Source organism: Grampus griseus (assembly GCF_964374135.1).
Source record: "Grampus griseus genome assembly, chromosome: 16".
Taxonomy (NCBI): Eukaryota; Metazoa; Chordata; class Mammalia; order Artiodactyla; family Delphinidae; genus Grampus; species Grampus griseus.
The window spans coordinates 75,843,609-75,960,866 of record NC_139010.1 but is presented as its reverse complement, the minus strand read 5'-3'; the positions used below and the strand labels follow the sequence as shown (position 1 = coordinate 75,960,866).

The 117,258-nt window shown below is 43.0% G+C and overlaps 1 long non-coding RNA gene across 1 annotated transcript; it reads left to right on the top strand.

Annotated features, from left to right (window-relative positions):
- Nucleotides 1-63,023: 63,023 nt before the first annotated feature.
- LOC309834988 lies at nt 63,024-92,802 on the top strand. The gene is made up of 3 exons (XR_014297914.1): nt 63,024-63,284; nt 92,509-92,629; nt 92,712-92,802. It is a non-coding gene; the product is annotated as an uncharacterized lncRNA (long non-coding RNA).
- The last annotated feature ends 24,456 nt before the right edge of the window (nt 92,803-117,258 follow it).

Sequence of the window (117,258 nt, the reverse complement as noted above, 5' to 3'; positions counted from 1 at the left end):
TGGAGTTGATAGAATAAATGCATGTGTGAAGTTAATTGGATGAATGGAGAGAGTGAATGAGAAGAATGGCCGGAACAGAAGAAATTTGCAAATATGGAGAATACTCCATATCTGGCCTTGGAAATACTTAAAAAGCAACAACAAAATAGCGTTTCTCCTGAGGCCAATGCCCTTTGCCTGTGTCTGTTTGTTGGGGTAGCTTTTCGTTTGCCAGTTTCTCCTCTGCTGCTCTCCTTCAAGTCAGACGTAATGACTCCCTCCTCTGTACTCCACACTTTTTTAACACTCGACACAATGATTTCTTTATAATTTCTACAGCCTTCTGTCTCTCCCCAAATACATTGCTAGTTCCTTAATCAACAAAAGGAACAAAGATAAAGGTAATTTTGTCATCATGGGTCGTTGTGTCCACCCTATCACTCTTATAAAACAGATTTCTCAAAGATTACCGACAACGTCCTCGTAGTTGTTAAAGTTAATGAATACATTTTGGCTTTTAGTTATTCTCTGGCTGCTTCCCTTCCCTTGCTGTCCTGCCTTCCCTGCCCCACATCCTTCCCTACTGATGATACTTTGGGGCTAGCAGAGATACCCATAACCGCAGATCTAAATATACCACTGCCTTATTAAAAATCATTGGTGCCTCCTGTGACAGAGATTGCTAATTGTCTCCCAGAATTTATTCCCCTCTTCTTTCTTAGGAACGTAACCACAATTTGTTTCCAGGCACATTATCACTCCATTAAATTAATACATACCCCAGCTTCCCTTACAACTAGATCAAGTCATAAGGCTAAATTCTGGCCAATGAGATGTAAATGGGAATGTGTAGTGACCTCTGAGAAACCACTCTTCTGTGCTGTTCTGTGCTATTTCAATATTTATACCCTACCTGATTGTTATCTGTAGATATGTTTGTCTAGCAAGGGAGACTAACACATTTTTAGGCAACTGTGTTATAGCAGAATAAATAGACTCTAGTAGACTTAGAGCTCCTCTCAGAAAGGAGCCAAATCTCAATATTCCTTTCTCCCCAATGCCCAACACTCTTCCTGGTCCTCCATAAATGACTGATGGTGCAAGAGTTTTAAATGGCCTTAAGCATAAGGTCAACCAGGCATGAGGTGGCAGTAAGGAGTCGGTGCAGAAGCTCACAGATGGAGAAGGGGGCAGGGAACCCTCTTGTAGTAAGAGGAATTAATTAGTTTGAATCTGTAAGCTGCCTTGAGGACATGAATGTTGAATATTCAGGGCAAGGATGGATGAACAGCTGGGGTTGGAACAGTAATATGTCTCCCATGGTACAAGAGTGTGAATTAAGTATGTTTCCTGGGTTTTTATGGCTTTCTCTGAAGCGTCTGTCTTGGCCAGTGTGGAAGACAGAATAAACACATTGGACAATTGCTCTTTCCATGGGAAGGAACCTAAGCTCCTCTTCTATGCCTGAAAAACTACCATTTCACTCCACGTCCAATGACGTCAACTCCAAAGCCAGGTAAAGTGGGCTCAGAGCACCCTTCCACAGCTGTCTCATTTGCTTCCCTAAACTAGGACAACTATTTTTCCTCTTTTAAAGTTGGTGGAGATAAGAATATAATGGTGATATTTCCGATTACTACTCTGCTTGGGTGGGACAAAGCAGAGGAAAGGGATGAAGACAGAAATAATATACTACTGAATAAATCACTTACTTTGTAAGTGAAATTTCCAAGGTCACATCAGAGAGAGCGCTGGTCAATTGGTTTGACCGTGGATGGAGATGTTGAGGATGAAGGAGATGAAGTCAACTGCTTACTATGGAGCACTCATAAAATGCCAGGTACTATGCCAATCCCTTCACCCCATCTGCATCATCCCACGGGATCTACTCAGTCATAAGGCTGTATTATGACAAGTATCCTATGGATGACAAAATTAAGGCTCACAGAGTTGCCTGAAGTTATGCAGTCAATAAAAGGCAGAGCAGTGTTGGAACCCAGGTGAATCTGATTCCAAAACTGATACTTTTAACTACTGACAACACCACATTGCCCTCCACGGCACAATCCACACCACAGTCCAGTTGCAATGAATGCCAGCTGCCTGGGAAGCATAGGATTTTTTAAAAATCATACTTTTATTGAGATATAATTCACCAACTTAATCGCACAATTTGGTTGGTTTTAGTATATTCACAGAACTTTGCAACCATCACCACAATCAATTTTAGGCTATTACGTCACTTCGAAAAGAAATCCTATACCCGTTAACAGTCAGTCATCATTTCCCCCTGGCCTCATGACCCCGTCCTCATCCCTAGGCAGCCACCAAGCTACTACCTCCATAGATTTGCCTATTCTGGACATTTCATAGAAATGGAATCATACAACATTTGGTTCTTTGTACCTGTCTTCTTCCTTTAGTGTAATGTTTTCAAATTTTTCCATTTTGTAGTATATAGCGGTACTTTGTTATTTTTATTTCTGAATAATATTTCATTGTATGGATATAGCACCTTTTACTTATCCATTCATCTGTTAATGCACATTTGTGTTGTTTTTATCTTCCAGCTATCACAAATAATGCTACTATGAACATTCCTGTGCAGGTTTTTATGTGAACGTATGTTTTCATTTCTCTTGGGTATATACCTAGGACTGGAACTGCTGGCTCATACGGTAATTCTAATGTTTAACTTTTTAAGGAACTACAAGATTGTTTTCCAGAGAGGCTGCTGCACCGTTTTACTGTCCCATCAGCAGTGTATGAGGATGGCATTTCTCCACATTCTCCCCAACGCTTTGTATTCTCTGTCTTTTTGTAGCCATCCTAGTGAGTGTGAAGTGGTTCTCATTGTGGTTTTGGTTTGCATTTCCCTGATGGCTAATGATGTTGAGCATCTTTCCATGTGTTTATTGGCCATTTGTATATCTTCTTTGGATTAATGTTATTCCGATTTTTGGCTCATTTTTCAGTTGGGTTATTTGTCTCTTCACTATTGAGTTATAGAATTTCCTTACCTACTTTAGACACAAATCCCTTATCAGATTTACCTAAAAATTCTCCCGTTCTATAGGCAGCAACATGAATGTTGAGCCGCTTGGCTGGGCACATATACCCAATAAGGTCAAGGACGGAAGTCATGGTCTTATTTCCAAAACTAAGAAGGATAGTGCTGGCCTGGTTGTGGCCTGATTGTGGAAAGGGACAGGAACATAATTCTGATGCTGAAACATGGTGTATAAGGACAGGGTACACACCTAGGAATAATGAAGTTAGTCAAAGAGAAAATTTAGGAATTAAAACATTTTCTGTTTTATTTGCATATTTTACTATTTACGTAGCTTTTAATTGTGTTTTTGTCTTATCTCACTTAAGATGGCGCATAATGAACAACTTCAGTCACACTGTTGGTAGTCCTGCACAGTTCCTGACCTTCACGCTTGTCCAAATGTCTTCTAACACCACGTGCTTCTATGTGCACAAGTCCATGGTATCCACATACTGTATGTGATCCTTTAAAGGTTCTTTTAATTCAGTTCTATTACTAATACCAGGTATCATTTGCTGGGAATTGACCATGTGTCAGGCAGTGAGCTAAGGACTTTCCATGTGAGCTAAGCCTTTTCTTTGCTCCTCATACTGGAATTCCTTCTTCTGGTCCTAGGGAGTCAAGGATGGTTAGCACCAGTAATAGGAGGGCATTTATTGTTACTTTGGGCAAATTACTTGAGTTGATTTAGCCTCCTTTTCTTCTATTTTTTAGAGGGGGTTGGTAATTATCCTTGGATGATTAAAAGCATTACATTAGATAATACATTAAAAGAGCCTAACACAGCACTTGGGTTCCTAAGTACCTTATAATTTACTGACAGAGCTGCGATATAAATCTAGGCCTTTTTTTTTTTTTTTTTTGATAGCACTGGCCCCTCTAAGCTTTATCACCTTGAATTTGAAGAAAGATCTTCCCTCCCTAAGGTTCATCCTGCAAAGAGAAGTAATGAGGATTTGGGTAAAAGTGGAGTTGAATTTGCTGTGTTAGTCACCAGGATACCAAAACCACAGTGACCAGCTTTAAGACCAGGGTTTTAAGGGAACACATCAGACAGGGTTTGGGGAATCAAAGTTCTGAATGGACCACGATGACGTTGGCCTGAATGGGCTAACTCAGCTCTTTCTGAAAGACCAGGCTGTCCTCGCACATAGCCAGAGACACAGGCTGTTCGAGCTGCCAGGCCAGCCCCAACCAGTGCTCTGCGGACCGCCCTGCAATCACAGCGTGCTTACAATGCTGTCTGAAGCTCAGGGCTGGTGGCCTCAGGGGTGAGCTTTTAAAGGAGAGGGGCTGCAGCTTGTGTATCTTTCAGGATGACAATGCCTCATTCTCTTCCAGGCTTGGGTCCCCTGAGCCTCCCTTCTCAGGCTGTGTCTTTACTGAGACCCTTCTCTTGACCCTTGGTCACTCAGCCTCCCGCTAACTCTAGCGTCACTTTGTGCCAAGACATTTACTGCATCTGTTAGAGTATTTTCCTTATAACATTGTTAGAGTATTTTCCTTATAATATTGGTATTTTAAATTGGTCAATCCTGTCTTATTTAAACGAAAGCATTTGAATTCCAAACCAACCTTGTTTCGTCAGTGGTAGCTATTGCCAACCCCATGTTCTAGATAAAGAAACTCAACATCAGAAAGGGGAAGGGACTTACCCAAGATCATATTTCTGGCCAGTGACAGAGGCGAACCTCTACCTGGTTAGGACTCAGTCCAGGATACAGAGCTGCTATCATGTGAGGTTTAGGAGTGGTTGTGACATTGTCAAAGGGGATGAAAGGGGACCGGGAGTGCATGCGCAGTCAGTACATTTTAAAGGAAAGGCACCCAGTAACGTGGGAGGCACAGTCGGCAGCTGAGCGGGGGATTGGCTGAAGGGGAGGGGTACTTGACTGACAGCCTAGACTTGGCATCTGCCTATCTTTCCTTGAGTTTTTCCTTAAACACCTTCCGCCCACTCCTTACTTCCTCACGGATAATCATCAGTCTGATTTATTACCTGGTTACTCTCGTTATTAATCTCTTTTTATGTCCCTACATATTATGGATAATTATTACAGTATAATGGATCAGTCACTGCACCTTATGACATGGTAATTGAGGTTTATTAGACTAAAGGATGTTTCTGAGAAAAGCAGTCATGATGAAATGGATTTCTCCCGAGGAGCTGTGTGAGGGATGTGTTTCTCTTTCATCCTGCACACAAGGAGAAGCAGTTAGGAGTTGCTGGAGACAGCGAGGGCTTTGCGGTTAGACAGACAGCCAGACACACAGACAGGAGTCCTGCTCTGGTCCCGCCGCCTCCTAGCTCTGTGACTTTGGACACATTTAGAGGTTAAAAATATTGCGTGTAAGATTCTCCAGTGTGATAGTTGTCCTGAGTATTAAGGACGAGAAGCCAGGTCAGCACCCGTTCTCACCCTTTCCCTCCTTCCAGGGAGGGTCCACGTAATGGACCTGCCAGCAAATCTCATTCCTGAGGCCACTTAAGTTCTGTCAGTGTGTGTTTATCCAGTTATTGGCTGTTTTTAAGGGAAGAATAAACTAGAGGACTTCCTTATTTGGTTTATTCAACAGAATTTTACTAGTCCAAATAAACAATGTCTTAATATTGTGCTCGTGGAATAGCATTTCATAAATTAGATTAAGCCCACGAGGTTGTATGTGGTGGGCAACCATGATTTCTTGGGAAGAAATGATTCTATGGATTTTCACATTCTTAACAAGCTTGGACCTTGGTGGAAATAGATTGTGAGACACTCTAACAGGCTTTCACATTGTCTGGTCTTTCATAGAATCCTCCTATTGTTGCAATTAAAAACAAATGCCAACTTGCCACTGATACGTCTAATCTCTAAGTGTCATACTTGTATTTCTACTCAGGGTAGAAGACTGACTTGTAATTCAGTCTTCCCTGTAATAAGCCTTGAGTGTGGACAGACTAAATCAAGAGGCCTAGAAGCCGTAAGACAAAGCAGGGCACTTGTAGCCCTCTGACATATACTGAAAGTGTTTATCTAAGAGCATCTAGTTTTACTCCTTTGAAATATAAAGAACAATATTACAATTTTTTAAAAGAGAAAAATGTATCCACAATCTTTATCCACAATCACTTGCTAATGTAATTTTTTATATTCAGATATTTTTCTCCCAATCCTGTCCAAATGAAGACATATTTTACACAATTTCATGATACACACACATTTTATTAATCTTTTTCTTTTCTTTTTTTAAAAATTTATTTATTTATTTATTTATTTTTGGCTGCGTTGGGTCCTCGTTGCTGCTCGCGGGCTTTCTGTAGTTGCGGCGAGTAGGGGCTACTCTTTATTGTGGTGCGCGGCTTCTCATTGTGGTGGCTTCTCTTTGTTGCGGAGCACACGCTCTAGATGCGTGGGCTTCAGTAGTTGTGGCACGTGGGCTCTAGAGCACAGGCTCAGTAGTTGTGGCACACGGGCTTAGTTGCTCTGCAGCATGTGGGATCTTCCTGGACCAGGGCTCAAACCTGTGCCCCCTGCATTGGTAGGCAGACTCCTAACCACTGCGCCACAAAGGAAGCCCTTAATCTTTTTCTTTGAAACTTCTATCATAATTGTAATACTTATATAGTCATCATAATTATCATTTGAATGATTTCACAATATTTCACAGAATATATATACAATAACTTATTTAGCTGTTCCACTAGTGCCTGATATTTAAGTTATTTCCATTTTTAATAACAAAGCTATAGTAAATATCTTCATGCTTATAGTTGGTTTTAATTTTATGTTATTTCCCTAAAATAATTCACAGGAGTGAGTTTAACTGTCTCTTTTTTATTATTACATTTTTTCTAAATTACAAAATAAATAAGTACTTATTGTAGAAAATATGGAAGCTTCAGAAGAGCATAAATACAAAAAAATATATGATCCCTGGTAATATTGGCTTCTTTTAAGTGACTAAATATTTCTTCCTTTAAAAAATGCATACGTTTTATTTTTTATAAAATTGAGGTCATACTATAAGAACTATTTTTACTCTCCTCTTTTCCACTCAATAATCAGATGTAATCATTTGCAAATATTTCCCTAATGTAATCTGCCCTTTACTTTGTGAATTTTTTGGAAATACAGAAATTTAACATTTTCTAATGGAATAAAATGCACTGCCCATCGTATGCCGTTTTCATACAATGAAAGCATGTCTTTCATTGCTTGACCGACAGATTACCATTTGACAACACAATGTTCTGTATTTGTCATAACACACCTGACTCTAGGCGTGATGTCAGAAGCCAAAGAAAAGGAACCCTGTCTGAAGTCCCCAGGTGATTCCAAATCTGGAGCTGAGCCAGGTGCCAGGACTGGGAGGTGTCATCCCTCCTTCCTGCTTATCCTGCTCCTCTCACTGGCCTGACGTTGTTTCCAAGGGGACATTGGGTACAGCAGGAGCTGTCTCCCAGAATCTGTACTCACTGTCTACATGGCCTCTGTGGGGAGCCTGGGATTCCCAGTCTCACCTTGCCTTTCCTGGTCCTTTGTGTGTCATTGAGCTCAACACCTGGGAGGCTGGTCCAGACCCACTCATCTGCCTCAAGACAGACCTAGTAGGTGGTCGCCAAACAAGTCGATTACTGAGAATTCAGCTCCTACCTCTGAAGGATGCTGTTTTGAGGGTGAAGTTAATGCCTAGGGGTTTCCAGCCAAATTCATTAGGAAAGTCATATCTGACTTTGCTATGTGCCAAGTCTCTCATATCTGTCTCATTGGCATGAAGGGTTTCAATAGAAAGTAGACAAGGAAAAGTCATTAATCTTCCTTGTGGCAGAATGTAGCGGTTGTAAAAGTTAATTCCCTGTAGGATACAGGATTAAATTTCACTTAATATATTTTAAAGGGAAAACCACAGGATTCCTGCATAATTGTATAAAGGGGCATTTTATAAATCCTGATGAACTGAATAACAGTGTTACTTATTGAGGAGCAGTGCACTAAAAGAAAATTTGTATTTCTGATTATGTATATGTGCATAATTACAAATACAAATACTATATATATATATAGACACACACACACACACACACACACACACACACACACACACATGAGAAATGTTTTCTTTCCTACTGTAACTTGCCATCTGGTAAAGCGGCAGTGATATTAAAATGCTGTCCTTCTGAGTCTTGCCTTTCCTAGCTGAGTGCTCTCTGGGGGCTCAGGAGGTAGAGGACGTGAGTTACTGCTGAGGCCGGAACAGAAAGGGCCAATAGAGCAGCCATTATCGAAGACATTTATGGTGTCTATGATTGAGGAATCCATTGGCTGTCGGCTTTATTCAGCCCATAAGAACAGTCTTTACATGGTAATATATTCATGTCAGGGCTACATTGGTATTGCAGGCTTTGCATTAGGGCTAATTAATCTACAGCAGGAGGTAGGAGGTTCCTTAATATGAACTTTAGTGATTCAAGAAAGTGATAATAACACATCAATTTTTAAATTGTGGAGAAATTGTCCATCCCTGAACAGCAGCTATTCCTAAAATGGAGTGTGCCAAGTGCAGTAAAAATTTCCTTTCTGCTCTAAAAACTGCACAGGGTTCTCAATAGCCCCCGGGATCAAATCTATCCTCCTGGGAAACCATGTTCTCCCCTGACCGCTGCCCTACCCCTCCTGCTGCTACAAACCCACCCTCATTCCACGTCACACATATTCACGGAGCGCCTGTTAGAGCTAGTGCTGCAGACCCAGCTGGAGTCTATCTGTCCATCCTCGATCACTGGGGACACAGCAGTGAAACAGGCAGACCCCAAGGCAGGCTTTGGGGACCTCACCATCACCTGGGGTAACGCCTCTTTTCTCCTGCCTCTGGGCCTTTGTTTATGCCGATTCCTCTTCATGAAATAAACCTTTGTCTTTTTGATTGTTTCTTCCTCCTCTTTTAAAACTCAGCTCAGGTGTCCTGTTCTCTGCCAGGTCTTTCTAGAGTCTCCAGATTCAAGGCTAAATATCATTGCTTTTATGCCAAAATAGCTCTTCTTTAAAAAAAATATATTTCCTGTATTCTTGTGATTATATAAGTAGCATATGTTCATGAATGAAATATTGCTAAAGTAAAGAAATGATCACTGAAATATTGGTAAATACAAAAATGTACAAAAGAGGGGACTTCCCTGGCAGTCCAGTGGTTAAGACTCCACTCTTCCAATGCAGGGGCGCACATTTGCTCCCTGGTCAGGGAACTAAGATCCCACAAGCCATGCAGTGTGGCCAAAAATAAATACATAAATAAAATAAGGCAAAATAAAAGAAATTACAAGAAATGAGATTTTTAAAAAATGTACAAAAAAGTCAGTATTAATCCCATCTGAAGATAACCGTGACATTTATATATTTTAAAAGGTATCTTTTAATATGCTTGTTCCCTTCTCCAGGCCTCTTGGGGACATATGTTCATGTCTCAGTCATCCCGTGCCTTCCTCTACCTAGTTCTATGCCTGTCACAGAGTAGACCTTCAATACATATTTGTTGAACTCAACCAGATTAATTCACTTAAATGCTTTTATTGATACCAAAAAAAATGACCAAATTAAGCATTTTATTTAGGGTGTTAGAAAAGAGACCTAAGTTCCTCCTTTCAAATAGAGGTATAGAATGAAGGCAAAAGAGAAATAGAGTAGGAAAAGAGAGCGGGATTAATAAATCAAAGTAGTCTTCATTTGAAAACAAGAACAATAAATGGATAACCCTCTTTCACTCCTTAAAAAAAAAAAAAAGCAAGAAAAAAACCCAGAAATAATATTAGAACCATGAAGGAGTTATAGGAATGGAAACATTAAAAATTTTTTATAGTATCGTACTTGATTTTTCTGAAAAATAGAAATTGATACCACAATCTGCTCTACACTTTGCTATAAGCAGGATTAAGGTGGAGTGATTGAGAATGTGGGTTTTGGAGCCAAGTAGACCTATGTTTGATGTTCTGCTCGACCACTAATTATGTGGCCTTGAGGAAATCACATCATCTTTTCGAACCTGAATTTGTTAATCTGTTATGGTGAGAAAAATACCTACTAACGGTGTTGTCGTAGGGATTGGATGTTTTTCTGACAGTGTTGGGCACATAATGACCCTTGAGAAAGTGAAAATAGCCCTTCTGGTCATCAGATAGTCATGTTTCTAACAGAACATAAACACTGTTTCCAACGGAACAGGGACAAGGCCACGCAAACAATGCTTCTATATGAGGCTGAACCTGGGCAGCCGAAATGACTAAGGATCCCTTCCAGGGGATGGCTGCTTTCTCATCAGTGCTGTCCCCGCTACCTTCATTCCTCCTGCCTCCAGAACAAAGCTTGCTGACATACTGGATGGGTGAACTGACCCGGCTTCTTGGCAACATCCAATCCAGAACTAGCCTCTGCTTCCTTGCGCTCTCTTCAGAACCATCCAGCACAAACCCCAATCCTATAAGAAGCCCCCTTGTAACTCTCTCCTATTGCAATGCCCCATGGTTCAAGGCTCAGAGATCTGCATTTTGAAGCAGGTCATTCCCCCACCTCGATTCTTTTGCACACTGCAGTGTTAGCAGCATTGCTCTGGTCAGTATATTGTGCTGGGATGTTGCCAATGCCTTTGTCCAGTTGGGACTTTGCCGTCCCACACCAGGGGTCCACAAGGCAAACCCAGCAAGAGCTCTCAGGACACTATGAGCAATTTGCCCATCCTGCCTCTCCTGATGAGAGTTCCTACTGCTTATTGTGGAGTGAAGGATGTTATCTTAGTCAGTGTGCATTGCTATGCCAAAAATATCATAAATCGGGTGGCTTAAACAGCAAACATTTTTTTCTCACTGTTCTGAGGCTGGGAAGTACAAGATCAAGGTACTGATAGATCCAGTGTTTGGTGACGTCTGCTTTCTGGCTTGTAGAACAGCCACCTTCTCACCATATGCTCACAAAGATGAGAGCAAAGGGAGAGACTGCAAACTCTCCTGTGTCTCTTCTTTTAAGGACACTAATCCCATTCATGAGGGCGCCACCCTTATGACCTAATTACCTCCCAAAGGCCCCATCACATTGGGAATTAGGATTCCCACATATGAATTTTGAGTGGACACAAACATTCCATCCATAACAAATATAGAGGTAGGAGTTTAAGAATTAAACTAAAAAGAGTATTTGTGTTGACAGTGCAATCTGAAAGGAAAGTGAGCTGTACAAACTTTTAGCTAGTTAACATTGGCTAAATATCATGTATTTCCCTTGTGTCTTATCTAATAGAACTCAGACTTGATTCAGCTATGTACCCCTTACCAAATAATCCATAAACCTCAGGAGAAGCTGACTTCACTACCCTTGGCTCTAGGCTTGGGCCTGATTGGTTCAGGTGAGTTCCCATCCTCTTTATCCGGGGTTCGTTCAGGAATTGGCATGAAATATTCTGGCTAATGCAATATGAGAAGTGTTTTGTTGCAAATTTCTGTGAACCTTCTTCCTTGCTCCTCTGAAAGGCTTTCAGAAACGATTCTCCTTTTCTCCTGTTGGGTATGAACAAGGGAGAATGTAGTCCTGGTTGCTGCTAAAGCCACCCTATGACCAGGAGGAAAACAAGATTTAGGATGCCGTTGACTCTGGACATCAGAGCAGAGTCATGGAAAGAGCCTGGGTCTCAATTATATCATGAGCCTGATATCAGCTTCCCCAAAGCCCACCCTATCTTTGGACTTCCTCTTATGTAAGTGGATTTTCAGTTTAATCCAGTTTGAGTTGGTTTTCTGTTACTGCAGCCTAAGGTACCTAGATTGACATCTTTTGACACAGGAAATAATACACACTCCAAAAGTTAAATCATGGCATGAAATATTGGTGCAAGCAGTGTCTGAAGACATTCTTTGATAAGAACCAATGAGCAGTCCACACTTCCCATCAAGGATGTCATTAAATGCAGAAGGTACATACTGCCTCCTATCAGGAAGCATCAGGCTCCTATGAAGGCAATTCCTGCTCCTGTAGCATTTGACTTTGGCAGACCCTGTTCTGACCAGCATTTCAGCCACTCACCTATAGTCTGGACACTTAGCCTTGACTTGTGCCATTGATTTTCTTAAGACCTTTTTCAACTCTTGATTTCTCCGCTGCTATCCTAACTGGCCAAGGAGGGCGGCTGTCACTTACCTGGAGAAGCACTTTCATTTATATTCATGATTAATTTGTGGGGAGTCAGCTGAGAGGCAGCAATAGAAAAGCTGTTGCCTGGGAAACAAGATTCTTCCTGGAACTTTTTGAGAAACGTTGGGTCTTTGATGCTTCACAAAACACTCCATCTAAGAACTGAACCACCAAGGTAACCCTGCCCAGCTGTTCTAGAATGCAGAACTCCAGAGTCTGAAGTCATGGTTGACTTTTTTACTCTGCCTGAGTGTGTCCAAACTGCTAGAGGAACACTTTGTATTTCTTACTCAGAATGATAAATCTACTCTGTAATCAACTCCACACTTATAGGCATAACTGAAGATAACAAATTCTGAGGGGCTCCAGACTGTTCTGTCTTCTACCTGCTGGGCTGGTGGTAGCATGTTCTTCTTTATCAGACCCTCATGGAAAAGATATCTTTTGGGCCTGGAGATGGAGGATTGTACACCACTGAGGAACTCCCAGTTTTCCCTTGAAGTAATAGCATGTTGCAACAGAAGCTGAATTTCAAGGGTAGCATGCTAGCAGGTTTAATAAAATATTAAAAACCATGCCATCCCACCAAGGTGTACAAGTGCTCCACTTTCTCCACACCCTTGCCAACATTTACTGTCTTTTTTTTTTTAACAATAGCCATCCTAATAGGTGTGAGATGATATCTCATTGTGGTTTCGATTTGCACTTCCCTGATGATGACTATAGTGATCTTGAGCATCTTTTCATATACTTGCCCATTGGTATGTCTTCTTTGGAGAAATATCTATTCAAGTCTTTTGTCCATTTTAAAAAAGAGTTGTTAGGGCTTTTTTTTTCTTGAGTTATAGGAGTTCCTTATATATTTTAGAAATTAAGCCCTTATTTGGTTTGCAACTATTTTATCCCATTCCATAGGTGGCCTTTTCCACTCTACTGATTGTTTCCTTTGCTGTGTAGAATCTTTTTAGTTTGATGTAGTCCCACTTTATTTTCGCTTTTTTTAAAATCTGTGTTTTTGGTGTTATATCCAAGAAATCATTGTCCAGATCAATTTCAAGGAGTTTTCCCCTATGTTTTCTTCTAGGAGTTTTACAATTTGGGGTCTTATGTTTAACTCTTTAATTCATTTTGAATTCCATTTTATGTATGGTGTAAGATAAGGGCCCAATTTCATTCTTTTGCAAAGAGATATCCAGTTTTCCCAATATCATTTATTGAAGAGACTATCCTTTCTCCCTTGTGTATTCTTGGCACCCCTGTCAAATATCAGTTGACCATAAATTTTTGCACTTATTTCTGGCCTGTCTATTCTGTTCCCCTGGTATATATGTCTGTCTTTATGTCAGTACTATATTGTTTTGATTACTAGCTTTGTAATATATTTTGAAATAAGGAAGTGTGATGCCTCCAGCTTTGTTTTTCTTTTTCCAGATTGATTGGACTATTCAGGGTCCTTTGTGATTCCATATGAATTTTAGAAATTTTTTTTGTTTCTGTAAAAAACACCGTTGGGATTTTGATAGGAATTGCATTGTATCTGTAGATCACTTTGGCTAGTATGGACATTCAAACAATGAGTTCTTCCAATCCATGAATACAGATGTCTTTCCATTTGTTTGTGTCTTCTTTAATTTCTTTCAGCAATGTTTTGTCATTGGTGGTGTACATGTCTTTCACTTCCTTAGTTAAATTTATTCCTGAATATTTTATTCTTTTGGCACTGTTGTAAATTGGATTGTTTTACTACTTTTCTTTTCTGATAGTTTGTTGTTAGTGTATAAAAACACAACTGATTCTTGTATCTTGATTTTGTATCCTGCAACTTTACTGAATTCACAGAAGGACAAATACTGCATCATTCCACTTATATGAGGTATCTAAAATAGTCAAATTCATAGCATCAAAGAATGAAATAGTGATTGCCAGGGATCAGGAGTTGGGAAAACAGTAGAGCTGTCTATCATTGGCCATAAAGTTTCAGTTATGCAAGATGAAAGAGTTCTAGAGATCTGTTGTACAAAAATGTACCTGAAGTTAATAACACTATTGTATACTTAGACATTTGTTAAGAGTTAGATATTATGTTAAATGTCCTCACCATAGTAAAATAAAATGTAAAAAAAGCCCACACAAACAAACAAACAAACAACCATGACCTCCCAAATACACATGAGAAATGTTTGCATCAAATAAAAATGGTGCTCCAAGTCAGGAATTTTGGTTGCAAGGGACAGAAATCTAACTCCAACTAGCTTTGGCAAAAAGAGAATTATTTGGCTCGTGGAAACTAAGGAAGGAAACATCTAAACTGCAGGAAGGAGAGGGGTGCAGCTGGCATCTGGAGGAATTAAAATTAGCAAGTCAAGTACTGACTAGAGTCTGGACCCTCTCTACACCTTTGCTCTCTGCTTCTCTCTCTGTGTTGGCTTTTTTCTCTCTCATTGCAGCCTGTACTCCACCAAATTGCTCGCAACGTGGCTGTCAGCAGCTTTGAGCTAGATTTCACTGCTTCCTGTAGCTCTTTCCCAATTCCGGAGCAACTCATGGAGATGAACTTGGATTCACCTGTTCAGGCTGGGTGCCTGGAAGAACCCCCTCCGGCCAGAGGAAGCCAGGCTGTGTAATAACGTAAAGGACCCCCATATAGTTGTGTGCATGGCCCAATGCTTCTGGAAAGAAAAGAGGTTCTTGAAAACAGTCCCTGAGAGGTTCACTCTGCAGAGCCTCAGCTATGTGGGAGAATCAAGGCAGCAAACGACAGGGCTGGGAGTCACTATGGGGACCAACTGGTCCAAGTAACCAGGAATCAGACTGACCAGGGGGCTCATCAAAGGTCACACAGAAAATTAGAGGTCAGAAAAACTGAGTGTCATTCTCTTCAAAAGAATTATACTTCTCAGCTTTTTATAAACTCACAACAAACAGGAATGTGTAGCCTATGATAGTTTGTTATTGCTTTTTAAAGAGGAATTGAGAATCCCTTCCTTCCTCTATGTTAGAAAACAGGAAAGGGGTGGGGGACAGCTCTCACGGGGCAGACGCTGTGCTCAGTGTTTCACGTTCCTCATTTCATTTAATCCTCACAGCACATCCCGAGTAAGCATACGCATTTTACAGATGAGAAAACTGAGGCTCAGTATAACAAGATAACTTGCCTAAGTTCACCCAGTAAATAAGGGTTGGAGTTGGTGGCAGGCAGCTGGTTAAAGACCGTCTCCATGGACCTGCCCTGTGTAGGAGGGGTGGGGATGTCGGCAGCTGGCTGAGAATCTGCTCAGCCCCGATATGGTGAAAATATACTTCTTTCTGCCACCCTTGTGAAGGATTCTTAATGAATCTCTGGGGGATATTTACAGATTAGGAATTACTTGCCCCCATCCTCCCTGGCCCACTAGGTAATACAGCAGGTCTAGACGCAGGATAAATACTTGTGCTTCCCCCTTTGTTGCCCAGGTAGCTGGAAGCCACCTTCAGCCCCAGCCCCCAGAATCTGCCTGAGAGGGCTCTAACCAAGCCCACCATGTTGCCTGGGCCTTGAGGTCAGCAGCACCTGTATAAATCCTTGTTTGGAAAGTTGTCATATACTGTATTTTCTCTCTAAAATGAGTAGGACTAATTTTTGACTTTCAGATATTTGACTTTCAACCATAAGCACATCATAATGAAAGCAGTGGATTTTCCAGGCTGGACCTTATTGCAGTACCTTCCAAATTATATTAAAATATTTATCTGTACCCTGAGTAGTCCACCGGGCTGCTAATTTCTTTCATAATGTCATGGTGTGCCAAGGCTAACACAGCTAATGAAATAATCGTCCACTGCCCCTCTCCCTCAGAGCAATCATTTCTTATCATCACATCTCAGAAACTATTCACACAAAATCATTTGAAGTAGTTTTGGGGACTGTATTATAAAGATGGATTTCTGCTATGAGAGTGAAATTCAATTTAAATATTTTCAGCTGGTTGTCCAGGTATGAGAAAGCTTTCCCAGTGTTTAATGGAGCCATTTGTCTCTAGAAATAAGCACAAATGCAGTGTGACATGTATAGACCCAGAATCCTGCCATTTTTCTCTGGCTTGAGCAGCCAGTGGGGGAAAGAAAGGCTCTCTCTGGTAGCAATGAAAATCACAAAAGGCTGCTTTTCTCTTGGAGACACTGTGACTCTCCAAGGAACTGCAAGAAGAGTCAGGCTGCGCATTCTCATGGTCAAGGCACGTAGACTCCTGATCTAGAACATCCCCTGCTGTGTGGTTCTGGATTCTCACTGTAGGAACCCTTTAAAACCAAGAATGCCTGGAATCTAGACTTAGGAGAAAGGCTGGCCAGGATTATCACACCATCCTAGTAATCTTATAGCAATTACCGGGGCTGTTATGATTACTTCAGTTTTATGTAGAAATTGGCAAACTGCCTTCTAGTCATTTTATACCGAAAGTCAAGAGCTGGCAGACTCTTGCTAAAGAGCATTCAAAGATTGCTGACAACTAAAGCAAGAGCCACTCTGGTGAGGAAGTAAATAACTGGAGCTCATTACAGAAATTTAAGAACAGATGACATTACAGATAAAAATAATGTTCGTTAACACTGCATTGTGCTTGCTATGTTCTATCTAAGTGGTATATATCATTTAACTCATGTAATCCTTATCACTACCTGGGGAGGCAGGTATTACTATTATTGTCATTTTACAGATGGGGAAACTAAGGCATAGAGACTAATTCAAGGTCACCCAGCTACTCACTCCATCTCCGTTGTTTTTGCCTAGTTAATCTCCATTCCTGCTTTTGGTAACAACACTCCATTGACCCTTCGGGAGCCACCCACCCATCCCCCACTCTCACTGCCTGTGGTTTGCTTGAGGTTGTCACCTCCCTCTGTCCCATCCGCAACCCACCCCCGGCGACTGAGATGGGTGGGTATGTGACTCAGCCTTAAGCCAATCAGCAAATTCCACCTCCAGGATGTCTGATTCAGGGACAAGGCCATGGGCACAATCAAGCTGAAAACAACAATTTCTGCAAGGTTAAGAAAAGAGAACAACTCCTCTCTGGGCTCCACTCAGAGACGGGAGGATGTAAGCCTAGAGCTGCAGGAGCCCCCGAGTGGAGACAGCGGTCAGTCTGAGAGTGTAGCCACCCAGAGCAGAGCAGAGCTGCAGATGGAAAGAGACGGGGCCTGAGGGTATTGTAGAGGCCACACATCCAGCTGTTCCCAAAGTCCGCACTGGACTTGCCCCACTTTTACTTTTTTTTTTTTATTCAGCGGTTTTCCTTTTTCTTTTCTTTTCTTTCCTTTAATATTTGCAAGATTGTGCAACCATCACTACTATCTAACTCCAGAAAGTTTCATCACTCCCAAAAGAAACTCATTAGCAGTCACTCCCCATCCCCGTTCCTAGTAGCCGTTTGCAACCACAGATCAGTGCTCCAGCCCCTACAGATCAGTGCTCCAGCCCCTCCAGCATTGCTCACTCAAGCTTCAGGTCTTCCTCTCCCTGGCTTCCATCCCTGCCCTGGGACAGCGTTGGTCCTCATGAGGATCGCTGAGGACATACACTGAGGATAATTCACATCCAGGGGTGCCTTCTCTGTTGTATCTAAACATATAGAAACAAATTAGGAATTAGAAAATCAACTATGAAAGTGACAGTAAGAGGTGTAAGGCGACGAGTTGGTTGTAACACGTGACTCTGATGGTGGGTAGGAACCTGCCGCCCCTTGCATTCTGGATAAGATTGTCATTGAAACCCCAAATTCAAAGCCTTTGCCACCATTACTGCAGATCACTGATGGAGCAGGGTCCCCAGGCTGCCACCCTGGTGCTTTAGGTTGTGCTGCTGACTCTGCGTCACTTGTGTCAATTTGGAACTTGGCTCCTGTTTGATTTCTTTTTCACTTAAACTCCACTTGCACAAAATTTACATTAGGATAAGTTGAGGGGGAGATAAGGAGGGTGATTTTGGCGCCCCACAAATAACTCCCAAATTAGCATCCAGCCTTCAAGCCAAACATCAAGGTCTTCCTAAGACCAACTGAACACTTAGCTGTGAGGCAGGGACACATTACAGCTTTAGTGGGCCTAAAGAATGTTTGCCTTCGTGGGCCACTTCTTTCATCTATCTATCTATCACCTATCTATCTATCTATATTTATTTATATATTATATATTTATATATATATATATAATCATATTCATGACTGTGTTGGTATAAGAAAAATGTAATTTTAGCTGGATTGTATTTTTTTTTAATTCTGATTTTAAGAGAAATTAACACTTGCTCATGGGTCCTTAAAAGTTCCGTGGGCCCTGGGCACCAGCCTACCATTCCTATTGGCTAAGTTGGCCCTGCCGTTAAGATAATACATTCTCCATCCTGCTTTATATCGGAGTGAGGTGGGATTTTCAGTCAGTGGAGAGAGAGTCTTCCACCTCTGAGGCCTCCCTCACAGCGTGGCCTTCTTGGTGCTCAGGCTGAGGCCGTGGTGAATCTCACTCTGTGCCCCCTTTTCTCTTTGCTCCCCTGCACTCAGCAGGGAGAGGACGAGGAAGCTCAGTCCAGGCACCTTGGGTTCCCCAGCAAACTCCTCACCGAGGGTGTTAAAGGAACAAGGACCAAGGGGTGAGGGAAGGGGCAGAAGGGGACCCATGAGCTGTTGGGCCACGGCGGGCACCGTGTTAGCATTGCTTCGTTTCATATCCATGAACATCTGAGAGGCGGTCAGACGACAAGTACGCGTAAGGCCTTTACTATGTCCAGGTGCCATGCCGAACACTCTACTGAGCTTATTTAATATTCATAATCACCTGAGAGGTAGGTATTATTTGTCTTTATTTTACAGGTGAAGATGTCGATGTTCAGAGAGGGTTAAGTAAAGATTTATGAGCACAGCCAGGGATAGACGCAAAGTGCAGGACTGGTCATTACTAGAAGCTGAGTTTCAGGGACTCTCCTAGGACCACAAATGACTCATGCCCTCTAGGCATAGCACGGTCTGGCGTAGACTTTGACACGAAAGGACTGTCACCTGAAGCATGGAACACTGTGTGTGATAAAGGGTTGACAGTTTAGTCCTGGGCTCAGGGGCTCAGTGACTACCTCCTCAGTTGGGGCTTAGGTTAGATTTTGTGCCATAGAGACCAGGTGATATTGAGACTCATACACCATGGGTCTCAAGAATCCTTTAGTACGATAGACACATACCCACTTGTTTACCAAATCAGACACCTGGGAAGCAGGTTTCCAGTAGAATGGTATGACAGGTCCAATTATTTAATGTATAATTATTTTTCTTTTAAAGGGCCTGTTCCTAAGAAACTTGCCTTGCCCATAGTACCTTTCAGAACATAGCAGCCCATTCACCCGTCATGTGAGTCTGCCCAACGTCTAATAACAATAACAGCTAATAGCAACCATCATCGTGGTTACAATATTATTGGATGCTTATTGTGCTCCTGAAACACTTAAAATACTTTATATGTCATGTCTCTTTTAATCCTCCTAACTACCTTGGGAGATAGAAAAAATTTTTTAATCTATTTTTTAAAAAATAATAATTTATTTGGCTGCGCCGGGTCTTAGTTGTGTCCCGCGGGATCTTAGTTGTGTCCTGCGGGATCTACGTTGCGGCACGTGGGATCTTGTTCCCTGACCAGGGATTGAACCTGGGCCCCCTGCCTTGGGAGCACGGAGTCTTAGCCACTGGACCATCAGGGAAGTCCCTAAATCTATTATACAGATAAGAAAACTGAGGCTCAAAAAGGTTGAGTAACTTGTACGAGGCTACATAGTAAGTGGTAGAGCCACGTCAAATCCAAATCTGTCTGATTCTAAATCTGGAGCTTATGACAAACATGTATTCTTCCAAACCTTAAACGTTAGTGTTTCTTATCCTCTGAAGTCAAGTGCTATTTCAGGAACCGTGACTGTCCGCGGCTGAAGCGACTCAGATTTGCACACTGAATCCTATTGTCAGAAGCTTCACATCCATGGTTTTCCAACAGGGATGATTTTACCTCCCAAATGACACTTGACAATGTCTGGAGATATTTTTGGCTGTCACAAACAGGGCAGGGGCAGAGGGTGCTACTGGCATCTAGCAGGAAGAGGCCAGGGGTGCCCCTAAACACTTTACAGCTCACGAGACAGCGCCCACAGCAAAGAATTTTTACCCAGCCTCAAACGTCAACAGTGCTGAGGTTGAGAACTCCTGTACTACATAAACTAGCGCTTGGATTCTAAGTCAAAATAGAAAAGTCATCCTATCTTGCCCCTCTTGATGCAGTGTGTCATTTGTCAAGGAAGCAAAGTACAGCTTTGGAAGCAGCCATCAGACACTGACTCTGCAATGAATGGCTTCTCAAGGGTCCTCCTCAGTAGGGTGACCAGATATGTTATCCTGCAAATTAGGACACTGACTCTGAAAGGAGACGCTATTTACAATTACTTCACGACACCGGGCATATACCTGGACAAATGGCCCCCTACTATTGAGTTCACTGTTAAAACATGCTCGTGGCAGAGGCTCGTGCAGCAGTAAAGACGAAATGCTGCCTCGTGTGTCTTGGCAATGACTTCAAACCCTCCCAACTTAAAGGTGCATTTTTTTCCAAGAACTCCCGAACACTTTAGATTCCCAGAGGTTGTTCTGGGTCTCTCCGTCATCCACACAAGTGACATCTAGCACCATCTGTTGGTTTTCAGACACAGCTGAAAAGCTTTTGCTCTGCAGCCAGTTCTGAAAGCCCGTCACTTGAACTTTGGCAATCGAGGATCTTCTACAGTTCATTTCATCTTGGCAAGCACCCTGTGAGGGAGGCCATGTGATATGGTCACTTTTAAGAAGTGTAAGGTGAGACACAGAGAGGCTGGTGCCTCTGGGGAGCAAAGCGAGTCCAAGCCCCTATGTCTGTCATAAGACAGGAGACAGATGGCGTCACATAAATACACCCCCAGGGGTATAACTAGACTTCAAGAAAAACCTGAAAAAATGTTTTTACTACAACCATATCTACCTACCATCATTGTTAACAGGCATCAGTAAAGGTGTGTCCTGAGGCAAGGAAGAGCCGAGGTGGTCGAAGGGTTTGGGATGCGCTGTCTGCACTTGACAGCGCGTCCCCCTTTTTCTTCCACTCAGGAGGGCATATCAGAATGCGAGTGAAAGTTATTTCCTTGTAAGGATAACCTTGGCTGCATTCTGTTTTATTAGAAAAAAGATTTCATCACAAGCTTTAATGTGTCGCGGTAATTGCCTGTGACTCATCTTGTTGTTTGGCCATGACTCACCGGTGCTTTGGGCACCGTGCTCCAGCGTGGGGCTCCCCTCCACTGTGCTCCGTCTCTGGGGAAACGAACACAAGTAGCAAGCAATAAAACACTGTCATTAGTTTAGTTCTTATCTTAGAATTGTTTTGTTCTTGATTTCTCTTTTGAACTCAAGATCAAATCCCGTGGTTAAAGCTCGTGGGTTTTGGGAAGGTAACAGTAGATATTTTGAGGCATAAAGTGTCTGGCTGTGTCAAGACTAATCACGGAAAAACGGGCTGGTGGTTAGAAAATAGTCATGAAAGGTAAATAGGGTACAATTAGACGTGAGGTCTTATGAAAAGAAATGAGCTCCGCCGACCCAATCTGGAGGACATGATGCTGATAAGGTAAAAATATTAGGTTGTGAGGTTCATGTAGGGCTTTATCACACATCTTTTTCATTCTGCAATTAAAAGAGGGAAATAAGTGTGCTGTGTTTCTTTCTCCTCTAGAGAGATGGTGGAAGCTGTAGGCAGAGAGTTGCTCACTGACAACCAGAAGAGGAAGATGGATGATCCCAGCTCCTCAGAGAGTTTGCAGTGGAGTTTTCTCCTCTGCTCCGTTCCATTTTTCCTTGTCATGGACCCTGAGTTCTCCCTGTCCCCAGCTGAAACACACTCCCTTCTGTTTGCATATGGCAAATGTGACAGTGCAGTGAGCTATGGGCTATAATCCAGCCTGATAGGCACCCTGGCCTGTGAGTGGAAGCCAGAAATAGTAGGCAGAAAGGCAAGTCATGGAGTAGAGGTGGCCTCCTGGAGTACTAGAGAGGCCCTGGAGAGCTCTGCAGGGCAGCTTTACAAATCAGCTTTCTTCTTCTTGTCTCCCATTCTTTGGGGCTTCTCCGTCCTTTTTTCATCTCCCATCCGCCCCCCCCCCCAGGCTACACTCTCCCTGTGATTCAGAGCACAGCTGTAGCACTGCAGGAATCCCCTAAACTAACTTCTGTTTGGGGTTTATGGGAAGAAGTGTCTCTCTCCATAGGACCTGTGGGGTCAGCTGAGGCAAGGTAGCTGGGAGAAGAATGAGCCTGGGGACATCAGCCTGTTGGACCTTAAGAGTGCAAGAGTTGAAAGTATTGATACATCTTGTTTCAATCAATGAACCCAGTGGATTTGAATGTTACCCTACATCTGTGCACATAAGAAATGTCACAGTGCTCTTATTCTCCTAAATCAACTTTCATTGGCTCTGCACTCCCACCAACATGAGTGGCAGGAAATTCAGCCTCTCATGGAACAGGGGTCCCCCTTCCCCTCCTCTGGATTGTACCCAGGCTTGGAAGGTACGGCAGAGTCCAGAACATTCATCGAAGGCTCCTCTGGCCTTTGGGTCACTTTCCTTATTTAAGGAACGCATCGAGGTGCCCTTGAGGGCGGTGGCTCCAGAGCTTCCTTGTCAGGAGACCTTTGCTAGGACCTGTCAGGCTCACGCCTGACTCATTCCCATGGGAAGTCCTGCCTAAGCCCCACCCACAGCCCCAGTCCCAATGTGCCACATGGGAACAGGCCTCGAGTTCCTACTACCCAGTCAATCCTCGAAAGCCCCAGCCCCTCTCAGAGCCTAAGGAAGCTCTACGTGATCTTGCACCCTGTCTGTGTCTTCACCATCCTGACTCCTCAAAGCCTGCCTTATCCCTTTCCTTTGTCTGCAAGCATCCACCACGCTTGCAAAATGAGCCCAGACTTTTGTCAAAGACCGAGCTGCTGGCAGGGGCGGTTTCTTCTGAGGGCTGGGACGGAGAATCTGCTCCAGGCCCCTCTCCCCGCTGCTGGCGGGTAGCCAGCTAGCTTTCTTGGCGTCTGCTGAAGCACCCCGTCTTGGCTTTCAGCTTCACATGGTGCTCTCCCTGCGTGCATTCCTGTCTCTCGATATCCCCATATTGGACTAGGGGGCCCAACCTACTCAAAGATCACTTCATCTAATTACTAATTAATTACAACTGCAATGACCCTATTTCCAAGAAAGGTCACATTCTGAGGTTCCAGGAGTTAAAGCTTTGATATATGAATTTGGGGGGGGACACACTGAATCCATAACAGTGAGCAATTTGCCTCAGTTTTTCCTGAGGTTTTCCTGGTTTTAAAGTTCCATGTCCTGGAAACTTCCTCAGTCCCAGGCAAACCAGAACAGCTGGTCACCTTATTTGAAGACAATCCCAAAGAAGTAACAAAAAGTGTCCAATACTTGGTCATTTCCCGCCGTATCTATTTCTTGGGAACCTCAAGAAAAGACTGGCTGCTGGCAGATAAATTTGGGTATTCCTAGATCCCTTGGGTGACTGTCACTTCTTTAACTGTTGACACAGAGCAGAGAGTCACTAAGTGTTGATAAAATGTGAAGGAGAGTCACGGAGAGGGTTGGGCTAAGGGCCAAATGTGAGAGGAGGAAGGAGGGGTTGGACACTGGAGTATGGTGGAGAGATTACTCTTGGAAAGGAAGAGTCTGTGTGGGCGAGGTGTCTGTCTGAGATGCGGGGGTGCAGAGAGGAGGGCCTGTGGGGCGTTACACCTGAGCCCCCTGCCTCACCTGTTGAGAGCGAGCCATCACGCAGAGGAAGCCCAGCATCCAGTGATTCTAATCTCTGCCATGTTCTCTTGTTGCTTCCACTGCAGAAGAGAGGGAACAAACACCTCTTTAATTCTCCCATGACTTGAAGGTGATGAAGGTCACCTCTTAGAAGGTTCTAATCATGCTTAGAACACATGTGTTTTGCAAGTCTCCATCCAGGACTGATTACAGTGAGGACAGGGAGAATTAAATGTTGAGGAGGAAACCCACGCTAGGAGGGTGGAAGCTGGGTGGTTAGAGAAGGGTTCTGCTGTCCCCACTGTGGTCAGCTGTTGCTGCTGCTTACAAGTTAGGTTTCAGGAAGTTTATGCAAATGCCTCCCAAAGGATCCCTGTGTTATTTGACATGACCTTGAAATAATCCCCTCAAAATAATTTTTCCGATTACTGATCCAGCTGATAAAGAAATCAAAATAGGGCTTCCCTGGTGGCGCAGTGGTTGAGAGTCCGCCTGCCGATGCAGGGAACACGGGTTCGTGCCCCGGTCCGGGAAGATCCCACATGCCGCGGAGCGGCTGGGCCCGTGAGCCATGGCCGCTGAGCCTGCGCGTCCGGAGCCTGTGCTCCGCAACGGGAGAGGCCACAACAGTGAGAGGCCCGCGTACCGCAAAAAAAAAAAAAAAAAAAAAAAAAAAAAGAAATCAAAATAAACTCCCTTTTGTGAAAGCCACTACTGTGGATTTATAAGGGTGTCCTGGGCAGGCAAATAATTTCAGAAAAAGGTATGATTTTGACAAATCAGCGACTGCTCTTGTTAAATAATCATTCTCTTTTCAGAAGACCGGAAATAAGTCCCAGCTCAAGTGAGGCACAGTTAACTAGAGAAACATATTTTCTTGTTTATAGTCTATCAATAATACTATTATTGAGCAACTATTAGGTATAGAGCAAAAGTTTTAGGGATTCCAAATATTTTGCCCAGAATAGGGTTTCCCTCCATTACCAGATATTTATGAAATTTATGCCACTGTCCATATTGTTAATGACCCAGTCCTAGAAGTCGGCATCTCCCTGGTTTTAATTAAATTTAATTAAAACATCTTCAGAATTGCTCCAGGGCAACCCAGAACCTATCTTACAGATGGAAACACTGAGGTACTTTGTGCCTTATAGAAGTATGATTAGAGAACCAGCCAGAAGCAGAGTCATCTGAACTGATCCTCAGAGTTCTGGGGACTCCACATACCACTCCACATGTTGGAAGGGGTGTCTGATTGGACAATTTCCGTGGGTCCTGGGTTTTAGAGGGGTTCACCATGTGCCATCTGTTCTTTAGTTTTGGAATCACTGCAGCACGTCTTCCTTTCTGATTAGCAACCACCACCTGCTGTTGGAAGTCAACCCAAAGGATTTGGCTGGTGTCCCATGGCAATCTGTCACCCTGCCTACCCTTCACTTGTCTCTCCTCCATGCAGGAGAGGGTCACAGAGGGAACCCTGAGAAAAGCCAAGAGCCTCCGTGTCAGAAGGAGCACATGCAATGTGGAGGCATCAGGTTCCTCTTGGGTTCTGTGCAACTACTCCCACTAATTCCAGTACATTTTAATCACCCAAAAAGGAAACTCCGTGCCCATTAGCAGTCACTCTGCACTACCCTCCCCAGTCCCTGGCAGCCATTAACTTACTCTCTGTCTCCATGGATTTGGACATTTTGCAGTTAAAGACCTACCCATTAACAGCCAAGAAAAGGAAAAATTAAGGCCCAGGATAAAAGATGGAAAACCATTTTCACGACACTTCTTCTTGACTTCTGAAAAGTAACAACACCCCACTCTCTCTTCTCTAGCTGCAAGTCATGTCTTTCTTTTGCATCCACTGCCTACAGCCCACGGTGCTGTCCAGGGTTCAGCCCTGTTCGGGGCATCAGGGTGCGGTGTGCGGAGCTCCCTCTCTCTCTGTCATCCACTCTGTCCACTCCTGTGGCTTTGACAATCCCTTGTAGCAGTGGCTGCACCACTGGTCCATCCGAGCCCAGGCCCTCCTTCTGAGCTTTGATTTTTACCAGATACACCACTGGGTGCTTGAATTAATTTCCTATTGCTGCTGTAACACATGACCACAAACTTAGTGGTCTAAAACAACACGAATTTCTTCTCTTAAAGTTCTGGGAAGTCAGAAGTTCAGACTCGTGTCATTGGACTGAAAGGTATTGACAAGGCTGCACTCCCTCCAGAGGCTCTAGAGGAGAATTGGTTCCTCGCTTCCTCCAGTTCCTAGAGCTGTGTCCCTCACATCCTTTGGCTCCTGGCCCCTTTCTCTATCTTCAAAGCCTGCAGGGCAGCATCTTCAAATCTCTCTCTGCTTTGTTGTCACGTCGCTCCCTTCTCTGACTCTGTGCTCCCCCTTAATCACTTTTGCCATGGAAGGTAACCAGTCACAGTTCCAGGTATTAGGACATGGACACCTTGGGGGACCACTATTCCGTCTTCCATGGTACTCAATGTATGTTCATGAGAGAGCTAAAGGAAAGAAGGAAGGAAGGGAAGAGAGGAGAAAGAAGAAGAGATGAAGACAAAGCGTAGTGTTTCCCTCCAAGACCCTCTGATCCACTGATTTTTCTGATGATTGAGGAGAGGGCTGTGGGAAAGGCAGGCTGTTTGGAAGAGCCCCCGGTCCCGGGGAGGCACATGTTGGGGAGGGTGGTGGCAGGGCGCCTCTGTGATTCTTTTGACCGTCTCCTCTCTCCTCTCATCAAACCCCTTGTAGGCTAGGCCACGCTTGGAGTGCAGGACACGGGGCAGGGAGAGAATGTGGATAATAGCAATAAGTCCCAAGGAGCTAGGGGTCCCGTGGCCATTGTGGAAGTGGTGGCTGTGACCCACTGTTGGAGCAGGGCAACTCTTTCCCCTGTTTACCTATATTTTGAAGGGTAGGTCAAAGAAGCAATTGGAAGAAAATTAAGAAAACACTGCAGAGTAAGGCTTTCTTCTTTGCTTCCTCTAAATCAGAAAAACTAAGACATGAAGAGTGAATATGGTCCATCAAGAGAAGCCCTCCCAAGCCTTTCACCGTTTAGCACGTTGTTTTTATGCAGGTTCTTGCGTGACGCAGCTGTCACAACTAATGCACATGCAGCTGAAAAGGTTGCTTTGGAAATCAAAGCTTGCCATCAGATCCCAGGGTTGTGTACATGTGAGTCAGTTTAAAAGCCTTTTTTGTGGTTGTTATTTTCAATTTTTCTTTAAGTAAAATGAACTGTTTACAGCAAAAATAATCACAAGATATTATGTAGTTTATAACATAGGTAGAAATAAAATGTATGACTACGATAGCACGAAGGCTGGGAGATGCTATGTGTAATCGTGCAGAACTGTAATAATACTTGAACATAGACTGGAATAAATTTCATAAGTATAGTATATACACATATTCCCCTTGGTTCTGTTTTGGAGAATATGTTGTTTTAAATAAAAAATTATGTTACTTAATATGGATTGGGCTTATTTTTGTTGTTTGGGCTTATCATTGTTTTAAAATGAATGAATCAATCAATATTTTAAAAACTTCTCAGTTTTAATTTCTAACATGATAAGTATTGATATATAACCCACAAAAACAAAAGCTCTTTCGGTCTTCAATCTTTTTAAGAGTACAAAGAGGGAATTCCCTGGCAGTCTGGTGGTTAAGATTCAGTGCTTTCACTGCCATGGGCCCGGGGTTTGATCCCTGGTTGGGGAACTAATATTCCACAAGCTGTGCAGCACAGCCAAAATATAAAATAAAATTAAAAATAACCAAAATATGTCTCTAAATTTTAAAAAAAAAGAGAGTGCAAAGAGATGCAGACACCAACAAGATTGAGAACCATGCGCCCGTGAATAGAACGTGTCACCCAATGTTTATTATATTCCAGATATTGACTTCAGAGTTCTGTTCTCTACATATGTGACTGCCTTGCTTCTCAAATGTAAAAAAAAAAAATCAAAATTTAACATCCATTTGTAAAGAAAAAAATAGAAATTTAGGAATAGGAGGGAACATCATTACTTGATAAAGAGTTTGCCTAAAATATATGGAGATATCACACCTAAGGAGTAGAACACTATACACATTCCTTTTGAATTCAGTAAAACCTGCACTGCTTCAACCACTGCTTCTATTGAACTTTGCATTAGTTTTAAGTCAGTATAATAAAATAAGAAAAAGAAACAAAATGTATGAGAATTACAAAGGCAGAAACAAAATTGCCATTATTTGCAGACAAAATTTCTGTTGACACAAAAATTTTAACTGGGTCTACAGAGAAGCTACAAGAACAAATAAGACAGTTCTATATAGTTGCTGGACAGAAGTGTAATATAAAAAATCAATATCATCCCTATATCCCAGAAACTATTGCATAGAACGTGTAATTTTAAAAGAAACCTGAACAGGGCTTTGCAGATAAAAGAAAAAAGGGAAACAAAAAAACTTCATTGGAAGATGTAGAAGATCTAAATACCAGTTTGTAGGTGGGAAGATTTGATATTATAAAGAAGACATATTACCTTTATTATTTCATTGCCTAATACAAGTCTTAACATCGTTTTTCACAGAATTTGACAAAATGCTAAGACAAATTTGAAGAATGTGGCCATGTGTGTGGAAACGGAGAAATTTGGGGGAATATAACTTATCTGCTAGTAAAGCAGGCACTGTAAATAAATGGGTTCAGCGTTGGGCAGGGAGTCCAAAGAACCGTGTCAGGCAGCCTGGAAACAGAACCACATATGTGTGTTTGAGCTGGTACATGACAGGTGGCTTTAAAATCGGTAGGGAAAGAATAATTCAAACAACTATTGTGTTGGAGATTGGAGGGAACCAAAAGTGCCCACCGAACTGAGAAGCCATCTTGAGACTGAAAAATGAGACAGGTAGCTCCATATAATCAATGGATCAGTTCATTAGAGGGTAAATTACAGGGTGGGTAGGGCAGTCAGCTGTCTGGAAGCATTAACAGCTGCACTCTGCACTGCCGAGCGGCTACTGGGACAATTTTACTGTTATGCTAGGGTATGGGGGTAGGTGCTTGGAAACACGAAGTGCATTCCTAAGTCAAGATTTATAAATGGTAACTAGTCTCATGGGTGCCAGGAATACATCAGCAAAGGTTTTCATCATTGTTTGAGAACCAACAGAGCATAAAGGCCACCTGGTCCTAATGATTATTAAACAATATCTATTAACTACAAAGCCCTTGATGACAGAGAAGTGGTTTGATGCACCATAAAGTCCTGGGTAGGGTCAGCGGAAAGACAGGAGAAACTGCGACAGCCCGAGAAGGCACTGGTTATGCTAACAGCCATACATAGTGATCCCGGGATAATGAGATGTCTTTATTTTGGAAAAAGATAACATTAGGTCATTTCGTACCATATTAAAAATTAATTTCCATTGTGTAAAAGACACACATGTCGAAAACAAAACTATAAAACTTTGGGGAGAAAACACAAGCAAATATCATTATGACAGTGGAGAAGGGACAGATTTTTTTTAATGATAGAAAAAATGCATGCGTCCCAAATAAAAAGTTTCATCAAGCTGTTTAATTAAGACAATAAACTTTCATGACAAGAGGCAGGAAAAAGCATGTAAAGATAATAGATTTTGCGATCCAAGTAATTGACAAAATGTCAGTTATTAGAATATATAAGGAATTCTTATTTAAAAAAGACAAACCCAGGGATTTCCCCGGTGGTGCAGTGGTTAAGAATCCACCTGCCAATGCAGGGGACACGGGTTCAATCCCTGGTCCGGGAAGATCCCACATGCCACGGAGCAACTAAGCCCGTGCACCACAATTGCTGAGCCTGCGCTCTAGAGCCCGTGAGCCACAACTACTGAGCCCGTGAGCCACAACTACTGGAGCCCAAGCACCTAGAGCCCGTGCTCCGCAACAAGAGAAACCACCGCAATGAGAAGCCCGTGCACTGCAACGAAGAGTAGCCCCCGCTCACTGCAACTACAGAAAGCCTGCGCACAGCAACGAAGACCCAACTCAGCCAAAAATAAATAAATACATAAATAATAAATAAATAAATACGTTTATTAAAAAATAAAAATTTAAAAAGGCAAACCCAATAGAAAGACAGGGAAAATAAAATGAAAAGGCAAGTTTTCCCAGAGGAGGAAACCTTCATGGTCAATAAATATATGAAAATATTCTCATCCTCTCACATAAATAATCAAATTTAAACATGAAACAACAAAAAGATACCATGATGTGCATCAGTTTAGGACAATTAATAAGCCCGTTCAAACCAAGTGTTGTCAAAGGTGTATAGAAATGGGTGCTCTGTCCCAAAGGTGGTGGGTGTGCTGGTCGGTGAAGTGGCCACTCCAGGGAGCAATATGGCGTATCTAGTACGTTCTCCTCCAGAGAAACTCACATTTGCACGCAACCGATATGCACACTTCGGTCACTGCAGCTCTGTTATTTCATAGGATACAAGTGGAAACCACCCAACAGTATAGGAACTGATAAATAATCTGAGGTCTGTTAGTTAAATGGAAGTTTGAGCTCGATCTACATGGAATCAAAGTGGGTACATTTCTAGGACATGATGTTGAATGAAAAAAAGCAAACAGCAAACTAAAGGAACAGTGTTATACTATTTGTCTAAATGTTTAAAAATATGCAATCTAGTAGTGTACATGCTATTGCATGAATGGTAAAATACATTCAAGGCAATAATTCATATCAGCTTTAGAATGGTGGATACCTTTAAGGAATAATGTGCAGGGGGAATGAGAGGTGCAGTTGGGATTTAGCTGTGTTTGCAATGTCTTATTTCTGAGAGAGTTTGGAGGCCAAACATACATGGCAACACGTTATCTGTTTAGTTGTGGTGGAAGACACCGCATGGCAGCACGTGGGTGGCCCAGGACCTGTGTTCGGTTTGAGCAAGTCCATTTCTGAGAGGGGACTCAGGTGGGTTGGGGGCTGGGACAGTGGCTGTTGTCCAGCCTGGGGTTCAGACAGTGGCTTTAAGTGGTGTTTCAGGGATGCTTAAAGCAACTGGCCTTGCTGGGCATCTAGAGGAAAGATGCAAGGGCAGCCATAAGGAGAGAGGAAAGCACAGAACCACAGCAAGCTCAGTTCAGTGAGAGTTTTGTATACGAGCAGCTATAGACCAGCAGAAGGCAGGCGGGGAGTGGGGTTAGGCCAGAATGGGGCAGGGGGTGGACTTTTGCTTTGGCGGGAAGCTGTGCTGGCTTCTGCGTTTGTTGTGATGCAGAAGTGAGTAAATCAGATTTGTGCTTTTGAGATTACTTTGGTGTAATTTCCCCCTGAATTTCATTTTACTCAATATAGAAAATCAGTCTTGGACCAGCACTGTATTCAATTCTTCAAGTGCATCTCCTTACAAATGCAAAGAGGTCCTTTGCTCCTAAAACATATATATATATATATAGAGAGAGAGAGAGAGAGAGGGATATATATAGAGTTTTACAGAGGGATGCAGTTCTAGGTGATTTTGTTTCCATGTAACTCAGAAAAATAAATCAAATTATTTATCAAACGTATTCTTTAGGACATTGTGCTTATCTTTTTTTTAAATTGTCCTTCTATGTCTACTCTAATTATTCAATACAGGCTTCAATCTAGTAAAGGCATGTTGCTGTCCTTTTGAAACATAAAAAGTTGTCTAATGTCAGACAATAAATGAAGAGTACTCTCTACCCTAGATTTTGACCTATATGATTCTTTCTTTCTGTTTGGTTTTACTTAATTGAAAGATTGTTTCATACATTTTTCTTTTTCCCTCATATCTATTTTCATTCTTTCTAGTCTCATTTCAGAACTCATTCAGCCATTTTTGCTTCTCAAAGCAATGCTATTCTGTTGGTAATAGAGAAAGCTCCAGGTGCAATGCTGTAACCTAATTTCAGGATATTATTAAAAGCATTTAATTCACATAATTGTGTTTGACTTGGAAAAAATGACTAAATCTTGGATTGAATTGACTGGGGCGTAACTATTTCAGGGCTTGTTATTAAGAATTTAAACATTATTGGGCAATTTCTTTGGGCTGTTTGAAGTGTCTATTTTCACTTATAATAATAGATCTCCTTGTAAAACTTTCCACAGATAGCATTTTATACTTAACAGGGGGCTGGCCTGTTTTATTTGATATAATCACTTTAATGTCTCATCTCAGACGTTCTTCCATTATTTTCATTTTAAGTTTGGGGAAACCAGAAGCCTGAGGCTTAAACGAGCTGCCAAAGCTCATTGGTGGTGGGTGGCTCCTTCACTTGTCTTCAGGTTTAAAAGTCAAGTCTCCTTCCATTGTTGTCATGTGAATTCCAAGACTCCATCTTATCCTTGAATTTGTTTTTCCACTTGTCTTCAAGACATCTGAGGATTAAGCTATCTGCCTCCCAGAAACATGGTATGACTGGTTTTTGTTCAACAATCTCTAAAATTGAAGGAGGAGGGCTAGGAATGTTTCCATTGGATATTGATAACTCTGTTCAAGTTGTGGTCTTTAAGTCATGACGCATTATTATTCATTCCAACTGATTCTTGATATTATGGTGGGCACCAATGTTAAGTCATAATTCTAAATTATTTTCTCTACTGTGAAGTCAATAACCCTTTTTTCCCCCTTCCTATTTGTATTCTTTTGGTATTGTTGTAGACTGGGGTTTCTCAAACTCAGCACTACTGACATGGAGGGAAATCTTTCTCTGTGGCGGGAGGGGAAGGCTTTCCTGAGCACTGTAGGATGTTTAGCAGCATACCTGGTCTCTACCCACTAGACGCTAACAGTGTACCCTCCCCACCCCCCGCGCCCAGTTGTGACAACCAAAAATGTCTCTAGGCATTGCTGAATATCCCCTGGGACAAAGTCATCCTTGGTTGAGAACCACTGCTGTCAGTGATATAGGCAATGAAAGTTAGTTAGAAGCACGTTTATCTATTGATCCTTGTATAATCAATAGAAATCAGTTGAGAAAGTGTCCCAGAAGAGAGAAAACCAAAAATCTAGTTAATACAAACATAACCCCTGGGACCAGGTAATTAAAGATGTAATTAACTGGTTGTCTTACCAAAATCAATACAAATTGCAGTTTCATCCATCTTAGCTATAGACCATGTTTTCTTCTAGTGATGTTCCTGTTAGAGATCTTAGGACTAAGGATGGAGAAAACAAGCCAGGGATGGCATCTTTGGTTGCATAATAAATGTGTTTGACTCACATAAATCTGATTACTCTGCAAATTAGAACATTCTACCAATTTTCCTTTATAATTGGAAACACAACAATCATTTATGATTGGGAAAAAAGGAGGTAAGGCTCTGGGTAAAGAGGCATAAATAGGAAAGGGAGAATAAAGCAATTCATTTCAACGCAAAGTGCTTTTTATTTGTCAGTGCCATCCAGCACAGGGCTGTGTTGCAGGTAAGGCAGTGAGTTCCCTGTCACTGGAGGTGTGCAAACTGAGTTGTAGCATGGGAAATGGGAAGAGATTAGGTCAGGCAGATCTTGATTTGAAAGCTCAGTGGCTTGGCTATGACTTCACTGAGCCTCAGTTTCCTATCTGTAAAATGAGACTACCTAACATGAAAGGTTGTTTTGAGAATGAGAGATGCCATTTACAGAAGTCCTGACTTAGGCTAGATATTCAATAAAGGGCAGCTTTGTTTCTAATTTCTGTATAGGCCCATGCTTCTGCTGGAGGGTTGGGTGGCTTCACCTCTGGACTCTACCCTGACAGACACCCAGGAATCGTGGCTACGCAGGAACTGCTCCAAAATGGCTTTATCCATCACCATAAAGCAAACATTTTGCAGTACCCATTAGATGCATATTGTTATTAACTTTTCCCTGAAAGTATCCTTGACTATTTCATGGGTTGAGAAAAAGAACGAGCAAGAAGAGTAATGGTTAAGTGCTCCATTCACTGAATCCTGGTTTATGGCAGCAATAAAAACAGTGTGTTATCCAACCATAGCGTCCATTTTTTTTTTTTTTTTTTTTTTTTTTTTTTTTTGCGGTACGCGGGCCTCTCTGTGTCCTCTTCCGTTGCGGAGCACAGGCTCCGGACGCACAGGCTCAGCAGCCATGGCTCACGGGCCCAGCCGCTCCGCAGCATGTAGGATCCTCTCGGACCGGGGCTCGAATCCATGTCCCCTGCATCGGCAGGCGGATTCTCAACCACTGCGCCACCAGGGAAGCCCCATAGCATCTATTTTAAAGTAAGTTTAGCTTAGCTTACACTATGCAGACCTGCATGGAAATGTGGACTTGAGCGTCTGGAAGCGTCTCGGGGTAGGTTATGCTGGCCTGGCTTCGTGGCATGAGATGCTCAGGTTGGGGGGCGGGGTGAGGGGGCAGGGGGGTGAAGAACCACAGGCAAGGAGAGAATGCCCTTCTCCTATTGCTGGAGAGCTTTCCCTCTGCACAACCCTCTAGAGCTGAGAAGGGCCACCAGACCCAGGACAAAAGAAACCAACAGAACAGAGTCAACCACAATCTGGGTCTTACTTTGTCATTCATCAAAACGTTTACTATTTCAAACTCTGTTGGTTCCAAAGAGAATACTTGATCAGCAAGGCTCTTGAGTGCTGGAGCAGGGTGTAGGCTAGTGGTTTTCAATTACTTTCAAAGATATGGACCCGTCTCCATACATCGAACCTCCCAGAGGAGACTGACCTGTAAGACAAACGAAAGGGACGCCCTCTGGCTGAGGAACGGGTGGGGAACTGGAGCTTTGCAGTCTGTCCACCTCCTGCTGCACAGCTCCCCCTAGTGGCCTGGAGGCATCCCCTTGAGCCTCTAGGGCTCCTGCAATCCCGGTCGAAAACCAGCGGTCTCGGTCATTTCAAATCCCTTTCTTAAGAGCCTTTGGCTGCACTCCTTTGCACACAGTGGGCTTACAGGCCTTTCTGACGTCAGTCGGTAGTACAGTCGCTACACCAGCATTTACTGAAACAGCACAGCAGCAAACAACTGTTCACTTGATGTTGCCATGATTTTAAGTGTCTGGGAAAATGCCGCCAGAAGTACAGAGTCTTGAGTGTGAATGACGGTTCTTCCATCTTTGGGAAGTGGAAGTTGGGGGCTGCTCTCATGGACACTCTGCTGAACTTGCTTAGATTCCAAAGTGTCTAGAACAGGGTCTAGCACATGGTAGGTGCTCAACAGGCACTGGCTGAATAAGAAGGAGCCCAGGGCACTAGAAGTGTCCCAGCCTGATCATGCTCTCCATCACACTGCTAACATTTAATTCCAGTGTGAGAATTGCTGGATTTTGCTGACTAATTATTTCCCCCTCTCTTCTGGCTCCCATCTCCTGAGAAAATGAAGACAAAATATGAGATAAGATACATTTACATTTTTAATTTTCTTTTAGGAGAATAGCCTTTTTATTTTTTAAAACGCGATCATGGAGGCAAATGGCACAAGTAGATGCTGAAACCAATTAGCGGGATGACGTGAAGTAAGACCAAAAACATGTAGATTTAATTGAGTAAAGTTGCAATATAAAATCCAGCTGCCAGGCTTTAAAGTCGTAATTAATTCTAGGAGGAAGAGAAGGCTCATCAAATCACGCTGGCTGCATCTTCGGTAGAGTGTTTGCACAACCTCCTTTCTCATTTAACTCTCCCCTCCTTCAAGGTCCTCTCAGGTGTCTTCTGATCCGTGTTAAATATTCTTCTCCAAGTGATGACTTTACAACTCAGTGACTACAGGGAAGCTCTTTCCTCTGGAGAGGTTTTGGGCATTTTCTGTTTGAACAATGCCACATCTTAAGTTCTGCCCAAAGACTTGAAATGTGGCAGCCGACACAGTCACGCTACTAACTAGCATCCCAGGTCTATCTGAGGTCAGAAACAATGGTTTTGTTGGAAATGATTAAAACACAGTCAGTTAGGGTGCTAAGGATATCAAGCTTCCAGTCAGGACAGGCATTAACCCACCCACCTATGCGATACTTTACACTCGATAGACTCAATAACAGTGAAGGAAATCTGGAAGGAAACAGTAAGGACTCAAACAGAGTCTGAAAATTCTCCCCACAGCCCCCAAATCTCTCTCAACCCAGCCTCCCCAGTGCCTGAAATCTCATCACAAATTCGTACTGTGGTTGATTTTGCCAGTTATCTTTTGAGAAAGGTAAACACTCTGAGACAGCATCTCTGTTTCCCAGTGTGAGTCAGTTGATCAGATACATTTCCTCTCTGGCTGTAGAGGTGCAGGCAAATGGGTAGGTCATTGAGTTTTGAGTGGTAGCTCATTGGCCAAGCCTTTGTTTACCCTTCTCATTATGACCTTCCAGCATGTGCTAAGTTGTACAACAAATAATATTATAACGGTATATTATAATATTATAATCTCTGCTATATTTCTGGGAAAGCCATTCTCTGCAGCCTCTCTTCTCTCTGGAAGGGCAGAGAAAGCAGAAACCTAATTCATGGGTCCCTTTCTCATGATCACCGTTCACAGAAAGCTCTGCATAGTGAAAAATGTCGAGTCATACATTCCTGACTAGGAACGGCAAAGAACCTATACTATAAGGAAACAAAGGAGCTGGAGTGCATACAGAGATGCCCATTTGGGGCAATAAACGGGTCTTAAGGTTGTATGCAATTCTTCTTGAGAGTATTAGGGGCAAATCAATTTTCATTTCAGAAATGTTATCTTCTTTCTTTAATGTGCGGTGGCTAATGATTTTAACTTTCGTTCTTCTTGCCCTTGAGCTTGTCAATGAAATAATGATCTTCCACGAAACATGTCCAAGTTCTGCCACCTGAAGAATTCTTTTGCAAAGTAAATCCTGATGCTCTAATTGATCTGTTGTATCTGTTTTTGCTTTAATGCATTGAAATATTTTACTCAGCAAGGAAGTGAGTAGGATAGATAATCTGATGTCTTTTTTCTTTTTTAATGTAAACCTTTCTCTAGGGAGCACACACAGTTAGGAAACATCGAGCACACACAGTTAGGAAACATCGAAACACTAAATTCTGTAGTGATGTCCCCTCTTTCAATCTTGATATTGGTAATTTGTATTTTCTCTCTTTGTTTTCTCAATCATTGAGGGTATGGACTGTGTCAAACTGCCCAAGCAAAACTACGTTTCCCAGGATTTCCTTCTCTACTTTTTTTCCGGGTCATGGTTGGGCCCAGGAGAAATTAACATGAGATTTGGAAGGCAGAAGGAAGCGGCGCCCAGTTCACAGGCAGACAGGCACTGTTCAGCTCCTGCTCGTTGTTGCTTCTCTGTAGGCTCACCTGATGTGTGGGGACAGCAGACAAGCCTGCAGGTCCTCCAGATCCTGCTGGATCTCCCCCTTCAGTTTCTTCAAATCCTGGTCCAAGTGCACCAGCGGGTCGGTCACTTGAGACATTGAAGGTGGATGCTTAGCGATGGTGAAGATGAATGTGGAGGTTCTAGTTTGCGCTGCTGCATTCCAGCTGGTCCTCCTTGCTTGTCCTGGTTTCTCCCACTTAATGTCCCCTTTTCATTCCTGACCAAGGCCCCTGTAGGCTTCCGTCACTGAAGCATTACTTCACATGGACTGTTTAACCAGCTCCCCCAGTTACATAAGGTCAAATTCCTACATCCCGTATTCTATATGGCTCATATGGGCTCAGATTCTCCGATCAACCCCCAACTGAGAAAATCAGTGTTGCTAAGGGATAATCAGTGTTACCAATTTCTTCAAAGAATTGACTATTGTCCTTGTTAATATTCTCTATTATTTATTTTCTATTTCTTCAATTGCTGCTCTTATCTTTATTTCTTTCCTCCTTTCTGTGTATTTGAGTTTAATTCACTCACACTTTTCTAGTCCCATAATGTGGAAACTTATGTTCAAAAAGAAGAAGATTTTAAATCAATCATCTGAGATTTAAAACCATACTTTTAAGTCAGTGCTTTACTGGAATCGTTGAATGTTTGATATGTCGTGTTTTTATTATCAACTTTCAGTGCAAATGTTTTCTTATTGCTTATGATTTCTTCTTTACCTGTACACCGTAATGAGGTATGTTGTTTAATTTCCAGGTATTGGAAGATTGTCTAGATACCTAGATATTTCCGCATGTATCCTGTGTCCTGATGAGTTGACCCTTTCATCTCCGTAAAATGCTCCTCTTCTTCTCTGCTCGTAGCTCTTGCCTTGACATTTATTTTGACTGGTCTTAATATAGCTACAGCAGCTTTTCTGTGCTCATGCTTTGCATGATATGTCTTTTTCCATCCTTCATCTTTTGGCCTATCTGAATCTTTATATTTAAAGTGCATCTTTTTTTTTATACACTTTTTGCCATAGCATAGGAAGGAAAATCATAAAAATTACTAGATGACTTGTGAAGAAAGAAGGGTTTCTAAATGGTATTATGTCTGGATAATAATACCATTATTATCCAGACGTAAGCTAATCATACCAAATATTAGCTTTCACGAATTTAGGCAAGTGATTGATTAAAAATATAATCTCCCCATAATTGGGCAGTCGCTCAGCTCACCCAGACCTTTTGACAGCTGTTCCTAAAACAGTAGAAATATGAGACTGTCAGAGATAGTTTGGGTTGCTGGTGCTACGTCTTGCAATAATAACATCATTTGAATGAAATGAAATTATAACTGTTTGCTGCTAGCTCTGAACCAACACCATCATCTTGCAGCATCTCAGAGGATCTGCCGACAGAGTTTGATGACGCTCACTGAAGCACTTATCATGAGAATTGAGATGAAAAGACAAAGAAGGGAGAGCAAAGCAATTATTCCACTCTAAACAATAGATGTCTTGAAATTAAACAATCTTTAGTAGTTAAATGACCTTATGTACCTGCACTCTTTCCTATCCATCACCGATGTGTACTGTCTAACCTTTCAAATTGCTAGACTGAATTAAAACTTTTATCTACACAGTCAGAAAAATATGAAAATCAATATAATAGTCATTACTATGGTGATAATTATACTCCGTATTTATTCTTTTCTATACTTCTCCTACTTTGTTACTGTGAAAAACTGTTTCCTGTTCCCCCTCACAGCTAAACTCCTCAGTTCAACCAGGCAAGTGACATCACTGAAGGCTGGGGGAAAATGAAAGAGAAATATAGCACAGAGAATAACTATAGTCACCCAGCCTGCCTCTGCAGGGCATACCCAGGCTCCCCACCACCTGGGAGCTCCAGACATTCCCTGGATTGATGGAGATAAAAAGTTGGTTTTCACTTCCCTTTTTCAGCTGTGTCTAAGCCTCCTCTCCTGAGTCTTCATGTCCTGGACCAACCTCTTCTTAAAATGACTGACAGTGGGAGCCTCAAGGCCTGCAGGGTTGCGGACGAATCCTCCAGCCTGCACGATAGACCCGTGAAATAGTCCTATACCAGGCACACTCTGTTTCTAAGTTGTGCAGCCGCACATGATCCCACAGGTGGGACACCTCTTAACCCAGGTGAGGCAAGACTCAGCTAAATTCAGTCCAATTTCTTTTCAGTCTCTTCCATTAAGGTTTAAAAGATCTTGGGGTTCATTCTCTCCTAAAGTCTCCCAGTTTCAGTAGGTACCGTCATGCCCATTTTACAGATAAGAAAACAGAGGCTCTGAGAAGTTAAGGACTTGGTCAAGGCCATACCTCAATAAGTGCCAGAAATTTCCACCATTCCTACAAATTCAGAATTCCTAAAATAAAAATCATCCCGACCTACCCCTCCAACCAGACAGGAACAGCTGGACTCGACCCTCACCTTGTCTTAGCACACGACTCACCCTTCAGTCTCATCAAAATGAACGTTGACTCTTCTCTCCAAATTGCAGAGGGAGGCCTCAAATAAATTTCCAATCATCCTCTCAGTACACAGAAACTACATAAATTATATTTAATAGCATTAACCTACTTTGTAATGACTCTCCAAAGCAGAAACATATCCATGGAGACTAATTCTATTTGAATAGATTTTTAGAAAACACCACTAGATAAAAGAACAGACTCCAGTTTAGACAATACAGGAGAAGAAGAAAAAAAAAGAATAAACTATCCCCTAATGAAGGGGGTGAGGATGGGGAAATGGAGAAGAAATAGAGATTGGAAATGTTTACTGTGCATAATGCTGATTTTAGATTTGGACAGGATCACCAATGTAACTGTGTTATAAAACATCCCCCCAAACAAAACAGCCACGTTGACACAGCTGTATCACAGTGTCCTGCTTTGGATCAGGGACTGATTAGAAAGCAGAGGGTGAGATGGCTCAAGGGGCTGATTCAAGACACAAAGGATGAATGAGGTGAGTGCTGGGGGGCTTGTTTGGATTGTGTGCTAGTTTATTGCTTGTCCTTGTCCTGGGGCTGCTGGCCAGACAGTTGGCCAGCGGGACAAGAGGACGTACCTATATTTGATCTGGGTCCTTGCTAGTACTGAGTCAGGGCATGTAGCAGGTGCACAACGAATGCTTATCACGTGATTGCATTTCAAGCTCGGTAAAAGGGTACTTATTTCCCTTATCAGTTGTAACTAATATTCCTACCCTCTTCTTCACGGTATAAGTTATAATCAGTTAGAGTATTAATAGCAAAGGATGAGCACAGAGAGTAAATAAGCATGAACATGATGGGTAGAGGGTACAATAGATTTAATTTTCTTTAATTAATTATATGTGCTTATGGTATATATAATTCATTCTTTAGAGGGAGAAAAGGAAGAAGAGAGAGAGAATACGAATGAGAAAGAAAGTGAATTGCTAGGAGGGGCCAGTCTGGCCATTCCCCAGAGCGTTTTCCAGTAAGAAGGATCTGGGTGGAGCGCTGCAGAGCTTCGGGGCTGGGGGTGGGGGGGGGTGACAGTGGGCACGACAGTCTCTACACTCAAGAAGGTCTCAGACTGGCTCACCAGCTCTAAGGGGGATAAAACTACCAGCCCTGTGGGTGGGATGATATTACGCCCCAACTCCATCCACGCAGAGCCAAAAGCAGGTCCAGGACACGGAGGTGATGGCCACCCAAGGTCATGCATGATCACTGGTCCATCCCATCACACCCTTCCCCAAGTGCAGGGACCCATCTACCTTCCAGCCCCACACACAGCTTGGCTCAATGTAGAAGCCCATAAACATTTGTTGAATGAACAGATGAGCAAGTGAATGAATGAACTGTTTGTTCTTACATCTGTGGTTAGTAGAAACTGCTCTTTTTACTTTAGGAACCATTCTCTCTTGTTTCTTTGAATCGTTTCCTCTGTGTTTTGTGACGTTACAAGGAACAACCACCCTCACACCTTACATTCAAATCCAGCCTGAAATCCTTGGGCTGGGGAACAAACACAAAAACATTTTGAAAAACACTCCAACCCTAGGCCAGCTGAAGTCCACCCATCGTGGCATGGCAGGAATGTATGTGGGAGGGAATTGATGTTTATTTATGCATCTACAATGTAAGTGGTTTATAACCTGGTTTATCCTCAGGAGTTTCTGGCTCAACTCTATCTTTCACGATATGCTCAGCCACAGAAATTCCCCCTTCACTCGCGGATATTTTGAACTCCTGCTCTGACCAGCTTTATGGATTTGGCATCTTTATAGCCAGACAGCACTTCTAAAGGGCAACGGAAAGAACACAGTGGATCTTGACCAGCTGTCCTGCAGAGGAAGCTTTGATGAAACCAATCCAAGGGCATGCTGGGGCTGAGAAATTGTCTTTGGGACCAGAAGCCCATCTCCAGCCCTCTCTTGATAATGACATCTGGCGAGCGGTGAGAGTTGAGTTTATCCACTAGTGAGGCAGTGTAAAAGGTCAGCTGGCCAGCCTGAACCTATTAAATAAGCTAACGCATGTCACAGAACATCGGCTACATGCTAGAACTCTTCTAAATGCTTTGCACATAGTAATGTATTATCTCATTTAATCCTCAGGATCCAATGGGCTTGTTCCCACCATCACACTCATGTTACCTGGAAGACACTGGGACCGGGAACACTTGAGTCCATGTTCCTGTTCTATGGGTTGTAGGCAGTGGGGCCGGGAGGGGGACCGAGTTAGGTCACGGCAAGTTTGCATTGCTTCTCGTCAAAGGCTGTGTTGCCTTTCCAGCTACGACCTCTGGGCATGAGACTTCACCTCTGATATCCATTACTTCTGTTACATGGGGGATAATTCGACAATAATATCTACCTCACTAGGTTGTGATAAAGATGAAAATTAATCACATCTAGTGATGCTTGGCCCATAGTTTCTGTTTGAAAAATGGAGTCATTTTTATTAGGCTACATGTTGAAAATGGGATAAACATGAATTCCAACTTATATTAAGTTTAATTTGCTTTATATATAAATACAGGTTGGACTAACTAAAAACAGAAACCTGCTTATATTGATTTTCCTTTAAAATCATTTTTATAAAGTAAATGTCACAGGGCTATTTCTTATGACATGTAGTTCCCAGACAGCTTTGAGTTTCCAAAACTATTAGTTCCAACATGTCAATACATCTAGCCCACGGGCAGGGAAGGTTAGTACTAAACTTGGTAGTCAGGTCTCTCTGTGGGGCTCTTTGGATTTTTTGTACAAAAAAAATAAAATTTCCTTCCTCCTTCCACATAAGAGGCTATTCCATGTATTGATTATCTAACGTGTCTCAGCAAAGCTCCTTTTCCCTGGTATTGGATGTGCTCCCCATGACAGCCTTGTGAGGAAGGCATTATTAATCCCATTTCATGGAGCGGAAGCCTGAGTCTCCATGTGGTTCCGTGACCTGCTCAAGGTCACACAACTAGTGAATGGTGGTGCTGGGGTCCCAGCTCCCTGCCCGCGCCCAAGTCTGTGATCCCTAAAATGTATCCTGTGCACTAGGCCAGGCTTTCTATAGCTTTGGGTTCTGAAAAATTGTAAAATCTTTGATGTTTAAGCCCCTTTTTGGACAAAAGATTTGGAAAATTAAAAATTACACACTTTCCTATCCTGTAACAGTAAATAGGTCAAACATGAACCATCGCTTCGTGATCCAATTTATCGTTATGAGCTGTCATCACCGTATCTCACCATATAGAGGTGGGGAGGACCCACTTCTATACACAATGCCTCAACTGCTATGATTTGGAATATTTTTGCCTCTATATTTACTTTATCATTTTTCGCTGGATTGTTGTAAACTACAGACAATATGAGGTATCACCCTTAAATATTTCAGTACATCCTTCTAAAAAATAAGGACCTTTTCCCATCTAACCATACCACCATAATTATAGCTGACAAAATGAATGTCATCCTACAGTCCATCTATATATTCAGATTTCCCCAGTCGTCCCAGAAATAGCTGGTCAAATTCTCTTTAGAAATTCTTACCCATGAGAGAAAATAGCTGATCTTGTCTGAAAACTGGCATTTGGAGGCATGCCCCCATGCAGGGTGTCAGAAGAGGTTCGATGACTCCAGTGAAAGCTCCTAGCTGAAACACAACAAAACCAAACCTCACGGCCAGATAGAAGATGCACCTACAATCAGGCAGCGTCATGTGTACAAGTTAAATTTAATATTTAGAACTCAGTGGTGGTTTTCCCGGGGCTTGTTACCTATTGTAGCTGATGCTGACGTGTCTAACCTCTCCCACTGCTGGAGGCATGACTCATCTTCCCCTCTGGTGGACACTCAAGGTCACAGTGAGGTGTCGACCAGGAAAGTGGACAGCCCCCTCCCAGCTCGGACTGCCCGCAGGGAGAAGTTCAAGGGCTGCCAATGTTGAATCTCAGCGCTCTAGGTAGGAGGTACAGATGCTGCAGAAACCTCATCTGTTCTTCCAGCAAAGTGACCAGCCATTGGGTTTCCCTGAGGTTGAGTGGACGTGGGACTTTTGAAACAGACCAGGACCCTGTGGGGCTCCTGGGCACAAAAGCCCTTCTGTGTCTCCCATTTCTTGATTACAGGAAATAGGCTTCATTCAGCTTCCATGACCTTCCCCGAGCTCCAAAGGGCAGGTTCAAACAGTTGTTAATTAGGGAAAGGAGGGGAAGCAGAGACAGGGAGGAACAGTCAAGAAACAATAGTGCAGCCCTGGGGCAGGGTCCTCGTTCCCCCTCAAGGGATACACATCACAGTACCTTTGAGCTGTTTTACAGATACTGAAACCCCCTCCAGGTGGGAGAAGTTAACCGGATGCTGCCGACCTCGGTCTGGTTTCTCAGACCCCTTGGAACCGGAAGGTTTATCATGCTGACTCTCACTTACCTCACCACCAACCAATCAGAAGAATGTCCACGAGCTGATCACGCCCTCTTTGAACCATTACTACAAAACAACTCACTACTCCCTCCAGGTCAGGACACACAGTTTTGAGAGCATTAGTCTGTTGTGGCCCCCTTTGCCTGGCAAAGCAATAAAGCTATTCTTTTCTACTTCACCCAAAACTCCTGTCTCAGATTTAATTCGATGTTGGGGTATAGAGGCCGGATTTGGCTTTAAAACTTTCAGTTTTAAAACTGGGACAAGTTGGCCACTCTACTCGTGAGGGCCCTCTGTCGGTCTCTTGTGGTGAAGCTCTTCCCTTTTACTTGGGCTGACACTTCCATCAACCAGCAGTATTTACTGAGCCCTCTTTCAAGTCTAGCAGAGTATTGGGGTGGGCTATACAAAGAAGGGCGATGGGAACTGACATTATTGACAACCCACTGTGTGGCCAGCACTTCACAAAACCAACCAGTTCACCCGGTTCACCCCAGGTGTTACCTCTAGGGAGAGGGGAGTGGGAGTGCTTCTCTCCTGGTCTCCAGCCAGTCTCCTGCCTGGACGTTAGAATCACTTGGGCAGCTTTTAAAACAATGATTCCAACATCTCATCCCCCAAGCGTAGGGTGAAGGCCTAAAAAATGCTTCTAGTTGATCTGGGATACTCTTTTCCATGGATCCCAGACCAGACCTATAGGATTCTCAATGCAAAACTCTAGGCAGCCAATCTAGCTGGCATGTACGAGAAACGTGATTTGCCCAACTGACATGCAAGATGACTCCCTTCGAACAGAACCAGTATGAGAGCAGCCTGGCCAGTGAGGGACAAGCTCACGGTGGGGCCCAGGCACTCTGAGCTGAGATGCCAGCTCTTTGCAGCCTGCCCAGACTCCTTCCCCCACCAGAGAAATGGGGAGCTCCTGGTCCAGCTGGCTCGTTATTGAGCCAACCCCAGGTGAGTTCCTGTGGTCATTCACAGACAAACCAGCTTGTCGCCCCACCCTGTCTTGTATGAAGAAGTGAAAGTCACGGGCTTCCCTGGTGGCGCAGTTGTTAAGAATCTGCCTGCCAATGCAGGGGACATGGGTTCGAGCCCTGGTCCGGGAAGATCCCACATGCCACGGAGCAACTAAGCCCACGCGCCACAACTACCGAGCCTGTGTGCCACAACTACTGAAGCCCATGTGCCTAGAGACCGTGCTCCACAACAAGAGACGCCACCATGATGAGAAGCCCGCGCACCGTAAGGAAGAGTAGACCCTGCTCGCCGCAACCAGAGAAAAGCCCATGCGCAGCAACGAAGACCCAACGCAGCCACAAAATAAAATAAATAAAATAAAATAAATTTTTTTAAAAAAGAAGTGAAATCACAGTGAGTGCCTATTACATAAACCCACACCCATGTCTTGAATAAAAGTTGGTAAAATATGACAGGGTCTCATGAGAACATAATCAATACGGTCAGAGAGACAATAAACAATGTAGGAGTAAAGAAGCACAACAGAGTCCTTAGGGCTGGGGTGGGTCTGGAAGGCTTCGTGGAGGAGGTGGTGTGGACAGGAGAAGACAGGTCCTGCTCAGAAGAGGATGGATTTCCCTATAATAACAAATTCATTTGGAGGAAAAAATAGGAGTGTTACTTCATTTTCAGACTTTCATTTTAAGGTCACTGACATTACCAGTGAATATAAAACAAAAATTAAGAACATAAACCCCTGAGTTGAGCTACCTATATCTAAGTCTGGGATTCTGGTTATGGAACTATGGGCAAGATACAAGCCTTGTCTATAAAACTGGAATAACAATAACAATAAAATCTGCTTAATACGATTGTGGTGATGGTGATCAGATAATGCACATGGTGTGTGCAGTACAGAGCCTGGGACATAATAGACTCCCAGTAAGTGCTGGTGATGATTACTGCTATCATTATTAATCAAGTGCTTAACAAGTTGCTATAATAACCTGGGTCCCATATCATCTCTCAAAATATTAACGAACATTCTCGGTGAAATCATTACTCACAGAAGATGGCTCTCCATTATGGTGATGGGGACATAGCCGACACTGACATTCTCACCACGTTTTGAGAATCATCAGCTTAACTCTAGATCTATCTGATGTTTTAGTTTGCCAAGGGGAAGAATAAAATACCACAGATTGAGTGGCCTAAACCAAAAAAATTTATCTTCTCATAGTTCTGGAGGCTGGAAATTTAAGATCAAGGTGTTGGCAGGTTTGATTTCTCCTGAGGCCTCTCTCTTTGACTTGTAGACAGCTGCCTTCTCACTGCGGTCTTTCCTGTGTGCGTGTGTGTCCATGTCTTAATCTCTTCTCATAAAAACACCAGTAGGATTAGAGCAGAGCCCACCGTAATGGTTTCATTTTAACTTAATTAACTCTTGAAAGACCCCATCTCCCAATACAATGACATGCTGAAATACTGGTGGTTAGGGCTTCAACAAATGAATTGGCCGGGGGTATATATAATCAGCCCATAATGGCTGAGTTCTGGTTTCCATTCTACTTCTATTGATACAGAGCAAAGGGAGGTTCCAGTGGCTTTTTAATTGCCTGATTGGGAGAAAATCTGGAATCCTTCAAGCGCACCTAACACATGGTTCCGTATGGCTGCTCAGCCTGGTGAGTCTGTCTGAAACACTCAGAGACACAAACCAGCAACAGTTTCCAGCATAAACAAAGCAGTCACTTCCAAAGTGCTTCTGAGAAGTGAAAATGAGTATTTAAATATGAATCATTTGTTGAACACAGCTGCTAATACGTACAGCCAATAGTTCTCATTAATGGATGGGCTGAGAAACGAAGTTATAGCCAGTCTTGCATAATGAAATATGCGTACTCTCTATAATTACTAATGATTTAGAACAGATCATTCCCTTGCTTAGTAAATGGTATTTTCATATTTTTATCTTAAATAAAATAAAATCATGTTAATGATATTCAACCAAAAGGAAAGGCAAAATAAAGTGGGCTTTTTTTTTAAGTTTTGGGTGCACATGTGTGTTTTTAACATGCTTTCTCAACTTTTATATTGCTGACAACCTGCGAAATTTTATAATATATTGTTGGCTTGTGGTGTTCAAATGTAGAAGAGCCATCCCAAATTATTGAGTTACTAAAATTTGGTCTTGCAGGCTCTTTTAAAGGTTTTTTTTTTTTTTTTAAGGTACTTCGATCTTCAAAATGTTTAATTTACATGGCTGTTTTCTCCAAGGCAGCACAAAAAAGAAAATGAAATTCATTAAAAAAAATTTTCTACCCTAATAGCCTGGAGTATTCATTTTATCTTCACCAACACACACGTACACACACACACACACACACACACACACACACACACACAGACAGCTCCTCTTAAAAAGTAATTAAGAGCTTAGCAAGTCTAGAAGGTGAGGTTTGATTCCAGGGTTATTTTGCAGATTCTCTTATGTTCTTTTGCTGGCTTGAAAATGTTGCCCCAGTGAGGACCAAATGATGCACGTTAGGCCTTTGGGTATCCTGATTTACTTATGAAAAGTATTCACCATTGATTATTTTACTCTTTTATCCAATTTTCCTTTTTGGGAAGATCTCTGATGTGGATTTTAAGTGTACCGTTAACTAGAATCTAATGTATGGCCAGCCGTGAAGATTGGTATCTGCAAAAAAAAAAAAAAAGCTTTGTGATACAGGCTTAATTTACGTGGCTTTATTGAGTTATAAAGTATAGATTAGACCTTAAAGCATAAATCTCCCCAGTGATGGGAGGGCCATAAAGAATTGCTGTGTTCATAAAAGTAATGCTATTCCCTTTGTCTCATTTATATTATGTAAATCATTTTATGCTATCGCACCACTGAATACACACACACTAAAATGTTGTTGGGATATTTAATCAGTAACTCCCTATTTTATTTGACTAACATAACTCTAGTCTGACTTGCACTAGAGAGGCAGAGGAGTGTGGGAGCAGCCGTGTGGTGCTGGGCTCTGGGGCTGAGCCATGCGAGGCGGATGCTTTGACACTGCAACACTGCTGGTGACCTTTCAGGAGCTTCAGCTTCCACGAACTTGCTGACTTTTAATGAGTCTGCAGTTGCCCTCTCAAGTCACCAGAATGATGCAGTCTATCGATCAGCCACCTTCATAAAGGTCACTTGTCATGGGGGAGACTGTGTAGGGATGTGTAAGTGAAAGGTGGGGTTTCCCAGGGGCAGTTCAGGACCAATTATCAGTGTCTGGCACATTCAGTCATGTTGGCTGTTATCATCCTTAACACTGTGATGTTTACAAGGGCACAGCTCTATGGACACTTAGCCATCATTTGACGTCAGAAACATCTATAGACAAGTTAGTGAGACCAGCTGGTTTGTGATCAGTTTGATTCTCTCTTGCCAAATTTCCACTTCATTTTGTGCTGGGTAGATACACTTAAGCACAAAGAATTGGAGATACTATAATTTACCAGCACCTGCAAGGTGCTCCAAGCCTTTCAGAACACTTGTGATTGCCAATATTCACAAATTAAGCATCCTGCTCTGATGCCCGTGATCTGAAGAGTTTCACTTCTTGGCAAAAGTAGCCAGTCTGTGATTTGCGGGACCCATGTCCACCTGCTGATCGATGCAGGGGAAGCACCTCTGACCAGATAGCCTATGCTGCTCTGAAGGCTGGACTGGAATCTTGGTCCTTTACAGTTGGACCAGCTCTAGATTTTAGGGCTTCCCTCTCTCCTGGTCTCCCAGTAAGAAAAAGCTATTTTCCTTCCCCAGTGAGGGGTGACTAAAACAGAGAAATAAGTTCCTTCTCTATGTACAGATGTAGGGCCAAATCATGAAAGGGAAATGTGGAGAGCTGCGGGCATGAAAGCCGCGGGATCCCCCAGCAGGCATCTCAGCAGTTCCCTCTAGCTGGGTCCTGCGTGGAGCCTGTGCAGTGTTTCAGTGGGGCCCCACAGAGCATCATTTATCAAGGCCAAGGCTGCAGACCTGCTTCTCCCTGCTGTGATGCTGGCTCCCCGCAGCTGCCTCCGGAGTCTCAGGACAGCCCCTGTAGCATTTCTCTCTGCTACAGTGTCTCAGGGTTCAGACAACTCAGCCATCCTCTGTAGAGGCTATCTCTGTGGTCGGAGTGACTGCAGCTCACAGCTCATGACACAGTTCCTGCTGAGGGTCCAGGGGCAGCTCTGGTGCCTCACAGCTCCTTCAAGGAACCAGGCATAGCTTCCCAGGCAGCTATACAGTGTCGTCAACACACCTCTTCCTGCCTTCCTTCTTGTTCTGACCTGAAGCCTCACCGACTTGGTTAAGACATTCCTCTTCTGTTCCTTCCCTTGCCCCACCCCTGGGGGCTCCTAAGGGAATTTGATTTCCAACCCTCATGTACTTTGTCAGGTCACTGGGAGCAGTGCATCTGGGGAGATGGAGAAAAAGTCAACTTTTTATCATTTTTCTTGGCAGTCTACTTGTATGTGCTGGGGATTACCCCAGGACCAAGGGGAAGAAGCAGGAAGGCCAGAGCAAGAGTGGGAGATAGGAGAGGGCCCTAGGGAGATATTTCTGATGGCAAGGAATAGAGTGCCTGAAAGCAGAGTGCCTAAATGCACTTTAAGCAGCAAGGGCTTTCTACCCCTACATCGTAAGAAATCCAAAAGGAGCTGATCTGGGGGGTTTGTTCAACAACTCAGTGGTGTCTGAGGTGGTGCCTCTGCTCCTTTCTGAGTCCAAAAGTCCAGAAGTAAGAGTAGGGTGAAGCTTCATCCTGTATCTCTCCGGGAGGGAAATCTTTCCAAGAAGATTCTCAGAATATTTCCTCTGAAGTCTCTGGACCAAATTAGGTCCCCTGACTGCCAGTGGAGCAGCTGGAAAGTGAGTTTCTGGCATATTCAGCCTCAGTTTATCATTGATCCACCAGCAAGAAGATACAGTGGGTGCTGGCGACTGGGGAGGCAGCAGACAGCATTGGTGCTCGACACTGTCATTTATGAGGGCTTGAGCGCTGGCATCATATTTTTGCCCCTCTACCCCAATACACTCTAAGAATATTTTTGCAAATGCCTATATATCTTTCTCCCTATCCACTCACTAGGGACAATATATTAAATTTGCAGCACAGCTCCGGGTGTGCATGTATGAAAATTCTGTGTAAGATGTGGGTTATAAACACATCCAAGAATTAGCTTCATTTTCAAAGAAGAAACAAAATGGCATACCTAACTAGTGGCAGAAAATAAAGACCCTTATCCCTTTATTGAGTCAGAGGATTTGGACCTGGGATCTGCTACGAATTTAAATGCTTTAGCAAATTAGTAACCACAGTGGTGAGAAAGCTTAGCATCTCTTCCTGATTCCTTTCACCACCAGGCAAGGAGCCCAGCTTAAGATGGAGATGTGTTGCTATCATGTGAGCCAGAAAATGTCTGAAAGGAAATATAGAAATGTGTAAAATATAGAAAGTATTTTCTAAGATTTTATGAACTATACCACCAAATTAAAAATACCTAAGGTTATCCAAGGAAGGAGAAAGGAACCTACTTGGTGACAATTTTACAGATAAACTAACTGAAACTCATTGGTGGTAAGTACTTAGCCTAAGATCTTGGTAAACTCATTGGTGGTAAGTACTTAGCATGTTGAAACTTAGCATGTTGAAACTCATTGGTGGTAAGTACTTAGCATGTTGATCTGTCTGGTCCCAAGTACTGTTTTTTTAATCGCATCACCCAACAAAAACCCAACACTCTAAGGATTAACAGAGATTTTCTTTAAATTCTTCAAGTGTGTAGTGAATGTTCTATTTTACGTAAATTATATTTGAAAATTAGACCCAGTAGCACCTGTCATTTTTTTATTTTTTTACTTTTGCACATGAGATGTAGTTTGATATTTATGCAAATGACAAGGCACTTCAGGGCATGGCAACTGTGTCTCAGTCTGCATAATGGCTTACTGGACTGTTCAGTCAGGCTCAAGCAACCGCAGCTACCTTGGGACAAAAAAAGCACTCAGTCGTACCCACCAGAAAGGGGATGGACTCAAAGGATGACAACTCATCTGTAAAGTTGCCAACTTTCACTTGATAAACCAGGCATAAATGTGCTGGATAATAACACCCACCTGCTCGTGGCCAAAGTCACAATTTGAGAGCTCTTCCATTCGCTCCAAATTTCTAAACCTCAGAACATCTATCTGTCACTTTTTTATTATTTCTGAGGCAAGATGCATATAGTTGTTCACAAAATGTGTGATTTTTCTACAGAAAATCATCTGGCTGGGAAGGTAAAAGCTTTTTGGAGTGGATGACGATCTATTGCTTGTAAGTGAAATTTTCACCTTCTAAAATAATAGGGTTGTTCTAAGAAAGGCCCTTCTGTAGCACCTGTTTGAATTCCCTTGCTTTGAAGCTAAAGATGCTAAGGCAGTAAAGGTGAAAAATTAACATAAAAGCACACACAAAGCTAGGACTTAAATCGTCCTCAGAATTCTCATGACAAAATTGTGTATTACCCAAGATATTGTAACTTCATTGTAGAAAAAGTTAATATGCAGAAAGAAGAAAAATAAACTCACCCCTAATTGCTCCACTCTTAAGTGATTATTTAGAATGTTTTTCTTGCAATCTTTTTTTTTTTCTATTTTTACTGTCAGGTTTTCCAAGACTCCTAATTCCTATGATATATTCTTACTTAGGTACCAGGATCATTAAATAAAAGGATATGTAAAGTAGCTACTAAAATGTACTATAAATGGAATGATTTTTTAAATTTAATTTTTATTTTATATTGGAGTATAGTTGAGTTACAATGTTGTGTTAGTTTCAGGTATACAGCAAAGTGATTCAGTTATACACACACATATATTCATTCTTTTTCAGATTCTTTTCCCCTATAGGTATTACAGAATACTGAGTAGAGTTCCCTGTGCTATATAGTAGGTCCTTGTTGGTTATCTATAAATGGAATTAATTTTGATTGGAATAGTATTGTGCTCCTAAGGTTCTGTCCGCCTGGTGTAGATGGACTTTTGAAAATGTTTTCTCCAAATCAATTAAACATAGTTGGGTATTAGCATGTCAGCAGGACTTATTTTAACACGTCGACTCAATCCAAGGGCACAGGGTCGAGAGGCTGTACTCATAATTAGAGTCTGCATCGTTCTTTCTGAAGCACATCCAAATCCATCACGTCATTTAGTCCTTTCACAGACACTCTGAGCCAGGTACTGTTGTGACATTTTTCCAGAAGAGGGACCTGAGACTCAGGGAGCAACAGTTGAGGACTCATGAATGTCTGGAGGCCACACCTTTGCACCCCTTTACGAGGCATGACTTTTACGAGCATTAAGGGGGTTGTCAATTGGACCTGAGGTTCTCCTTCTTGGAACCCTCCCAGCAGAGGTGAGGCTAGGGGGCAGCAGGAGGTTTCCTGTATTCCTGTATTTCCTGTAATGGGAGGTTAAACTAGATGATCTCTCATGTGCCTTCATTCTCTCAAAGCCTATAATTGTGTGTTCTCACCCCGTCTCATTAGCCCCAGTGCCGGGATGATAGATGGGCACTGAGTGTACAAACAAGATGTTCTGTTCATAAAACTAGGTCCCATGTGGCCCAGTTTCAGAGGAAGAACTGCAGCCTTGTAGAGGATTTGAGTTTGTTTAGGTCTCTCTCGACCACTCGTGGCAAAGTGGCAAAATCCACAACTTTTTATAACTTCTCTGTGTCCTTCTCTCCTCTGCTACCCCCAAATGCTCGGGGCTTTCCTCACTCTCCTGCGTCAAGAGCGCCCTCCCCCCATGCATGCAGGCCTGTCCTGCAACGCCACGTGTTTGTCCCCCAGTCATGACCCATTTGACCAATCACATCCTTTCTGTCCCCTTGAAGCTACCTGGGGGGTCATTTCGTGCATGGCACGAAATGTTCTGTCTGATCTCTTTTCTTAGGAGGCTCTGCATAGATTTTGCCCTCTCTGCTCTCAGAAATCAGGGAGAGGGGTGAGGACAGAAAAAGCCACGCTGGCAATCCTGAAATTGTTATAGGTAGGGGAAGGATGAGTCTGAAAATCCCCATACATTAAAAATTGTGTGCCCTCTCACACAGAGGGAGGTATCGTCCCCATGGTCGGTGTCATGCACGAAATGTCTAGCACCCTGAGTGCCCATGGTACCCCGGGGCCATCAATCTGCCATCATCAGCACAGCGAGGACCTTCCAAATGGGCTGCCCCTGCAGTGATATTACAAATGGAAGAGAAATGGGGGCGAGGAGCCCACGTGGGTGAAACGGAAGTCGCTTTGACCTCTGAGGCTGGCATCTGCAGTCCAGGCGATGGTAGCAGCACTGACGCAACTTTGATGTGAGGAACACAACCACGTCTGCAGTAAGGCTGCATCTGTAACCACAGGGACGAGGATGGAATCTAACTGCTCCGCTCCCGTAGCAGCGTGAGTGGACTCTGAAAGTCTTCATTAACCGAGGCATTAAGATAACGTAAAGGGTTTCCCTGGTGGCACAGTGGTTGAGAGTCTGCCTGCCGATGCAGGGGACACGGGTTCGTGCCCCAGTCCGGGAAGATTCCACCTGCCGCGGAGTGGCGGGGCCTCTGAGCCATGGCCTCTGAGCCATGGCCGCTGAGCCTGCGCGTCCGGAGCCTGTGCTCCACAACGGGAAAGGCCACAACAGTGAGAGGCCCGCGTACCGCAAAAAAAGATAATGGAAAAATAATGACACACACAAGACAACTGCTTTCATTATAATGTAGGAATTAAATCAGAACATCTTTTTTCCCACCCCCCTCTGTGTAGTTCAGAGAAGACTCTTTAAGCTCTCTCTCAGAATGAGGAATGTTTAACTAAATTCTATAACTTTAGTTCATTATCTACGAAAGCTTAGAATTTTTTTTTTTTTTTTTTGGCTACGTGGTTTGTGGGATCTCTGTTCCCCCACCAGGGATTGAACCCGGGCCCTCGGCAGTGAAAGCGCGGGGTCCTCACCACTGGACCGCCAGGGAATTCCCAAAGCTTAGAACTTTATACATGTGGCAAGATGGGTTAGCTTCCCTCTCTGCCCCTTTTCTGCCAACCTGCATCACTCCTGGCAGAGTTCCTGGGAGTCTCTCACAAGATTAATAAAAAGATGGAAAAACTGTTTTTGGTGGCAGTGGGGTGGGCAGCACAAAAGCACATTAGAATTAAGCAGGTGCATTTATTTGTCCTCTAAAAGATCCAGTCTGAAAAATCAAAAGGAGCCAAAGCTTCCCACAGCTAAGTGCTTGACACCTCCTCTGCAGAACGGAGCCTGGAGCGATGCTCAGAGCCTGAGGACGCAACTTACAAATCTGGGATGCAGCCAGGAACCCTAGGGTGAGAAAGGACCGCGGGTGATCGTGGTGGTGAGACAGAGAAGGAGCCTGGAAAGAAGAGGAAAGTCCTGATGTGCACCAGGTTGAAGTGTTTGCACTGCCCTTTGGACACCGAGTGGGTAGTTAGCCAAATGTAAGGTGGTGGTTCAAGTAATGCATGTACCTAGGGCCCTAAATAGCCTTATAACTAAGTATGTTACAAGCACTCAGTTGCATAAAGTTTTACTCCATCAAAATGTTAAACTAGAAGAGCAATAGTTTCCCTTGAAAGGGGCAGGAGAGATAGGATTAATATTTTAACAGTCACATAGTTGGTGGTGGTCCAGTTTTGCTTTCGTAATCCAGCCACAGATCTCTGATGACAGCTCTGGCTCTGCATTAGTTGACTTTATGACCTCTCGTGGGTCAACTGTATCCTCCCCCCAAAGATATATTTATGCCTTAACCCCTGGTACCTGTGAATAAGACTTTATTTGGAAACAGGGTCTTTATAGATGTAATCAAGTTAAGGTGGGGGTCATACTAGATTAAGGTGAACCCTAAATCCAATGGCTGGCATCTTTATAAGGAGAGGGAGATTTGGAGTTGGGGACACATACAGGAATGAAGGTCATGTGACGACGGAGGCAGAGACTGGAGTGATGCAAGCCAAGGACTGCTGGCCATCACCGAAAGCTGTGAAGAGGCCAGCAAGGCTTCTTCCCTAGAGGCTTCAGAGGGAGCACAGCCTTGCTGACTCCTTGACTTCAGACTTCTGACCTCCTCAACTGTCAGAGAATAAATTCCTGCTGTTTTAAGCCGTACAGTCTGTGGTGATTTGTTATGGTGGCCCCATGACCCTGACACATGACCTTAAGGTAATTGCTTAACTTTTCTGATCTCCTTCCTCAAGTCTGTATTAGGATGGTTCCCTATTTTCTACATCCTCATAGCTTCCTCTGTGAACTCCCCTTGAAGCCACATGCAGCATTCAGCAGTCTTTCTGTTCTTACGTGTCTAGTTTTCTTTGCAGAGTCAGTCAATAGCTCTGTGAACGCTGGGCCAATGTATTGATCTCATTTATTTCTCTGTTCCTGTGGCCATCCCCATGCCAGGAACACAGTAGATGGTTGGGGGTAAATATTTGGGGGGGTTTGTATAAACATTAATAGCAATGCATAAGAGTGTGTTGTAAGGATAGTAGCAGAGCACACCTGGCTAGTGATTGTTTTATAAGTAAGGCTAAACTGGGACATTGGGCTGTTACTTAACCCTGGGTGGTGGCTGAAACGAAGAGAGGAAAAGAAGGGCAGCAATCAGCGAGCTGTTGGGGTATGTATGGAGGTTGTTCAGGCTGAAGACTCCAGAGGCTGATACAGAACGTCCTCTGGGAGCAAAGGAGCTGCCAGGCGTTAGTAGCTCGGCCAGTTTTATCTCCACAAGGCCACACATTGTCAGGCGTCTTCACAAACAATTCACCTCCCCAGGCCTTTAGCTCACGCAACCCACTCATGGATCTTAGGAAAGGGCCCTGAGGACATTGGTGATTAGAGGACCTTCACCCCAAGAGTAAAACTTTCCCAACTCTGCCACACATCAGTTTTACTAAACACAGATTGATGAAAAGATATGTTGGAAAGAAAGTAGAAAGCTATGGGACAAGCAGAGGGGTCTAGTCAAGACTCTTGGATAGTATGAAAAAGTCCAAGAAGGCAGAAAGTGGTCCACCTTGAAGAGGTTATATTATCTGGTTATTGTCAATGCAGGAAGATGAGACAGGGGGGCGGTTAGGATAAAGTACTATGTCCCAAGCCTTTCTCCTTTAACTCTTGCATTAGTTGAAATGTTTCCTCATTTTATTTTACAACAGTAGGGATAGAATTTAGGCACAGAATCCATTCTCTTAGCCGTGTTATTTCAACCTGGTTTCTGACAATGAAAGAGTGTTTTGGTTCCTGGGACAAGAATATATATCGTCTTTGCCCCCAGTTGCGGACTCTCAACCACTGCGCCACCAGGCAAGCCCCAGTAGGGCCTTTTTGTTTCTCTATTCTATGCATAATAGTTTGCATCTGCTAATCCCAGACTCCCAATCCATCCCTCCCCAACCCCTCCTCCCCCTTGGCAACCACAAGTCTGTGCTCTATGTCTGCGAGTCTGTTTCTGTTTCATAGTTAAATTCATTCATGTCATATTTTAGATTCCACATATAAGGAACATCATATGGTGTTTGTCTTTCTCTTTCTGACTTAACTTCACTTAGTATGATAATCTCTAGGTCCATCCATGTTGCTGCAAATGGCATTATTTTGTTCTTTTTTATGGCTGAGTAGTATTCCATTATATATATGTACCACATCTTCTTTATCCATTCATCTGTCAATGAGCATTTAGATTGTTTCCATTAATTTTTATATAACAATTTTAAAATGCAATTAGGTGTACAAGTACACACAGATGTAGAAAGACAGCACCCAAACCCTGCTGGAGCTTGGCAAGTAGTGCCACCATGCTCAGTCCTACCTGGTAATTTATCAAACACTCATGTGATGGAATATTATACAGCCATTAAGAAAGATGAAAAGATGTGCATGCATTTATACAGAAAAACATGTACAATAAACTATTAAATAAAAAGCTGGCTATAAAACAGTATATACAATAAAATCCCATTTTAATTGTATACTGTAATATAGGATATAAATAGCTAATATTTATTGAACACTTACTAGGTACCAGGCACTGATTTAAGATTTTACTCATGTTATCTCATTGGATCCTCCTAAAACACTGTAAGGAAGATACTATTTTTATCCCAACTATACAGATGAGAAAATTGAATCAAAGTTTGAGTGAATTGTCCAGATCACAGAGTCAGTAAGTAATGGAGCGCTGACTCTGGACCCGCATATGCTCTTAGCCACCAGGCTATACTATATAAACCTCCTCAAAGTTGAAAGCAAGATTAACAGTGGTTATTTCTTGCTTTAAACCCATTCTTGAAATGGGTCATTTTCTTCTTTAAGCTTATCTGTTTATATAAAACCCATTTTATCTTACATAAAATCCTATCTTATATAAAATTCATATATATACAGATAGAGAGAATTATATATGTATATAACATATTTATATATAAATATTTGTATATACTTATATATAAATATATTTGTATATAACATATAACATACGAATGTCTTACACTGGAAAAATAACCAGTTAATAAGAATTGGAAAAAAGAATACAATCTGCAAAAGGACTTTTATAAATCTTTCTTTCTGTCTATTGAGCTCTAGATGTATTTCAGGGCCACTTTGCAGCATTATTCATCTGCCTGTAATCTTTTTAAATACTCCAAGGCCTAATTGTTTAACTGCTTAATGAAAGAGATTTCCTTTGAGATTCTCTAACAAGTTTAATAATGCCTTTCAAAAAGAGCTGAGTAACCAGTTAAATGGAATTATATAGGCATGACTATTTGCTGTTATAAGTCAATTTTGCTATTTTCAGACTTTGTAATTGGTTGTGCCTTTTCTGACTCTGGGGCAAATGAACATTTCATACTTCTCAGTTTGTCAGCACAAAAGAAAACTGTTGTAAAGCTTTGCTTCCTCATATATATTTCATTTTGAGATGTTGGAAAACATGCTCTTTCAAATGCTGAACAGACACTTTTACAAAAGGTCATGCTGACCATTGGAAAATGAGCTGGTGAATATAATTCCATTTGTCTCAGCAGCTCAATTAATCTTACAGTTTTAGGGTATGTGAGTACGGTGGAGGGGAGCAAAATCAATACGATGCCTAGAGTACAATCTCTGAATTTGAAGCAGCACAGGTTTCCTTAGGATCAGAGGAAAATGACTAGTGAATGTACCAGAGCTGTGGCTTTATGGAATGTTAGCACTGGGGAGGTCTGTCCAGGGCCATTACCCAATAGCTAGTTATCTCTGTTCAAGCTTAGAGCTCAGATCTAGGAGTCTGGCATCATCCTTTGGCAGGTTACACCTGGAGACAGAAAATTCTCATTCCCCAGTCCTAGCTTTAGCTCATTTATCTTTAAGGTTTATAGAAAGAGATGAAGGACAATTGCATATTTTTAAAGAGGATTTTGGGGCATGAAAATACAAGGTTCTCAGTATTGGTGTTTTTTTTTTTTTATCACAGCAATTGCTTTCTTAATGCTGGTGGAGATGTGGGTATAAGCTGTGTTCCCCAAGCGAGAAGTCTGCCCAATAGTAATAGCTGCATTTATACTTCCGCCCTAGAAGTCATCACAGATTGCCTGGTATTAGCTGTGTGTATATATAGAACACAGCTTTAATAATAGTAATAAAAGCAGCTGTAATGATTTCCTGCTACGTGACACTCGCTAATAAGCTCTTTACATACGTTTGTTTCATTAATTTCATCCCATCACCTGATGAGGCAGATCCTCCTTATTATCCCCATTTGTTCCTGAGGACATGGGGGCTCTGAGAGGCGAAACCACTTGTCCAAGGTTACAAAAGCTGCTGCAGAGGAGCAGAGTCTAGGCTCATAACCACGTGTGCCCAACTCCAAAGCCCCTGTGTGTTAAATCTCTATGCCACACTGATGCGGAAGACACCCAGGTGGAGTATACTGCAGCATGGCTAGTGCCAGGGGTTAATGAGGTGGGTGGGAGAAGAAGGGGTCATTGTAGTAGCAAACCTGGGAACTTTGTTTCCAATTTATTGTTCCCCACCCCAACTCCTACCAACCCAATACAGTTCTGGGGAGAAGCCAGGGACCGGACAGTCACCCTTGACTGTCAGAGAAAAGTCCTGCTGCCATCTGTAGGAGAGGAATTCAAGCAAATTGTAAGCTATTGTTTCAAATTCTACCACAGGTGCCATTTCATTATTTAAAAGATTGCATTTGTTTTCAGAGGTACAATTGGTATTTCAAATAGACAATGGCCCTTGCTCAGCCTGAGTCTGCCTCCAGGTCTCACAGAAAATTCAGAAAGAAATAAGCATAGTGGCTGTATCAATTTATACTTCCACCAACAGTGCAAGAGGGTTCCCTTTTCTCCACACCCTCTCCAGCATTTATTGTTTGTAGATTTTTTGATGATGGCCATTCTGACCGGTGTGAGGTGATACTTCATTGTAGTTTTGATTTGCATTTCTCTAGTGATTAATGATGTTGAGCATTCTTTCATGTGTTTGCTGGCCATCTGTATATCTTCTTTGGAGAAATGTCTATTTAGGTCTTCTGCCCATTTTTGGATTGGGTTGTTTGTTTTTTTGATATTGAGCTGCATGAGCTGCTTATAAATTTTGGAGATTAATCCTTTGTCAGTTGCTTCATTTGCAAATATTTTCTCCCATTCTGAGGGTTGTGTTTTCATCTTGTTTATGTTTTCCTTTGCTGTGCAAAAGCTTTTAACTTTCATTAGGTCCCATTTGAAAAAGAAAAAAAGAAAGAAAGAAGCAGACCCAGGGTCTGGTTAGAGAAGAATGAAACCAGTGGGAGGGGTCCTAGTCAGGCTAGGAAATCTGAATAGATTTCTCCAAAGTAAGCTCTCCTTTTTCTGTATGCATTTGCTCTGTATGATTGTAAGTGTTATGAATTGCTTTATAGTAACCATTATGGTTTTCCATATTTTTTATGCTTAGTCTACACTACAAACTTTTGTTTGGTTTGATGGTTTGGATACACACACACACACACACACACACACACACACACATAGAGTTTCTCATATTTAAACAGGGATAATAATTATCTTACAAATAGTGGTTAGAATGGGAAAAAATATAGATAAAGTTCTCTAACATAATGGGTGACACATTAATTGTTACACAATTCCAAATTTTCTACAGGAACTAAATAGTATTTTATAATTGACAGAAAATAAATGCAAACTTTTAATTTAAAATTTCTTCAGTTATTCCACAATTGAGAATTCAACTAATGGGTCTGTGTGTATGTGTCCCAAACGTGTACACCCATAAACACACACACACACACATATTGCTTGAAAGCATAAAAAGGATATTTTCTAATAGCTGCTATTTAAGAGTATCAAAGCTCCAAGAAAAGAGATCACCTTTTTATAAGTATTTCAGCTTATGATGGTCACTTGCATAAATTATTTGTTTTTTAATTGATTTCCTGGGACTGACCAGCACTTAATTAACTTACTCCATCACAGAGGAGCATAAGGAGAGAGTGTTTGTCGTTTTCCTGGGGATCTGTCACAGTTTTGTTGAGTTTCTTTTGGTGGCAAATATCAGAAACTCACTTCAAATTAGCTTAAGTGCAGAGTGGAATTTACTGGAAGACATTGAGGTAGTCACTCCTGAAATCAAAGAAAAGGCCAAGTGACCCAGGGGTCAGGAGAGGAGGAGTGAAGGAGGAACCTCTAAACCCCAGTTTGTGGTGACCCAGGGGTCAGGAGAGGAGGAGTGAAGGAGGAACCTCTAAACCCCAGTTTGTGGGCTTTCCTTCTGAGCCTCATCACTCAGCCCTCTTTTCCCATTTGCATTGTTTCTTGGTTTCAGTGCTTGAGAGAGAGAGTGGTCCAGCTTGGGTCAGGTGTCCACGCCTACTCCCATCACCTGTGACCGGGAAAGCAGGGTCTCACTGTAGAACCATGGCTGCTGGGGGCCCACGCCTGTGTATGTGTGTACGTGTTTTTGTGTAGGCGTGTTTAGGTATGTGTGACCAGCGGTGCCATGGTGGAGGGGGTGGTCCTCAGGGATCTGTGACTGGACTGACACCCCCCAAATGTCTTCTCCACGCACAGTTATTGCTCTAGAGGGGTAGAAACTTCCATTCCTCTTATATTTTAATAATATTGCTCCTAGGTCACCTCCCCTCTCTGGATCTTGGTATCCTAACCAGAAGTCGCATAGGCGATACCTTTGAGCTTTAGCAAGGCACACCAATAGTACTTCATCCAGCACCTGGGGAGTCTGTCTCAATGGAACATTTGGCTGGCCAGGGTGGGTGATGGGTTCCACTTGGAAATACCTACTGCCTTTTGTAAAGGGACTGCCAAGAATGAATCATGTTACAAATACGTCCTTTTAAAAGAACAATCTTTGCCGTAGTATGCCTGTGATTGCCTACATGCCTGTGCCCTGTCATCTTTGCCGTAGACCACTTCCTGCAGTTAGCTAATCACCTGCCTGCAGTGGGCTGGAAGGAGATGAATGAGACTTACCCTTTGGCTGGGAGTCAGGGGCCTAGGTGTTAACCCTGGGTCTGCCTTTATTACGGATGGATACTTGGTTACTTAGTATCAACTGTCAGGACTTTGATTTCCTCATCTGCAAACTGGGATCAGAATCCCCATCTTACCCAAGGAGCTGGGAGAAGGAATAACATACGTGAACATACCTTTGACGTCGTAAAGCTCTATGTAAATGTTAAGTCTATTCTCCATTTAAAACTCTGCCAACCCGTTATCTCTTGGGTGTGTTAAACCACATGCATCTGTGCTTGCAATCAACCAGAGACCCTACTTTCTCTGGGCCATGTGGCAGAGGAACAAAATCTGTGATTATTTTCTTTGAACTACTCTTTCATTTTAGAAACGGCGACATCTTCAGAGAAAATATTCTGTGATATTCACAGCTGTACCCCTATGAGAGTAATTAAGAGACTCTCAGAGGCAAAGTTATATATAAAATATCCCCAGGAGATTCATTTTTCCACTGAACTATTCCATAAAGATGAGAATCACTCCCACACGCCCCTACCTTGTTCCCGTTCCCTGAAGACACAAAATCCTTGAAGTATTATTGAGGTTACTTATATTTTGTTTCAAATATGAAACTTAGTTATCTAGGCTCTTAAGATTTAATATTTACACATAAAGGGTCACCACAAATAATTAAGTATCATTCAGAAAAGGTGAATAACTTGTCTTCCTGCAAAAAATAGCCTTAAACCTATAAAAGATCCTTCCCACTCTGAAAATAATTCATACCTCGCTTGTTGCTTTAGTGGCAAATCACTTCCCCAGCCCAGCACTTATCAGAGGTAGTTGGGTGACAGTGGGGCAGAGCTGGAGCCCCTCTGTGGTGATAACAAACATGGCGAGGCTGGTCATCCCCTGAATATTTCCTCCTCAATACCAATACCAAAGCAAAGAGGAACAGTCTTTGGGAAAGACCAGTTCCCAAGGTTCTCTGAGGGAACCAATACCAATACCAAAGCAAAGAGGAACAGTCTTTGGGAAAGACCAGTTCCCAAGGTTCTCTGAGGGTGCGGGTCCCTGGGGGGTATGAGGGTGACGGGTAGGAAGGAGGGGGAGAAACACACTGGGAGTGGCTGCTTCCTAATTGCAGAATCTGCCAGAGTCTGTCCAGGACCGCCCCCTACCTCACAGCCTAAGCCTTTGCCTCTCCCTCGGGTACACATTACATCAACCGAAATTCCCAAGGCAAGACACACAGTCGGGCAGAAATAACGAGACCTCTGCAGAGCACACGTACCCCGAAAGGCAACATACTGAAAACCTCTACTGGAGAATTTTAAAGAAGCCTGATACATATCATTTTAAAAAAAGGAAGAAGGGATATTTGAAACACAAAGTAAGAACACGCAGTTGTGAATAAGAGATGCGAGATCTTGAGCGTGAAAAATGAAAGTGTAGAAGTGAAGAACCCAATAAATGAGTTGGAGAGCTGAATGGATACATCCAAAGAAGAGAGACTAATTCAGGAGAGAGAAATTAGGTGTGGGAAGTATGGGTGAGTAAAGGAATTAACTCATTTTATTTTTGTTTTGATATGCAATGACCTCCTATTACTTCTCCCATACAAACCAAAGCATAGCCATGACAACCAAAACAAAGATTCTAGATGAGACCAACAAGACAAGGGGGAAGTAATGCAAGATGGATGAAAGTGTGTGAATGTTCTTCTAAGGGAAAAAAACCCACCAATAATAATAAAGCAAATAGCAGATAAAAATCTAATTAATAAATTATATAATAAAAATAATGCATTTTGGTAGGGGGAGGGGAGATGGAATGAAGAGTGAATGGGAGGGAAGCTGTTGCCTTATTAATCTTTGGGGTAAAAAAATACATTCTCAAGTGTATATAAACCATGTAAATCATTGAGAATGTGTCCCTTTGGATCAAATGAGCCTCCTCTGGGACCTAATTTCTGAAATCCATGTTCAATTTAAGGTCTTATTTCCAGTGGCTCCCCCTCAAAATTGGACCCTTCCATACTCAAGTCACGCTTTAGGGATTGCTGAATGCAAATTATAAAGACATTCTTGGGATATCATTTCCACTATGTTTTTCCAAATCCTCTCCTGGACCATTAGATTTTGGATTACAAACCATCCTAGGGAAGTTTCCATGCCTTTGGTGTTTCTGAGCCTGGTTCATTGAATAAGAGGATGATTCATAACTAGAATGATATAACTTCCACTCTGAAGGACCACTTGCTCCCATTTCTCCAGTTACCTGCCTTTTTCTCCACAATGGCTTTTATTACAGCTTTTCATCTGAATTCAGTTCATTGGTCATCCTCTAATTAGCCCAAAGTGTCTCATTATCAGCTCATGCCTGGTCAATTATCTGGTTACCTGCAGTATCAATCAACAAGACGTCTCCTCTGATTTAATCTGTAGGCTCACAGCACTGAGACAGCGTGGGGCCCTTTGCTGTCACAGATTCATTAGGGTGAGAGGATTTATTTCCTTCATCTTACCAGCTTCTCATTAGAGTTAGTTAAACTGCCTTTGTGATGCACTCTGTAGCCTGGGTTTCCACTTGGAAAGGTATTTTTTACTCCAGGGGGACTTGGTGATAGCACCAGCCTGCAAGCAATAACTTCAGGAATCACATGGGAGAACACTCACCGTAACAGCCTGGGGAAGGGCGATGGGAGGCCTGGAATCTCCTTTATGCTTTGGGGTAACTGAATTTAATGACTGATTCTTAGAAGGATCATAATTAGACCTTGCATTAAGGTTTCTCTACAAAAGTGACATCAAATTTCTTGAGACTCAATATTTTTTGTGGAGGCAGTAATTGGATAGGATTGAATCTTAAAGGACAGGCTTTTTAACAAATTGTGTTTCTCCGTTTGGGTAAATTTCTCCTCAACTCAAGGTTATAAGAACTTCTTTATGCATTCAGCTTTTACTGAGCACCTATTACATGCGAGATTTATGCTAGGTATTGGGGATATTCGGCAAAGTATCTTGGTTTGTTTATCTGAAAAAGGACAGTAATAGAATTCTCCAAAGCTCTTCTAATATGTAAGATCTTTCATTCTGACCATACTCTGAGAAAGAATCAAATCAAATCTGTACCTTCTCTTAGAAAAATTCCCTGAGCGGATACAGTGCTGAATTTCTCAGGATATGCTTTTTGCTTACCTTACCCCATCACAACTAGGGAGTACCAGGGGGTGCTTAATTCAGACCTGGAATGGAATATATTATCTGAACTCTCTTCTTCTCAGCAGAGGTACAGGGAGCAAATCAGCCAAGCCCATGAAAGAACCTACAGTTGACCCTTGAACAATGTTGGGGTCAGGGGTACTCACCTTCTGCACAGTAGAAAATCCGCTTGTAATTTACGGTTGGTCTCTCCGTATTTGCTCTGCACGCGAAGATTCAACCAACCCTGGATCGCGTAGTGCTCTAGTATTTCCTATGGAAAAAAAATCCGTGTATAAGTGGACTCATGCAGTTCAACTGTGTTGTTCAAGGGTCAAGTGTATAGTACTATTTTAGGCATTCAGTTTTCTATTTATTTTTTGCTATGAACCTACTTCTGTATTTACAACTTTAGATTGAAAAGCACGTATATAATAGCTATTAAATTGCCCTCTGCCTTTCCAAATCGGACAAATGATACTTTGACTAAAAAAAATAACGTGTGATGTTTTTCCATCCTCTGGGGGGCAGGGAGTGGGCGGGGGGAGCGGAAGTTAAATTCTAATAGCAAGATACCAAAGGTCACATTTCCAGGCATGAGACAAGCTCCAAGGACTAGCTCCCTGTTTGCAAGTAATGCACGTTATTGTGAGGTCCTGCAGTTAGGATTTTAGGTGACTTTACATGTTCCAAATCCACCCATGGTGGGACTGTGAATAGGTACATCCTCTTTGGAAAAAATCTGGCATTCCTATTACATTTGAAGATATACCTACTGAATGATCCAGAAACTTTATCACAAGACAAATACCCTAGAGAGACTTCTGCACAAGTATTCCAATGTACAGGAGCAAGAATGAGCTTAGCAGCAAAAGGTAAACAACCTGACTGTCCCTCAGCTCAGGGATGATGTAACGGATACATCATGTCACGGTTACATAGTGTCCTATGACAGCAATCAGAAGAATAAACCTCAGTTATGCACATCTGTGTGAATGAATTTCACAAGCATCATGTTGTTCACATACGGTAGGATGCCATTCATACAAAGTTCAAAACGAGAAAACTAAGCTATATTGTTCAGTGTTAAAAATATGAAGAAGGCCAACCAAATGATTACTATGAAAATCAACATTCCAGTTGTGATGAGGAAAGAGCACAGGGGTTTGGAGAGGATAGGCAGGCAATATGTATTGTTTCCTGGCCTGGGTAGTAGTCGCAAAGGTATTTCACTCATTACTATTAAATTGTGTATACGTTTTTATGCACTTTTCTGTATGTCTCTTATATTTCAAATAAAGAGAAAGTATCTCCCTTTCTTGGAACTATCTTCCAGTGCTTTTGACTTATGCCTGTCAAGGTTTTCTTAGACATGCTTCCCTCTATCCCCGATGCCTGGGTATCTTCACACTGTCAGCCAGGGGCTGTGGCTGCTTTTAGCTGTGCCCCAGAAGGCAGGAACGATTAGCTGATGATGTCCTCCCTGTCATCAGCAGAGTTCACGTTTTTCCTAGTGTCAGTGCCTGTCTTTCCTAAATGATCCATGTTTCTTAGGAGGATCACTGTCCAGCACAGCCTGCAGCCCACTGACAGCTTCCAGGGCTCTGCTGACAAGGCGATGGTGCCCATACTCATATTAAACTATGGGGCATAGAAATGCTGTGGGGAGAAGAGTAGGGTTCGATTCAAGGAGAAGAAGGACTAGGGGAGGGAGCTGCTGATGCCAGAGGAGGGACAGTCCCTCAGATCGTGCATTCCCCGCCCCACCCCCCATACTGCCTTATACTGCCAAACACTCCCGGGTGAAGAAACACATCAAAACTAACACAAAGGCGTGGTTAAGTTAATTGAATTCATTCATTCATTCAGCAAGTATGACTGATTCATTTCTGGTGCTCAGAACAGACCCAGCTGTTGGAGAGATTTAAAAACATAAACCAGGGCTTCCCTGGTGGCGCAGTGGTTGAGAGGCCGCCTGCCGATGCAGGGGACACGGGTTCGTGCCCCGGGAAGATCCCACATGCCGCGGAGCGGCTGGGCCCGTGAGCCATGGCCGCTGAGCCTGCGCGTCCGGAACCTGTGCTCCGCAACGGGAGAGGCCACAACAGTGAGAGGCCCGCGTACCGCAAAAAAAAAAAACAAAACCAAAACACAAACCATACCCTGGGGAAGTCAAAGACAAAATATAGACAGGTGAGCAGCTGCGTCTTCTGATGCATGTGATGAGAAACACAAGCAGGCGTGCTAACGGGAGATGGGGTGTATCTAACGGGAGGAAGGGAACGTGGAGGGGGCGCAGCTATTTGGTTGGTCCACAGACAGTTTGAAATCACTGTGGCCAAATCTTAAATCATCATCTTCTATCCCATAACCCCCTCCTCCCCCTGTATTCCCAAGCCAGGGTAAGGCGTCCCCGTCTTTCCTCATGAGAACCCAGGAGTGGGAAAAACCAAGCAGAAACTAGGAGTCGTGTTTAGATGTGGTCTCTCGCCTGCTGTCTCCTTCAACAATTGCTAACGTTGGGCTTCAGAGACTGCCATTCAAGAGCATCCTTCTGCATCAGAGGTCTGAAGAAATGGAGAACGAAAACAGAGAGTAGCAGATGGCAGTAGCACCAAAATCTCCTCTAGGGAGCGGCTCAGGAGAAGACATGGCTTTAGATCTGTGGACCAAAGAGACTTGCAAACACTGAACCTCACAATTTGTTAGGGTCACCCACTCAGTCACAGCAGTGGGGCAGGATATCCCACACGGATTTCTTGTCCAGGTAAGAAGACCAAGCGCACGGAGAAGCAGAGAAGATCTTGTGTTCTTACTGCACAGGCTCACTCCCAAGGGAGAAAGGCTGAGCTGAGCTGAACTGAGCATGCCCAGTTCTTCCCAAATTCACCCATTAAATGTCACTCTACCTCCCTGCAGAAGGAATAGAATGCAAAAGGTGTGAGTCCAGGAATGTGCTAGGGAACTCCTTTCTCGTGGAAACCCAGAGTGTAGAAAACTGAGTCCTATTTTGTGAAGATCTCATGACTTTGTCTGCTTTTCTCCAAACCACTGTTATAACAACTGCCTTAATCCAGACTTTCTTTAGTTACTTGCCTGAGTGACTACTTCTGCCCAAGTTGATTCCTGAATCCATGTTGTGGACTAAATAATCTTTATAAACACCAACCCAGTCTCATCCTTTTCTACCTGCAAATACTTCCTTGGCTCACCTCTGTTTTCAAGATCAAGCTCAAAGTCATTTGCTTGAGACATAAGGTTCTCCTTTAGCTATATTTTGCCAACCTGCCCAGATTCATTGTCTGGACACTTTGCCTGCATGTACACTTCATTCCAGCCGGTCCAAACTACTGGCGGTTCCTGAGACAAACTTTGCCCTTTCGTGCCTCCATCCCTCCTCCATCCTTCTGTCTAAAATGATGTCTTCTCCCTTCTCTGCTTCAGTAGGCGCTTACTTAGCCTTTAGAATGGAGCCACTCCCATTGACTGTCACTCAGCACCCTCTATCTGCATTAAGCATCCTTTTTCTAAGCCCCACAGCGCCTTGTGTGTGCCTCTGTCATAGTAGATGTCTCACTAGCACATTTTTTACTTGTTATTCTCTCCCTTTGAACTGTGAACTCATTGAGGAAGAAAACAACACTTATTTCTTGTATAACCAGTGCTTAGCCCCAAGTCTGACACAGATTTGATGCACAGAAAATGTGTGTTGAAATAAATGAATGAACATAATCTCTACAGGTCATTCTTGTTTTGATGTTCCATGACTCAATGAACCTCAGGCATCCTAGGAAATGAAGAGAACAGCTACTAAAGATGACCAGCTGGGAAAAAAAAAATAACTGACGTCTGCACATCCCTTCCTAGCTGACAGAACCTTTTTTATTTCCTCCCTTCCCTGTTCCCTCTGGACAATCTTACCCTAAATTCAGGAGCCATAGAAAAGGGCAGAGAGAAAAATGGAGACAGTAAGTTTAACAAATGCTAATCACCTACGCCTGCTGACCAAGCAGCCTAGAGTCTGAGCGCTTCCTTCCATGCTGTAATGGCAACTAGCAGGAAGGTGGGGCAAGGTGGCTTCACGAACCGGCGGGTTCTCCACGCTGGGCATAACACGATAGCCAGGAGACAGGACCCTCGAGGACACTGTCCCCATTCAGCCCCAGGATGGCCCTTTTCCCACGTGATTCCAGCCAGTGTCCTGTAGACAAGTCCCTCCCGATCTTCATCCTGTTTTTCCCCACATGGAGCTCTCACAGTCATGTGATGTGTGATTACTATGGACCTCATTTTTTGTGTTTCATTTTTCATGGAATAAAAAAATTGGAAGGAGACCCATGTACTCGGGGGAACCAGGAGTGGGACCCTCTACTCCTCACGGCTGGCTTCTTCCCTCCCTCAATCGTTCCCTAGTCTCTGTCTCTTTGTGTCTCCCAATCGCATGCCGAGTGTTCCATATTCCTTTACATGCTGTGTTTCTACCCATAAAACATAAAGTACAAAACATCCTCAGTGCATTTACCTCTGGAAGCTGTCTTACCAAATATATTATATATGCTTAGTTCTTAACCTATACATTCCACTGTTTTAACACAATAAATTCTCTTCTCATCAACATTATACCTAACTTTTGAATATACATGATCTCATTTAATCTGCTTAACAACCCAGCCTTGTTGGTCTTACTATTATTGCCATTTACAAATTTGAAACAAACTCAAGCTCTGAGGAAGTAATGGCTTTGCTTAAAGTCTCTGAACACATAAGGGGTCAAAATGAAACTAAAACGGCAACAACCAAAACAATTATGTATTGAGTGGCTTCTATGGGCCAGGCATTGTTCTAGGCACTTGAGATACATCACTAAACAAGATAGATAATGCGTAATATTGGGGAAAAGAGAATTTATTGTATTAAAATATTGGAATTTATAGGGTAAGAATCACATATATATATAATGCATTTGATAAGAGATTTTCTAGATCCCATCACAGTTAAGAATTAAATACATGTAATGCATTTGATAAGAGATTTTCTAGATCCCATTTGTTTCTATTCAGACAACAAACATAAAGAAATTGTAGAGAGATTTAGAAGGTGATAGAGTAGGGCAAAGGGTGTGTGAAGTATGGGGAGTGGAGGCGGATTGTAATTTCAATCAGGGTGGTCAGAGCGGGTCTCATTGAGAAGGCGATATTGGAGCAAAACCTTGAATATCTAAAGGAAGTGTGCTCCAGGCAGAGGAAATAAGAGGTGCAAAGTGCCGAAGGCAATACCAGGACTTCCGGGTTCAATGAAGGGGTGAGGCCAGTGGGCGGGAGCAGAGAGAGCAAGGGAGAAAGTTGCAAGAGATAAAGTTGGAGAAGTCATATGGGGTGATGATCACATAAGGGCTTGTGTCCCAGGCCTCTGACTCCAAGTCCAGAATTATTTTTACCATTTAACCCAGAAGAAATCAGAAGGAGCTCTATGCATAAAGAAAGAGTTATTACAGTTGAATATAAAGATGAAGTCCAAGGTTTATCCTGGACCCTCTATTCATCCACATGAGAGAGTCTGGATGCCATTTGGATTCTAATTACTTTCATATTCCATCAGGTTAGAGCAACTTATGCGTTGTGGATAAAGCACTAGCCACTTCCACATAACTTTTAATGAGTTTGACCTAGCATCAGCATGTATTTCCCCCTATAGTGAAAACAGTTTAAATCTTAAGGGAAAAGTAGGAAATATTTTGAAGTTTCTCCACCAGTCATTACAAGAGTTTATTGGGACCTTCAGTTTTCTTGCCTGTGCATTACTGATTTTTTTTTTTAACATCTTTATTGGGGTATAATTGCTTTACAGTGGTGTGTTAGTTTCTGCTTTATAACAAAGTGAATCAGTTACACATATACATATGTTCCCATATCTCTTCCGTCTTGCATCTCCCTCCCTCCCACCCTCCCTATCCCACCCCTCTAGGCGGTCACAAAGCACCGAGCTGATCTCCCTGTGCTATGCGGCTGCTTCCCACTAGCTATCTACCTTACGTTTGGTAGTGTGTATATGTCCGTGCCTCTCTCTCGCTTTGTCACAGCTCACCCTTCCCCCTCCCCATATCCTCAAGTCCATTCTCTAGTAGGTCTGTGTCTTTATTCCTGTCTTACCCCTAGGTTCTTCATGACATTATTTTTTTCTTAAATTCCATATATATGTGTTAGCATATGGTATTTGTCTTTCTCTTTCTGACTTACTTCACTCTGTATGAGTCTATACACCTCATTACAAATAGCTCAATTTCGTTTCTTTTTATGACTGAGTAATATTCCATTGTATATATGTGCCACATCTTCTTTATCCATTCATCCGATGATGTACACTTAGGTTGTTTCCACCTCCAGGCTATTGTAAATAGAGCTGCAATGAACATTTTGGTACATGACTCTTTTTGAATTATGGTTTCCTCAGGGTATATGCCCAGTAGTGGGATTGCTGGGTCATATGGTAGTTCTATTTGCAGTTTTTTAAGGAACCTCCATGCTGTTCTCCATAGTGGCTGTACCAATTCACATTCCCACCAGCAGTGCAAGAGGGTTCCCTTTTCTCCACACCCTCTCCAGCAGTTATTGTTTGTAGATTTTTTGATGATGGCCATTCTGACTGGTGTGAGATGATATCTCATTGTAGTTTTGATTTGCATTTCTCTAATGATTAATGATGTTGAGCATTCTTTCATGTGTTTGTTGGCAGTCTGTATATCTTCTTTGGAGAAATGTCTATTTAGGTCTTCTGCCCATTTTTGGATTGGGTTTTTTGATTTTTTGTTATTGAGCTGCATGAGCTGCTTGTAAATTTTGGAGATTAATCCTTTGTCAGTTCCTTCATTTGCAAATATTTTCTCCCATTCTGAGGGTTGTCTTTTGGTCTTGTTTATGGTTTCCTTTGCTGTGCAAAAGCTTTGAAGTTTCATTAGGTCCCATTTGTTTATTTTTGTTTTTATTTCCATTTCTCTGCATTACTGATTTGAACCAATTCCTTCCTGCGTTGCAGAAGAGCAAGAAGCATCGTTTAACCAGAGCTCGAATTTGGGTTGTCCCTGACCTTCACTTCAATTTCATTTCCCCAGGGAAAGAATTTGGAGGTACAAAACTTGCTTTACCGTGGTGATCATAAATTGGCAGGAAGATTCTAGCTCCTAATGACAGCTGGAATAAAATGATGTGCTTGTGTCGGTTGGTGAGAAATGCCTTTATGCACAGGCCCCAACGGGAAAGACAAATGCAAATTCACTCGGAGTGGATACCTGGGGAGAGTGGCTGCCTCCCAACTGTAATAAGTTTTATGGAGCTGTTGCCTTCAGTATTGACTTAGAGGTTTATGACAGTCTTAAAGGCGAGTCACAGCACACAAACTCCAAGTTACTCTGTTGAAAAGGGAAATTTAGAGGACAAGACACAGGCAGGATGGGGATATTTTTTAAAGCTTACTCTCAGGTAAAAATAATTTATAAACTTCATCCTAGGTAAAAGTATAATCTTTTCTTCTGTGGGCATGGGCTCTGAGGTCAGACTTGGGTTCAAATCCCAGCTCCATCCTTATAGGTAAAGAAGTCAGAATAGTGGTGACCTCCAAGAGGTGAATGACTGGGAAGGACCACAGGCACCTTTCTCGGGGCAGGGGGGGTGTGTGGAAAGGTTCTATCTGGGTCATGGTCAATCCATGCATGGATTCCTGCATATGTATACAGTTATTGAGCTGTACACTTAAGAATCGTGTAACTTACTTTATGGAAATTATATCTCAATTAAAAGGAAAAGAGGGAGAAGAGGAGGTGCAGGAAAGAAATGGAATGAGCTTCCCAGAGCTAAGTGTTCAGGCAGAATGTGGATGGCTGTTAGGAATGCTATAACGGTCTCTTTGCATTAAGACTTTAGGATTTAAAGATCCGCGTTGGGCTCCTCACTTGGTAAACATATAGAGGATATTCGGATCAGAGCAGTGCTTCAGGAAGAATGGTGTACTGCTGGCTGTATTGTAAGGCAGAACTCGAGAGAGACTGAGCAGGAGATTTCTGTAATAGTCTAGAACAGGGTTTCTTAGCCTCAGCTTTATTGTCATTTTGGACCAGAAAATTCTTTGTTGTGCAGGACTGCTTGTGCATTACATGATGTTTAACAGCATCCCTGACCTCCACCCACTAGATGCCAGTATCACCCCTGCAGTCATAACAGTAATAAATGTCCCCAAACATTTCCAGGTGCCACCTCCCAAGGAGTGGGGAGCAAAACTGCCCTTGGTTGAGACCGTTGTTCTAGAAGATCAGTAACTCCTAATTAACAGGGGGCAGTTGGGGAGGAGCACATCTGAATCCCCGAGAGGGTCTTTAAAACTAAAGATGTTCCCCCTCCAAGCCACATACCAAGGTCAGCCAGTTTGATTCTCAATCCCTTTCTCTATGATCCAGCTTTAGCCAATAAGATATAAATGGCAGTCTTTCTACAGGTGCTTTTCTTTTTTTCCACTGAAGTATAAACATGATGGCTGGAACGTCAGCAGCCATCCTGCGACCATGAAATCAAAGTCAAGAGAATTCTAGATACTTTGGTGCTGACACTGTGAGTGACTGGATCCAGTGCCAGCTATCACCCATCTGCAGACTTTTCAATATGAACAAAAAACAAGTAAATAAACCTGTTTTGGTTTACATCACTCTCGTCAGGATTTTTGTTATTTGTAGTCAAGAGCATTTGTGATCAATACAGTTTTTTACCAGTCCTTCTCCACTTTCACCATGAGGATCACTGAGGTCATCCACAGTTACAGATAAGAATGTGTTATATGTCTCAGGAATGGAGAAAATCTTGGTCTAGTTTGGAGACTCCTAGCCCTAGCTGCAATCAGAATCTCCTTGGAAGCTAAAAATAATGATGATGATGATGATGATGAAATGATGATGATGATTATGATGATGATGATGATGATGATGATGATGGTGGTGATGATGATGATGATGATGATGATGATGATGGTGATGATGATGATGAAATGATGATGATGGTGGTGGTGGTGATGATGATGATGATGATGATGATGATGCCGCCCAGGTCCCACCCCAGACAAATTAACTCAGTCCATGTGGGTGAGATTCATTTTCCACTGTGTTCAGCATCTGTTAGCTGCATCCTTCTATCCAGATGATGGAGGGTCCAAGTGGAGTGATGATTCAGTCTCTGTGTCAAGCTGAGGTCTGTTTCCCAAATTCCAGCGCCACTAGACAATATGATGCTTCAGCTGGCCCATGCTCTCCTTCTCAGCTGCCACATCCCCCTCTTCTCCCACTTACTGCACTGGCTTCATTCTTCTTAGTGTCAGGGTAACATCCTCCCGTGTGTCCGCTCCTGTGTCTTGACTGCATTCGCCATCACTTCCTGTCCTGCAGAGCTCAGCATCTCACTGAGTGATCAGGAACCAGATACCAAAGCTTGGATCTGTCTTCACAACCACTGCTTTTAGCCCCAAAGAAAGATGCTCAAAAGGGAGCCCCTTGGCACAAGTGATGTTCCCATGAAACCTGACTACAGGGACCTTATTTCTGCATCCCAGCCGTGATGGTCTGACATCTCAGAAAGAGGGGCAGGAGAGCAGGGTGTTTATGGGCAGGGCATGTCCGGATCCTGCTGTGAGCAGGAAATAGTGGTGAAGAGAAGAAGGTGAGATTGGGCAGCTCTGATTTCAAATCCTTCCTTTTTGTCCTGGAACAATTTACTCAACCCATCTAAGCCTCACATCCCAAAAGGGAATAGATTACATAAATAATGCATGTCAGGGTCAGGTATATAGTAAGGACCTAGGGCAATATCACTTCCAAGGGCTGAAAATTCGGTCTTGGAGGGCACAGGTCTTAGATTTTACAGTGATCTGTGGTCCACCAAAGGTCACAGTACATAAACAACAATTTAGCACATCTGTGGGATTAAATTTCATGGGGGGGGCAGTTAGGAAAATGCTATCATAAAAGGCTCCTTAAGGTGCAGGGGACGATAATGGAAAAAAAGCCCAGCAACCCTGGACCAGAGCCTGTTGATTAATGTGTGTTTGGTTCCAAACCCTGCTTCCTGCTGCTACCCACACCCACCTCGCTCCCGTCCTGATGCAGGCAGGTTCCAGGCAGCGTGCTGGAGTGATGAGCTGTCTGTGTCGGGCACCAGGTTTCCTATCTCTCTTTGTTTCTTGTTTTACAAACTGATGACCCATGAACCAGCAGAAAAAGCACTTACTTTGAACCTGATGGATTGTAGCTTTTCTAGGATTTATTTCCAGTCCTTCATCCACATCCTTCACTTTATCTCATATTAAGTTCTTTAGCTTGTACACTTCCCATGTTTTTTTTTTTTCTCCTGAAACTTCTTTTGATTGTCCTTAAAATGGCCTTTAAAAAATCCACAAGGATTTATTCCTCTCTTTGGGGAGCAGTCCCCAGAGCCCTGTGAGGTTAAGGAGATTGTTCAACTCTTACTTCCCCAGCATGCTACCGCAATCCGTAGGTGGAGGTCTAGTGAGCGTAGAAGTACAAACTCTTTCCAAGGCATGGCCCCCAGGAAAATTACCTTGAGTCAGAAAAGTAGAAATCGAACGATACCCAGAAATCAAGAAGGGTAGATATCATACTGGACAAAACGCTTGCCCTTTCTTTGATAGGAATATGTACATTTGATACAGAGTTACAGATCCGCTCATCCAACAGCTCTATTCCATTGTCACGCTAGTGCGTGGCTTCATTTCCCTATTTGTTGCTTTTCCTAAGGGGTTTTTGTTTGTACTTAATAAATCACATTTATCTAAACACCTTATCATCTCCCAGGTTCTCACTCTCACCTTGTTGGGAAGATGCTAGCTATCTTCCCGTGTTGATATTTTAAAATTCAGCATTAATGACAGTAATTCCTTTTTCCCATCCATACGGGCACACGCAGAAAGAAGCAGAAAGTTTGTTTTCTTTCCTCCATGAAAAGCCTAACGAGCGTTTTTTGGTGGTTAACCTTGGCTAACTACCAAATTAGCCAAGATTGGATTTAATTTCTTGACTTGGGAGATTGCCTCAGTGCAAGAATGTCTGTCTACAAGTTAAGGGAGTAAATAAGAGTCAATGTAGCACGTTTAAACATTCAGAATGACAGAGTTCTCCTTGTTATTATGCGAACCAAAACCCCCCAACAAAACAACAACAACAAAACACAAAGCAGGGGGGGAAAGTGGTAGAAGCATCACCCATTAGCTCCGTCTTAGTCCCGGAGATTCAAGCGCCAGAGGAAACATTAAATTCTGGAACAATGCAGTGTGTTCTTTTTTCTTTATGGGCCGTCGATGGAGTGCTCTGAAGATGCTCATTTCTAGAAAAAAAAATAGCTACTATCGACTTAGAACCATCAGCGTGCACCCTCAGTGCTAGGCTCTCTGCTAAGCACTTTGTATGAATGGTCACATTGCACTAGAGCCATGCTGTGTGTGGTATAAATAATTCCGTTCTTATCTATGCTTTAAAGATGAGGAAACCGAAGCTTAGAGAGGCTAGGACCACCTTGCAGATAGCTGAAGGGATCAGGTCTTAATTACAAAGCCTGATTGCAGCTAATGGTTTGTTCTCAAAGGCCAGGGCTGAGGGTGATGATGGAGAGGTGTCCCCTCCCTCTCCCGCCTCCCAAAAACCTTACCCTTTCCCCCGTGCTTGGGAAGCCCAGCGTAACCTGGGAGAAGAGCACAACCCCGGCGAACAGACACGTCACTGCAGTGCTGTCCAGACCAAGCAGGACCCGCAGTACAACTAGACCAAGCTTTCACGTCTCAGATCCCCCTTCTGACCCCTCCCTAAGCTCCGGACTGCACATCCCACTCCCCTTCTCGTTAAGAAAAAAGGAGGTGGCCTTCCCTGGTGGCGCAGTGGTTGAGAGTCCGCCTGCCGATGCAGGGCACGCGGGTTCGTGCCCGGGTCCGGGAAGATCCCACATGCCGTGGAGCGGCTGGGCCCGTGAGCCATGGCCGCTGAGCCTGCACGTCTGGAGCCTGTGCTCCGCAACGGGAGAGGCCGCAGCAGTGAGAGGCCCGCGTACCGCAAAAAAAAAAAAAAAAAGAAAAGAAAAAAAGAAAAAGGAGGTGATCCGGGAGGGACTCCCCCTGCCTACTGCTCCACCTGCCAACGAATCCAGGCTGCTGCCACACTCAAGGCTCCAGGACACAATGGTGACAACGACTGTCCTTCACTCGGCTTCTGGGAGCCACGTTCCACATTCCAACAGTCACCTCGCTCTGCGGATCCCATCTCAAAGATCCCCACCCCGTCCCCACCCTTCTCCGTCGCACGTCTGTAATTCAGGCCCTGTCCACTCTAGGCTGGACCACCGTCCCACGCGGCACACGGGAGTACTCCCCTGGCCTCTCCTTGCACGACACCGTTATCTTTCTTCAGCTCAGCTCTGGTCCCACCACTTCACTGCTTACACCCCGGTGGCGCCTTGGAGAGGAAGCATTTAGGAGAGCTGTGGAGAAATAATCCCCGTACCTAGAAGGACCGCTTTGATAAATGTAAAATCTTTCCTCTGTCCGCTAGATGGCGCATCTAAATTTACAAACCGAACCTCAAAGCAAGCCCTTAACTCAAAGCATGTATCATGTACATTTTCTATAGAGTGATTACAGAATTTGTCACACACCACTCACTACAATGTAAACACTAGTCATAGGAATACTTATTCAGAATATCAATTCATATATACAGTCGGGGGTCAAGGATCCAAGACCAATTTTAAGATCTGAGCCGGCAATAGGCCCCCCTACTCCATCCATCACCACACCATTTCCTTTGGTCCTGGGAGATACATTTCTTAGCTCTCAGCCTGCAGATGGCCAAAGTTCGGCCAACTTTGTAACCAGTTCTAAGCAAAAAAATTGGAACCAGTAATGGCTCTGCTTGACCCAAACTGTGGAGTAGATTGGTGTGACCTTGACATTCCTCAGGTCTCTTCTCTGATCTCTATCTTCCCCTCTCTCCATCCTAAGACCAAAAGCTTTTGTCTTTAGGGAGTCAATAAACTCCCATGCTGGGGCAAGTACAACTGTTTGTACTGTATAGTAAGTGGCGTTTATGGAAATATACTAGTATGGTGTTCCAAGCCAAAAATCTTTTAAAATGATAATGAGACTGTTTCTTTGTAGGTGGAGATGCATATATGACTCACTTCCATGAATTCTGGTCCGATTGTATCTTATTCCTTTCATTTTGTTTTGGTGCCTGCAAGAATGTCATCTGAATGCACTTAGTCTCAGCACGGAGCTGCACTACATAAACGTGAGTGCTTCTTTATGGTCACTTGAGGAGAGAAAGGGGCACCATTCACACTTTAAAGGCAGGCATGGTCCACTGTAGTAACTTCACACATGAAATAAGCCACATTTGCCACCATCAGCCCTAAGATATTGGCAACAGAGAAGCCCTGTGCAGTCAACAGATTATTGAAGGACGTTCTCAGCCAAGTCATCAATTTTCTTCAGCCATCACAGGGCTGGAGCTCACGGTGAGGTCAGTCCATCGACCAGGTTTTGCCATATGCCCCTGGAAGGTCACAAAGCTTACTCATAGTATTATAGGATAATACTCTAAATAGTATTTAGCTATTACTATAAGCTATTACCTAAAAGTAGTATTTGTTTTTCTTTAAGACTCAACTTAGATGCCACTAAATGTTTCCTCAGCACAGTTCAATTATCTACTACTACACTTAATGCTGTGGATCATAATCGTTTATGAGGTTGGTTAACCTCCTGAGGGCAAGGATTGTGCATTATTCCTCCAGTTACCCAGCATAACGCCTGGAACATAGAAGGAAGTACAGTAAGCAAATGGATGAATTATTCAAGTAATAGGTAAAAAATAAACTGTACATTTTCTGGGGGAGAGGATCCGAGTCCCCATTTTTGTGGGTTGGGACATTTCCCAACATTTGTTTCACAGCTGATTTGTGCTTACGGGTTAAAAAAACTATTGGATTCCATCTGTGTGAAAAGAAATAACCAGATGACTTACTTAGTCAGTTTAATCAACTGCTGAGCAAAAAAGTAAAACTCATTCTATAAGATCTCAAAAATTAATACATGATAACTTACATGACATTTTAAGTTACAAAATGGTCTCAAATATATATATATTGGCCACGCCAGACGGCGTGCAGGCTCTTAGCTCCCCATCTGGGGATCAAACCTGTGCCCCCGGCAGTGGAAGTGCAGAGTCTTAACCCCTGGACCGCCAGGGAAGTCCCACAAATGTATTATTTCTTTCCGTCTTACAACAACTCTATTGAATGGGTTAGTTCAGGGGTCATTTTACAGATGAAGGAATTGAGACTCAGAGACGTTAATTGACTTGAGTTAGTGAAAGGTGGAGTCAAGACAAGATCTTCTGATTCCAAATCAACGTCTGTCCTGTGACACCACCGAGCTCATTGACACCCTGCCCCACCCCAGCCTTTCAGGTCTTGACTACTGGCTATTTGACTACTTTGGCCAGTGGACTGGCTGATTTGATCAGTTAGTGTGACAGTTCCGGGCAAATAAATTTGTTCTCCTCTTGGCTTAGCCAGTTACAAGCTGTCAGACCTTGAGCAAGTCACCAAAATTTTGTCTAAGACTCCAGTTTCCTGAAGTCGGGATGAAAGGGTAAAGTCGAGGTAAACGTATTACCTGACTCTCAGGTGGTTAGAGGGAGGGTTTAGCATCATCCGTATCATCATTATAATAACAGCAATAGCTGACATTTATTCCATTCCAACTGTGGACCCTCACTTGTTTAAGCCCTTGACATGTCATAACTCATTTCACCCTCAAAACCACCAAAAGTAACGTAGGTACTACTATCGTACCCATTTTACAGATGTAGAAACTGAGTCATGATAAGGTTAAGTAACTTCACCACAGTTACACATCGAGTCAGTAGAGAAGGAAGGATTAAAGCTCACATAGTTTGAATTCAGAGTTTGTGTCCCATTGCATACCAAGCACTTAGGCAAACCTAACCAGTTTATTAGGGGAAGGCCTGTACCATTCTCATATTCATTGCAAAGGGGGCTTAGAGTTCATTTATCTGGAAAGATGAAAATTTGGGGGCCTCTTGTGGAAGCTGAGCCCTCATCCAAGTACGCACAAGCCTGAAGCTTAAGGGCACAAAGTGATAATTCCTGCCACTGCTGCAAAGCCATGCAAGCAATTAGTTCATATCAAGCTGTTATTAAGAAGTTATTTTGGTAACAAAAATACTGTCTTCCTTTAATTTCTATGTAAATGCAAGGAAGCCGACACAAGTATAGTTTATTTAAAGATGTTCTTGTAGGAAGTTAATTTATCCTTTTGAAGAAGCTACAAAAAGGAAAAGTATAGAGATGAGCCAGACAACTTGGACATGTTCTGAGCTACTGACAAAGAAAGGGCAGCTTCTTTCTCCCTTTGGATTCAATGCCAAATGCTCCTCTCACCTTGACCAAGGACAGAGCACACAAGTCTATGATGGCCAGTGACACTTGGAGATAATACCCCAGGCATCCGTCCACATGGTACAGTTACCATAAAGTAAATCCCAGCACAATACCAGTTGCCCTGAAATGTTAGAACAGCAACTGCAAACGACAGTGCATGCCGGTGTGTTTAGAGTACCCTAGACCGGGGCTTGTTAAAACTAACGGGCAAAAAAATACTCAAGCACAAGGTTTGGAGAAGCAATATGGTATAGAAGAAAGAACATTGTACTTGGGGGGCAGAAAACCAGAGCCTGAGCCTAGGTCCACGCTTAGAGATTGTGTCCCCTGGCTGTGTCATTAGCTTCCGTGAGCCTCAGTCTCTCTCAGAAAATAGAAATCATCTTAACTATTTCTTAGAGTTACTCTTTCTTTCGAAAAACATGAAATAGAGGGCATGGAAACTCTTGGCAAACTATAAAATACTGTTTGAATTGCAAGACATCTTTCATTCACTCCTCATTAAAAAAAAGGAATCCCCTATATGAAGTGTCAGAACACCTGGAGGGAGCAGTACATTGATGATTGTATGAATCCTGCTGTCCTTTATGCAGGTATCATTTAGTTCTTGTTATATTGATTGGACCATGTACTTGAAGTTACATTCAAGTTACGCCATGCAAATTATAGTCAGGGACGAATGTGTTGAGCAGAAAACTGTGTGGTTTAGTATTTACTGTGTAACAGATCTAAATTGGCAGTGAATATCTGGGGGGGCTGATTTAGGCTATTATGAGATAGCAGTGAAAAATGATTCAATCCCGTTGTAGTTCTGGAAGAAAAAGGCGAACTTCAAACATTCGTTTCTTAATGTTTTTTGATTAAGGCCTGATCACTGTTGACTGATTTTGTTTTTGTTTTTGTTTTTGTTTTTTTGTTTCTTGTGGTACGCGGGCCTCTCACTGTTGTGGCCTCTCCCGTTGCGGAGCACAGGCTCTGGACGTGCAGGCTCAGCGGCCGTGGCTCACGGACCCAGCCGCTCCGCGGCATGTGGGATCTTCCCGGACGGGGGCACGAACTCGTGTCCCCCGCATCGGCAGGCGGAGTCTCAAGCACTGCGCCACCAGGGAAGCCCTGTTGACTGATTTTGATGGAAATCATTGACTGCTTAAAGGTTAAGCTGTATTATGCATCAACTTGACAATAATTTGTCATATATAATGATCTGCAGAATCAGGATCACCTTGGATACTCCTTTAAAAAGGCAAGGAGTCAGAAGTTATCACAATCAGGTGAGCACTGGATATGAGTGATTCCTCCTCGCTCACCAGCATGGTTTTTTTTTTGGCGGGGGGGATCAGCTGTACCTGGCTGAAATACATGTGTGTTATGAAAATACACATGCATGTGAGCAAACATGATCCACTGCAGATGAAAGATTTAGCAGCTTGCCTCTCATGACCCATCTGGCAGCAAAATTCATGGCTGCTTAGAAGCTATAAATTTAGAAAAACCCTTTGCAGATGAGGACTCCTATTTACCCAGGCTGTATGTTAAGTGGCCTATGAAACTGCTGAGCCATTGAGAAGCGTCCTTTCCTGACTCTAATTTGTACACAGTGGCCCTACTTACTTGGAAATCCTCTTTATTTTCTGAGAAATAAATCCGTTGCGATTCTTCAATAAACAAACAAACAAAGAATACTACTTAGATCCTGCAAGATGAACCAAATCCCACAGTGCCAGTTCCTGGGAAAAGTTTAGAGGAAAGGGACTAACTTCCTGTGTAAAGGGCCACAGGGGCCTCTCAAGAGCTCTCATGGCCAAGCTAGAACAATCTGAGAAACAAAAAAGAAGTATTAGATTATAGCCCAAAGCATTAAACAAACATCCACAAGTCCATGTTGGTAGAAGTAAATGATTCAATAAATAAATAAATGGGAGAGAATTTATTCCTTCTTTCCAAAGCACAGAGTACGAAAAGGTGGGAAAAGAGTAAGCTAACATTGGAGGAACCCGATAAACTTTTCCTTGGCCAGGCGACCAAGGTCAACGTCAAGGTGATGTCATGTTGATAGTCTGTACCCTTGATACGATGTAATGAAAATGGCACGTTACCTCTGTGGTCTTCATCTACTGATGCTTCCACCTCCATGTAGAACATCCAGAGTGCCCATAAAAGGGAGGGCATCGAGACATCCTTCCTGCTCAATGTCTCAGATTGGAAAGTGACACCTGCTATTCCTTCTTAGGGCCCAAACTAGCCACATGGTCCCAACCTACCTACACAGGAAGTGGGGAATGCCAGGGAGCTCATGGAGACTCCCGCAAATAGTACTGCTTCTGCATCTTTGGGTTTTGGAAGCAGAAGAAGTGGATCTTGTGTGTGACCATCTTATAAAACTGGCACATTCAAGCCAAATACAATAAGTTTAAATATTTATGGCTTCAGGTATCTCTGGGGAACAGCCCTAAGTCAGCCTGATAGATTTCTTTAATCCACCAAGCTGCAAAATGTTCGCCACTTCTTCACTTCCTGATCTCCCGGCACTGATGTATGTCTTGCCACCAAGTAACAGCTGCCTGCAGGAATATATTACTAATGATGCAATTTGAAGCTTAAATTTTTATTCAAATGCTTACATACCTATGCTCTGGTATTTTTCAGAGAGATCCTGATAATTCTGAAACAGGATTTATTTTCTTTGAAATGAAAATCCACTTTTAAAACGGACTGAAGTTTGATCCTAAAATAATGTTTTGTCAATCAGCAAATAGCAAACATCACTCTCATATTTCTAAGTCGCATTTTCAAAATGTTTGAGAGCCATAGATAGCTAAAATCTAGTGCTTTCAATACCTTTTAAAAATGACTGATCTTCTACCATCCCTCTCTACCTTCATCCCTCCCTTTCTTCTAGAATAATTCACTCTAAAAGTCAGGAGGGTCAGGGGACCACACAAGGGGCTCTGGTGCACCTTCAGAGCCTAGGTGGAAGATCAACAACACTATTAGAATTCAACATGTTAGTGGTTGGAAAGTCTAATCAATCACCAAGTTGCAGCAGTTAGACCTGAAATGAAAGACTCAAGGTTTCCTCTAAGGTATTATTTCACTGAGGTCCGGAAGCCACAGGAGGGATCCACAGCCACAAGGTTCCTGTTGTAATTGGTGGATGTGGGAATAGAGACTGGGGTCCGGTCTTCCAGGTTGATGCTCTCTTGACTCTGCCACCGCTACCCTAACAAGGCTCAAGGAGGGGGACCCAAGGACCATTTCTGAAACCCAGGGGGAGAGAGATTGTGCTGACTTAACTAACTCAAGTCATAGGCAAACAATGACTCAGGCACAAATTTCTCTTTATTTCTCTTGCTGTCAGACAAAAAACAAATCCAGACTTAGGTAAGGAAAGACTGTGTTTCAAAGGATTATAGCAAAGAGAAGAGGGCTAGTGCTGTAGGAAAAGCGAAGCTATTGCATTAGGGGACTCCTACTGATAGGAGTAGATCTACAAGCAGTAGCTCTACAAGCGTCTCAAAGGCCATCTAGTAAAGGACTTTCCTTTTATGGAGAGGAATAAGCAAGTCTAGAAAGAACCAGATGTGGGGCAGTGGGATGAGCAGAGGTGAAGTCACTAGATCAGAGGATGTTCTACCCTGAGGTCAGCCTATTCCTCAGGACAGGCCTTTAAGGAGGGTGGTATGCTGGCTCAGGATGAGGGTGCGGCCGAATTCAGGGCCTTAGGATACCAAGGGAATCTTAACCAGAATTTGGTCAATAAGCATTTTGTTCAGATTGATCACAGATAGTTCCGTTAACAATTATGAAGCAAAGAATAGAAATGTGGAGGGTCTCTGTCTAGTCTTGTTCTAGGTAAACAAGGCGGGCATCTGTGGGTATCATCTAGGCCCTATGCGGAGGCAAGGTTCCTGGCAGGAAGCCAGTTTTGGAACACAAAGGAGTGGGGAATTTCTTAACCATCTCTGTTTTCTGGGATTGCAGGGTACCAGCAAAGTCAATATTGTCAGAGCAAAATGGGGCATTTACTGGTACCGTTTCTAAAGATTAACCCTCATTTCCCTGTCCCACAGCCCTTTCTGTGAAAAGTCCTTTAAGAAGAGGAATTTATTTTGCAAGATTCCTCTTATTAAACCAAGTCTAAAAGTGGGTCAGGAGGCTGCAGTGTCCCTCCTGGTAACTGAGACAGGATATTGATTTCAAAATATTGAGACCCAACCAGTCGCATCCACCACTTCTCTCAATTGACTATTTTTAAATCTATTTTTTTCATGCTGCCCTTTTCTCTGACCTATGGATAAAAAGACTCTACTATGACAAAGCTAGAGGCACAGTCTCCTAAATCTTGTGCCGCTGAAGACCCATTACGTGGGACCTAGTGGTCCTTACCCAGGTATCAGCTAGTGCCTCCCTGCCTCTCAGGTATTCTGTTTACTTGATTTAAACCCTCGATTTCACAACGCATGGGAGCCCTGATACTCCCCCGTCCCAGTTTTTGCAAATTCTCGGAGCCTTCTCCCTCACGGACATTTGTCCTTTCCCAAGCAAAATCTGGACTCAAAGCTCCGTGCATTCGGACTCCCTTGAAAGCCTCACGGGCGCGATGCATTGTGCCGGCCTCACAATTTTAATGAAGATCGAGGGGTACAATATACATCGCACAGTCTTCCCCCAACTTGCTGTTTCTCACTCAGGGAAAACTGTTTGTCCCGCACCCAGATTTCCGTTTATTTCTTACTCTTCACAGAACAAAAGTGCCAGTTTATTTTTTCCAAATGGTTCACGGTTATACCAGGTTTATTGGGGTGAAGCACGGCCGATTGCGTACATTTCCAAATATACACGAAAGCTTCGCTCTTCAGCGTGGTCCAGACCGCCAGCACCAGCATCACTTGGAATCTTGTAGAAGCGCAGATTCTCAGATACAGCCCAGAACTACTGGATCAGAATCGGCGTGTCAACAACATCCCCAGGGGATTATAGGCACATTCAAATTTGAGAAGTGCTGGTCTAGAGTCTGAGGTAATTTGGATCAATTCCTGTTACCAAGAAGTCACCTGGTGTAGTGAGTAGAACGGTGTCCCCCGCAAACTGATGTCCCCCTGGAACCTCACAACGTGACCTTATTTGGAATAAGGGTATTTGCAGATGCCGTTAAGGATCTTGAGATGAGATCATCCTAGATTTAGGGTGGCCCCTATATCCAGCAACTGGTGTCCTTATAGGAGAAGAGAAAGGGAGGTTTGAGATACAGAGATACAGAGGAGGAGATCATGGGAGAAGGAAAGTGGAGATTGGAGTGATGCATCTGCAAGCCACGGAAAGCCAGGGCTTGCTGACCGCCAGCAAAAGTTAGGAGAGAGCTGTGCAGTGGAGGCTCCTTCCAGAAGGGACCAACCCTACCGACACCTCGATGTGGGGCTTCTCACCTCTGGAACTGAGACAATAAATTTCTGCTGTTGTTAAGCCTCCCTGTTTGTGGTCTTTTGTTACAGTAGCTACAGGAAGCCAACACCTGGTGAAACCAGGGCTTTACTTACGTGCCTCAGTCTGGGTTTTCTTTCCACGGGGTCATTTCAGCCCCTTATTCTCCTCATCTATGCTGAGCTGGTGCAAGCTTCCGGGTCTCCTGTAGGTGTGGTCTCACTGTGCTCACATACTCCCCTGCCCAGCTTGACCACCAGCCTTTTCTCTTGTAGAGCCTCTTCCATTTTCTGACACTTTCACTTTGTTTCTCCTCTTGGTCTTCAGCTCGGGTTACATCTCTGCCCGCTGCTTCTGTGTTCTCTGTCACTGAGCTTTCGTTTTCCCTGCATTTCTGTGCGGGTCTGTTACAATCTGCCCCAGCTTGCATCCTTTCTACGTTACCTACTCTGGGTTGTTGTTTTACAAAACTTTATTCATCTCCTTTGTGGATTTAAGTGTTTATCCAGAAAATCTTGTCCACTAGGCTGGAAAATATTGGACTTGAGCCAATTCCCTTATTCACACCTCCCATGTTTTTGTTTTTGTTTTTCTTTTTGGCCACACTGCGCAGCATGAGGAACTTCCCCAACCAGGGATCAAACCTGCGCCCCCTGCAGTGAAAGCACAGAGTCTTAACCCTTGGACGGCCAGGGAAGTCCCCGCCTCCCCTGTTTGAGTCAGGGACAAGGAATCCTTTCTCTCTGGTACTTCTGCTTCTTTAAGCACCTCTAGACTGCACCACACACACACATACACACACGCACACACGCACGCACACACGCACACATACACTCAGTAACTCCAAAGCCTTCCTTCTGAGATGAACAGTAGTCCATTCATCTTAATTCTTTATTTCTCTGCCATATGGGACATATTCAGAGTAAGCAAAGAGCAGTTTTTAGCTCATTTGTATTCTTTTGTTGGAAGATATTTTCTTGTTACCAAGACAATGTTTTGTCTGGCCGTATAAAAGTTCAGACAGTGCAAATTCACTTCTAAGATTAAGCAATTGAATATGGATTTATCCTGGTAACTTGTAATGCTTTTTGCTTTGGAGTTTACTGAAGAGTTCACACCAGTCATCTTGCTTCACTGAGAAGTTCTGTATTTGATCTTGATGAACTGATCCTCTCATCAGCAAGAAGTGCACCCTTTATATTTGCTAAGAGTCTTTTTCTTAAAGTTTGCTTAATCTGATACTAAGATAACCACACCAGATTTCCCAGGTTCAGTGTTTGCATAATATATTCTTCCAGCTTTGTAACAGTAATTGAAATGTGTTTACTGTTAACAGCATACAACTGGGTCTTTTATTTTTTAATCCATTTGACAATTTATGTTTTTTAACTGGAATGTTTAGTCCATTTGCATTGAATGTAATTATTGACATGGTTGGGTTTAAGTTTCCCATCTCAGTACTGGTTTGTAAGGTAGAAATAGAGACAAAGACGTATAGAACAAACGTATGGACACCAAGGCGGGAAAGGGAGGGTGGGATGAATTGGGAGATTGGGACTGACATATATACACCAATATGTAAAATAGATAACTAACGAGAACCTGCCATATAGCACAGGGAACTCCACTTCACTGTACAGTAGAAACTAACACAACATTGTAAAACAACTATACCCCGATTTAAAAAAATAAACTTGTTTTAATATGTATATAATTTATTTGTAGGTGGAATTTTTTAAAGTATTCACTTTTATCAAGCTTCAGTGTAAGCGTCACATTAATTATCAGGCCTTGAAAAACCGTAAAATCTTAGAGTCATAAATGATCCTTAAGATCGCCTAGCGTTACTTCAGTTGGGAGAAGAGTCATACAAGGATGTATCAAAATTTACAACTCGGGCTTCCCTGGTGGCGCAGTGGTTGAGAGTCCGCCTGCCGATGCGGGGGACACGGGTTCGTGCCCCGGTCCGGGAGGATCCCACATGCCACGGAGCAGCTGGGCCCGTGAGCCACGGCCGCTGAGCCTGCGCGTCTGGAGCCTGTGCTCTGCAACGGGAGAGGCCACAACAGTGAGAGGCCCTCGTACCACAAAAAAAAAAAAAAAATTTACAACTCAAAGCTTACTGTATCAGACACGACAAAATTGGATCCAACTTCTTTCTCTGGGTTGAGCTTACTTATTTTCTCTTGAAATAAGCAAAAAGAAGGCAATTCCATGACACCAGGAGACCCGGAGAACCACCAAAGGATTATTCTGCTGCTCGTTTCTTCTTAATAAAACAATATAATCCGATTTCTAGAGATATATGCACAGATTTCAGCCCTCTGATAGTGAGGCAAATATTTTCACATGTCCCAGCAGAACTGGACTCATTCATTTTTTTAGGGGACGGACAGAGGGTCAGAGTGCTACTGGACAGCGTGACACAAACGACAACTCTAGAACCTCGTCCCAGACAGACAAAGGGCAGGTCCTGCTCCATCTTGCCTGGCAAACAGCTGGCGCAGCTTTGCAAAGATTTCGCGTAGGAACTTTGCAAGCATCATGTGAACCATCTGGTGCAATAATGAGAAATTTATACTTCAGAGAAAGGTGGGCACAGGGCCTGATGGGACTTAGTGAAAAACTATACAACAGTCACAACTTACTGCTTCAACTTGTCTCTCATTAGCAAGGAAAACTCATCAATTTTATGATGTGTGTTAGGAGGCCTATATAGTGGATTGACCATGGTCTCCTGCATGCACCTGCATTTTAACAGAAATGTGAACTCCCAGCTTTGTTCATTGCTCTCTGATACTAAATGGTCACTTCTCTTTTTACTGTCTTTGGCTTTCAGGCTTGGGTGAAGTTGGAAAGGTACCCAGACTTACTCTTAAACCTTGACAGGTGAGTGCAACTGTGGACCTGCCACCTGATCCCATGTGGTAATTGCACAGACCTTCTGGTAACTTATGGGAACATTTCACTGATGGGCTCCCGGGCCCCAGGGCCTTGAATGTCTGAGCTGCTGGCAACGGGACCGGTCTGCAGACCCCATGCACATCACTCATGCAACAAGATCAGCCTGTCCTTTGCTTTCTGCTGGTGGACATTTGTCATTTCGCTCTCAGCTACTGTTGGGTTTTGATGCCATTTCTCTCTCCCTTTTGCAAGTCCCAGATTTCCAATTTCCTAAGGATAAAAATCTGACCTAACGAATGCTAAATTGCCTATAGTGTTTCTACCATGGTATCATAAACAAAGTTCTACTTCTTCAAGGACTTTCAAGAGCTGGAAGCTTCCAGATCATGTCGACTTGAGCTGCTCAAGGGTAGGGACAGGGTCTTGCTGAATTATGCATACTTCACAACCTCCTGGCTTAAGGTTGAGGCTCTCAACAAGTTTTCTGAATCAGATTTAGTACCATAATCCCAGCTGATAAAGGAGGATATTGGGGCTCAAAAAATCAACAGACTTTTCAGCAGATCAGTGATGGGAAAGTGCATTCAGGGTCCTTCCTGCTAGGGTCGACTTTCATTCCAAGATTCAGCTGAAGTTCCACAGCCTCTGAGAAGTGTCTACAGCTTCTCCCATGAAAGGAACTTTGCAGCTTCTCCTCGGAGGAATGTTTTCAGCTGTAAAACACAGCATTTGCTAAGCTGACGGTTACCAACTCTTCTTTGTCTTTTGCAATACTGTTTTCTTATTTCTGCTAATTCAGCAAGTTCTCATTAAAAGGGAACACTGTCTGCGCCCGTTTCAGAGTTTTGACCTCTCACCACCTTCCTTTTCATGCCACATGCTAAGGATTACGCTCCCAGGCCAAGGAATCCTGTCAGGGTGGGCCGCCTTCTTGCCTACAAGCCTCTTGTTCAGATTCGATACTCTGGAGTTGGCATCTCCTTTAAGCAATCTCTGTGTCTCTCATTCCCTGCGGGCTGGCTTATCACACCAGTCAGCTCGAGGCTCTCATCGACCTTCATGTTTGTTTTCCCACAGCACAGTTCTTTGCTCTCAACTCTGTCCCAGCACAGCAAGCCGGCTGCTCTCGGGGGAGGCTTGATTCTCCCCTGCTCTGCTTCCTGTGAGGCCAGGGACTGACTGGGCAGAAAGCTTCCTGTCTTAAAGCAGGGGTTTTCCACCTCAGCACACGTGGCACATTGAGCAGATCATCCTTTGCTGTGCGGAGCTGTCCTGCGCATCTGCGCGTCGTCGAATGTTTAGCTACATCCATGGTCTCTACACACTAGAGGCCGGGAGCACACGCCCACCAAAAAGGTCTCCAGACATTGCCAACTGTCCCTGGGGGCAAATTTGCCCCTGGCTGAAAACCACTGCTTGAATGGAACGTGTCAGCTGCTCATTAAACGCAAATAAATACAGAAGACAGTGCTCTGTGATTTCCTACCTGTGTGGGAAGGACTGGGAACCAACCGCCAGTCATGTCAGAAGAATAAGGCTCTGTGTTCAGGAGATCCACACTCACGTGTAACCGCTTTGTGTGGAAACACCAGTGTATTTTCTTGAAAACCAAAAAAAAATCTTTTGTTAGTTTCTTAGCACACACAGAAGCATGCCGAAGAAGAGGGCCTGAATCTGTGGCATAATAATAATAAGCTTTTGCGTGTAAACGGTATTTTAGAGCTTAATACAGCCTTCCTCATGTATTAGCTCATCTTGACATGGATCTTTGAGGTACTAAAGGGAAAATTATGATGACGATGGTGATGATGACGACGATTACACTGCTTTGTTAAAACCATCCTCTGGAAATTGAATTCAGCCAGTTTTAAAAACTTCTGGGACTTCCCTGGCAGTCCAGTGGTTGGGACTCCATGCTTCCACTGCACGGGGCACAGATTTGATCTCTGGTTGGGGAACTGAGATCTCACCAGCCGTGGGGTGCGGCCAAAAAAAAAAAACCAAACCAGGAAAAAAACAAAAAACTTCTCCACTGGATTTATTTCCTTGCTAGACAAATTAAGAGCACATACATATTTTCATTAATCATAAACCTTGCAAAATAGAAATAACTTCATGAAATATTTGAAGACTCTATGAGGTTAGATCCTAATTGTTTCCTACTCTCTCTCCTTCTCCTATCCCAAATGGAAAAAATAATTTAATTACCTTTTGTTGGTGGAAAAAAATCCCCTTAGCAGAGTTATGAGCAGGAAGTGTGTTTTGCAATTCCAGAAGTTGCTTGGTAAGCATTTTGCATCCTTAAGACACCATGATAATCTAGCATGTACTCTGGGTGGCATGTAAGGTGGAGTTCACTGTCAGAACCTGCTTTTGGAATCTGCAAAAACTTTCAGCCTTAGACATTCCAGAAATAATTTTTAAATTCCTTGGATGGCTGAGGAATCAGTCAGGAATCTACTTCTTTCTTTTCAACAAACTGAATTCCCAGAAACCAGCTGTCCTAACATGGGGTTAATTTTCATTTCCTTTACTGTACTTTCAACCAAGTGGTTGTGAGACTTGGAATAACGAACAAGCCAGGAAGCTCCTCCAGATGGTCTTAAAGCTTCAATGACCCCAGGCTCCAAGCCATTGCTGATATGCAGTGGACAGTCATATCACGTGATGAACAGATATGTACTTGAAATTGACTGTCAGGGAAGCAACAGTGTTTAGGGTGAAAGGAAATCAATTTTGAGAGCTCCCCAAAATGCCAAACTACAAAAAAAAAAACCAAAACAAAACAAGAAAACTATAAGTGAGCTGCTGCTTTCTTTGCACTTTAGTCCAAGCTGGAGGAAGGAGGGGTCCTAGTACTTCTCGAAGAAATTACTTCTCATCAGAGCTTTCCATCAATCATGCTGCCTGCAGTCAGAAGCCCGGCTGCAGTGGAGGAGGACAAAGTCCGCCTGAAACAGAGAATCTTACAACTTGGGAATGTGCCCTCGGAGCTGTGGATGCCAGTAACAATCGTCCTTCGCATTCACAAAGCCTGCTTTGGTTTGCAGAGAGCAGCCTGGAACACTCCATCATTTAAAATGTAATCTGGGGAGCTGGGTTTGATGGAATCGCTGATAAATGAATGGACATCCAAAGAGGGGGATTGTGTATGAACGGACATCCAAAGAGGGGGACTGTGTGCCTCTGCCTTTCTGAGGGAGAGATGCAGACGGCGGAGGCGTCTGAAATGTGAGTGGATTAGACACATTAGCGGCTTCTGCTCCAAGGCGCAGCGTAAGTGGGATTTGCCTGTTATTTCCATCACTGTCTGCTGGAGGCCACTTAGCTTTTAGCTGGAAGAGGATTTTCACCAGGTAGGAGCTGGTGCTTCACTGCAGGGCTTTCTGAGGTCACCAGGTAAAGCTGGGAGCAGCTGCACGGCAGGCTTCCTGCTCTAAGTCCCATGCAATCCCACTGCCCTAAAAGCAAAGCGTGCCCACAGGCGGATACTAAACACACTTGGAGCCAAATGCTGGCTGCCATCTGGGTATTTTTACAGTGATTCAGTAGTGGATTCGGCGTGGGTCCTCACCACTGAGGGAGGTTGGCTTCCCATCCCCACCCCACCCAGCCTGCAGAGTGTGTAGTGGGGCGTGAGTTCTTCCTAAAGCAGGCGGGAAGCACAGAACGGCATATTAGACCTGGGTAGTAAAACAGGCCTGATGTGGCTGCCAGAGACTCAGTGGGTCCTTTTCTTCACCAGCAGAAATGCAGAGTTCCCAAAGCAAAGGACATTAATCCACCGGAAGCAGTCACCCTGCAGGACATTAGCCTAGCTTCCTGAATCCTCTCCTGAAAAGATGTGTGGGAGACACAGAAAGAAAAGAGTAGGTATTATAAGGCTATCTTCTCTTCTTATGGCTAATATATATGTTTATCTGGTCTTATTTCTTCTGTTTTATCTTACAGCTAAAGGAAGCTCACCATGGAAAAGTTTAAAAAAATACAGAAAAGTCAAAAGGGAAGAAGAATCTGCTACGCTGCTCCTTATAGAAAACACAGCTGGATTTCATTTCTGTCTTTTCTCTCCATATTTATATTTTATATAAACATTATATTTATATCCTGTTTTTCTCTATGTGCATATGTTTATATATTTCAGAAATGCTCTCATAGGACACATGCTCATTTAACCTTGCTCTTTACAGTTTATAAATCTTGAGTATCTCTCCATGTCATTAACTTTAACGTAACGTACAAAGCTGGATGATATCTTAAGAGATTAATTTCTTTTTCTCCTCCCTATATTTCCCCATCCTTTCCTCCCTACCCTGGTCCCCCCGCCACCCTTAAGGCAGAGAGAAAGCCCTGTGTTTCATCCCAGTAAGAGTCTGCAGCCAGAGAGAAAGAAGTTACCATCAAAAATCTCCATTCCTGGAATTTGTTTCTGAAGATCTCAGCCCCCTGAAGGTGATAATTGAGATGAGTCAGAGGGACACATCAGGTGAAAGGAGAGTCAGGGAGAGAACAACAGAGAGAGGAAGGGGTGGGTATTAAGAGGCCTTTGGGACCTGTGGGAGCAGAGCCTGAGGAGGTGGCCAGAGCTGAGAGGGAATGGTCTTATGATGTGTTCAAAAAGACAGAATCTGGAGACAGGCTCCCAGCATCAGCAAAGAGACCTCATCCCTGGGTGGACCAAGGTCAGTCAGGAGCCTCTCAACTGAGGGGGCCAGTGTTCAGGGTAGAGGATGCTCAGTGGTCACCGGTGTGAAAAGACGATTGTAATTACAGCCATCACCCTCCCGTTACCTCACCAGCCATGGCACTGAAGAGGAGCCGGACCTTCACCATGACCAGGGGGCAGAGTAGGCGGAGTCTTCGAAACAACTGAGGGACTTGAATCCAAAATTTAGGTTGAGTTAGAGTCAATAAAGGAAACGAGAATTCCTGGAGAGCTGGACTTTGAAAGCAGAGCCAGGCTCATTCTATGTACTTAACCCACCCATCCCATAATGTTCAGCACAAAGTGTAGTTTTAATTTTCCCACCATTTGATCTCCTTAGTCTTAACTTTTGTTATCTAATTAATTTCTTTATAAAATTTCTGGGACAAAGTGAGAGAGTGGCATGCACATATATACACTACTAAATGTAAAATAGCTAGCTAGTGGGAAGCAGCCTCATAGCACAGGGAGATCAGCTCAGTGGTGGGATAGGGAGGGAGACGCAAGAGGGAGGGGATATGGGGATATCTGTATACGTATAGCTGATTCACTTTGATATATTGTATAGCTGATTCACTTTGATATATGTATACGTATAGCTGATTCACTACGCCATCAGGGCAGCCCTGAAATTTTATTTTAAATGTAACTGAGGGAGGGAGGGAGACATGATATTCAGAGAAACCAAATGAGTAGTATTTTGGGTAAAATGAAACACTTTGTAATGTGATGAATCAGATCATCTATTGCATAAGTTAATATCTTTGCAACTGTCCATTTTCTCATTATGGGGCATGTGCTCACGTGGCCAGAGCTAAGGGGAGGAATGGCATCTGTCCTCGCCCTGGGGCCTTTCCTTAATGAGGCAGAGATATGAATACTCAAGAGAGTATTTATTCTTTCAATGAACTTTAGTAATAAATCTACCTACAACTTCTCACATCTCACTGGTTAGAACTGCGGCAGATGGCAAGGGAAGCAGGGAGATATCACTTTCTGGAGCATACACCGTCACACCCAATTCAATCAGTTGTTCTTGAAGCAGAAGGATACTGAGAACCTAGCTAGAAGTCCACGCCAGAGAGAAAGAGAAGGCAGGATTACGGGAAACCAGAGCACAGACTTGGGAGAAGGCACAGTGACAAGATGGCAGGCAGAGGGTCTGGGGTGTTAGGGCAGGAAGAACTCCTCGACCATCTGCCCTGGGTGCCAGCACTGAAGTGGAAGCCCTTGGCTGGCTCTGCCTGTCCTGGCATCACTTAGCTCAAGATGTGGAGGCTGGGAAGAGTCCAAGTAGCCAAGTGCAGATAAGGAGGCTGCTCCAGGCTTAGACAGACAGCACTTGACGGGCCCACCAGAGTAGGTCTACATGAGTGTGGAGGGGAAAGCCTTCCTCCTCCAAAAAAATCCATGGTACCATTAGGAAGGAGGAGGATGCCAAGAGGCCAGAAACCCCAAATATTCACCCGCATTGTACACCTGTTTTGCCGGTGCCTCGGGGTTGGAGGGTGTGTGTTTGTGCTCTGACTGTTGCATGGGGGAGTCTATTGGGGGAGCCAAGACCCTTCTTCTTAGGAGGTCAGCAGGGTTGTAGTTCCTGCCCTGTGGTGCTGCTCTCAGGTGGGTTGAATTGAATGGACTCAAACTGAATTTAATTGAGGACTACTGATTTCAAAAAGAGGCAAAGCAAATACACTGTAGCATCTATCTGTGTGGTCAGTGGACAACTGCATCAGAATCACCTGGAAGTCTTGTTTAAAAATATTCATTTAGGGGCTTCCCTGGTGGCGCAGTGGTTGAGAGTCCGCCTGCCGATGCAGGGGATACGGGTTCGTGCCCCCGTCCGGGAAGATCCCACATGCCGCAGAGCGGCTGGGCCCGTGAGCCATGGCCGCTGAGCCTGCGCGTCTGGAGCCTGTGCTCCGCAACGGGAGAGGCCACAGCAGTGAGAGGCCCGCGTACCGCAAAAAAAAAACACAAAAAACCCCAACCACATTCATTTATTTATTCATTCATTGAACAAACATATTGATTTCATGTATGTGACAGGCATAGTGTGAGGAGCTGAGAACAAAACAGTAAACAAGGCAGACATCATCCCTGACCTACTGGAATATTCAGTTTAGTGAGGAAAACGGTAAAAAGTAAAAGCTGTCATAATCAAAAAGTAAATAAAGCAATTGCACATTGTGATGTTGCTGTGAAAGAAGCAAATCCCGGTGGTGACCACAAGGGACAGAAATCTACAGGCTGTCTTCTATTTTCCAGGCACCAAGGCACCTGTTAAGCCCTGGGGAAGGGAATGATCTTAACACAAACCGAGATCACTTATCTCACCACCATGGATCCCTTAGAGTCAATGTTAATTTGATTTAGAAAACTAAAGGGACCTTTTTTTTTAACATGATACATAAACTTCCCATGTTTATCTCTTCTCACTAAATCCCACTAAACTCACTAAATTGCTGGTAGTAAAGCCACAAGTCCTGAGAGACTGGGAAAGAGGAAGTAGCTGTTGAAAGATTTCAGTGCGTTTTTGGAAGGTAGAATGCAGATGAAATAATGATAGCAGAGGGCGGGAAGTTACCACCTGTGTGTGTATGTTTCAGGGAAGACGTAGAGAGAGGGGAGGATGCTGGTGATACGAGAGTCAGATCATCCTACAGAACCTCAAGGAGCTCAAGCTTGGCACCACAGGCTATGGGAAGCAGAGGGAGGACGTGGATCCAAAAGGGGGTGGTTGGTTGCCTTTGCACATTGCAATTGTCCCCACACCTACCACCACAACCTCCTCTCTGTCATCCCACACAGCCACAAACTAGCTCCACCTGTCTTCCTTCTATAGAAAATGGGCTGCTTAGTATTTGGAGAAATGTATCCAGAAATCTCCAAGCTCAGGCACATCAGGAGGGAAGGAAGGAAGCATAGGGATAAAAATAGGATGGAGTAAGTTAAGTCAAGGTCTGCATTCTGAATATTGGAATTCCCAGCCCGCCTGCCAAATTCTGCTCCCCTGACCCTAAATCAAAATATATACTCTCCTAAGCTGGAGATTGGCGTATTAATTTAAGAAAACACTTACTAGTCCCAGAGAAAACACTTTAACATACCACCATTCTGAGTTCCCCCAGGGATAGCGGACGGATCACCCACATTGGAACCTACAAATTAATCAGCCCTCTGCCCCCAATCTAAGGCAAACAGAGATCTAAGTGAGTGTTTTTAGAGCTTATCCCTTAAGAAAAGGTGGGAGAATAGCAATTTGAGAAAAATGAAAGATGAAAGAAAACAATCTGAGAAAAATGAAGGTGGAAGGAAACAGAGATGAAGCAGAAACAAGAGAAAAAAAATTTAGTTGAAGTATACTTGATTTAGGAAAGCTGTGGGTTTTTTTAAAATTACAGTTATTACTTTACTGTCCTCAGGGAGATGAAGAAGCTATCCTACCGATAAAGCAAGAATAAATTGCTTTTAGAAAATAACAAATAGAAAATGAGATAAAACTCTTAAAAATACAATTAACCTCAATTTTAAAAAAAATCTGAGAAGGGTTTGAAGACAGTTTTAAAGAATAACCCAGAAGTCACCTAGGAAAATAAAACCAAAATATGAATAAAGGAAGAGAGAGGAAATGCAACGAGAGGATATATCTGTGAGGGTCTATGCAATAGGAGTTCTATTAAGAGTGAGGTCAGAGAAAACAGACAGGAAGAAATCATTAAGGAAATAACACAAGAAAATTTCTCAGAACTAAATTTGGGTCTCCTGACTGCAAAGGTTTGTTGAGTGTCCAGGCCTATAGACAGCACAACACCCATAACAAGGCTCATCATGATGATATTTCTGAATACTAGAATAAAAAGAAAACCCTAAAAACATCCAGGGAGGAAAAATAACAGTCTGTATGCAAAGAAGCAGGAGTCAGAATGTTATCAGACTTTCCAGTAGCAATACTGGGTGCTAGACAATGGTGAGAAATTCCTTTAAAAGATGATGAGGGAAGATTATTTTCAGCCTATAATTCTACACTGACTCAAGGTTGAATGTAGAATAAAAACTTTTTTTGATGTGTAAGGATTCAAAGATTTACCCAAAGTGCACATTTCTTTAGAAAGCTGCTAGAGAATGTGCTTTCACAAAATGAGAGAGCAAACCAAAGAAAACATTGGAAGCAGAAATTCCAGTCCAGGGGAAGGTGAAGGGCAGTCTAGGGACAACTGGACAGAGTCCTAGAGAACAATACATGGACATTGGGACAAGAACATAGAGAGTTGTGGAAAAATGTCCCCAGCAAGAACTGGGACTGACAGATTTTTGTTAGGGACTGAATGCTTTTGTCCCCTCCCCCAAATGTCATATGTTGAAGTCCTAGACTCCAATGCAATGGCATTAGGAGGTGGGGGCCTTCAGGAGTTGTTTGAGTCATGAGGATGGAGCTCTCATGAATGGGATTAGTGCCCTTATAAAAGGGACCCCAAAGGAGCTCTTTCACCCTCTCTCTGCCATGTGAGGACACCATGAGAAGTCAGCAGTCTGTAACTTGAAAGAGGACCTTCACCAGAATTGGATCATCCTGACACCTGTCTCAGACTTCCAGCCTCCAGAACTATGAGAAATAATTTTCTGTTGTTTATAAGCCACCAGTCTCTGATACTTTGTTATAGCAGCTCAAACTGACTACGACAATTATCCAATGTGTATGGGTATTTTTTTTTTAATATGACACACCGTTAGGTGAGTTTAGGAGTGAATTGGCAATCGAATAATAGAAAATTATGCAAATTATCAACTCCAAGGAAGACAGAACTCTATGCAAGAGAGTAAACAGTCATCATGTCATTACTTGGTGCAGTAGTAAGCAATGTAGACGATCACAATTTAGGCATTTTAAATATATGATATTTACCAGGAAGTGTGAAACAATTCTATTGGGACAACTGGAGGTGGTGAATTGCTAGTGATGGTAAAAAGCTAATAGTCAATTACTACAGTAGAAAGTCAGTAAGTATTGCCTAACACAGATAACTGAGGAAATAGTACTGTAAATAAATTCCTGAATGTCATATCATCTAAATGAATTGCAGGCTTAACTCTTTGGTAAGTGTCATCACCTGAAAAAGATAGCTGATGTTAAATTTGTATTCAATACCTTTAAGCAGTAATTGCAAAATGTCAAATTGTGCTTTATTACCATCCCAACTTTCAAGAGCCAGAGAATATTGACCACCACTACTTTCCTGAGTTGAAGTGGTGAAATCTAATTTTGCTAGTATTATGGAACAATTTACCAAGTGTGTGATAACTATGAAATGGAGATTTTATATTGTCCCCCAAACCAATTTTGCTTTGCCCTATTTGTGTTTCTGGGTCTAATTTAAAAGGTTTTAAGTACTGAATCACCCCATACTATTTTCAGTTCCTATAATATTAAGAAACAGGAGTATATACTTGACTCCCATTTTCCATTTGTTAATTTTTTTTATCGTGAGAAAGTCACACAATCAGAATGAGGATAGACTGAACATTAAGATTCAGTAGACTCATTTTCAAGAGAAAGGTTGTTTAATAGAAACAGGAAATAGAGTAAAATTCACCCTGAGATAGCAAATGATCCAGCGCTAACTCTTTCCTCTGGCTGGTTTACTTTTGCAGTCATCATTCTAGATGCTTTGGCCTAAAGGATCTTGTATGTAATTTAAACACATCCTCTGTTCTTGGAACTGAGATAACTAATTTTGTATCTTCCATTTTGCAAGCAAAGTAGAGGAAGCTCTGGATGGAAATGAGGTGAATGTTTAGGCAAATATATAATTGCTCAGTTAGAAACACCTTCATGCAGAAAGATAAATCAACGTAACTCATTTTGGTGGCATCTTCTTGAGCTAAATACATTTCAAAGTAGGGACAGGATACAATGCAAGCTCTGAAACTGAAATGCAGAGATGAATTTGTATCAAAATCATTTTCTCTCCATCCCTCTAAAATAGGAAGCGGCTGCCCAGAACAGACCAGGAGGCCTTTCCCACAGAGCTGATGCAAATAGAAAAATTCAACACTTCACCTTGGTATTCTGTTGCCAACTCTGACAAGAGGAGAAAAATCCACATTATATCCTAGACCTACCTGTATGAGGACTGCACCAGGTTATCATTTCCTTGTTACATTTTTGGAGATTTAATTATCATTTTAACTTTTTTCTCCCACTGGGGAAAGGACTTTGTTAATTAAATGTTCTAATGAACTAAATGAAAAGTTTTAATGAAACTAAAATAAAACTATCTTGATTTAGGACTACTTTACTTAATGAAAATAAAATAAAACTAAAGTTAAGCTAAAAGTTTTAATGAAAATAACAACTGAAAAACATTTGGGGTTGGGGAGGGATATTTGTCAAAGGCAGGGAAGACCTATGGACAAAGAAAATACTTTTGGCAAAGTCTGAATGCCCTCATATGAACTCAGTGAAAAGGAAAATGGTAATTATTTTACTGCCATTATTGTATTTTTTGGTTGAGAAAAAGTGAATTGCTGAATTTTTGTTCCTGTAATTCAGAAGATGGTTGCCAGCTGACAGGTATTAAGTCTGTAGGCAGCAATCTCAGTCTGGCTAAATTCTGTTGGATATTTGCCGCTGAAAATATTGACTATAAAATATACTACCTCAAAGTTGAATAAAAACATCCATCAGTATTTTAGACAGGCATGTTACTGATAGCTTTCCTTTTGGAAAGACCTTGGCCCGAAGCCTAGGAGAAACACTGCCTCCCGTGATAAAACAAGGAAGGATTTGACCACATTGCCTCTCAGTGTCCCAAAGAGCCAGGTGCCCAAGCACAAAATACCATGCTGTTGTCTGCCCCGGGGAAAGGCGTGGACACGCCCGGGACACCCAGGCACTGAAGTGCTAGGATAAGGAGACAAGTTCCAGAGGGGCCCCAGATACAGGCTGAGAACGAGGATTCCAGCATATGCCTGGTGATGGGAACTCCCCTCCTGTCCATTGCATTCCCAGTGGTGACCTCCAACTTGGCTTAAGGAAAAGACTTCCCCTCCCCACCCAACCCTACGGCACTTCCTCCCCACCTGCTCTCTCCACAGCCTGTGATCAAGAGGACTGGCTTTGTACTCAGGGACCTGGGCTCCACTCTGGTTCTGTCAACTGTAGATGTTGTGCCCCAGCAGGTGACTTCAGCTCTCTTATCCCCTCTTTCCTCATCTGTATAACGGGGAAGGTGATTCTCATACCTGCTGCCTGGGGCTAACGTGAGAGTCAAGGTGATGATATGCTCAGCACCGAGCCTGGCGTACAGAGTGTGACGAGTGGCAGCTATTGATTGGTGTTTATCTATTGGTGCTTTTAATATTTGCTGGCCTCCTACTAAGTGGTCACGCCAGGGGACACGGAAATGAATCAGACACTAGTTACCATAGTTACCACGTGGCTCCATGCCTAATACAAGCCCTCTGACTATTTGGGATGGAGACTTCAGGCACCATTTCAGGGCACGCATACGACTTCCCCCCTCAGGCCTCCACCCACCCTGGGTGTCCCACCCCGGATGTCACAGCTGCACATCCCTCTCTATAATTGCTATTTGCTCTCCCAGCTTCCGAAAATCTTTTATCCGAGGGCTTTCTCCCCTCTCAGAGTCCTGTGGGAATTATGATAAGTAGGTTCTGGAATTCATATGGTGAGAGAGGGACAGGTTCACAAAGGGAAGGGATGACAGAGAGACAAAATAGCAGGGATCCACTTCAATAGTTCTGGGCCAGTGCTCGTTGATTGGATTTCACAAACAGCTCTCAGAGAGGAAGTTCTGTTTCTGACTAATGGCATTCATCCCATGCCCAAAATAATCAGGACCACAGACACAGGCAGCAATCAAACAGCACGTAAGTACCCAGCCGTCATCTACCCCCTGTGCTAAAGGCATAAAAGGCCAACGCCCGAGCGTGCCCCTGGCCGAATGGAAGTGGACGGCAAGCACACCACTCGGAAAACTGCTGCCTGGTGACGGACCTTCTGAATCCATCCCAGCTTTCCGAGCTAAAGGTCTTCAGGGTCCTCATTATTCTACGCTGCAAAAGTATAAGTGTCCACAGAATAAGAAATGAGCAAAGGAGGCAGGATGGGAGTGAGGAAGATGTGTGCTTGGAGGTGAATGTGGCTGAATGGTTGACATCATGGAACTCTTGGGAGCCAAATGCATTTGGAAGATGGAGCATTCATGTGTCCTGATCTCTCTTCAGGACGCAGGGGGCAGATGGACGTGCTGAATCCACAGAAGCATCCCCGAGCCTTTGAGAGGCACGTGCGTCCAGAAGGCGAGAGTGCTTTCCCTCCTGATCCTCATCCTCAATGAAGCCACCAAGAGCCATGTCACTGAAGGGGTCATCGAGGGCTTTCAACAAGCCTGCAGGCAGGCAGCTGCCCCCTCCCTATTCTGCATACTGAGCTTTGCCTGATTACAATTTCCTTCCTTTCTTTTTTTTTTTTGCGGTACGCGGGCCTCTCACTGTTGTGGCCTCTCCCACTGCGGAGCACAGGCTCCGGACGCACAGGCTCAGCGGCCATGGCTCACGGGCCCAGCCGCTCCGCGGCGTGTGGGATCTTCCCGGACCGGGGCACGAACCCGCGTCCCCTGAATTGGCAGGCGGACTCCCAACCACTGCGCCACCAGGGAAGCCCCCTTCCTTTCTTTTTTAAGGAACTATAGCCCATACATTAACATCCTAGAGAGAAAATAAGCATATTAAAGGCTAAAAAAGTTATAAAGAAGTCTTCTAACTTTATTTAGTATAGTGTTTTTCAAACTTATTTGAACATAGACACGTGTGTGTGTGTGTGTGTGTAAAACACCCATGAACACCCCACCTCTAGAGCACTATGATGCCCTGCCTAGGAGTGACAGCCAGAAAGGAGGGCTGTCCACGGTCCCGCCACAACTGGGTGTGCGCTCACTGTTGGTCACTGTTACATCCACCTCTCCGAACACCCACTGTCTGCTCCCTAAGTACCATCCTGAGCATCACTGAATCCCACACAACATACAGTTCTCGCCCTGAAGTGGTCCTCACGCTCCATCTGATACAACCCAGTCATTGTATAGGTGAGAAAACCCCTAGAAAGGGGAAGCTAAGGTATTGGATTCTGTAGCTCTTTTGCAAGTATGACTTTGATTGTTCTATTCTTTCTCCCACCTATTACCCACCTCTTGGCCTCCTTGTCTGGGAGACTGGCAGGCATGGTTACACAGCTCAGATCATCTGACATCACCAGACTCAATCGAATGCATTGTATATGTGTACCTTGCCACTTCTCCTCCAAACCAGCTCCACTCCCCATTCCAATCCGGGACTCCACTCCCCATTGAACACAACCACCATTCTTTTAATTACTTGTATTTGGAACACAAGAGCCATCTGGGACCCCTCTTATTCCTAAATGCCACATAATCAAAGATACAGAGATGCATAAAAGTAGAAACACGAGGAGGTTTGCACATTAGGAAGACCACCCAGGCTACAGTAAGAAAATGGATGGGGCTGGGGCTGGCCTCTCGACAAGAAAGCCTTTCCCCCAGGTACCCGCATGGTTGAATCTCTCACTTTGTTTGAGTCTCTGCTTAAATGTCAACTTGTCATCTTCTCCGTGAGGCCTCTTCTGACTAGATAAAATAGGCATCTCTCCCCATTCCTCTTACCTGGCTTTATTTTTCTAAATGTCACTTACCAGCACCTCCCATCACATACATTTCTTTGTTCATTTGTCTTTCCTCTACCTGCCTGCATGACCTTGTAAGTACAGGGCTTTTTCTGTTTTTTATACATTGCCATGTATCTAATGCCTAGATACTCACTAAATTTGTTGAACAATGATCTAAGAAACATTCTTGTACTTAACCTCCTTTTTAGGGACATCAGTGTTTTTCTAAAGAGTTTGTGAAAATTCAACTTTACTCATGATTTCCAAATTGTTTGCCAATGTGGTTGTATTAAGTCACACGCCTACAGACTGTGTTGCCAATTTCCTGCATCTTTACCAACCATTGATATTCTGTCTTTCTAACTTTCAGCAATAAGGGTAATGATTTTTAGTTATACAGGAAGAATGATTACCAAGTATAGAAAATATATACTATGTAATACTGGAAGGAAATGTTAACAAAATAGTAATCTCTGGGAAGCAGTATTATGGGTGACGGCTAGTGGGGCAGAGTTATAGCTCACTGTATAAATTTCCCTGTTTCTATGTGTTTTCCCCATCTCTCTTATCTCCCTGGACCACAAAGGCCATTTTTCCTTACCTCAGGCCATACTGAAGAGGAACAAAGCCTCAAAGGGGCCTCTTAATAAGATATGGAAATAACCCAATGTCCATCATCAAATGAATGGATAAAGAATGTGTGATGTGTACAAAAAAAAAAAAGATTTGCAGTTCTTTTGAGTTAGTATTCACAGTTCCTCATTAATGGTAAACACAGTGAGGAATCAAACAGGGCTTAATTTTATTCTGCCTCATGTTTGTTCAGGCTTATTTAGCATCAGACAGATCAAAGCTAATGGCTATAGCTACGTTAACATCCACGCACATGAGTGTACTTAAAATGAACACCACTTCCCTGGTTTGAAAACAGCACAAACCCCAAAGTGTATAACTCCTATGCCTACACAGTTAGCCTTTCAGGGCACTTTACCAAAGCATATATATCATGTTTTCCAGAAGAACTAGTGGTTCTTCATGTTATTTATTCAAATAACATAGCTTGTCTCATAGATACAGAGAGAAACGGGCTTGGCACTATGGGAAAACAAAGACTCATAAGACACAGTCCTTCCCCAGGAAACTTACAGTCTAGGTGGAGGGACCCAGATGCTGGGTCATCTGGGGAAGTTTCCAGAAGAAATATGGACCCAACCTGCCCCTTGTTCTTTAATCAAGGTGTAAACTTTCTTTTGAAGGTGGAAATCAAAGACACCTGTAGGATAAGAAAGGGGTGCTAGGCTGTGCTGGAGGGACAGACGTCGGCATGCTAATGATTGGTGTGATCTTGGGCAAACCCTCCAACTCTTTCTTCATCTTTGGAAGGGAGATAAGAATCGTGCCTCTCTCTTGAATTTCGATAGAAGTTAAATGATATACAAACACATGGCAACTCAGGAGCGCAATGCCAGCCACACTGACCACTCACTAAACAGCAGTGATGCTGATTAATGCTACTGCTCCACACTTAGAGACAGAAGAAAGGAAGACTGTTTCGTACTCTCAAATTCTTCAATTAAGAATGTTTAATTTTTTTTTTTTTTTTTTTGCGGTACGCAGGCCTCTCACTGTTGTGGCCTCTCCCGTTGCGGAGCACAGGCTCCGGACGCGCAGGCTCAGTGGCCGTGGCTCACGGGCCCAGCCGCTCCACGGCATGTGGGATCTTCCCGGGCCGGGGCACGAACCCACGTCCCCTGCATCGGCAGGCGGACTCTCAACCACTGCGCCACCAGGGAAGCCCAAGAATGTTTAATTTTTGAGAAAAATGAAGGGGAAAATTCCCTGTAGGTTCCACTTTCTTGCTGAAAAGGAATTATGTTAATTAAGCATAGAGACCAGATATAAAAGTTAGAATTTCAAATGCTGATTTCAACTCTTTCCGAAGCCAAGAGTACATTTTAAGTAAATTTTACATATATCATTTAAATATCATTTGTTATAGAAAACAAATGGGTAACTTTTTAAAATCAAAGCTTTGTTCTTGGTATGATCATTCTTCTTAGCATTTTTCATTAGCCACTGAAACGGCTTATTAAAATAAAATAGAGAAAGAAACAACTGTGTAACAAAAAAGTAGCAAATTTTAAGAGAACTTGTTAGAGACAAATTAGAACATAGTGGAGGGATCTAGAACCCATGGTATGAGAAATAGTTTCTAAGTTCAAGCATCTAGTGTACAAAGAGGTGTCTTTAGGGCACCATAATCATCTTCCATTATTGACAAACTGTCCCTTGGAAGGGGAAGAAGGTTTGTTCTGCCTTATCTCAAGAAGCAGAAATTAGAACATTTTTTTTAAGTTTTAAGGAGACAGATTGGACTTAACATTTCTTTCAAAAAAAGGAGAAAAAGAAGAAAGAGAAGGACAAGAACCACTCCCACCCCACCCGCCAAGTTTCTAACAATTACAGACAAATTCCTAACTGCCCTGCTAGACAGTGAGATGCCCTCAAAGAATCCGCTCAAACAACTGCCAAGGATACTGCTCTGGCCTCCTCGCCGGGGTCCCCTCCTCACCTACCCTGCCCAGCCCATCATCCTCTACACGACAGCCAGACTGATCTTTCAAAATGGAAATCAGATGGTTATACACACTTAAAACATTTTAAGCCAGTGGTGCACAAGATTATTTTCACATTAGAATCACGTGACCATCTTTAAAAATTCTGTTTTGCGGGCAGTACCCCAGACCAATTAAAATCAGAAGCTCTGGAAGCAGGGTCTTGGACTCAGCATTTTTAAAGCTTGCCAGGTGACGCCAATGTGCACCAAAGTTGAGACCCAGTGGTTTAATCCAGATGCCCAGATCCTTACATGGTTACAAGACCCTCATGGAATAGCCCCCATTTGCCTTCCAGCTTCCTCTCCTATCCCACTCCCCGACTCTCTCTCCACTGGCTTTCCAGCAACACTAGCTTTCTTTCTGTTTCTCAGTTACCAACACCCCTCCCATTACAGGACACTGGTACGCTGGGTTCTGTCTGTGGAGATCATCCTTCCCTCCCCATTTGACCAGGCTGCATTTCAGCTACAGCCCACTCTTCAGAGCTGACCTTAGGGAGGTCTTTCTATGCCCCCCACTCTAGACTGGACTACTCTCTTCCCCACCTGTTATATGGCCTCAAAGCTCAGAAAGCCTTGACCTCAGAGAACAAGTCGTGGTTATTAATATAAATACTTACCTTATGTGTGTAAGTATTTGATCAATGATTGAATCTCATATTAAAATATAAGCTCCCAGGAGGGGCAGGAGCAGCTATGCATGTTTTGTTTACCCTCAGCCTCCAGCACCTTGTACAGTGCCTGGCATATGGTAGATCAGATGAATGAAGGAATGAGTCCTGTTATGTAATTTCTGCACAGTTTAGCATGACATCATTTTTATTGAAAAATTCTACATTTACATGTCTTTAGTTCTAACTCACGTGGCAATTCCCCCAGCTCTCTCGTCTCAACACCCCATATACAGTCAACCTTCGGTCTTCATGGGGGATTGGTTCTGGGACACCTGTCAATACCAAACTCTTCAAATGCTCAAGTCTCTTATATTAAATGGCAAAGTATTTTCATATAACTTATGCATACCCTCCTGTATACTTTAAATCATCCTTAGGTTACTTATAATACCTTATACAGTGTAAATGCTATGTAAATAATTGGCTGGTGTGAGGCAAATTCAAATTTTGCTTTTTGGAACTTTCTGGAAATTTTTTCCCCAGTGTTTTAGATCCATGGTTGGTTGAATCTGTGGATGCAGAACCAGCAGATATGGAGTGCCGACTGTTCTTCAAACTGCCAAAAGGTTTACTCCAAAGAATTCAGCCTTTGGAGTCAGACCCACGTGGGTATTAGTCAGGACTAAGCTACTTATTAGTAATTAGTGATTATAGGCCAGCAACTTACCTTCTCTGAATTTATTTCCTCAAATGTAGAAGGAAATTAATATTCATTTCATAGAGTCATTTATTTAACTGAATTACTTAGTACAGCGCTTAGCACATGACAGGTGTAGCATAGACAGTAATAATAATGCTGAGAATAACTATCATTTTCACGTTCCTCCCTTGCTCAGGATTCTTCAAAGGCGCTTCCCTTGGATGCTACATTGAAACTTACCTCTGACTCAGCTACAGAAGCTTTTCATACGCGATCTTTGCTGCCCCCTCACCTTGTAGTTTACATATGAATATACTGAACCCAAGGGTTAGATGCTGCTCCACGCTTCCAAACCTTGGTCAGCGCTGATCGTTCTATCCAGAGCACCCTCCCACTGAACATCCCTCATTCTTCACACTCAGCTCAAAGTCTAGCTTCTTTGTGAAACCTCGCTGGATCCACCCCTCCCCCCAGGAGGGACATTTCTCCTACATTCTTTCTGAACTAAGGCACATGCCACCACCAGGCAATGATCACGCTGTGTTGTTCTTGTTTTAGTGACTCTCTACTCACTGGATTGCAAGATCCCTGAGACTAGGGATCATCTCTGTCTACCACGGTACCCATAGATCCTTGTGCAAGCTTACACTCTAGGCTCTTGATAAATATGTGTTGATGTAATTATTGCCCCTGATCTCAGGAACCAGAAAACAGTGACGCAGATGGTTCTGGAGAAAGTCATTTTTCTCCCTGACTTCTTTTATGATCCTTTCTGGAAGGGGCATCTCAGGGTCTGTATGTGCTACGAAGAAGTGACTGGCACCAACCGGAGCGTAGGAGCCGGGCAGCACAGGTGTGCTGTGGCTCAGGCTTGGGTTGGAGTTGGGGATCTGTGACTCAGCAGACTCTGGAAAGATCGACGCAAATCTCTCCTTGTCCTGGAGAAATAGCGCAAAGCCTGTGCCTTCCTAGAGTGTGGTCAGTGGAGAGCATCCATCCCTCACGGGTGAATCACTCCAGACAAACAAGGCCAGCCGAGGGGGGATAATTATATTTTTTCCCTGACATCACTTTTAAATATATCTCCCTTTGCAAATAATCAAATGGAATGAAGCTGCCCCATTTTAAAGCCAGATCTTCTAAAAAGTACTTTGAGAGAAAAATAGCAATTTTCAGACTTTTTTCACTTACACGCTGCTCAGATGAAGACTGTATAAAACCTGCCCCAGCCTTTACAAGTAAGTGAGAAACGGCTTTCTTGGCCGAGACCTGAGCCTGTGAGGCCTAAGCCTCCACTGTGCCTGCCTCCTGTTGGTTTCAGAGGGGGCCACGTTCTAAGAACTCAAGAGAGCACAGATTCACGGATTGTTGTTGTTGTCGTTTAGTTGTTCTAAAAAGATAATTTCTCCATGTTAAATCTGCATATAGATTTGGGCGATGTTACCATTAAGATTTATTTAGGTTCAGTAATGGAACCAGCTTAGAGTTGAACACATGCCTGCTCTAAAGCAACAATCACCATCTCCATATATCACATTATCAGAGCAGAGAGGACCTACCAGACTGCCGTAATTTGAAAAATGGCCGAAACGTGCATTTGCATTCCCTCTAGTATTTGTTGTCCTGGGAAGGCAAGCCAGCGTGCCTCTCCACAGATGAATTAGCTCTATCGTGGCCACTCCAAGCATTTGCTAGAGCCTTTGGCCTTTTCATCCCAGCATAGGTGTGGGTCTTTTTGACGTGTCGCAGGAAGCTCTGATTGGAATAGCCCAGTGGTTTTCAAGCTAGAGCTCGCCTCAGAATCACCGAAGACTTGTTAAAACAACATTGTTGTGACCATCACCAGGGTTTCTGATTTTGTGGGTAAAGTAAGGCCTGAGCATTGGCAGTTCTAGTAAGTTCTCAGGTGAGGACAATGTATTTCTTGCAATCTTCCCAGGTGATCCTGAAGCTGCTGGTCCAATACTTGGAGAACCACGGTATGCCTGGTACTGCTCAACACTGACTGTGCGTTAGAATCCCCTGCGGAATCTTTAAGAGCTGGCAACCCGGAGCTCCTCCCCCTGCGTCTGATTTAATTAGGGCTAAAGGAGACACAGTAATCTGTCCTGACACAGTACCTAAACTGACCTCGCTGAAATAGATGCTCGCACCACCTTTAAAAAATAAAAAATAGGTACAGAGAAGCACACAAAAGTGTAGCTCAGTGAATTATTAAATGGTGAGGATCCTCGTAACCACCAGACAGGCCAAGAAATTGAACTTGGTCAGCCACCCAGAGCCGACCCCTTCCCAGTCACAGCCCCCTCCATCCTGACTTCGACAGTAATCACTTCTTTGGTTTCTTTTTGTTTTGTTTTGTTTTATACTTATGTATCCCTAGACACTAGTTGCGTCTTGCCATTTCAAAAATTATTTGATACAGCTTTTAAATCTCTTTTAATCTTCAGAATTACCTCCATCCCTTTCTTTTCCCTATGTTTATGTGTTGAAAAACCCAGGCCATTTAACCTGTGGTTTCCAACAGTCTGGATTTTGTTGGTTGTGTGCTTATCTTGCTGTTAGTATGTCCCTCTTTCCTATATGTTTCTTGAAAATTGCAGCCGGGTCCAAAGGCTTGAATGGACTCCAGGTTGATCGCATCAGTAAGACTATAGGCGGGCTATGTTCTTTCATTAGGAGGCCACATCTAGTGTCTCTCTTTTTGTGATGTTAGCAGTTATTAATCCATAATGCCTAGGTCTGTTCATTCCCTGGGGATTTCAAAATGGAGGTATTCTAATTCTATCATTTCTTTTTTGCTTTTAATTGGAATGTTTTTACAACAGAGATGCTTTCCCTCATCAACTATTTGGTTAGCCATTAAGACAGTTCATGCAGGAAAAGAAGAATGAATGCATCCTTCTTTCTCTTTATTGACCAGTTTTTAAGATAATGAAAGCCCATGAAGTTAGCCAGTTAGTTTTTGTTAAAACTATTATTGTTAACTCGTGGACCTAAAACATATTTGATGGGTCTTAATTTATTTTAACTGTTATCCTTCTTAGAGCAAAAATAGTACCATATATGTCAATTGGGAGGCTAATCAGGCTGGCTGATGAATGTTTTTGACGCGACATTAGTGGTCTTTGATAAGTTTCTTGCCAACTGGCGTGACAATATATTCTAGGCTTATTGGCCTTTTTTTCTGCCCCAGACTTGGGATCAGTCAAGATCTCTTTTAATAGGGAATGAAATCTCAAGACTACTTGTGGGTAGGTCATGTTTCTAGGCTTTAAGTGGAAAGAGCTTAAATATATATATATATATAAAAATTTATATATAAATTTATATAAATAAATAAATATATATATAATATAGGGTTGGCCAAAAAGTTCGCAGGTTTTTCCATAAGATGTTATGGAAAACCTGAATGAACTTCTTGGCTGACCCTATCTATATTTAAAAGATAAAATACTTCAGGAGATGATATAGATATGTCTAATTTAAATGAAGGACTATAGGGTCCTTTTACATGTAGATCTAGATCTCTTTTTTTCCACCCTAAGAATCCTGATGAAATCCTCAGAACCAGAGGCTTATTGATTTGCCTCATTTCACAATATACACCCACCAACTTCAGAATACCAATACCAGTACTACAACTCCCAGTATGATTATGAAAAATAATGAATTTCTTACATATGCTCTTCTCACTCTCTCCCTTTTTAGAATAGTTGTACCACATCTACATTGTCACAGCAGATATGTACCTGTAAATACTCTCTCCTTTTTAACCCTCATTTAGTATTCTTTCTACAAATAACTGTATACTCAATGCTCACCATCGGGCTTTATGTAAATGCATCTCTAGTTCCTTTGATGATCTGAAGTTCATTCTCTGGTATATTTTTCAGGAAGGAGCATGTAAACAATATTCACTGAGCTCTTGCATGTTGATAGGACATTGCTAGCTTTATTTTATTCCTAAATCTTTTCTGAGTTTGGTGTTTCCTTTTGAGTTTCTCCAATTTTAATGTATAGTGTTATTTCATGTCATGTATCATTTTCCAAATGTCGTTTTGCTCATTTTGAAATAGTGGGTTACAGTTTTCCAGGCTTGCATTTCTGGCACGCGTTCATCGTCTTTAGGGATCTTATTTTGCTCCTTACTCTCAGTGTTTCTTCTATTAACTCTGAATAGACTTGACCTTGGATTGTACTTGTTGCTCATTTTTATATGAATTTATTTTCTCCTGAACCTTTAGCAGGAGGCAAGGTTCAGAACAGCTTTTCTCAGAGTTCCCACTTCTGTTTGTTTGTTTTTAAAAAGTGTGCAAACATCTGATGGCTGGTTTCCTGAATTTTCTTGGTGTTTTCCCCTCTTCTACTTCTATCTGTACTTTCTTTTCCCTTTTTCTCTATTGTCCATATTCTGCCCAATTTTGATTCCACTCCCAGGTGTTTCTCTTCCTTGTAGGTTTCTGTCCTGGAAGGTGGTCCTGATAAATCAATTTCAAGTTCATTCAAACTGCCTCATCTCCTTTCAGAATTTGCCAAGGAACTCCTCCATTTACTCACTAACAGTTTTATCTACTGTTCACAAATTGAAAGAATTTCATTTTCCAGCAAATACCCACCGGGTATTTGGGGTTCTCCTCGTTCAAGACCTTCAGATGCCCCATTGCCTCCTTTCACTTCCTTCAATCATCACAGAAAGTTCTCTTAGACAGAACCTTCTTAGAACGTAGGAATACTTTTCTTTCCTCTGCTGTTGCACTCAAGAAAATTCATCATGACAGTGCGAATTCTATAATCTATCCTTCCCTTGGAAAATATTTTAAAATATGATTAGGAAGATGGTTACACTATAGGATGACAGCTACATTGTGGGATAGTCATTGAATCTACCTGAATGCCCACCAAGAAATACATAAAAGAAACTAGACACCAAACCAAAAACTCATGGACAATATTTACAAAAACATTAAGTGATAACACATCCCCACATACCCCATAATACAAGTAGATGGGGACAAACCTGAATTAGTCGATACATGCCCATTATTTTTCCAGAAGAAACTTGTTTGTGCTTCACATTTTAGAAGAACTGGAACATTTTAAGAAGCTTCCTTTTCTCAGGGCATATGCCCAGTAGTGGGACTGCTGGGTCATATGGTAGTTCTGTTTTTAGTTTTTTAAGGAACCTCCATACTGTTCTCCATAGTGGCTGTATCAATTTACATTCCCACCAACAGTGTAAGAGGGTTCCCTTTTCTCCACACCCTCTCCAGCATTTACTGTTTGTAGATTTTTTGATGATGGCCATTCTAGGCATATACCGTGAGAAAACCATAATTCAAAAAGAGTCATGTACCAAAATGTTCACTGCAGCTCTATTTACAATAGCCAGGACATGGAAGCAACCTAAGTGTCCACCGACAGATGAATGGATAAAGAAGATGTGGCACATGTATACAATGGAATATTACTCAGCCATAAAAAGAAACGAAATTGAGTTATTTGTAGTGAGGTGGATGGACCTAGAGTCTGTCATACAGAGTGAAGTAACTCAGAAAGAGAAAAACACCATATGCTAACACATATATATGGAATCTAAAAAAAAAAAAAAAGGTCATGAAGAACCTGGAGAATGGACTTGAGGACACCGGGAGGGGGAAGGGTAAGCTGCAACAAAGCGAGAAAGAGGCATGGACATATATACACTACCAAACGTAAGGTAGATAGCTAGTGGGAAGCAGCCACATAGCACAGGGAGATCAGCTCGGTGCTTTGTGACCGCCTAGAGGGGTGGGATAGGGAGGGTGGGAGGGAGGGAGACACAAGAGGGAAGAGATATGGGAACATATGTATATGTATAACTGATTCACTTTGTTATAAAGCAGAAACTAACACACCACTGTAAAGCAATTATACTCCAATAAAGACGTTAAAAAAAAATGATGAACTCTGGAAAATTCTGACAAGTGGCTCAACTAATTATGAAGACAACCATTCTCAAAGGATGAATATGAGGAATTTGAGTACAATTTTTAAAAAAGATAATGGTTCTTATCTCAAAATTACATTACCAAAACCTGAATGGAGTGAGTAAAACATACCTAATTTTCCTTTTTATACCAGATCAAGTCAGAAGGTACAGCTTCACTCCTGACTTTGATAATGAGAAATTATAGTTTAACTATTCCTTAAAAGACTTGAAAACAGGATGTAGGACTTTCATTCATACTAGAAAATAAAGTCAAACAAATCACAAAGAATATGACACAGAGGACAGGACCAAGGTAATAGCAAGGGTACCAAACAGAACCTCTCCCCATCCAAAAAATCCCCAAAGAATAGAGAAAAAGATGAAGAATTAAGACCAAACATACAGAAATTACTTAAGTAATTAATTGTAAGTGGTTTAGCTTTACTTTTTAAAAAATAAAAATGCGGAATCTAAAACAAACAAACAAACCAACCAAGCTCACAGGTACAGAGAACGGATTGGTGGTTGATCAGAGATGGGGGTTGGGGGGTGGGAGAAACGGGTGAATTGGTTTTGGTTTTGATTTTTTAGTTTAAATAAATTTATTTTTTAGAAAACTAATTAATTAGTTAAAAATAATTGCATACTAGACTCATACAGAGCTGGGCCATAAGGACACAGGAGGGACACACACACACACAAACACACACACACACACACACACACACACACACACACACACACATCTCCACCCTCAATTTATTTTTCTTCTGTATTTTAAAATTTGACTCCCTTCTATGTGAGCCACATTCCAGAAAACTTCCACAGAAGCAAGTTAGGGTCCAGGAGCCTAAATTAGAGCTTTTCAGTCAAAGCTGTGTGACCTACATCTGCAAGAAGAGGACTCCAAGTTCATTTGGACTGAGGTGGGCTTCCTCTACCCTTTGAGCTGCAGGCAAACTTTCGATTCAATAGGTGGTGGTTGAAACCACTTTTTTCTTCCTGCCGAAACTATACAAGGAGAAAAAAAAAATAGTGGAAAAGGGATACCCACTTAAAACCTGGCTCTGAAATCAGCTTGTTTTACAAACTCGCTGTATGTGTGGGAATAGTCTCATGACCACAGCTGCACAGAAGGAAGGCTGGTCAAAGCAGTCCAGGGCTGGGCATTTGCCTCCCAGGAGTTACTTCATCCTGGGTGGTGTTTGGGGGGAGGGGCGCTTTTTTAATGTTGTCCCGGCCACAGCACTTAGCTGCTTAGCCCAGGGTGGGGTTTGGGGCGGGGTGGTGGCTGGCACACTTTAGGAGCACAGCGACAGAGCAAGAAGCCTCACCATTAGCAGACTTGATCATCGTAAACAAATTATTTATTTAAAGTGAGGTTTCAAACTGTGTTCTGGTAGGAACTGCATATTCAAGTATAAGGGGTTTGATTACAAGTGCTTCTTGAATGATTTAAGTACTTAAGCATTTGTATTGGTTGTAAAAATTTATATTTTTGTAAAAAGGAAAAGTAACTGGCTTCTTCTGTAAGCCTGGGTTCCTCTACGGCCCCCAAGGGGAAAAAAGCCCCCCTACAAAGGAGCCACATTGCAGTGACCAGATGGCCAGTCACCGTAAGCATCTCTTGAAGGATGACTTCCAGTGCCTGTCCCCAGAGAGAACTTCTCTGCTGCCTCCAACCAGCAGGGAGCAATCGGAGTTCTCATATCTCCAACACCTTCACAGCCTGAAGAAGCCCACCACCCAAGGAGGGACCTTGTTTCCCTTCCTTCCTCTGTCTCCTACCTTCCATGTTTAGTTTAGAGACCCAGGATGACTGAAGTGAACTGTGGGGCTGGGCAGCATCCCCACCACCAGGCATTCCTTTGCTGCAATCACATCGATTTTTATGGGGAGTCAGTTTGGGGAAAGGTAAACCATTGTCTGAGGGCAGGCAGACAGCCTCCAAATCCTCTTGCTATAGAATGGTTCTGGAGCCCACCCCAAACCCTCTGTCTGCCTCAGGGGCTCAAAGGCAACCACCCGGAGGGGCCTTCTCTGGGGTAAGGTAAGGGGAGGTTTCATATTTATGGGCTTGGGGGGGTGGATGTTTGGGTCACCATCTGGGGGTGGCCTCCAACTGGAAAACATCCCTGTCGTGAAAATGAACCCAGCTGGTCTGGTGGTCAGTGGTGTGTTGTTTACAGACTCAAAACGTTTGGAGTTTCATCATGTGTTACTTTTCTATGCTGTGTAACAAAGCAGAGGTAGAGAGTAAAACAGAGGTAGTCCCTGTAAAAGAATGCATAGTAACCAAGGGTCCAAGTTTGATTTCAGGTGCCCAGGATCCTTAAATTATTCCCAGGGACTTCGGCCAATAGGGCAAGGATGGGAATGAAACTTTGCTTGGGAGGTAAATTCCTCCGGTAGTGCAAGTATTGATCCCCATCAGGACCCTTGCAAAGTGCAAAACCCCACAGTTCTTGAGCACAGGGAAAAGGACTTGGCTTCGTTTTCTTCCTCTCTTCTCCCTCCCAAAAGGAGCTGTCATAGAGCTGGGGCCTTCAAGCAGGGCTGGGTGGAGACGGGCCAGCCTGATCTCCTCTTGCCCCCTTCCTTAAAGGACCAGAACAGAGATTGGCTGGGGCCATTCTTCCATGCTGCCTGATGAACCCACATACCAGCCCAGGAGAGAAAGAATACGTCCCTGCCAGGATGGCCAGGAACACAGCATACACCAAGTAACTCTCAGCCCAGTGCCTTGCTAGATAGTTTTAAACACAGGTGCCTGAAAACGTCTTGCTGGGATTCAAAAGCAGGTAGAAAACGCAGTGTGGAAAGTTAAGAAAGCTGGGGCTGAAATCACCTTCATCCCACACTGCTGTCTGGGGGAGGGATTTACAATGTGAGACTTTATAATTTAGGGTTGTCGGCTGCCCTACTGTAATTTATAACCCGCGTCTAATTTTATAACACTGTCCTCCGTCCCACGCCTTCCCTCCGCTGTTCCACTCTTTCCCGTCTCTGGCTCTTTCTCACTATTTGTTCATGAAATGACACCTGAGATGATAAAAGAGGATTCCTGCAATCTTCCGGGCAGACCGGTGAAGTGTAACGGGCTCTGGATGGGTGTCAGGAAACCTGAACTCTGGGCCCTGTGACCTTCAGCAAGTCACTTAACCTCCTGGGAATTCAATTAACTTTAATAAGGGAGTGGATTATCTCTAAGATCCCTTGTAGCCCCCAAATCTATAACCCTATGTAGGGGAACAGGAAATGTTTGCAAAGAATAATGGTAGGGAAAACCAAAAGTCCATTATTGTGGAAGAATTAAACGAAGGGTTTGGGTTTCCAGGACCAGTAAGGAGGAAGTATTTGCCTGCCGAAGCATTCCTTGAGCTGCGTGAATTATATTCTGAGAGTCTCCAAGGGCAAGTTCACACTACCGTTCACCACCAGGACAATTAAGTCAAATTAGGAATATGCAAAGGTCCAAGGGTAAACTTAATTTTGATAGAGAACAGGAAGTTAATGCTATATGCCCTCCCCGCCCACCTGGAAAAAGAAACAGATCCTGTTGTGAATGAACCTCTTGTTACTTTTTATGAGAGGGAATGTGAAGAGTCTTGCTTCTGAGATACTACAAGAGCGCCTCATTTCCTGATGAGGGTGTGTGTGGAAGGCTGATTAGTTCAGATGAATTTCCCCAGGACCCTGTCATGCTCAACTTCTTCCTGCCTTGGTTACTCTTCTATGAGACTGAGATGAGGCTGTCCTGTCTGCAGGTTTATGGGGAAGGATGGCAGTAACCCACATGCTTACGGACCATTAGAACAGCAAGACACCGGCTCTTCTCATTGATAAGTGATGAGTTGTAGAGGTTTAAACCAAATTCATGCAGTGACTGAGTGCTATACTTGAAGAATCAAATATCCTGATAGATGTCAAAGAACTTTTCACCCTGAAAAGTGGCACTGAGACATTAGTCATTATTTGGGGCCATTCAGTTCAAACCCCTTCTTACAGATGAAGAAAATGAAGCCCAGAGAGGGGACTGTCATCCTCAAGTCAGCAGCAGGAAGATGGCAGAGCCACGCCTGGAAGCTGGGGCTCCAGGGAGAGGCCTGACCCCCAGACCAAGCTCCTTCTCTGTGTAAACCACATAACGATATTGAGGACATTTTATCTTTTCATCAGCTTAAA